This window comes from Pimephales promelas, chromosome 3 (assembly GCF_988280905.1).
Source record: "Pimephales promelas chromosome 3, fPimPro1.hap1.1, whole genome shotgun sequence".
NCBI classification, from domain to species: domain Eukaryota; kingdom Metazoa; phylum Chordata; class Actinopteri; order Cypriniformes; family Leuciscidae; genus Pimephales; species Pimephales promelas.
In genome coordinates this window covers 37,311,641-37,454,093 of record NC_142771.1, presented here as the reverse complement: position 1 = coordinate 37,454,093, position 142,453 = coordinate 37,311,641, and the positions used below count along the sequence as shown (strand labels likewise).

Below are 142,453 nucleotides of genomic sequence, written 5' to 3'. Positions count from 1 at the left end.
CAAGCGCAAGATCTCCTGGCAAGAGTTGTGGTGGCTGGAGCCCTACCGAATTTCCTTCCTACTGCGATCTGTCTATGACACCCTCCCTTCGCCAGCACACTTACATGTATGGGGGCTGAGGGAAGATCCCAACTGCAAGTTATGTGGGCATAAGGGAACATTGGCACATACTGTATACTATCAGGATGCAAAACAGCTCTCACTCAGGGTCGGTATAGGTGGCGTCATGACAAAGTGTTACTGTCCCTTGCTGACATACTGGAGCAGGAGAGATGTAGGAAAAGGCCTGCCGGTATGGGCTTGAAGAGGGCGATCACCTGCATCAAGGAGGGAGAAAGGCCTGTTTTAACTAAACCATCAAAACCCAATCTCCTTCAAAACGCCAGGTCCTGGGAGATGAGGGTGGACGTGGGAAAAAGGCTGCAATTCCCAGGGGTGGTGCTCACAGCCCTCCGTCCAGACATTGTCTTGTGGTCAACAGAGGGCAAGAAAATAATTCTAGTTGAGCTGACGGTGCCTTGGGAGGAGGGATGTGAGGTTGCCCATGAGAGGAAGGCCTTGAAGTATCAGTCCCTTCTTCAGGACTGCAAGGACAAGGGATGGCAGGCCTGGTTGTTCCCAGTGGAGGTTGGCTGCAGAGGTTTCCCAGCTAAATCAACCTGGCGGTTACTATCAGCTCTGGGCATGGACGAAAGAAGGAAAAAAAAGCAGTACGTCGGATGGGGGAGGAGGCAGAACGTGCCTCCTGCTGGATATGGAACAGGAGGGAGGAGGAAAGCTGGAAGCCAGGAGCAGATGGGCAGTGACTTGGCCATCACTGCCGGCCCACCAACCGGAGGGTGTTGTGGTTGAGGGCCGAAACACCCAGTGAAGGTTGTGTACCACCTGACGACATCTGCTCCTGACAGAAGGCTACAGTTACCCACAAGGTAACGGAAGAAAGCACCCACTAGGTGTATGTCACAAGAATGTAATATTTGATTACTAGACCCAAAAACAAGACCCAATGACTTTTGTTACAATTGAAGCATGAATACACAAACACATTGAATGGATTCAAAGAGTTTTGTTGTTGAACTTTTGAAAAGTAACAAATCCTTCCCTAACAGGTCAATTTGACCCCCACAGGAATGAATGGAATGCGAGGAATGTTTCAGTACACAACATAAAAATGCTCAAACTTTAATCTACTTCAAACTAAAAATGCTTTTTACCAAATACTTGTTTTATAATGTCTACATGTGTGTCTGAATGCATACTGAATGAACTGACTTTAAGACCCTGTGGAACAGCTAATTTGCTCCATATACAGCTATAAGGCCATTTAGTGGCAAGAGTCGTGAAATATCATGTTATATTATTTTTCCCCCACAGGACGTCGGCAAAGACACCCAATGTAAGATATTTTGAGCTGAGTTAAAAGGTCATGCAAAAAAAAAAAAATCCTAACCCTAAATTGAAAGAATGTGCTTAAATTAGCCTATTTATTGATAAAATCTTGTCATTTAGAGATAAATGAAATAAAAATCCCTAAAAATTTCATTAAAAATAGAACAAACATTACCAAAATGAAATTAAAAAAAGCTGTCTGGAATTTTTTTTTAAATAATTTTCCAATTAATGCTGAATTTTCGGGCTTATTTAGCGGAGCAGATTTCAGCGCTTGTAAAACCAGTTATCTTCAAGGGCCCCGTCCCCCACACACACACCCTTTTTAATCCCTGTGAAAGTTTTGATGGCATGAATATTCAAACCCTTCTCACTCTGAGGTGTCAAATCCTGTCACAGTTTCATTGTAAAATGAATATATTCTGAAACTTTCTTACATAACAGCTGAAGACACAGCGGTGTAAAAATAATAAGTCAATGCTTTTGCATTCTCTCGCAAAATGTCAGCGTTCCCCTGTGAAACTTTGCAATCGGACACAAAAAGCATTGCCAAATAATGCAAGTGAACAAATTAAGTAAAAATATATTGTAATATAAAGTCAATAGCCTATAATATAGGCTTGTGAAATATTATTTTTTAAATTGACATTTATTTTACAGTGCATTTGTTTTATTAGCTACTGTCTTTGGGATAACAATATAAATTATTATTATTATTATTATTATTATTATTATATATTCTTGTTTGACTTCCTGAAACATGAAACATGTATGCCTGTAAGATGCTTGCTAAAGATCTGTTCATCTGAAAAGCATCTGCTGTGTAAAAGCATCTGATAAACGTCAAAGAAAAGGCAGTTAGACATATTTTCTAAATCTTAAACATCTTAAAGACATCTTCTAAATGTCTATATCTAACAGGAAATGTCCAAGATGTGTTGCAGATGAGAAAACACTATAAAACACATCTTGCGGATATAAATGCAGACGTCAAATAGACATCTCCGAGATGTACTGTAGGCTAGTTGTGCTACCAGAGATTTTATCAGAGTTTGAGTCCAGGTACTATACAACAACTTTTTACTGTTCCATTTGAACATTGGATGTGATGATCTCAATTTTGAACTCTTAAAGTGCACCAGATTGATGCATTTAACTTTAAAATATACAAGATTTTCTTACCCCCAGACACAGAGAGAAAAACAATCATGTGGGAAACATGCAAAATGATAAGAGGTTTGGGGGCCTTCGTATAGGGCCAACAGTAACAGGAGTGCCAGGGAGCATGTTAATAACCTTGGGACCCATTTGTCAAGCATAAAAAAAAGGTTTTCATTGTTGATGGGTTTTCTGAACCAAACTGGATAGCAGCCAGACTGTCGCAATTATTCATTATTAAAAGTAATTTCGTGTTTAATGAACAACCCCACTGTGCGGTTGGCCAGAGCCATATATTGAGAGAGTTCCGACACTGCCATAGACCGCCATTGTAACTCAGGAATGTGGAAGTAACGCATGTTGTGGAGCCGCCCATTAGTTCCAACCACTGATAGTTCCAGCATTGAACCCCATTCATTTTCAGTGCTTCCGAAGTACGCTCGCGGGTAAATTAATGAAATTACTGTATTTTTTACTTTTACACACATTAGCCGACCTCTCGTGAATCTACTCTGTAGTTATATGTTATGTAGACAGGTCTAGTAAATGTTTATTGGAAGATTGCGATGGCTTACAAGACCAACACTTCACTAACGTTGTTAGTTTAAAATGGTAACCTGATGTATATAATATTTTTCATAATATAATAATTATAATATTATATATAATTGTATTAAATATTATTCTATTAGGCTATATATATATATATACTGTATATATATATATATATATATATATATATTATTAAAATACACACACACACACACACACACATGTGTTTTCTGATGAATGGTTTAGTCTATGATTAGGGTAGGGTCAGAGAATGTCTAATTGAAGAGAATTAGCACTGGCTGGTTACTTCCGGTTTCTGGACTGGCTGCAGTAACACGTCTCTGTCCATGCGGGGGCGCTCGCGGTCGAGTGCAGAATGAATGGGAATCTATGAGGTTTCACCCCCAGAAATCCACTTTTCTCAGGATGTCATTTTTTGTCAAGTAATTTGAAAGTTGCATTCAAAAGGGAGGGCTAAGATAATATACCCAGCTGAAAATTGCATTTTTAAGTTCACTTATCTGTTCTAAAAATCCGTTCAAAACTGACGTCACACAATAGCAGAATGCTAGCGTGTTCCAGCCAACAACGGCCTAACCTGTAAGAAATCGAAAGGACATACTCGTTCATTTGACTTTTGGCCTATAATCTATATTGAACTTGCGAAATCAACAATAAAATCTATGTTGATTCAACGACAAGCAGGTGAAAGAGACACATTTAGCCGTTTAGCCCCATAGACTCCCATTCATTCTGCACTCGCCCGCGATCACCTCCAGTGGAATTCTAACAGAACTGCAACCAAGATGATACACAACGGGGCTAATAGGAAGTGGATTGTAGTATGCTGTGCGGATGTGTTTGATTCCCCTATCACTGAGGAACTGAGAAAAGTCTGCAGAGATGAACTGGGGTCCATTATCTATCTGTTGTGATGGCGCGAGGCATACCCCAACAAGCGGACAAGACTTCTAGAATGTCTGTGATTACCTGGGTAGTGACTGTCCAGCCGGAACCACTTCAGGCCATTTTGAATGGAGGTCGTACAGCACCACAAGAAAACGCTGATGATGGGGAATTCCACGGCCATGGATCTCTCCACAGATGTCAAGCTGGAGATGTTCCCATGGGCGGAATGGCCATGGGACCGGCTGCAGAAGGGTCGGCACTAGAGGCCCACTTTTCCCACTAAGGAGGAATGGCACAAAATCTTTAACGAGGGCTTCAATATCGCGATTGATGCCTGGCCACCAGATGAGATCTCGGCATTGCTGTTTGAGTTTAACAATGCCTAAGTGCCCCTCGTGTGCCATGGATAGCACGCAGGCCCACAGGCTACCGGGCACCACGGTGCACAAGCTCCTGTAGACACAGACATCACCCCAACATGACAGTTCATCGCGCACCCTTTTAAATGGCATGAGCTCGTCACAAACCCTTGCTAGCCATCCAGAGCGAATGTATGTGCGTAGCGAGGACAGTGTGGGGTCACACTCCAACTCATGCCGCAACTCCTCCAATGATACGGCTGACTGCAAGGGCGTGTGAAGCATATGAATTAGTTCGTTCTCTGTGTCCTTGTCAGGGGAGACCATGGGTGTGGGAGCATCGACGGAACGAGAGAGTAAGTCGGCGGCTACATTGTGCCTTCCAGGGGTAAATTTCAGTACGTAGCCATATTGCCTCAGCCTTTTTCCCCATCTGCGCAGGCGCAGGGGTTTATGACCGGATCCAGATGCCGTCAGTAATGTAGTCAGGGCCTGATGGTCAGTCCTGAGGGTGAAAGTCTTCCGTAGAGGTAAAGATGCCACCTCTCCGAAGCCCAAACACAGGCAAGCGCCTCACGTTTACCCACAGAGTAGCGTTGTTCTGTTGGTGTTAGTGCCCTGGAGGCGAAGGCTACAGGTCTCTCCACCCCATCCTGCACCTGTGAAAGGACTGCACCAATAGCCCGATCTGAAGCATCGCAGGTGACTAGAGTCAGACATTCAGGGTTGAAGTGGGCTAGTACAGGAGGTGTTGTGAGCTGGGCTTTCAGTGTTTGTACGGCCTCAGAACATGCTGTAGTCCAGTGCCATTGCTCTTCTTTTTTAAGCAGCTGGTGGAGGGGTGCAGTGGTCTGTGAGTAGTGAGGCAGGAAACGGAGGTAGTAGGCCGTCATGCCTAAGAATGAGGCCACTTGAGAGGCTGAGGTTGGCTCTGGAATCCTGTGTATGGCATCGATAGAGGGCAATAAAATCATCCTCACTGCTTGACGAATTCATTTTGTATTTTTGCGTTTTTCCCCGCAAAGGTTTAATACGCATCGGACTCAGTGTGCAAAGTTTCTGTGTGTGAATTTTTAGGCTGACGTACACGAAAAAACACATACGAAAATTTCGTACTTTTTTTTATTGAATTTTCAAAATCACAGTTTGATGTCAAGTTCTTGACATTTCTTTTACACATTTTCTGATAAGTATAACATTTGATGAAAATTTCGTACTCAGTGTGCAATGGCCTTTAGACCTCCATTCATTCTGCACTCCGCCTGTGAGCGCCCTCATATGGAACCAGATTGGAACTGCAACAGTTCAGAACCCGGACGTTTAATGTTTTTTTTTTTTATTGAACTTTTTCTTATTACAATAGAGTGCCGAAGTTACGACGTCACTCTGTAGGCCAAAACGCGGAAGTGAGTTAGCATTTTAGCATTACGGTCCCCTCGCTCTAAAGCCTATGGGATTTTTGAATGGGTTTTTGCTAAATCGCCTGAAATAAGGTCTCTGGTGAACAAAGCCTCTAAATATTTTCACGTTTTGATCGATGACATAGAACACACAGTTATAACCTGCTTGTGTTTTTTTAAACTTTATTGTGTTTGATTGTGTTTTTTAAAATCTTTATATAGGCTTCAAAATTTTGGATTAACTTGTAAAGATCTTGCTAGACAAAACGTGTAAGGGTCACAACCCTTTGTTAAACACAGATCTTATTTTTTTGCGATTTTCCAAAAGTCTACGGGGAAAATGCATTGCTTTTCGACCGAGGGAACCCATGCGCCGCTAGCTTCCGGGTTGTCCTACAAAGTGACGTCATCACTTCGGCACTCTTATAAACAATAAAGACACTTATACACAATAAAGAAATTTAACAAAGAAAAAACATATGACATTCATACCCCCGGACCCCCCTTTAGAGACTGCCCCACACATAATTAAAAAAAAAAATGTACATAATATAGGCTATATATATATATATATATATATATATATATATATATATATATATATGTCAAATTCCTTTAAAAAAAGGGACGCTGCTTCATGTCCATGTGGGTCCAATAGCCTAACCATTATTATAGCACAATTCTTTACACAACACCCCGGACCTCACTAATTTTCAGACCCTGGTTACGGCCTTGCAGGAAAGTACCCCCCCCCCCCCCCCCCCAAAAAAAAAAGGAAAAAAAGGGAAGTTGAACGTGAATGGGAGTTCTCGATTTCTGGTCATATTTATTAGACTATTAGACTTTCTCTGCTATTAGTCATATTAGACTTCCTCCTCTGCGCTCTGCGGTTGGCACAGTGGGAAACCCCCGCAAATCCCACACGGAAACCCCCCCACTTTGGCGGATGTTTTTAAACATGTTGCGCGAGAAGAGCAGCACAAACTCGACGCATTTTTACCTCGCCTGAACACACCGACTCATCGCTCTACTCGTTACCATCACTAAAATGGCGGCCAACCTTAATGGTATGTATCATTTATTTTTAAATATAAATTAGACATAGGCTTGGTCAATTTAATGGAGCATTTAATGGAATAACTTGAAATTCGACAGCAGTTTCCAAAAGAATCGGGTTTAATACACGATATTCTAAATAGATGTTTTACTCTCATTCCCCAGTTGACGGAGCTCGGCTTCTAATCGGCGAGGACAGCGCAACTATTGGTAAGTTATTTAACGTTAGACCTAACGTTAAACGTTTTCTTTTCTCGCAAGTTAGCTTGTTAGAAACATCCTCTCATCTCTCTGTCTCATTCTCCGCGTGTGGACGTTTACGACGTGAAAGGCGTGGGAAAACATGTTGTTAAGATTGAGGTGTTTTGTTGTTAAAAAAAGAAGCGAAAAAGCGTTTGGTCAAGAAAAGTAGCTATCCAAATGAGGCAGTGAAAAGCAAAGACTCTTATAAAAATGCTTTAAAGTTAAATTGTGGTTTCAGGATGTTAAAATAAATTTAAAAAAATAGCCAAACATACAAACATTCTTTGTTTATTCCACACCAATTTCATATTAAAGCACTTAAGAGATAGGCCTAAGTTAAAAAAAAAAAATCCGACGCATAAAAATAAAGTATAACAAACCTAATTTCGACTGATAACTAAATGCCTATTCGTTACAATGATCGATTCCAAAGAAAATTATATGTTCTCGATGTCAACAATTCATTTTTCACTAGTTAAAATGCTAATTCTTGATATCAGGAATTAGATTTCTAGCCTACTAGTAAAAATTTATTTTTGTATGTCACTTAAGTTAATAAGTTAAAAACTAATAAGTTAATAATTAAATTTCAACTAGTAAAACTACTTGATCTCTGTAATTTTCAGTAGTGAAATATCATCATAAGCTGCAATTTAAATGCAGTTGTTGAAATCAAGATTTTATTTCTTATTAGCTAAAATTTCAGAAACACAATGCATACATAATTTCTATGTCTTGTAACTAGTAAACATATCAATTCCTGAAATCAAGAATTCAGTTTTCACTCTTTGAAATGCTAATTCTTAAAATCTAAATGGATTTCAACATGTTATATTTTTTATTTCTGATATCAGAAAATTATAGTTTTGACTAGTTCATATTTAATTATTGGTATAAGAAATTGCCATTGTTACTAGCTAGTAGAAATGTAATTTGTGATATCAAGAATTCATTTCCTGGGAATGAATAAAAGAAAAAACGGCTTGTCATACCGTATAAGTAATGGTGTTTTGACATTGTACACCTAAGGTGTGCCAATGTACACCTAAGGTGTGCCTAAGGTGTGCCAACTGAGTGCCAAAGCGATGTTCTTAATATCTAAAACATGGATGAGAAATATCCAAAAGGAGGGCCATCAAACGCTGAGTCCACCCCGCAAGATTACAGTTATAAACATGAACCTCGTCTGAAAGGCAAAGTGGGAGGTGTTAATGTAATTTGTAGTAATATCCTCAAAACCACTCAGAAATCTAGTTTTAAATATACTTCTTTTGAAGTATTGGTGCTTAGTGTAAAAATATATAGTTTGAGAATTCTGCTGGCTCCTGTATAGAGGCCACCAGGGCAATTTAAAGATTTTATCAAAGACTTTGCAGACTTTAGAGTTATTTCTGGCTGCAGATAAAGTACTAATAGTTGGCGACTTTAATATACATGTAGATAATGAAAAAGATGCATTGGGATTGGCATTATAGACTCAATTTGTGTTATACAACACATGTCAGGACCTACTCCTTTTCGTAATCATACTCTAGATCTAATATTATCACATGTAACCGAATGTGACCCGAATCACACACTGTTCCTGGGTTGGGCCCCCGACTGAGTCTGTTTTTTTTCTCCATTCTGTCCCTGATGGAGTTTTGGTTCCTCTCCACTGTTGCCTTGGCTTTTGGCTTGCTTAGTTGGGGACGTTTAATATTCAACAATATTATTGATCTGTGTTGTATAATTTTCATGTTATCACTGTAAAGCTGCTTTGATACAATCTGTATTGTAAAAACCGCTAGCCTATATGAAAAAAGGTGACTTGACTTGACTTGATTAACACAAACATGAGAAATAGATAGACCAATGTTTACGACGTCATACAGGACCATTCACGCTGTGCAAGGTAACGAGTTGTCTGGTGAAGAATCTCTGGCTCTTTTAAGTCAATGGTCCTTCAACACCTAATGCCTGGCGAATGTGCTTTATCTTGTGGGGGGTGGGTGGGTGTTGGGGTGCGGGGGTCTAAAACCGGGAGGGGGGTAAAGATACACACCTGGGGGCCGGATTATATGTTGTGGAAACACCTGGGGGCCGGAGACTTCTCCTTCAGGTGCTATTTATAAAAGGACTGAATATTTTGTAAATGAAACTCTGGAATCTGAATATAGATTACAATTTTTAACCTTCAAATGGTCTTCGTTTCCTGTTTACACTTCTGGGCTTCGGGGTCTGTATACGACCCCAACAATTGATTGAGTAATTGTACAAAAAATATACATTTTTAATCATACAAATAATATATATATATATATTAGGGCTGGGTATTGAGACAAATTTCACAATTCGATTCGATTTCGATTCACAAGCTTGCGATTCGATTTCGATTCGATATCGATTATTTTGGATATCAGTTACAATAAATGGCAATTTTTCTCAAGGGAATCAAATCTCTTAAATGCTGTAAACTATGGTCTATATACAGTAGGCTATATAGTCTAGTTGTAGCCTATAGGCTTCATTAACCTAATATGAAGGTAATAATTAACTGTTTTGTAGCTATACAAACACTTAAATTACACTTTTATTTATTTTTATAATAAGAAGATTATATGAAATATAAACATTTAAATGGTGGCTGTCATAAAAACTTGCCCGATTTATTCAAATATGCATTAAATATTGAAGAACACTAACGAGTGTGGACTAACGAGTTTATGTGGGTTTTCTGAGGTAAATATGACGATACATGACATTGATTACTAGCTGTTTAATTGACGTCTTTCCACGGTTGAAACGCAGATTGAGCGAATCAATGTGACATGATACGGATTTCGATAAGTTGTACTCTATCTTTAACACACTTTCAGATGCTCATTCATGTTTATTTCGCGCTGTGACTGGTATTATTAAGCCGGAAGAGAGATCAGCGCTGCTGCTTCTCCAGAGCGATCTCACGCCACAGCGCCAAAACACTATTTATGTTTTTGAATTTCTAAAGAAAATGGACGTAATTTGAAAACTGAGACTTTGTTTCATATCAATAGTAACAAAGCAGGGCAAAGATTAGTGCGATTTGTTGGATGTGCGCAGCCGCAATACAATGTCTCATTCATTCAAATGAAACAGGATGACTAATCGATTCTTGAGATTTAAGAATCGATATCGGTTTGCAAAAATGAGAATCGATTAATGTCGAGAAATCGATATTTATTACCCAGCCCTAATATATATATATATATATATATATATATATATATTTGTTGTTGTTTACTTCTCATCTATTCATTAATGCTGTGTTTTTGAAGATATAAAGTACTTTTGTATCCATTTACCACACAATTCCTCAACTACACCATTAGCTTGCATATGAAATATTATTTTTTTATGATACATTGCATTTATGCTCTAGTACTAGGCCTTCATTTCTGCGTAAAAAAATTTCAGATTTATGCCGGATTTTTTTTTTTTTTTTTTTTTTTGGACACATGAAGAAAATATATTTAGTTTTTTCACATTTCCCATTCATTTCAATGTGGGGGTCATATTGACCCAGACATTTTTTTTTACATACCTTCAGAACAACTGAATCAAGCCCAGTTTTTTTTGTGTGTGTGTGTGTCTGTGTATTGATAGATAACGTATAAAAGTCACAACATCTTATTCCACTGAGATGAAGGGAACCTTTTTTTTTATTAAGTAAAAGTCGATTGGGGTTGTTGTATAGACCCCATGACCCGATTGAGGGCTACTAATGAAATGTGTGATCCTTTACAAGCAATATCAATTGCTTAAATGCCAGCAATTCCTGCCACCTAAAATACAAGCTCTGAAAATGCAGTGCCTTGCACTAATAATTTACTGCTTTTTTTCCATGTGTGATTTGTTTCAAAGACATTTCTTGTTAACTTGCTTCCAGATCTATTCTTGTAAGATACTAGTATTTCACATAATGATCATGATTTAAATAAATTAATGTAGATATTGCTGCATGAGGCTCATTGTAGGTTTCATGACAGCAGTTTTGTGATTAAGAAAGTTGTGCATAAAAAATGCATCTTCTCTTTAAGAAGGGCAACACAACAGTGCTATAGTAGCCTTAGTGTTTGTTTTTGAGTCCTGACAGTGATCAGCTACACAAGATGATTAAATTACATAATTATGATACTAGTTTAGGACATTTTGTAGGACAAAGGAGTTATACGTTTTGTCAGAACGGCGGCCCTGCTTCCTTAAACTGCTCAATGTTATTGGTTTGAAGAATAATTTGCTGATTTTTAACCATCTTTTAAACATCACTGTCGGTGATATCTGTAAATTAACAATTTATGACTTTTTCTTTGTGTTTCTTGCATCCAGAAATCCGTTTGTTTCTGTGATGCCATTTTTTAAGTCTGTGACGCAATTTTGCATAATCCGGTGGGCTTTTGACGGCTCCAGGGCATCTTTTTTTAAATTCCCGCTCAGGCAAATTCAGATCAGATTCAGACTAGTTTTATCTAGTGGTTTAGCACCAACTTCAAAATCACGTTTCTGCTGCATAGACAGCAAGGTTTTATTTTTGCCAGTGGTTAATTAGTTTTTAAACATTGGAGAACAATTCATGTTACCATAGCCTGACCAAAACCTTGTCTTACTAGCATAGACCTGCAAATAAGCAACAACTGCCAATGTTAACAACAGTCTATGAATCATTTGTTTAAACGTAAGTTAAAATTGGAGTTCGACAGCTTTCTGGAACAAATATTAGCTCCTTTCACATCGAAATCCCAGTAAATTACTGTAAAATGACCTGAATGACTTTTCCGGTAAAAACACAAATGCGCTTCTCACACATGCAACTGCGTTTCTTCTGTTTACCGGTAAATTACCAATCGCACATCGGTCCCAAAATACCGGTAAACTGTGTGATTACTATCTTTGGAAATTGGAAGTGCTTTAGGCCCTGTTTACACCTGGTATTAAAGGAGTAGTTCACTTTTGAAAAAACTTTTGCTGATAATTTACTCACCCCCGTGTCATCCAAGATGTCCATGTCTTTCTTTCTTCAGTCGAAAAGAAATTAAGGTTTTTGATGAAAACATTCCAGATTTTTCTCCATATAATGGACTTCAATGGGAACCAGACAGTTCAAGGTCCAAAAGACAACTTATAACAGTTTCAGATGCAGCTTCAAATGTCTTTAAACGACACCAGACGATGAATAAGGGTCTTATCATGCGAAACGATCGGTTATTTCAAAGCTTAATCCAAAAATGTAACTTTTCCAAGGACAAATGCTAGCCTTGCTCTATTTTGTGAGGCGCGTTTGTAACGTCACGTAATACGTAATTACGTTCAAAAGGTCACGGGCGACGTAGCCAGAAGTACAGAGTCAGTGTTTACAAGTTGAACGCATAGGTTGAACGTGAAAACTAACTCAAACACCGTTTACAAAAAAAGGAATTAAAAGGTAAAACAACGATGTCGGACGATTTTGATTCTGTACTTCAGGCTACGTCGCCCGTGACCTCTTGAACGTAATTACGTATTACGTGACGTTGCAAACGCGCCTCACAGAATAGAGCAAGGCTAGCATTTGTCCTTAGAAAAGTTACATTTTTGGAATAAGTTTTGAAATAACCGATCGTTTCGCATGATAAGACCCTTATTCATCGTCTGGTGTCGTTTAAAGACATTTGAAGCTGCATCTGAAACTGTTATTAACACTATATTTTGGACCTGAACCGTTTGGTTCCCATTGAAGTCCATTATATGGAGAAAAATCCTGGAATGTTTTCATCAAAAACCTTAATTTCTTTTCGACTGAGGAAAGAAAGACATGGACATCTTGGATGACACGGGGGTGAGTAAATTATCAGCAAAAGTTTTTTCAAAAGTGCACTACTCCTTTAAGATGCGTTTTGGCCGATCGGATCACGTGTGTGAAAGGGGCTATTGGAAGAATTGTGTTCTTTATTTTCTTTTAAGCCCTTTTTATTAGGCTACATGCCAAACGAGGCTTGTTTCTGTTCTAACAGGCGTTGAAGAGGACACAACTCAAGGTCAGCTTGTTACGCCACCAGGTGTCCCAGGGTTGTGTGTAACTGCAAAAGCAGCCGCCCCGAATGACCTCATAACCGAGGGATCGCTACCTTTGAGTGGTGATAACAGCGCGTCCAAAGCCTGTGACGGAGGTGTAGCTGTGGCTACAACAGCCCCAAATCTTGATCCCGAGTCCAACGGGAAATCTGGGGAAAAGCGGGAGAGGGAATCGGACAACACCTCTGGGATTCGGGTCAAACGTCGTTTGAGACTATCAGAGGAGCAAGAAAGTAGGCTATGTATTAATAATCCAACATCTCCACCCATCGTGCATTTTATTTGTATTTTGATTCAAATGTATATTGTATTGTTTCACAGGTGTACAGGATTACGATGCGAGGGGCGCCGAGCTATGGATCGATGGAGAGATTGCCGCTTGTGAAGCTTATGAATCACCTCAAGCCAACACCACCGCCACACTCCAAAACTTGCTCAGAGACGTGATACAATTAAACAATGGCGTTCAACGCAATAACAATTCTTCGGCTCAGCCGGTCCCCCAGCTGACGGCCGGGCCCCAAACCACCTTAACCAACTGTTTTAAAGAGCTCCTCAAGGCTTTTCATCAGAATGAGGTGTTGCGGAATGGGGGTTTCGTCAAGTTGATCAATTTAGTTCGTTGGATGCAAAGGGATTCCAGAGTGTTGTCAAATGAAGTCAATAGTACTCACAGGGTACTCAGTCAAATTCGGGCGGATCAAAGACAGATGTTAGATGAGTTATTTCTTATGTTGGAAAGATTGAATGTCATTCAAACGTATGTGACAGGATTGCACAAAACAGTGATGGGCAAAAAATGATGTGTCCGTTATTGATTTGTGCTTGAGCCTGGTGTTTTTACCGGTTCTCAGTTTTATATTGTAATCACGAGTGATTTTTATGGCACCTACGCGTGTTCATAAGCTCATGCATGTGTGTGTTATGCATGTAGTTTTTAAATAAATTGCTTCAAAATGGCACTGACAAATAACAAATTCCTTATTTCTGACCTGGTGACTCCCCTGACTGCCTCTGATTGGTTCATGCTCTGGACAGGCTGCAACCTGATTGGTCCCCAAGTCTAAAGCCCATTCCTACACTAATATAGGTGGTTTTGTAATGCCATTTTTCAATTTGTGAGTAAATTAAGTCTGCGTTAAACATAACTCTTCTACTACACACACCCATGGTGAAAATGTGAATTTTGAAGGGGATATGTTTATTTTGGAAACGTATGTTTCTAATAAGTCACTAGATAACACAGTTTGGGTTGTGCGAGCGTGTGTGTGCAGTGTACGTTGTTGAACAAAACGTCAAAATATCGTAATGTTATATTCACCACAGACCTTATAAATTATTAGAAAATTGAAAAAGTGACGTGACGTGAAGGCAATTATAGGTGTGAAACGTATCCTAAAGTGGCCAAAGAGACGCATAATTAAAGCTCCAAAAAATGCTCATTAAACAAGTAATTCATTGACTGCAGAAAAGTGTCCATTACAATTTAGGACTTGTTGCCCTGCAGAGTTTTGGTTCAACCTTTATATAACACCTGATCCGGATAGTCAAGTCCTTCGGGTGTGTTCGAGAACAACGGTTGGCAGCATATCTTAACGCCAAGGCATCAAGCACTGCCAAAGGCTGTTGTAATTTGAAGGATCCTTTGTCTGCATTTAACTCTTGGCTGCGTCGTATACTCTTTTGAGCAGGTACTTATTTTGATTAAGTAATTACTTCACAACCATTAAAACAAGCATGTTCTATATTGTATGAATGTAATACAGATGTACTACATTCTTCATGTTGTCAGTTTCATGTGACACTTCACTGCATTCATAAATCCTCTCCTATTATAGTTTTGCATTTTTCATTAGTATTTATTTGGTTTTGACTTTTTGTTTTCAAATTCAGTTTAGTTTTAGTTAGTTCTTAAAGTGGGTTTGATAGTTTAGTTTTTATTTTATTTATTTTTCAAACTGCTTAGTTTTAGTGTTAGTTTGTATTAGTTTTAGTGTTAGTTTTTGTAATTTGGGTTTTGTAATTTGTCAGGGGCAAGATTCAAAAAGGTCTGAAAAAAGAATTGTGTAATAATAACTCAACAAAAACATACAATTTTAGAAAATGTATTGAACAAAAACACCAGTAGCTACAAAATGTACATATGGGCACAAATATGTAAACAGACAACACAAGACTTCGCAGTAAGTGCAAATGTGTAATGGCGCTTTTCCATTACCAGTACCAACTCGGCTCGACTCAACTCGCTTTTTGCTCCAATTTCCATTGCAGACAGTACAGACACAAATAGTATCCGGTCGTCATAGCGACGCCTTTCGTTCCTCGTTGCCCCATCAATCAATCTCTCGCTGGATCCTCTCTTCAGCCACCAAACAAAGGAAAGTCTGCACCTCCTCGTTTGACTACGGCGTATTCTTCCGAGTTGCCATAATAATAGTAGTTAGTTTAATAACTATCTCTGGCCAAACTATTTAAAAATAGCGGGGTTATTCTGGATAGTCTATCTGGCACGTGTAATGATAATGCAGGGAATGGTGACGATGCTCTCTGACCAATCAGCATTCGGCATTGTGTTCACGTGACATTTTATCATCACCTCAGCTCGCCATAGCTCGCTCAGAACCTCGCCGGAGCTGGTACAGGTACAACTTTTACACAGTGGATAACCAAACAAAGGAGAGCCGAGCCGAGTCGAGCTGGTACTGTGTAGTGAAAACGCGCCATAAGTGACGTGTGCCAGGAAAGAAACTAAATAGCCAACAGACTAAAGAAGACACATGAACAGCATGTATTCAACACATTTTTGGAGATGGTCCTCACTGCATAACACTGGATTCAGAACACAGAATCCAGATCCTACCCATCTCCGCCTACTGATCACTAACCCCACCCCTAAATCCAACCCATCTCCACCTACTGATCACTAACCCCACCCCTAATCCTACCCATCTCCGCCTACTGATCCCTAACCCCACCCCTAATCCAACCCATCTCCACCTACTGATCCTCAACCTCACCCCTAATCCAACCCATCTCTGCCTACTGATCCCTAACCCCACCCCTAATCCAACCCATCTCCACCTACTGATCCCTAACCCCACCCCTAATCCAACCCATCTCCACCTACTGATCCCTAACCCCACCCCTAAATCCAACCCATCTCCACCTACTGATCCTCAACCTCACCCCTAATCCAACCCATCTCTGCCTACTGATCCCTAACCCCACCCCTAATCCAACCCATCTCCACCTACTGATCACTAACCCCACCCCTAATCCTACCCATCTCCGCCTACTGATCCTCAACCTCACCCCAATCCTACCCATCTCCACCTACTGATCACTAACCCCACCCCTAATCCTACCCATCTCCGCCTACTGATCCTCAACCCCACCCCTAATCCTACCCATCTCCGCCTACTGATCCTCAACCCCACCCCTAATCCTACCCATCTCCACCTACTGATCCTCAACCCCACCCCTAATCCTACCCATCTCCGCCTACTGATCCTCAAGCTCACCCCAATCCTACCCATCTCCACCTACTGATCCTCAACCTCACCCCAATCCTACCCATCTCCGCCTACTGATCCTCAACCCCACCCCTAATCCTACCCATCTCCACCTACTGATCCTCAACCCCACCCCTAATCCTACCCATCTCCACCTACTGATCCTCAACCCCACCCCTAATCCTACCCATCTCCACCTACTGATCCTCAACCCCACCCCTAATCCTACCCATCTCCACCTACTGATCCTCAACCTCACCCCAATCCAACCCATCTCCGCCTACTGATCACTAACCCCACCCCTAATCCTACCCATCTCCACCTACTGATCCTCAACCCCACCCCTAATCCTACCCATCTCCACCTACTGATCCTCAACCCCACCCCTAATCCTACCCATCTCCACCTACTGATCCTCAACCCCACCCCTAATCCTACCCATCTCCACCTACTGATCCTCAACCCCACCCCTAATCCTACCCATCTCCACCTACTGATCCTCAACCCCACCCCTAATCATACCCATCTCCACCTACTGATCCTCAACCTCACCCCAATCCAACCCATCTCCGCCTACTGATCACTAACCCCACCCCTAAATCCAACCCATCTCCACCTACTGATCCCTAACCCCACCCCTAATCCTACCCATCTCCGCCTACTGATCCCTAACCCCACCCCTAATCCTACCCATCTCCGCCTACTGATCCTCAACCTCACCCCAATCCTACCCATCTCCACCTACTGATCCTCAACCCCACCCCTAATCCTACCCATCTCCACCTACTGATCCTCAACCCCACCCCTAATCCTACCCATCTCCACCTACTGATCCTCAACCTCACCCCAATCCTACCCATCTCCACCTACTGATCCTCAACCTCACCCCAATCCTACCTATCTCCACCTACTGATCCTCAACCCCACCCCTAATCCTACCCATCTCCGCCTACTGATCCCTAACCCCACCCCTAAATCCAACCCATCTCCACCTACTGATCCCTAACCCCACCCCTAATCCTACCCATCTCCGCCTACTGATCCCTAACCCCACCCCTAATCCTACCCATCTCCGCCTACTGATCCTCAACCTCACCCCAATCCTACCCATCTCCACCTACTGATCCTCAACCTCACCCCAATCCTACCTATCTCCACCTACTGATCCTCAACCCCACCCCTAATCCTACCCATCTCCGCCTACTGATCCCTAACCCCACCCCTAAATCCAACCCATCTCCACCTACTGATCCCTAATCCCACCCCTAATCCTACCCATCTCCGCCTACTGATCCTCAACCTCACCCCAATCCTACCCATCTCCGCCTACTGATCCTCAACCCCACCCCTAAATCCAACCCATCTCCACCTACTGATCCCTAACCCCACCCCTAATCCTACCCATCTCCGCCTACTGATCCTCAACCCCACCCCTAAATCCAACCCATCTCCACCTACTGATCCCTAACCCCACCCCTAATCCTACCCATCTCCGCCTACTGATCCTCAACCTCACCCCAATCCTACCCATCTCCACCTACTGATCCTCAACCCCACCCCTAATCCTACCCATCTCCGCCTACTGATCCTCAACCCCACCCCTAATCCTACCCATCTCCGCCTACTGATCCCTAACCCCACCCCTAATCCTACCCATCTCCGCCTACTGATCCCTTAGCCCACCCCTAATCCTACCCATCTCCGCCTACTGATCCCTAACCCCACCCCTAATCCTACCCATCTCCGCCTACTGATCCCTAACCCCACCCCTAATCCTACCCATCTCCGCCTACTGATCCCTAACCCCACCACTAATCCTACCCATCTCCACCTACTGATCCCTAACCCCACCCCTAATCCTACCCATCTCCACCTACTGATCCTCAACCTCACCCCAATCCTACCCATCTCCGCCTACTGATCCCTAACCCCACCCCTAATCCTACCCATCTCCGCCTACTGATCCTCAACCCCACCCCTAATCCTACCCATCTCCGCCTACTGATCCCTAACCCCACCCCTAATCCTACCCATCTCCGCCTACTGATCCCTTAGCCCACCCCTAATCCTACCCATCTCCGCCTACTGATCCCTAACCCCACCCCTAATCCTACCCATCTCCGCCTACTGATCCCTAACCCCACCCCTAATCCTACCCATCTCCGCCTACTGATCCCTAACCCCACCACTAATCCTACCCATCTCCACCTACTGATCCCTAACCCCACCCCTAATCCTACCCATCTCCACCTACTGATCCTCAACCTCACCCCAATCCTACCCATCTCCACCTACTGATCCCTAACCCCACCCCTAATTCTACCCATCTCCACCTACTGATCCTCAACCTCACCCCAATCCTACCCATCTCTGCCTACTGATCCTCAACCCCACCCCTAATCCTACCCATCTCCACCCCTTAGATCTGGATCCGCCATAAATTATAGTTATCCACTTCACACGCTTAGAAAAGTGCAACGTTTTATTTTGTGTCAACCATTCTTGGTCGAGTTACTCCACTCGTGTAACTGTATTTAAATAGGGAAAACATGGAGGTGTTTGGTCGCTTCTCTGCTTGGTCTCAAATTCCAATAGGGGATTATCACACTTCCGGGTTTCATGGGCGGGATTTGTCAACTTTGTGCATGTCCACTTCCGACACAGTTCAGCAATGGCTGAGACGAATGCTATTTATATCACTACTTTGTTCCACTTTGTAAATCTAACCAACAACGCCAACCCTACGTAAGTTTTCATGGATTCCCGACTGAATTGAGTATAAGGAAGAAGTGGATTAAAACTTTAAAATAAAACAAGGTAGCACGTTTGTTTGCAGCCGGCACTTTAGTGAATCAGACGAATTTACCAAGGATGCTGTATAAATAAACTTAGTGTAGTCCTTAATCAGTTTGCCAGCGAGATCAGTGATTCAACGGAAGTGGCAGTGCACAAAGATCACAGAATCCGGAAGTTCTACGTATCAGCGTGATAATCGCCTATTGAATGAACTGGGTTAGCTAAGTGCGATCAAAGTGTCTCGCGCGCCAGAGCGATTGAGTGCATGCACTGAGATGAGAGAGACGTATGCATCAACTCGTCTCAGTTAAGGGAATAACATAGTTTGATATGAAAAACGGTGGAGTATCCCTTTAAAAACACAAGATGTGACAGCAGTCATTGAAATGTATTTGTATTACAATCCATTGTCAAGCATCGCACAAAGCAACAGTTGCATGAACAAGGAAATAATATTGAATGGATATGAATTCCAGAAATCCTGGGACCAGAGGACTTTCGCTGAACAAATGAGGGATGCCTTTGGAGAAAACAAGTCACTAGAGGGTTTTTCTGATCCTGCCTTCTCAGAAATCTGGTTTCAGCCATTGATATCTTCCCTTTTCTGCCCCGTCCAGGTAGTGTAACCACTGTTCCGTAAATTTTGAACTTGCGAACTTGGCTTCCAACGGTGTCTCTAGGAACATTTAGTGCCTTCGCTATCTTTTTGTATCTTGTTCCTTGTTTGTGAAGGGTGATTATATCTTCTCTTAACTTTTTGACTTTCTTTTGACTTTTTAACATGCTGTCAAACGTGATCCTCAACAAACCTAGTCATGTGTTCTAGCTTAAGCACACCTGGTGCAACTAATGAAGCCCTTGATTATTTACATCAACTCTCACGCATTGGCCGTGAGACACCCGCATTTGGTTGGTTTCACACGCTCACACGCCACACCCCTGATTTCTTACGCTGTGTCAACCTGGTCAGTCAAATGCCTGGAAGATGAGTTGTTCTATATATCTACCTGTTGAGCAACTCATAATCAAGTAGTTGTGCCGCAAATTAGTTAAATTCTCCTGGAATCTAGGGTGAGCGTTGACGCGAGACAGAGATTGAGACTACACCTGTTTTGCAGATTTGTGTTGTTGTGGGGGTTGAGTCATTTTGAGACTGCAGAAGCCATTAAAAGTTTCATTTTCAGTTGAATTCAGGGAAAGCACTTGAAACAGTTGTTGTGTTGAGCTATTTTATTTACTTTTGTTTGACTTGTTCATTGCAAACAGCTGAAATCTATACATTTTGCCGGATTTGTATTGGGGGTTGAATAATTTTATATTTATACAAAAATTATATTTTATAACAACTTTATTTTATTTCAAGCTACAAAAATGATCATGGTCATTGTTTTAGTTTCGGTTACTACAATAACACAACATCGCACAGCACCAGTCTAATGTTTCAAACCTGCCTGACTTATTTTATTACTGTTTACCACACATTCAAATTATGAGTAGGCTAGTATGTAGGCTACTCTAATAATCATAGTAAATATAGAAATACATCATCAAAACTATGGAATGGCACAGACGGACAATTTTACATGGTCTCACAATCACACACAATTCGTGATAGCATATCAATGCCATGTTCGTGTCTTGTCTAGTTGAAGTTCACAACATTGTCATGTTTTGTTTTGCGTGTTGTCTTCTGTAAACCGAGTTATTCGTTTGTTCCCATGGTTCTAGATTTAGTTACGCAGCTCGTGTTTCATTAATCATTCCATCTGTCTATTTAAGCCCTCTATTATTTGTTCATTGTCCGGCGTCTTTAATACTTTATGTGTGCAGAGTTTCTCAATGTTTATAAAAGCCAACTTCTCATTTACACAGCCACCGTGGCAGTCATTATATGAACTGGCATTAAGATTTATTTTCACTGCATTTAACAGCACAGAAGTGGGTGTATCAGCAGATAAAATGGCCAGCTTTGAGCTTTTCTAACCAATGACTATTTATTTTTGTCTCTTAACTTTTTAAATAGAGAGCAAATTTAGCACGTCACATGTTAATTCACTTGGCCTTAAGGACAGTTTGACACCAAAGCACACAGGCCTTTACTGTATGTCTTTCTGCTCTTGGGCATTTTGGTAATGCTTCATTTTACAGTACAGTACTTACAGTGTTCTTACAGTGTACTTAAAGTACTGGCTAATATAAGGTAAGTACATGGAACGGGGGTAGGTTTAGGGGTAGGTTCAAGGTTACCCAGTAATTGTAGTTACTAAAATAAGTACATAGTATTTACATGGGTAACTGGACTGTAAAAGGAAGCGTTACCGGCATTTTTATACATTTTTATAAATGCAACTGGTTACCACAAAACATACCGAATGTAGTTCGGTATTAAAGCTGTTTGGTAAAAGGTAACGCATGAAGAGAGAGCACATCAGGAACCGAGAGAACCCGAATCTCGGTTATGAAATCTCAAATGTTTTTTTATCTTTTTATCATTCAATCACAACAGTAGATGATTAATTTGCCTCACATTGTCATGTGAAATCTATTTGTTCATGTGACCATTACAGCTCAAAGGTGACGTGCAATTTCCCACAAATTCGCTGCGTGTTGTAAAACTGGTTGTGCGTGGGGAAGGGGGGGGGGGGTTGATAAAACAATGCTACTGCTTGTTTTATCTGCAATGGTTTGCTTAAGTCATTATGAAGTACTCACCTGTTGACTCCTCGCACATTTACCACGCACGGTGCAGTTGCAACATGAAACTGTGGTTTGTTAGATGTTTTATGGCTGCATGTGTTTGCTTTATCTACTGGAGTTTGCTGGGATTGTTATCATCTGAGGACTGGAGCATATTTCAGAGGTCAGTACTGACGCACACTCGGCGCGGAGATCAGCGTTTGTCTCATGTAAAAGACTGATTGAAAGCATCCGTTTAAGTAACATGGTGAGAAGACACGGGCTAAAATATGTATATATATAAAAAAAGTTTCGAATTTTATTCATTCCATCCATATCAACAATTCAACTGACTCTAATTAAAATGATTCTTCTTGATGTAAGTAATTGTATTTTCACACACAACAGCTTCTATTCAAATTTAATTATAGATATCAGTAATTTCTTACTAGTTGGAAGAGTTAACATTTCTCTCATGTACTCTTAAGACAAGAACGGGTATTATTCAAAATGCATGTGTAACTTTGATGAAAGGTTTTGATCCAATTCAAATGTTGACTACTGTAGTTTAGATCATCATTTTTATTATCACACTGCAAAAAAATATTGATGGTTTAACTTAAAAAAAGTAAGTAACTTGGTTGCATTAAAATTTTAAGTTCATTGAACTGGAAAAAGTGAGTTAATACAATGAAGGAGACTGATTTAATCATCAGAAACTCAAAATTATATCTTATCTGAACTAAATAAATTATTTAAGTTGATTTGACAAAAGAAAAAATGTTGTGATTACTACACTGTAAAAAAATATTGTTGGTTTAACTTAAAAAAGTAAGTAACCTGGGTTGCCTTGAAATTTTAAGTTGATTGAACTGGAAAAAGTGAGTTAATACAATGAAGGAGATTAATTTAATCATCAGAAACTCAAAATAATAAGTTATCTCAACTAAATATATTATTATAAAGTTGATTTGACAAAAAAACAATATTTTTTTACAGTGCATTCAGTTATGAATTACATGAATTATGTAAATAATAGCGTATGATCGTTTTAAAATGGTGAAATTTCTTTCACCTAAAAGTTCGCATCACTTGATATTGCAAAACTTGAATTTTTGAAAACGGGGACCGGAAACTGGGAAAACGTTTTTATCTCTAGGCTACATGAAAAAGTTTTTAGTACATCATTGTCAAGTAAACGTGCCCTTAGTTATACATGCACTATTTTGGGGAGGTTGAACTTCACTCCCTCGCATATTCCTTATAAAATTTCTAAATTCATATCAGAAATTACATTTTCACTAGTTGAAATGTGAATTCTTGATATCTGTAAATGTATTTCATTATTTAATTTGATATTTCTGATGTCCAGAAAAGGATATCAGATATCAATACACTGTAAAAAATATTGTTGGTTTAACTTAAAAAAAATGAAGTAACCTGGTTGCCTGGTTTAAGTTCATTGAAATGGAAAAATTGAGTTAATACAATGAAGGAAATTGGTTTAATCACCAGAAACTCCAAATATTATGTTATTTAAGTTGAGTTGACAAAAAAATGTTGTGATTACAAATCATGAAAATATTTCTTTACAGTGTGTGATGTGACAATAAACTTAGTGTTTTTTACATATTAGACATGTGAATAAGAGTGATGCATCTTTTAAAATAAATCATGATTTGCACATAGTTTAAATTGATTACGTCATACAATAGACCTGGGGCCAGTTGCATAAAGTTTATAAACATAAAGTAGATAATTTTATCACTTAAAAAAACTCCCAAAAATTACATCTTCAAAAGTTTTTTCCTTGAGGAAAACCGTCATGTCTTAAAATACCTTGAATGTAACTCTACACCCTTGATTCATTGGTGTAGCGGTTCTACGAATATGCAAATTAGGCGTGTGACGTCAGAAACACCAGCGATTTCAAACCGTGTTTTGAGACTTTGGTCTTTGGTTCACTGCAGTTTCAAGCAGAAAATACTCAGCAATGCTGTCGACTTATGAATACACACATGGTTTGTATTAAAGCATATATTTCTGATTAAAATTGTTTACCTTTTTATGTAACTGAATTGTAAGAACCAGCCTTGATATGACTAACTTTAAAGAGTGAGTTTATGTAACCGGCCACAGGAACTTTTACAGTTCTATCCCTTTTAATACCTTAAAATCCCCTTTAATTCCCTTGAGCCATCAATGGTTATACCTATAACAATAGGTTTAACAAATGCCACAATGACAAGAACTAAGATACATTTTTATAAGCCAAGTACAAAGAAGCAAAAGCTTTTAAAGTGTTGAGTCCCTGCGATATCCGCCACCCTCACAAGTTAAGTAAAATAAAGTTGGACTTCCCACCACGGCACTTTGAAGGAGAAAACTATCAAACTGAAAAGGTTTCAGATGCTTAAATAAGATAAAATATGTTATCTATCCAACACTATCTCACGACCAATTCGTACGAATTCGACGCATGATTAAAAAGTGGCTAATTCGTACTAATTCGTACGACCTCACTCGTACTAATTCGTACGATTTGTCTAAACCCACGTGACGGTTAGGTTTAGGGGGGGGGGGTAAGGGGTAGGTCATTCGTACGAATTCATACGAATTGGCCAATTCGTAAAATATGTACGATTTAGCAAAATCGTATTAATTCGTACGAGTGAGGTCGTATGAATTGTTACGAATTAGCCACTTTTTAATCATTCGTCGAATTCGTACGACTTGGTCGTGAGATCGGGTTGTATCTATCCTATACAAACTAGGAATTATGTCAATTATTAATTACCTGCAGTAATCAACTTTACATGTAACCGGAAAATAGGAAAAACATACTTCAACTAACGTCAAGCCACCAATGTTCAAACCAAGCCAACCATGTTAATGAGTTCACAGGTGTTCACAGGCAAATTTTCTGGACACCGTGCGAGAATATTTCGTGCATGTCTTTTATGTAAATAAGCCTTTCTGTTTCACAGGCAGCTTTGGTTCTGTGTATCATGTTCCCAATAATTGACAACAGGCACATTCATTCTCTTTCATTCTTTTGAAAAACACATGCCTCTTACCTCAGGTTGTAATTATAAGATTAAAATAAACGTCATGTTCTGCTGCTTCCTTCACTAACTGTACAGATAAAACATGAGTTAAAATATGAAAAAGGTACATATATACAATAATTAATAATAATAATTCATTAAATTTATATAGCGCTTTTCTTGGCACCGAATAAAGCACCATTTCCATCCAATCAGTCGAAGAGTTCGTCACTTCCTGATAAACTGGTGCTGTAAGAAAAAATGCTGTAGGAGAAGCCATAACAATATATAGACCATTTCACAAGATGTAAACAACACTGGTCCAGAAGCACTTCCTGTTTCAGTTTGTAACTGTTTTCTTTATTTCACATGTAAATAAAACATCTTAAAGATGTTTGTTTAACTTTTTGATTCAGTTTTAAATGTTCGGTTGGTTGTATTTTATCCCAGCTTTTATGTAGTGTTAAAAAACTGAAACAGGAAGTGCTTCTGGACCAGTGTTGTTTACATCTTGTGAAATGGTCTATATACAAACCATCTTGGGCCCCCATACCAAATACCGTAGTGACCAATGGTGGGGTATTGTATTTTTTATCATAAAAAACTTAAAATGTAAACAAAATAAGCCACACTCTGCTTAATAGATTTTAATTTTATTGTCAAAAGTGCTACTTTGCGTTGTACTTGCGTTCTGTCAGCCTAGTGCGCTTTCTCTCTAAATCAATGCTGTATTTAATATAATATAGCCGAATGTCAAATAAAGCTGTTCTCATTATTTTCTTTATTATTTCTATATTATTTTTTTAATATCCTATTTATTTTGTTGTTGTCAGACAATAGAACAGGACAGTACTAGCAACATTTGGATGATAGGTTTGTCCGAAAAGTCGCTAAAATTGTCACTAGTCACTTTTTTGGGGGGGAAAATGCCGCTAAAGGGGTCTCTCTATATACACAGGCGCTGTTGGCAACACTGTTCACCGCAGGTCCGCAGCAGAAGCACCTGGCCTGCGGGTCGTACCATTTACATTGATTCGAGAGGGGTGGTGGGGCCCTGCACAGCGTGAAAATGACTTTTATTATACCAAACCAGTGCCTAACTACAAGTTTAGTTTTTCAGAGGAACTTTTTTATTTCTACATTAATGCAATACAAATGTTCGTGCATGTATATGTAGGCTATGTATAGAAAACTGACTTCTAAGAACTTCTTTTATTAATAAAGGCATAGAACCAGTTTATTTGTAGTGCACTGACAATTTTTTTATATAATTAGTTTATTAATTAAATGAATATGATATGTTTGGTAATTGTACCTGAATTAATTTAAAATAATTTGGATATATTTCAGATCAGTATATTTGTTTCCCTTAATTTTAATTAACATTATTAATTAACAATGTAACATTATTCTCATCTGAATTATAAATAATTGATTTCTGTATAAAATAATACTACCATTAAAAACACATTCGATTTTCTTTTTTAATCAATGAAGAATGTGTAAGATTACCGCTCCGAGGACACGAAATGAAAACCAATTCAATATGAATGTCCAAGATGGGACCCACAGACTGTTTTGAAATATAGGACGCGCATATAAAGCCAACGTTTGAAGTGAACGTGCGTTCTTAGCTAGCCGATGGTACAGATTATGTGTCCCTAAAGAACCCGCTTATCTAACAGTAGTTCCGCATTGCATTAATTAATTTGCACGCGAGTTTTATTTATTTTTATACCGTGTATTCTCCGTGTAAATTTGTGCAACAAACTGTGACGCCCGTACCGTTAAGCCTGTTTTATGCTTCTGCGTCGATTCGACGGCGTACCCCCGCAGACCCCTATCCGTCGACGCGAATCCCTCTCCGACCCCTCTGCCGTAGCTCGACGTGCACCTCCAAAAAATTGTAACTACGCGACGCAGACAGCAAGGGCTTTGATTGGTCAGATTATACATAATTTCAGGAGTGTAGCTTTTCCGATTTCCCCCTCCCGCTATAGCGCTATTTTTAACATTTGCACCCTCGTTCTGATAATTATAATACTCTTATAAAGAAAGTAAATAAAGAATTAAACTAAAAATACACTTTTTTTATTCCATTGTTAATATATATGTTTATATTGCTCGCAATAAACTTCAATCACTAAACTCTGCAGAGACAGTGGCCCTCCAGGACCGAGTTTGGGGAACCCTACCCTAATGTAACTGGGGGAGAGCAGCTCATACTCTGTCATGAATAAAATCACTCTAAGACCTGCTAACGCTTCATCTTTTTTTAGCACAAGAGCGTAGTATGCAACAGATAACAAGGAGGGATGCCCCACAGGCAAGTTTCCTCTACATTAGCATTGTCGAAGCAGGACTATGGTAGTGTATACCCATCAAAAAACCCATCCCATACAAAACCCATACTTTAAAACCCAACAGTAATTAGGGAGGGAGGTAAATGAAATAGAGAGAATCTACACTGCTCTACATATCTCTGCTCAACCGGTGATGATACACAGGGCAACTTTTTGAGCAATGGGCAATGTTGCCGTCAATGGGCAACCAGATGAGACACAGGGCCCACGACCGACCTAAATTATCCAGATAGAAATACATTACCCATTTTCAATGGGAAAGTGCCCAAGGAGCAATGGCTCGACAAGATTTCCCAGCAACATTGCTTAAAAAAAGTTGCCCTGTGTAATAGTATCATCACCTTCAGGTGGTAAACTTCAGCCCTCATGGACCCCAGAGAAGGATATATCTCCCGAAAGCTGCTGATTGAGCCCATACCCCAATAGAGCCCAGCTCTGTAAGATTCTTGACGACGGCCTCATCGGCAGACTGCAGAGGCCAGAGTGTGAAATCAAAGCATCAAGAAGAAAGATTTTCCCTTCATGGCAACTATAGCAAACATCAATGCACTGGTTGTGTGTGCTGTGGCTCGATCTGTGGCTCGTACAGATTATTATTTTCTTGGACTGTTTCAAGAGATAGAACCAATCAATGGGCGGGCTTGGAGTCACCTCAACACCTGCGTCCTACCTGTGTCCCGGCAGCACTGCTGAGTGGAAATTTGGGGGGTGTCATGGTGTGCAGGGCACCACAGGTCTGTCTAGTCTCGCGTAGCCAGACGTTCCTTGGGCGTGACGTCTGAGGCTGAGACTAAAGGCCAATTTATACTTCTGCATCGAGGGTACGCCGTTGTGAGCATTTATACTTCTGCGTTCAGGTCTTGGTTGCTCTGCAGTTCTGCTCCGAAACACTAGTTGGCAGCGGAGGGTTTTAATGTTCCACTGTGTTTAGATTCCTCGCGGCTAGGTTACTACAAGCAATAGCGACTGAAAGAGAGCTGATCATGTTGGAGTTGGAGCTTATTGAGGTGGAAAAACAGTTCACTTTAGTGAAATTACTAAAACTGAAAGGCAGAAATGAAAGAAGACGTCGGAGGAGATGGTATGTGTGGAAATCATAGATAGTGGTGGAAATGCGTGAGAAGGTCCGCGCGGAAATGCGTAGGAGGAAATGCGATGCTACCAAGCCGACCAATCCCCGATCTTGCGGTCCGCGTCGTCGCGACGTGTAGTTACATTTTTGAAGAGGTGCGCGTCAGGCGACGGCGAAGGGTACGCGGTATGGGACGCGTCTGTGCATATGCTACGCCGTACCTACTGCGCACACCCTACGCAGAAGTAAGGCCAATTTATACTTCTGCGTCAAGGGTATGCCATAGTGTACGGCGTTGGCTACGCACGTAGGCGACGCCGTCGACGCGCACCCTCTAACCTTACCATACATTCTCCCTAAAATCAGAGGGTGAATAATCGTGACCTTGATAACCTAAATTTGATATCAACTTTAATCTTATCCTTCAAGTCTTGTTGGTTGACTGGAACGTTGTTTCAGGATCCACAAAGTTGCAAGGTGCATGTTTGACTTGGCAAATGTTCTGCATATAGTCTAGTATTACCTTAACCGGGCCACTGATTTGGTAAGACAAACTCGAGATATTTCGCAAATTTCATTTGTTAACAATGTGGATTTGAACCATGAATTTAATTTCTAATCTTCTTCTAAATGTGCTGAAATGCAATGGCACTCGGTATCATATCCCATTAACATTTGAAGGGAAACGGTTTCTTAGTTTCTCTATACAGGAATGTGTTCTGGTATTGAAAGGTAAATGGGGTCAAGTTTCTGTTTTTTAATATACCTAATATATTGATTCATATAATTCCCCTCTTGTTAAAGAAAGACTTTCTCTTAGATTTTGATCTGCTTTACTCTACAGGGCTACGGATGTAAGCTGGATTGTTAATGAGATCACTGAAGAGGAAGTGCCATCCTGCTCTTTGAGACATATCGTAAAGCAGGAAGACAGTCTGAAAACAAATTTTAGCTTCTCAGTGCCTGTCCTGCAGTGGCGTGACTCTTATATTTACTCACATTGGCAAACGCTCCAGAGTGAACCGCTGCCCTACGGCTGGAAGGACCAGCCTTTCCATGGTAAACCCATCCTATAGCGATAGTGCCACAAACAAGGAAACAAAACAAAAGCATACAAGTTCTCAAAGCATCTTTGTTTTCCAGAAATTGGCAAGACTCTTTCATTGCTTTCACATCCTGGCAACAGTCGTCTGTTTGAGCGGAAAACGCCGGATGAATGTGTGCGTTGTGCCGTGGTGGGTAACGGAGGTATCCTCAAAGGATCCGGGCAGGGGAAGGTCATAGACAGTCACGATTATGTTTTCAGGTTTGTGCGTTCTAGTGCTGCATTGAGGTGCTACTGGAGAGATCCGCAACAGGAGGTAACGCACTACACGAGTTGACAACAACTCTGTCACCCGACGATTCTATCTCGTCTACAAACCACGTTTTGTCACGAAAAATGACGCGATGAAACGAACCGGAAAAGACGCGAAACAGCACGCGTGCCAATACCCAGCGAAGAAGACGAAGAACACAACACGCTAATATGGACGTCAGACAGAAACTAGCGCTGCAAACTGTTTGCGCGATGATTTGCTCTGAGAAAAAAAATGCAAAAAAAGAAAAAATAAGATTTACCCGGTGACCTCAACCCATGCATTGCTCTGATTGGCTGTAGCTCATGACATCACTGAGGTTAAGTCGTGCGACTGCTCTGGATATCTAGCATGTTAAGCTCGCCGAGTCAGGGTGTTCTCGCATGCAAATCGCGGGGGATTAGCGGGTGATGAACGCTCACCAATCTGTTAGTATGAATGAAAGAGCCAACAACGCGTCTCCGAGCCCAGAAAAATATCTAGCATGCTAGATATCCAGAGCTGTCGGGCGACTTAAACTCAGTGAGGTCATAACCTCCAGCCAATCAGAGCAAGGCATGCGTTGAGGTCACCGGGTAAATCTTAAATTTTAGATTTTTTTTTTCTCAGAGCAAATCATCCCGCAAACAGTTTGCAGCGCTAGTTTCTGTCTGACGTCCATATTAGCGTGTTGTGTTCTTCTCTTCTTCGCTGGGTATTGGCGCACGTGCTGTTTCGTGTCATTTCCGGTTCGTTTCATCGCGTCATTTTTCGTGACAAAACGTGGTTTGAAGACAAGATAGAATCGTCGGGTGACGAGTTGTTGTCAACTCGTGTAGTGCGTTACCTCCTAATGTGTTGTGTGGTGTGAACAGCTAAACAACTTGAACACTGATTTCACAGAGAGCAAGTCATGTAGTGTGAACCGCACAGTTCAGCCCGACGTTTTAAAATCATGTACTGTGAACTAGGCTTTAGATATTTTTTCTGGGCTCGGCGACGCGTCTTTGATGCGTTGTTGGCTCTTTAAAGGGTTAGTTCACCCAAAAATGAAAATTAAGTCATTAATTACTCACCCCCATGCTGTACCAACCCCGTAAGACCTTCGTTCATCTCCGGAACACAAATAAAGATATTTTTGATTGAATCTGAGAGCTGGATCAGTCCTACATAGACTGCCTAAGGGACTGGCTCTTGACGGCCCATAAAGTTATTAAAGAAAAGGTTTAAATATTCCATGTGCCTACAGTGGCTCAACTATAAGTTTATCAAGCGACGAGACTACTTTTTACTTTAAAAAAAAAACATAAATAACGACTTTATTCCACTATTCTATTACTTCCTTATGGGCGCATGCGCGAGAACTGAGACGAGGACGTTCTCATTCGTCTACTTCTTGTTACCGGCTGCTCACCGCTTAGGAGTTTTACCGCCCCCTACCGTATAAGATGATGTGCTGATATAGCTGGAAGCGCAAAACGTTCTGTTTACAAGCAGAGGAAGAAGCGCTCTACATACGCGTTTCAATTAGCGTATTTTCTGCACTATAAGGCGCACTTAAAAGCCTTTAATCTTCTCAAATACGACAGTGCTGTGCGCCTTACAATCCGGAGCGCCTTATGTATGGATCATCATTTTATACGGTAGGTGGCGGTAAAACTCCTAAGCGGTGAGCAGCCGGTTACAAGAAGTAGTCGAAGAAGAACGTCCTCGTCTCAGTTCTCGCGCATGCGTTCTGGAAATCTCTTCAATTCTCGTCTCAAGGCCCATAAGGAAGTAATGGAATAGTCGAATAAAGTCGTTATTTACGTTTTTTTTTTCGCACAAAAAGTAGTCTCGTCGCTTGATAAACATATAGTTGAGCCACTGTAGGCACATGGAATATTTAAACCTTTTCTTTAATGACTTTATGGGCCGTCAAGAGCCAGTCCCTTAGGCAGTCTATCTAGGACTGATCCAGCTCTCAGATTCAATCAAAAATATCTTTATTTGTGTTCCGAAGATGAACGAAGGTCTTACGGGGTTGGAACAGCATGGGGGTGAGTAATTAATGACTTAATTTTCATTTTTGGGTGAACTAACCCTTTAATACTAACAGATTGGCGAGCGTTCATCGTCCGCTAATCCCCCGTGTTTTGCACGCGATAACACCCTGACCTGTCGGCGAGCTCAACGACTTGCAAATCGGGCTTAAAATCATGTAGTATGAACTAGGCTTTAGTTGGATGTTTCTGTTCCTGGATTTGAAATAGTTTCCTGAGAGTTTTTGCTACAATTTTAGCCTGGTTAAAACCAGACCATTCTCGGTTGTAACTGAGTTATGGTCTGGCAAAGCGTCATAGACAAATCATTTCCAGAGGGGCGTCAGCAACAGACATCGCGGATAGACCTAAAACCAATCAGAGCGATTAAGTAAATGACGTATGCAGAGCGGCGGAGAAACTCTGAGTGTTGTTCTTTGCTCAGTTTTTAACAAAAAGGAAACGTTCAAATCGCTTAAAACAGACGCGATAGCTGATTCGAACGAGTGATGTTCAACGGCGGCGTCCATCTTTGAAATGTAGGCTACAAAATCTGCTTCACAATCCCAGCCTTGTCGTCATCGTGTAAAGCCCGCGCCAACGTTTCGGATTGGTGCCGCGATTTCGACGGATTGGAAATGGGCTTGAATGAGCTCTCTGCCAGACTAACTTTCAGAGCAAATTTAAATTTGCCGGAATTTGTCTGGGTTTTCCCAGGCTACTACAATTTTCGCGTTTTGAAAATAAACACAGCACGCGAGTAGATCCAGCTTTATTTCGGCGTCCTGCCTTTCAGCCAGCCGTGACCGTATCCTTCTCACTTTAAATACTTTATTCAGTTAAAGAATCATTTTTGCAATTTTATATTATTTATTTGAAATAATTAACAGAGCTGTTTTGTGTCCATCCTTGTACTTTTCAAATGGTCGAGATTGAATTGGGATTTAGAAAGTGATTAGTAATGCAATACTTTATATTGAGAGAATAATTACAGTAATCGAATTACACTGTTCAAGATTTAATTAGTAGCTAGTAATTAATTACTTTTCTTAGAGTAACTTACCCAACACTGACATCATATAAGTAGCCCAATAAAACTATTTTTATTTGAGTAGGTCATCTCATGGGGGTGGACATGTCGAGATCACATGACCAACCACATCATCTCTGAAATACACCAATCATGACAAACAGTGAATAGAGCCTTTCCATAATGGCACCAGTATAGATATATTTAAATCAATTTTATTAAAATATGCCATTTTATATTTTATTTTATTTTATTAAAGTACTATTTATCCTTATTAACATATCATCTAACATTTCCTTGCTAGAATGCATTGTGAATAATGTCCATATGTTGGATTATTCAGATCTCTGTAGCTATAAAAAAGTGTAAAAATTAGTTATTTTTAATTTAGTTTAAAATTTTATTAAACATGAATAAAAAGAGTAAAATAAGTAAATGAGTGAATAAATTAATAAATACATAGTACAGTACTATATTGGGTGGAAACAAATATAATGTAACCTTCCAAATAATATTTTGACATAATTATGATTTTTTTTTTTTTTTTTTACAGTACAAATTGGGTCTAGAAACTTAATGCTTAGAAACAGAAACTTAATACATTTTAGGATGAGGGTCCCTCACAGGAAAATGATCATATTTATGTGTCTGTGGCATCTAAAAGATTTTTTTTTTTTTTTAAACCCTGGTCAAACATAGCTACACTAAACCAATTATTAAAACAAAATATCTTGAAATATTATCAAATATTAGAAATCTGATTTAAAAAAAAAAACATTCACAGCATGGGCAAACTCTAAATATCTGGGGCATTTATTTTGTTGTCAATTTGTTTTCTTTAGATTAGTTGGATTATACTGCCATGATAGCGCAATGATACTAATAATAATTGTAATTAATATTTTTTAGAGTTAATGGGGCAGTCATCAAAGGTTTTGAAGACGATGTTGGGACAAAGACGTCTTTCTACGGCTTCACCACCAACTCCCTCAAGAACTCCATTATGGCGTATTACGAAGACGGGTTCGACCAGGTGCCACGTGACCCGGTAAAAGACCTTCTCGTTTGCTATTTAATAAGAATTATAATGCGACAAGTTGTTTTGCTGGTTTGCTGATTAATTGCAGTGCGAAATAAATGACTAATGTCTTAGACGTTATCACCACAGGGCATTGGATATATTTTTATACCTGCGGAAACACGAGACTATACGATGTTGTCAGCTGCCATCCAGGGTGTGTCTGTACCCTCCGGACCTGATAAAGGTGTAAGGTGGGTGTGACAATAATATTCATACACGTTGCTATTTGACGTCTTTTTTAATGTTAGCAGGAACTCTGCAGCGCACAAAATAAGCAGCAGGTGGTGCTCTACTCCTACAATTTGGGCTGAGCCGAATTCACAATGTAACTGGCTCAGATGACACACAATATGATTAAAAGTCTTTGCAAAACGTGCTCAGATCAGAAATTCAAGGTAGTTTTGAAAATAGAAAATGCAATGATGAGGTGTATATTTAAGTGTTTTGTCCAAATAATTCTTTTGTTCAAGATGACAGATAGGCTATTAAAATAATTAGTAATATGTAAAAGATGACAAATGCAAGGGTTGGGGAAATGTTTTCATATTATTATTATTATTATTATTATTATTATTACAACACATTCATATTTTTTCAGAATGTTGTCTTGCAATGTGTTAAATCATTTTAAACTGTGGTAGAACATGGTAAATCATACTAGAAAGTGATAAATCATATTGGAACATGATAAATCATGGTAAATCATGCTAGAACGTGGTAAATCATATTGGAACTTGATAAATCATGCAATTTAACATGGTAAATCAATGTAAACTATGGTAAATCATGCTAGATTGATGGTAAATCATACTGGAACATGGTAAATCATGAAAAAGAAAAATAACCCTGAAATGTGATAAATTATGGTAAATCATGCTAAAACATGGTCTATTCCATCAATGATCTCAGTGGTTAAATGCTTGCTACCAGTGTTGTAGTACTCGAGACTCGGACTCGTCTCGGACTCGGTCTCGAGACCATATTTTAATGGTCTTGGTCTTGTCATGGACTCGTGTCCATTTGGACTCGGAATTGACTCGTACTCGAACATTTTTTTTTTAGGACTCGGACTTATTCCCGAGTCCACTCGAGTTCAATTCAAAATATTTTTCATGATTATTAATGTATGTTAATAAAATATTTCTTTAAATTGATTGACACGCCCAGTGATTGGTGATTTTCTAGTGCGCAACTGCGCATGACAAATTGTAATAAAATTACTTTAAACACCACCTACTATGTGGCCGTTTTACCCTAAACTGGTCATATTTTTTAAACTCTAAGTAAATTCAGTAAAAAAAAAAGGATTTCTCTAAGTAAATAAAAGTAAATTAGGTAATCAACCCTCACTGGTCTCGGTCTCGACTCGGACTCGACCGTCTCTGATCTCGGACTCGACTCGGACTCGACTCTCTATGGAGTCGGTCTTGACTCGGACTTGACTCTCTCTGGTCTCGGTGTCGACTCGGACTCGAGTGAGGTGGTCTCGACTACAACACTGCTTGCTACATAAAACTTAATGTCAAATTTGATGCTTTTGTGCTTAAAGGCCTTAAATGCCTTAACTGCTTGAACCCCGATAAATGCTGCTTGCAGCTTTAATTATTATTATTATTATAACAGTAGTAACAGTAACAGTAACCCTCTCTTTTAGTTCATGAATCTGAGTTGAATTGGCCACATACCCAATATGGGATTATCTACACAGCCGCTCCAAGATTCACTTCAGCAGCATTTCAGCTGGATTTGAGAAAAAACTATCGTCATATCATAAAAACACACAGAGACAAAGGTCTACATGGCAACCCGTCAAAATAAAAGGTTGGTTTAACCTTTGAAGAAAGTTTTGCTTAAATCATCACATTTTAAATCATTGGTTGTTAATGTAATTAAACCATTAAAATTGAATCAAGAAAACAATTTTTTTTTTTAAACAAAGTGCCTAAATTTAATTAATCTTTATATTTTAATAGATGATTGTTAAATTTTTGGCTATAAGTTTCGTGTTTTTTAATGAATTAGACATGCAAAATTAATTTATTAAAATGGGAGTCAATATATATATATACAAAAAATAAATCATAAGGCCAGATTTAGGTGCATTACTACCACATTCTGTTCCGGACGCGGGCATCGATCACGTACCAATCGCAATCCTTGGCTGACACATGAGACATAAAGATGCACACTCTCTCGACACCTTTTGTTATAGTTCTATATAGTTACATGGTTTTATATAGTTATGTTAGTTTTTTTATAATTATGTTTTTTTTCCAATCTGGTTTGGAACAGTTTATGAATAAACAATTGAACTGATAAATTATGCCTGCCTATCTGTTTGACTGACATGATGATAAAAATGATTAAAAAAATGATAAAAAATGAATAATAATAAAAAAAAAATAGCTTAGATGTAGTAAGCTACTTTTGCCATATTGCTGTAGCTTAGCTTGCTACATTTCCCAGGAAGGCAGCTTCAGTGTAGTGAAGCTGAATTTAATGTAGAGTAACTGCTAGCTCCAACACTGCTTAAAACATATACATTTTTTTAAAAACTCATCTTTGATCACCAAAATTACATATTTAAACATTTTCCCCTTCATGCCAAAACAACTCTACACTCTTGCCTCATTTAGTATGTACGGTTTTATGAATATTCAAATGAGCCCCGCCTCCACCGTGATTTCAAACCGTGTTTTTGAGACTGTCTTTGGTTCACTGCAGTTTTAAGCAGAAAATACTCAGCAATGCTGTCGACTTATGAATTTACACATGGTGTGTCTTAAAGCATATTAAAAACACCACATAAACAACATTAAAAGATGGATTTTCACCACAGGGGGACTTTATGTAGTATTTATTACTGAACGAACCACAGGGTTTTTTACAGAATGTGTAAGATGGCAGTTACTTATAATGAAAATTCATACCCCAAATTTAGAAAAAACTTTTAATATATACAATTTAATTTACTTTTGTTTTTGAAATGAAATAAATGGCCAAATGTGCATGAATTCACCCTATATGATTGTTCCTATTTAAAATAGTCTATTTTTGCATGACAATACCTTTATAGGTCATTCATACAGATCAATAGAAATGTCATACATCTCTAAAAAAAAAAATCAGTTTTTATTTTGCTTCCATTTAAACTACTATTTTGCATTGTTTTTGCTTTACTTAAATATCACTGAATTGTAATTCTAGAAGGCATTCTACCGCTTCTAGAGTTTGAATTGCTATTTGAACATTTCATTAACTTCAGTTTATTTGGTTAATGAAACAGGGCCTTGGATATTTTTGGATATAATCCTGAAATACATCAGTTCAAGATGATCCATCCATCCTTCGTTCATTATGTGACTCAGAGGTGCAAGACACATTCGCCAATACACTCATTATTGTCACTTTTTTTCTCTCTCTCCCTCAATGTAATGCCATTTGTATTTTTGATGGACAGGTTTCTGAAATCCCCTCAGCTGGATGAATTCAGGGATATTTACATGCCCAGCACGGGTGCTCTAATACTCCTGACTGCTTTACACACATGTGACCAGGTCAATCTCCAAACTTCAACAGCATTTGACATTCTTATTTAAAGTCTATTGCTGCAGGTGTTGCTAAATAAATGTTGTGGATGCTGACTTCTCTCTCAGGTCTCTGCATATGGCTTCATCACAGACAATTACTTGAACTACTCAGACCATTACTATGACAAGGTCATGAAGCCTCTGATCTTCTATGCCAACCATGACATGAGGATGGAGGGACGTCTGTGGAAACAGCTGCACTCTCATAAGGTCTTGTGGCTCTATCAGAGACAAGAAACAAGAAAATGATGTCCCTTCAGTGAATCTTTGGACATGGGAGGAAAAAATGAAATCGCCAAAGAAGTATTTTGGATTAATCTGTTAAAAATGTCAGATTAATTCAAAGATCTGATGCTGTTTTGTTGCGCCATGCTTTTCAGGCAACATTTACAGGTAAGGCAACATCACTGAGAAGGAATTCCAGTCTGGTTTCCCATCACAAAACCAGCACAGAGACTGTATTCATTTGAATACTGCTGGTTCTGGCAGTTTAGATCATATACAGAAGAAATGGGTTCCTGTGAGAACATAGGAAACTATAAATGGACCTCTATGATGTGGCATCCCCCAGGGTTCAGTCCTTGGACCTCTCCACTTCAGTCTGTATAATGTGTACATTTATATTGTCATGCCAAAAATGTATTAGACTAATCGTTCTTCATTGGTACTGTATAGCATTCATGAGGATAGATACAGATAAAGAAACAAAATATGTCTCCAAAAGACAAAACCATCCTGAAATTTGACAAGACACCCACTTTTTTTTGCTGCCAAATGACTGAAGCTTGTCAATATCCACCTTTTTCTGCTCTAAACAATGCGCGCTGCCATGACGACGATGCCGGTAGTCAACTTCCGGTTCGAGTCTGGTCTATTTTTTTGCCATGTGTTTTAGATTGTGTCATCCCCACATCGCTAAACTAAATCGAAAAAAACATTCATCAAATGTGATCTGATCACGTTATTTTTTTTTATTAAATCACAGATAAAAACAAAATGAACGTTTTTCTTTGCTTCATAACTTCCAACCCAGATAGCAAACTGACATTAAATCAACCTGGAAACATCGAAACAACGTTGATCTGACATTGTTTTGCTCATCGAATTAACGTTGAACCAACGTCAGACGCGTCATTCTTTTAAAACTAACGGAAAATCAACTTGAAATCAACGCGTTGTTTCAACGTTATGAAAGCAAACCAATTTTCGATTTTCATTTAGCTTTGAAGAATGCCGCGTCTGACGTTGGTTCAACGTTAATTCGATGAGCAAAATCAACGTTGTTTCGATGTCATGAGAGACGTCGTTTCCACGTTGATTCAATGTCAGTTTGCTGTCTGGGAATTAAAGGACAGCTGATGCACGATCTCCAGCAAACATCCGACAGTCTCTCACCCCGACTGCTGCAGAATAACAGTTCTATAAGGTTAGGCTGGTTAGCCCTTTGACTCCTGCTACCTCTGCTTTCAAAGATACTAGTCTATATTTCTCACTCAGGCCTGTGAGTTTAGGCATAATAACGTTACGTTTCATTCGTGAGACCAAAGTCAGTTTGCGCGCTGTCGCTCCGTCATGATCATCTGTTTACTAGCCTATATACTTCTTATTTTTTAAAACCAGGCAATTGGTTGATGAAACATTGATTGAAATTAAGATACAAATAGTGAAAATAGGACAGCAGGAAGTAGAAAACCGTCCAGTCAGAAAAAGGTGGATACTGATTTCTGAAGGGTCATGTGACACCCAAGACTGAAGTAAGGTTGCTGAATAAATTACATTTTAAAATATATTCAAATAAAATAAATTCTACACATTTCGCAATATTATTACTCTTGTTTTTAATCAAATAAATGCAGATATTTTGCAGATTTCTTTCAAAGACAATAAAACAATTCCAAACTTCACAACAAAGGGCTCTCAAATCCTTGTTCTCTCACTCAAATCTCGGCACATTATTGTTTCCAAAAATATACTTTGCTTTGTAAAGTGAATCTGTTCATTTATCTTACTCTATAAAAAAAGGTGCTGGTTTCTAGCTTGTGATCACTGTGATAGTGACATTAACTGCTTTATTTAAACATGCCCCAGGTGTGCAACATCTGTTTGTGGGATATCCGGAAGGTGATAGCAACCCCTGATCCTTTGATCACCCTTGATCGCCCTTATCTCTGTGGGAGCAGGTGAAGCGACGCAGAACCACAAGCCTTGCTCTTCAGTTTTCACCTGGTTCTCCACAGCATACGGTCTCATTCAGACACTTGTCAGAGCCAAATTCACTGTCCTGTTCCAGATGACTTCATTTAGGAGGGGACAGGAAGCACTTTGATCTGTGACTGAAAAACGAGACTTCTAGATCTCAATGCATGCACCATCAAGTTTAAGCACATAAACGAGTCCAAAGAGGGTTAAATTGTTCAGACACTTTCATGATTGTGTGTCTTCATATACTTTGAGTTCTATTCATTTTAAGTTGCTGCACAACAACATGCGACAAATGAATGCAGATTTGGGGGGTGAATATTATCTCACGTCTTTCTCCTAGAGACGGATATTTTTCACACACAAATTTTAAATCTTGACTTCCTTAGTATTTTTTTTCTTGGAAGCTATAGTGGGGTCCATCATTTTGTTCCCCGTATTCCCCAAAATATCTTTATTTCTGTTCAGCAGAAGAAACAAACAACTTAATGATATAGCTTAACAGAATTAACATTTTAGGGTGAACTATCCCTTTGAAGAGGAGCGCATGGAGACTTTTGATTAGGTCTTGCTTCTTATAAAGAGAGTTTTGAGTTTGATTTCTCTTAAAATGTAATGGGACAAAGAAAAAGTAAAGCTTGTTATGGATTCATGCATCAAATCCCTTGTGCAACACCCTTCTGGAAATGGAGAAGAGCAGAACATGGCTCAGATCGCCATTGACTTGCCTCTAACCTTACTCACATTTACCAGGATATCAAAGTCTGAACTTCAACTTCAAGATCTCAATATGTAGTGTTGTGGAAAGTTACATTTAAAGGAACTAAACGCAAGTCTCTGAGTTTTTGCAGAACTACGCCCCCTCTGGCGACAAGCGAAACTGCAACCAGAGCTGTGCGCGTTCATGGAGGAACACACACACATACGCACGTTTGCACGAGCTGTTCATAACTAAGGAGCATCAGCCGCACACTGTGCGGCACACATCTTTTGTTACAGTCATAATGAGGTAATACAGTAATAAATCTGCAAGTCATTTAAAATATATGAAAGGAAAGGCATTCGAGTAAATTACACACTTGTGTGAGAGGGGGAAACGGGGGTAGTAGAAAACTTCGGTTTTTGTTTCCATCTATCTCCCTGTGCTTACTGTATCCACTTATGATTGAATTATTATGGAAACACGTTCAGTTATCACTTTGTATAGGCTATGACCCGTTTGAGCCCTAGAGCCGACCGGAGATCTCTCCGTTTGTTGAAAGCTTCCCGATGTTGACTCTCGTCTTATTCCGACGCATGGCACTGGACAGACAGAAGTTTTATTTTCTGTCTCACGTGGAGTTTGCGTTGGGGTTTGTAATGAGCTACAAGCCGGTCTCTTTCCGCGCCATATACAGATTTAATGAAGTGCACGTCACCGAAAGCAACAGATATGAGCTGGATTTTATTAATCATCGGCTAATTTCAAAATCAGCAAAGACAGCAATAGGAGAGATCGGCAACAGGCCTGGTAAGATCATTTCATTTCTTTACTTTTAATGAAGATGGTAGTGTTAAGCGTCTGCGACTTACTTTCACTAATTCACTTTGATTTGCGATAGATTGCGGCGCTTGATGAAGGGGCTCAGCTCAGCTGCTCAGGTGATGCGCGTCGTCATATATGACTAAAATATCATGACATATAGCTTGGTTTCAACAACCAGATGCATTTACACTTGTCCAGTTTCGTCTGGAATACGGCACAGACCACGTCCTCAAGTGGTTTGAGCGATCGAATTCAAATCCGTCTCGAATGCGTTTCGGAGGGCATTTACACCCTGGTCTTTTCACGATCGAATAGCTATCCGATCACAGAAAACACATGAAGTGACCAGGTGTAAACAGCCCCTTTGAATCCATCGTCTACTTTTGTGGAAAGCTGACTAGAGTTGTGTCGCTCGAGTTGTCTTCTCTGATACGGAGAACGGCGGCGAATAGCTACACGAACCTGCCAGACATAGCCAGGCGAGCGTGAACGAGCATGACGTCACGCCCAGTCTCAGATTCGAGCCCGAATCCCTCTTATATATTTCACTGTACAGGGTTATAGAGGCGATCGCAGTGATCAAAGAAGGGCTCATTCAGCCCATCAGGCGATTGTTTAAGCATGTATGGGTTAGAAAACGGCTATTTTTAACATGAAAAGTTGCGCAATGCACCTTTAAAGGGCTAGTAAAAGGCCCTTTCACAAGATGTAAAATAAGTCTTTGATGTTTTGATGTCCCTATAGTGTGTGTATGTGAATTTTCAGCTCAAAATACCCCACAGATAATTTTGTAAAGCATGTTAAAATTGTTTTTGTGGGTGAGCAAAAACGCACTTTTTTTGTGTCTGTCCCTTTAAATGAAATGAGCTGCTGCTCCCGACACTGAGGGCGGTGCTTCAATAACTGTGTGTGTGTGAGAGCAGCTTCATATGGAAGCTTGTTTTCGCCACAGAATGAAAAATAAAAAAGTTAATTGCGACTTTTTATCTTACAATTCTGACTTTTTTTCTCACAATTGCGAGATATAAAGTCAGAATTGCGTGTTATAAAGTCAGAATTGATTGATGTAAAGTCAGAATTATGAAATCTAAAGTCAGAATTGCGAGATATAAACTCAGAATTGATTTATATAAAGTAAGAATTGCTTGATATAAAGTCAGAATTGGTTGATATAAAGTCACAATTGCGAGTTATAAAGAATTGCGAGATATAAACTCAGAATTGATTTATATAAAGTCAGAATTGCGAGATATAAAGTCAGAATTGATTGATATTAATTCGCAATTGCGTGTTATAAAGAATTGTGAGATATAAAGTCAGAATTGTAAGATATAAAGTCAGAATTGATTGATATCGTCACAATTGCGTGATATAAAGTCAGAATTGTGAGATATAGTCGCAATTCCGTGTTGTAAAGTCAAAATTGCGAGATATAAAGTCAGAATTGTGAGATAAAAAGTCAGAATTGTGAGATATAGTCCCAATTTCGTGATATAAAGTCAGAATTGCGAGGTATAAAGTCAAAATTGTGTGATTTAAAGTCAGAATTGTGAGATATAAACTCACAATTATGTGTTATGAAGTCAGAACTGCGAGATGTAAATGCAGAATTCTGTCTCAATTCTGTCTTTTTTTCTCGCAATTGCAACTTCATTTCTCTGAATTGCGATTTTATTTCTCCGAATTCTGCCTTCATATCTCGCAATTGTGAGATAAAAAGTCGCAATTATTTATTTATTTATTTTTTATTCAGTGGCGGAAACAAGCTTCCATAGCTTCGATTACCTCACACAGACTCAAACTGACATTTTTAAAAAAAAAAATAGCCTTTTATTTTCAAACCGGAGTCAGACAAAGATGGAAAGGCTCAAGAAGTGACAACATGTAGAAGCAACAGGAAATTTCTGAATGGTTAGTCGATTCATTTATGTGACTTATGTGTAGTTATCTTCTAGATTAGAATATATTCTGTCATGATAATCTATAAATCTTATTCTCTGGGGCGGGGTTTATGTAAATTTTAGAGTTGGTGATGTCACTAACCCGGGAGGAATGTCCTGTAGTCCCTACCAGCCGTTTGTTAAAGTCCTTAAACTATTTCTTTAAAAGCAAATATCTTCCTTTGCTTTGATCTTTAAGCGTTGTAACTTTGCAGATGCTATTTATGCTCAAACAGCAACATTACACACTAACTAAAGTTCTAACTAAAATCATAATCAACCAGCCCAGTAACGCATTACAATATTGTGTTAAAAAAAGTAACTAACTGCATTACTTTTTATGGAAATTAATGCGTAACGTTAGGCTACTTTTTTTTACATTACTTTTCCTCATCGAAGGTGCTGGCTAGCTTATATTTTTAATAACAAAAACAACAAAAGTCATTTTTCCCGCAAATGTAAAGGCCTTTTGCAAAAGTGAAATGAATAAGCCTCAGGCTGAAAATGCAAATTCACACTTGTACAATAGAGGGCGCCGCTCAAACAAACCTTTCAACTGTTCTGCTGAAAAAAGTTCAACACAGTAAAACAAAAAAAGAAAAGAACCATGTGATGTTCATCTAAAGTCATTTTTGCTTATTAATATAGTTGAATTGGATCATCGAAGGTCAGCAGCAAATACATTGTATATAGTGAGATTAAATACAAAAAGCATGTGTAATTTAGCATGTTGCATAATATTCTGAGTTTGCATTTTATTGTTTTTATTCATTTTAAAAAATAAGAAATGTTTTTGTCCAAGTGAGATGAATAAATGTCTCCTCATATTTAGTCTAGAGCTACAATAACGTCATGTTTATGATCAAAACTTGGGGAAACAAACTATCTCAGATATTTTGCTGTAAATTTAAAAGTAATGTGTTACTTTGCTAGTTACTTGAAAAAGTAATCTGATTACATAACACAGGTTACTAATGCGTTAACCCCAACACCAACACAAGCTAACGAGGGGCTAACTTTCCACACATGCTAGCTTGCTGAAACTTAGTGTATTTACTAGTTGCCATATTAATATAGAGAAAAAATGTGGCAAAATTAAGAAATCTTTTGGAAAATATCACTCAATATTTATTTAGCATAAGTACATTTCTTACTTGTAAGTTAATTTTTCATCTCTGTTTTTTGTGTTTATTTAAAATTAGACAAATCTGATATTGTTTTAATCGTATATCTGTTATTTAACTGTTGAGAACTATTCTATTCTATACTTTTATGAATTCTATTGAATTTAGAAATCATGAGAAGAAGGGTGAATAAAGACTGAGTCAATGTTCAGATATGATTATTATGTTTTGAAATGCTGTATAGCTGTGTTTTGAGGTGTGTTTGTTGTCAAACTCAAAAAGTAGTTTATTTTTATTTATTAAAAATGCAATGAAAAAGTTAATAATTGTATTTTATTGGCAAAATATTTTAGTTTGTCTCTAATTTTTTTATTTTTTATTATTAGATCAGATATGGTGATGTTACAATGGGACACATTGTCACATTTCACTTTCATTCTTTCAAGGTAAATCAAGATTATAGCCTATACACTGTATTAATGAAACAACGCCACATAATCATACTAGACATGTGTGAAATTAATGTGGGAAAAAAATAAATACTCTGAACCCCAAGGGGATTTACACAAACTGATGCCCCACTTTCCCCACTATTTTGCATCAAATTTCCCCAAAACCAAATGAATCTGATGATGAGCTGATTCTCTCCACACTAATTTCATAGCTTTATAGTTCTGTACAATGAACAAATAGCTATATTGAGTTATAGGTAACACTTTACAATAAGGTTTTTAGTTAAACACTGGACTGGTTAATGTATTAACTAACTAACATGAGCTAACAATGAGCAATAGGCTTCATTTGTAATTATTAATCTTTGTTAATGATAGTAAAAATACAGCTGTTCATTTTGTTCATGTTAGCTTACATTGCATGTTAACAAATTTGATTTTAATAATGTTTAAATTAATATTAACTAAGAGTAATAAATCATATTGAAGTTATTAGTTTATGTTAGCAAAGGTAGTTAACTAATGTTAGGATTGTAAGTATTACTGAGTTATATCTAAATAATGAAGAGGGAGAAGATCGAAGCTCCGGTGAGTGTCGGCGGATGGGTCCCAGAGGGCGGCAGAGCGGCACAGCTGATGCCCCGGAGCGCGTCGTGTCGGGCGGCAGGGCAGCGCTGCTCCCTCCCCCTGGAGGAGGGCCGATCCCCCGCACTCGAGCTGCTCTGACTGCCTCTCTCACACTCACAGTGCTGGAGGTCTCCAAACACGCACATGCAAATCCATGCAGGCGTTCAGTTTGGGAGAAAAAAACTGGAGAGAAAATATCCCGAGAGCGCGATTAGCAGTAGTCGAGGTCGTTCACACTTCTAGCGTGTTTAGAGTTGACTAAAGGTGACTTTGAGTTAGTTGTTGTTGCTGAAGAAGTGTCTGGACTGGAGCGAGTGAACGAGAACCCGCTGTTATGAACTCTTTACACTAATGTAAAGGTAAGTGTGTTTATCATAATTGACGGGGAAGTTTTGTTTGTGCTGAATATTGGGGTGAAGTCTTACAATGAGGTTTAAAGCAGTAGCTATTTTTGTTAGTTTGTTTTTAAATCGATAGTTGTCGCGCTACTTGATGTGATTTCACCGAATATCGTTTCACTTTTGTGTTTTCTCGAACTAAACCACCGTACTAACTAGTTCCCGCGAGAATACATTGTGTGTATTTTTTTGTTGTTATTGTAAAGTAGTGAAATTTATGAAGCTTTATGGTTATGTATTTCTTTCATTACAGCGGCAGCTAATACCAATCACCTTTCAGTTCAGCTGTGTTATTTTGGCGGACACTAATGTTAAAGTGTGCTATTAGATGTATTTTATTCCTACCTTAACTTTAACTAGCGCCTGCTATTGCATGTTTTATGGTTGTATGGTGGTGTTATGAAGAAAAGTGTTATGTCATTGTTTGTTTATTTTGGCACTCATGTGATATCTGTCCTCCTCAGAGACTTATGGATTGTGTAGTGAACATCTAGGCTGGTAACCAAAAGCATAACCCCTCAATCCTTCATCAACCATTCAGAGATATCTGTTCACAATTGGGCTGTGTTAAAATAACAGTATGACATTTTCACGTTATGATAATAGTTAGTATATCAATCAGCTGCAGCTTTACTATCAATAGCAGACTTGAAACCATCTACTTTGTTTTGTTTATTCACATTTCTATAATCAAAAACATGTCTAATCAGTTGAATATGGATTTGATTAACAACTTGTTTTAATTAATCATGTATTCACTTTTTTAATAGTTATAAGAGTCCTATGAAATCAAAAAATATTTATTATTCAATACAAACATATTATAAATAAAGGTTAAAATCAGATCATTAATGCGTAACTAATAATTTAATTTAATTTTAAAATGTAATCAAATTAAAATTAAACAACTTTTAAGTGCTGCACAATTATAGACAAAATTTTTTAGTAAAACAATAATTTGTATTATTATGTATTGTATTATTATTATCATTTTGAGAAGTAGGCTACATTCTATTGTACAATAGGAGGCTAATATTTCTGTCATAATTTCTTCAAGTTAAACCAAACTTTTCTTTTACGGGTTGTAGTGAAGACCTTCGAGTTTCGGGGTGTGTTTGACATTGTTTTTTCTTTAAATAAAATGCTGAGATGCTCCTCAAGCCCAGCTCATTCACGCAGAACAAGCAGATTATATGTTTATTTTTGTGTTTTAATATTCACAAACTATGTCGCGATTTGATTTATTATGCAGCTCTACTTTCAATTTGCACATTTTACATGACAATCCACTGTTATTACCAACATTTCAGTATAGAGTGCCTGAAATTTTGATGTTTGTAGGCCAAAACGCGGAAGTGAGTTAGCATTTTAGCACTACGGTTCCCTCGCTCTAAAGTCTGGGTTTTTTTAACGGGTTTTTGCTAAATCGCCTGAAATAAGGTCTGTGGTGAACAAAGCCTCTAAATATTTTCACGTCTTGATCTATGACTCAGAACACACAGTTATAACCTGCTTGTGTTTTTTTTGAACGTTATTGTTAAAAAAAACTTTATATAGGCTTCAAAATGTATACATTTTGGACTTATAAAGATTATCTTGAAAGACAAAATGTGTAAGGGTCACCAATCTTTGTTGAACACAGATCTTATTTTTTTGCGATTTTCCAAAAGTCTATGGGGAAAATGCGTAGCTTTTCAATCGAGGGAACCCATGCGCCGCTAACTTCCGAGTTGTCCTACAAAGCGACGTCATCACTTAGGCAATCTATAGAAGTTTAAATTAATCATACGTATGGTGCTCGGCAGTGGTCAAAACGGATTTTAACAGGACTATTGTTTATCGTTTTTAAGAACCGATATTGATTTTTAAATTCCAATGAATGATTGTTCTTTTAGGCTATGTTTACACGGAAACGATTCTGAAGAGAAAACGCAAAAGTGGCGTTGCGTTATCACTTTTCATTCTGCGTTTAGATGAGCGTTTTGGGTGGGAAATCCGCGTGCATATGGTGACGCAAAAGTGTGTGAAATTCGACGTAGTATGCACTCCAGGCAACTAGGTGGCGATGTGAAGCACTGCCACACAACAACACCAACTCCGCGTGCCTGCGTACAACCTTCACTGTCAAGCAGACTTTTGCGTTTTTACCCTTTACACGGGAACGCGGCGGTGGAGCGTTTTTAAGATTTCCACTCTGGAGGGTGGTTTCACTTTTTTGCGTTTTTAAGCCACAAAAACGCCGTCGCCGTGTAAACGAAAGGCACATCCGATAAAATATTTTTACGTTTTCACCCGCGAGCGTTCTCGTGTAAACAGGGCCTTATTCAATGCTTGTTTTCAGTTGGGGCTTGGCCAAAACTTCACTAAACATTATTTGTAGTGCACATACGATTAGATCTTTTAATCTAAAAAGCGCTAGTATTGTACAGTTGCGATTCAGTTCACAACACCTTCAGAAACTGCAAAAACACACCTGATGTGCATTCTTCAATCATAATTTTGTAGATTACATGTTCTTGCTGTATTTTTCTAGAAAGGGTAAAGTGAAAAGTGATCTGAACGCACCCGACGTCATACTTACGGCTTCCCAGGGCCATAAATACTGAGCCCCTGTTCAGGCAACCCATCATCACTTATTTCTTTGCATCTCTAAAATGAATACGATGGTTCATAAACGAGGGCCAGTTAGTGGGCTTGTCCAATCATTATTACTCTGTTAGTCATTTTCATTAGTCAAAGATTTTCAATCTACCTTCACGTTCACCTGTCCTGTTCCTCCTCTTTCTTTATTCGAACGGTGGAAAATGTTCGAAATTTCAATCAAAACGTCGTAAACCCATCATAACAGCACTCAAAAACTCACATTATCAGCGGTTTGGCAGTGGCGTGTGAAGAGTATTGGCCCTGAGGGCAACGATAGAGGACGTGATTACAGCTATGGCGAGTGGCAGCTTCGCTTGCTTCCTCCGAGAGCTCTGGGTGTGTAGAGATCGTTCAGGGTTATGCAATGGAGGAGTGATTATGAGACGGCCGTGTGGTGCTCATTTACTGCTCACGCTGTGACCCAGACACCGGGCGGCCTGACCACTGAGTGTGAAGCTGCGCTGCATATGGTTATCATTGTTTTCAGATTTACTGACCACACTTACCATTAAGCTTGTGCTTTTATACTTTTTTTTTTTGCTTTGTCAGCATGTTTGAGATGATATGCTATCAAGAGTTTTTTAGTACTACGAGTCTCAGCGTTTTTTAAATAGTGGTGTTAAGGGAATTACTACTACTACTGCTCCTCATACTTAGGGTTAGGCATGCAAATGCAGATACAAATGCTTTTTAAATGTGCAGGCGCATGTGTAAATCCAAAGTCTCACTGGCGATGGTTTAAATCCCATCTTCTTCTGTAGGGTGTCTGCGACACACAACGATTAAAACTGAAAGAAAGTTTTGGCTGCACCACATTTACAACCTGAACTTACTTTGCTTCGTGGATAAAAAGGTCAAGTAATGTTATATTTTAAGAGGCTTATTGATCTTGCCAAGTCTTTTCTGTGATACTATGAAACTTTTGATGGTTAACTTTTGAACTTTTAAAGACTTCAATCGTTTATAATTTTTTTCCCCTTCGTTATCCACCATGACGTTTGTTTTTTATTCTATGACCCCCAAAAAACATCAAAATAAATTGCATGAGTATCATGTCATTGACACAGACCAGACGGATATATTGGTAGGTAAAGTTAGCTTAAAGGTTTAGTTCACCCAAAAATGAAAACACAATCATTATGTAATAATAACTGTACGTTCACACCACCGCCGACTTGAGCTTCCAAAGCGGCCGGAAGTCATTAATTTTCAATGGAAGCTGGCTTTTCTCAGCTGCAAGGAGCGTCAAATCCATCGGCGTCACGTTTTGAGCATCAATCAGGAAGTTGAAAAGCTCAACTTTATGGTAATGAGGCGTGACGTGGTTCAGCGGCAAAACGCCAGCAACCAATCGGAATATAGACGTCCTTCGTGCCGGATGATTCCGGAGAAACATGAATGTAAACTTTCGTTCCTACCAAAACATTAGTTCTGAGAAAATGGTAGAGAAGCTAATCATCGCCATTGCTGTGTTTCCTACTGGTTTCGTATCATTTATGACATGACGTTGTTTGCTTATAGGGACCGCATGAGCGCAACTTTTATTTGAAATATTTACGAACGCTCGTTTTAAAGCGGGAACGCAATTAATTTGCTCACGGTGACACCGATTTGACCGCAATAATAATAATAATAGCTAGAACTATTTTTTCCCCGACCAAATGTGACCAAAACGGTTATAAAAATGCTGTCATTATAAAAGGTTTCTTCAATGTATTGCTTGTTTTTTTCTGTTTATTACATTTCATGTTGTGACACTTCTATACTCCCTGCAGACTGATCTCATGAAGTAGCGTGTGTATGACACGGCAATTCGTATTTCCATTTTTGGCGTACTATCAACACGCATAATCGCTTTTCAGCGTGTTTATAAACGCCGTTGATTTAACGTTACATTACTGTATAAATATATGACTTACCTCATCCCCGTCCCTAAACCTACCCGTCACTGGGGTTAATGGCATTTATGACTGTTCCCTTACCATCCTAGAAAAAAAAAGATCGCTCCCCACGAGTCCCCAGATGTAGATCTACAATTTTGCTTCATTTCGCGCGGACATTTGACGGCGGAACTCAGACGTTAATCGCGTAGACATACACGCATACACGCGGAAACACGCGGATAGCTCAAAATGCGTAGAGATAACACGCCACTTGACTCGAAAGTGGCGTGTATGTTTACGCAAAAGTCATGATGTCATGTTGCTCCCTGCAATATCAGTGCGTTCAAAGCGTCCAAAGCGCCAACAAGCTTCCCTGTACTTTTTGACAAGCGTCCTTGATAGGGCGGCCAGAGCTTCTTTGACGCTCAAGAAGTGAACCTACAGTAAAAAAGGTTTTTGTCAATGCAATAATTGTCAATGGGGTACAATTTGTGGTCGGTAACATGTTTTACACGTTTCTAAAAGAAGTCTTCTGCTCACCAAGGCTGTATTTATTTGATCAAAAAATACAGTAAAACAGTAATATTGTGAAATGTTATTACTATTTAGTATACTCTGTAAGTTATGCCTGTGATCAACTCCAGTCTTCAGTGTCACATGATCCTTCAGAATTATTCTAATAGGCCGATTTGACGCTCAAGACGCATCTCTGATCGTTATCAATGTTGAAAATAGTTGTGCTGCTTAATAGTTTAGTGGAAACGACATGCAAGTCATTTTTGAACTTTTTCAGCAACATTTTTGAACAGTAGTGTATTGTCTTTTGGGTTCAACAATAGAAAGTCATACAGGTTTGAACTGACTTGACGATGAGTGATGACAGAATTTACATGTTTGGGTGAACTTGCAATCTTGCCTTGAGAAGGAATCAATCGAGTGTGAGTCTGTGAGAGGTGAAAAGAGTCTCTAAGGCTTGCTGTTTTCAGCGTTTTGCTGCTTTGCTCATGCCCTGTACTTGGCTGGTGTATTAACATTGCTATTTTTCTTGCCGACTCCTTTTTCAGGTCCTGGTCTGCTGATCCAAACTATCCAAATCTCCAATGTTAGTTCTCAACCTTGGAAACCACAGGATCAACAAGGCCCCTGCGTTCCCAGAATCTGAGGACCCAAACCGACTCGGTTACTCTGAAAAGGCTCTGGAAACTTGAGAACGAGAAACCGGAAGGCAATTCATAAGGCAAAATAGATTTTCCATTCCTCCAGCCTTCCGCATCCATAACCAGACGGAGAGCTGAAGTTAGCCGGTCTGTTGATTTTGATGACGCGATTGTTGGAGAAATACGGATATCTGGTTGCTTGTGGTTCTCTCAGACATCCGGCTGTCAACAGAGTGAAGTAAGCACTACCGTAAGAGAGGATTCTGGGATAGGTTCATGCCGCGGTTGCGCCGCTGTATGGAGGTGTGAGGGAGGAGCGGGACTCTTGTGGGACGCTGGGGGAGTTCAGGCTGGTGGGGATCATGGGAAAAGAGCAGGATCTTCTGCAAGCGGTGAAGAATGGAGATCTAGCTACTACACAGAAACTGCTGGCCAAGGTCAAAGCCAGCAAAAGCAGTGAGTAACAGTTCATTGCTATTCTAACACAGCTTTTGATGTGCATCCACGGAGGACTTTGCTTTCGCAGCCCCTCGTCGGCAAATAGGGAGCTAAAAGACGGGCTGTGGAACGTTTGAATGTTTCTTCTGATAGGGATGGTGGGCGATATATCTCAAAACATTCTTGATATGCATGTACTTGCTCTGAAATTGTCTGCAATGGTAATCTGCATGTTTTTCACATTTTCTCCATGAAATGTGAGAGACATTATGCAAGATTTTAAAGAGTAGTTTAACCATAATTCTGAAAATTTCCATCCAAACCTGTACGACTTTCTTTCTTCCATAGAAGAAGTTTTTTAATACGCTGAAAGTCGATCATAGTCGTCAATTTTTATTCATAGACTATACTCCGAGTTTTCTTAAGCCATGCGATAGCTTCGAGTGAGGAACAGACTGGAATATTTAGGCTGAAGAAAACACTGAAGAAATAGAGTCATGCAGGTTTGGAATGATGTAAGTAAATGATGAAATATTTAATTTTGGGTTAACTTGGTTAAGCGTGCCAATTCATGGTTGAAAGGATGATCAAATTAGCCACAATATTTACCTAATAAGCATGCAATGTGTGGATCTGAAAAACTTGAATTCATGAAGTCATTGGGAAACAGATTTGCACATAGCCCCAGTTACACTGGTTTATTTCACGAGGTCAAAGATCGGGACTCGCTTGTCTGCTCAACGGTGTTGACTGTTGTTTTGGTTAAGTGTATTTCTATGCTCTTTCTAATGATCTAACACGAATGAACTCCCTGCCCGGAGAGCCCCATTCATGCCTGCTTTTCCTTGTCCCACCAGTTGGTCTTTGTTTGAGGTTTATTTTATCTCCTGGTGTCTGTTCTTTAAGAGCAGTTTGATTGGCCTTTGGAACATCTTGCCAACCGGGTCCTGATAACATCAACAGACTCGACTGCGTGTTTGCACTCTACTTTTATCTCTTTATGGCAGCACATTAAGAGAGAGCTGTGTGCACTCGACTCCAGCATAAACAGCCCATGCTCTCTGTGATGTGGTTCTGTCTCTAGAGGGGAAGAGAGACAGACCCAATAAGACCTCACAAACTGCCAGGCATCAGAAGAGAAATGGGGTCTTTTCTCTGGGATAACACATAAAGACAGTCGTAAAAGCAAAATGCCACTAAAGTCTGTATGTTACAGTCATTTTACCATGGTAAAGAAGTGAAGTGCAAATCAGTTGTTGCATGTAAAAAAAATTGTTGTTGAAGCTAGGGATGCTAACGATTAATCAACGATTAACGATCGATAGTCGATTCAACCGTGAAACACGTAAAGCAGACACGAGGAGAAATGAAGCGAGCGTGCCGGAGTTATGTTTTGGGACCATTTTACGTTAGAAGAGTTACACCTCTATGACTTTCCGGGTGCATTCCGTATTTTCATTTCGGTGCATCCCTAATTTAATGTATTCTTGCTGAATGAAAGTATTAGGCTATGTTTACACGTAAACGATTCTGAAGAGAAAACGCAAAAGTGGCGTTGCGTCATCACTTTTTATTCTGCGTTTAGACGAGCGTTTTGTGTGGGAAATCCGCGTGCAAATGGTGATGCAAAAGTGTGTGAAATTCGACGTAGTATGCATTTCAGGTGGCTAAGAGTGCATACTACAACAACACCGAGTCCATGCACCTGCGTACAACCTTCACTGTCAAGCAGACTTTTGCGCTTTTACCGTTTACACGGGAACGCGGCGGTGGAGCGTTTTTAAGATTTCCACTCTGGAGGGTGGTTTCACTTTTTTGCGTTTTTAAGCCTCAAAAACGGCGTCGCCGTGTAAACGAAAGGCACATCCAATAAAATATTTTTACGTTTTCACCCGGAATCGTTCTCGTCTAACCGGGGCCTTAATTTCTTTAAAGATGACCTATTAGGCCCATTTTCACAATATGTAATATACATCTATGGTGTCCTCAGAATGTGTCTGCGGAATTACAGCTCATAATACAACCCAGATAAAGTCAAAGTTGCCCTTTTTTGGGTGTGAGCAAAAACACACCATTTTTGTGTGCGCGTCCCTTTAAATGCAAATGAGCTGCTTCTCCCTGACCCGTTCAGAAGACAGGACGATCCTTTACATAAGCTTCGGATACTCCATCAATAACAAAACAAACGAATTTGAGTCAAATTTCAGAAATTAGTAGCGGAGTGAGTGCAGCCTTACGTAGAGACTCGGGAAGAGGTTGCAACTTTTAAACTTAACCTGGACGTTTCTAAATGGTGAGCGGATACAGTTATGTAGTCGTTGTGGAGTTATATTGATTCACTTTATCGACTTGCATGTGCCGTTTTGTTGAACTGTTACACAAGTTGACAGTTCCCCAAGCTCTTTTTAAGACAGCTGTGACATTTTTTGGTTAAATAGTGTTCTGTGCAGCCAACGACAGAACAGTTTGCATGCTTTGCTCGAACTTTTGCCATTGCGTTAGAACAGGTAACACTGTTGTCGCTCGCGAAAACTAGGCTTGCCACGGTAGTCGGTGTTACTGGTGTTACTGGTGTTACCGGTGTTCAGTCGCACCGCGGTTGGCATGTGAAAAAAAAAAGTTTAAAAATATTGAACGCTATTATGCAGTAGTCGTTAAATCCTGCCTATTAACACACACACAACCCACAGAAAAGACGCGCGTCGGTATCGAGTTCTTTTTCGGGCTTGAACAAACCATAACACACAAATTATGCCAAAATGTCCATAAGAGCAGTCTTAAACGAACGTAGAGGTTTGTGAGAAAATGGGACGCGTGTCAGATCGCGTCTCTGTCAGCAACGGCTGTCCGAATTCGCTCACTCGTTTTTACTTACTCCTTCTCATTCACTCCTTCAAGTGAACAGTATTAGTGGACTAATGAAGGCAATAGGCCTAGTAAATGAGGGTTTAGGGGGCGATTTGGGATTCAACCCATGTTCTCGAGGAGTGAAAAATAGAGGACACTGACAACGTGTTGACAGACAGGACCAAGCAGGTAATCTTTAATATGAAACAGTCTCAACTTTCAAATTTGGTCAGTCAAAGAAAATCAAACAATAAATAGGCCTACCGTTTTGTGGCTCTTTAATGTGTTGTGACAGATTGTCTGATAAAGTTCCACCGACGTTAATCTACTCCTGACTGCTTTCCAACTGATCCTGTCAGATCATGTCTGTCAATCAAACTCCAAGCGAAGGATGAATTGACGCTAATTTAAAAGTGAAAGTTAGTTTCGTTTTCAAACTAGCGCATATTCAGGGCACAATGACAAAACAGTTCTTTCCCGCACTACCGCACCGTTATGTATGCCCGTGAAAACGTGCGCATTTTACGTTTGCCTTTAAATTAGCGATTTAAAAGCCCCCGCCGGTGAGACACCGGTATTACCGGTGTTGTCACACGTTGATTAACCGGTGAGAAAATATCCTCACCATCACAACACTAGCGAAAACCAAATGGCGGCGCCGCGGGTGGAAACATGCAGATTAAGGGGCAGTATATTATAATAATTAAGATTCCCCTTCCTACGTCAGAATTTTTGAATTTTTTGACATGCTTGCAGGGAAAGTCTTACCAACCCAAAGTTACTGGGTTGTCACTTTTCATGTTTTCTGGGTTGGTAGATGTACCAGGGACCCGATTATAGCACTTAAACATGGAAAAAGTCTGATTTTCAAATGTCCCCTTTAAATTAAAACATGCTAATCCTAAACTTTTGAACGTTACTGTACTGTATACACATCATAAGATAATCGCTGCCCTGAAAGGTAAATACTCTCCGGCGACTTCACACCTGGGGCGACCTTAGCCCTAAATATACCTTTGCACCTTGCAGGTGACCTTTTCACATGTTTGCGAAGGTGCTTGTAATTATCCATTAAAACACAGGAAACTTTGTCTTTTGAAGCTCGTGACCTCTTGTTGGACAGGTGCCTGTATTTATCGCCCGTTTGCCTGGGCCTCATGGGAAAGAGTATAGGTCTAAGAATAGGGCTGTATCTGAAATCGCCCCCTAAACCCTCAATCACTATTCCCTACGTAAGTCCACTAATACAGTTCACTTGATGGAGTGAATGAAAACGAGGGAGTGAATTCAGACAGGCGTACATCGCCTGTACACTTCTTATTGCACTACAACACTTCCACTTCAGACACCACTACAAATGGCCGTCCCCTCAAATAACGGCCTATTTGAGGGTATGGGGGGTGATTTCGCATTCAGCCTTGGGGTTTTTGTTTTCTCTACACCTTGCCGTGGTCATCAAGACTTCTACCTTTACAATTGACTGTTGGGTTTTTATTTGGACTTAAGTTTCAGGATTTGATTTCCAAGGCCAGCAAGAGGTCAGCATGATAACCCAGCACCACCTCAGCTATTCTTTACCCAAGTGTGTGTAAACACACACAGATAACAAAGCCATTTCAAGGCAAGACTGGGTCACGAGTCGATCTCGTGTGTAACCTTCTCTTTTGTCTTTTCAGGCCAGAATCAAGGCCCGGCCCATTGTGTGAGTGGCACACAGGCTGAGTTATTGCTCTATAATGTCATCTTTAGTGCGCTAAGGGTCATAATCGCTTTCATACAGTCATTAACACGCGGCGGGCTTTTGTGGTCCTCATCCTTCAGGCTGGAGAAGACCCGGCCAGCTGACTAGCCTTCCCAGCATGCCTCCGCCCCTCCGTTCCCGCCGCTTTGTCTCAGTCCCTCAGGGGCTGCGGCGCAGCCTGTCAGATTACCCACGAGTCTTTGTTCCAACTCGCAGCTTTACTAATTCATCACCTTGCGCTCCACACACGTGCTCACCCGGGCTATGCTACCCAACAAACATTTAATGCATCCATTGATGATGAAGGCATACGTTGCTCCCCTTGACATCTGCCAGCACAGGAGAGTTCAGACTCTCATAAATCATGATGAAGACCCAGATGGTGGCCAAACAGATTATAGGGTATTATATGAGACCCTTCTTATCATGTTCTGGTCTTATCATGACCTATTTTAGATCTCCTTGTTTGTGATCATCCATGTTATTTTAGATTCTCCAAGTATGCTGATAATGTGACGGTGAGTCCGAAGAACGTTCGATATACGTACGCTGACTGGTTTTTGTAGCATGGATATTTTTTTCTTCTTGACCTTTTTTCTTTCCAATAAGACATGGAAGTCTGAGGTTTGGGTGGAATTGTGCAGTAATTCGTTTGTGTGTGTTAGTGTGATAATGTTTCAGGTTAAATCCATGGAGTAATCCTTTATGATTCCAGATTTATGCCAGACGTTTGATCCTGTAAGTCCTGTTGTTTTTGGTGCTGGGATGTTTGTAGGCACATGTTTTTCAAAGGCACAAGAGTGATAAATCTCTTCCATGTAAATCTGAGTTTTTTGTCCCACATTTTGTACTTTTGCTGCTTCAACCAGAGTGAAATTTCATCTACGTTCAACATTTCCTCTGTCAATCAATCCAGAAAACCGTCATAGTGTTGGGTCAATAGGAATTGATACATTTATTCAGCAAGTAAAGTGAGAAAAACATTTATATTGTTACAAAAGCATGCCTTGCATGATGATTATCGACAATGTTGTACGTGCATCAACAACAGAAGTGTAATTTACAGTCTTTGACTGTTGAGTTTCTAAATGAAGAATTGAACTTCTATGGTTTCTTGCTCTCGGCAGCCAGTAATTCGCCACACAAAGCACATTGTGGTCGGCACAAAGCATGTTTATTCTTGTTGCTGAGAATGTACTCAGATTAAGTACCATTGTGAAGTATTTGATTGACTGGATTATCCAAGTATAGGAATTACCTCATGGTTATTGGACATATAAACCAATTTTTAATAAGATTTTGGTCATACCACCCACCACCACTAACCTCTTGGATTCAGGGTGCAGAAGTTCCCCTTCTTGTTTAATACTCAGTTCAATCAATGTGGTTTTGACCTCAAAGAGCCGGTGGTGGTGGTTTCTCACTTTGTATCGACATCAGAATCACAGATGATTTCATTTGATCCCCTGAAAGAGCCACTGTGGTGGTTTTTCATTCATTACTTTGTGGTTAAACTGCATGTTTATGATGCTCCTTTATATCAAGCAACCCCCATCTCTACTAGTGAAAAAAAAACTAGGGGAAACTAATGAGATTTTCTCCTTTTGGTTGGGGGTTGGGGGGGGGGGCATATTGAAGGGGATGTGTTAAAACCCTTTTTGACAGACTGTGAAATTCTGTCTCTGTATGGTGGTTGTCTGTCGAGTCTGACACTTGCCTGCTAAATGTTTAATTGGCTCGCTAAAGAGAAACGTCCTGATAGCATGTCAGGTGCTGTTCGGAAGATGAGAATATTCCTATATAAGGATATAGGGCTGTTGTCACCTGAATTATCTCTGATCATTTCAACCAAACAGCCATATATATATATATATGAAGAGTTCAGATGCAAAAGCCTCTGAATGGCATTTGAAATTTTCTTCTTTAATGATGATTTTTATCAAACTTGTATATTTAAGTTCAGTAATTCCTGAACTTAAATATACAAGTTTGATAAAAATCATCATTAAAGAAGAAAATTTCAAATGCCATTTAGAGGCTTTTGCATCTGAACTTTTCATATATATATATATATATATATATAGCCTATGATGCTAAAGAAACTATGGAAGCTTGTTTCCGCCACAGAATAAGAAAGTAATTGCGAATTTTTTCCTTGCAGTTCTGACTTTTTCCGTAAGCCTCCGTAAGAAACACTTCTTTTCAATGGGAAAACAGTTGTGCTACTTAAAGGAGTAGTTCACCTTTAAAAAAAACTTTTGCTGATAATTTACTCACCCCCATGTCATCCAAGATGTCCATGTCTTTCTTTCTTCAGTCGAAAAGAAATTAAGGTTTTTGATGAAAACATTCCAGGATTTTTCTCCATATAATGGACTTCAAAGGTCCAAAAGACAGTTTCAGTACAAACTGCAAACTGTTGAAAGGGCTTTAAACGATTCCAGACGATGAATAAGGGTCTTATCAAGCGAAACGATCGCTCATATAAAAAAAAAACAACTTTTTTTACGTTTTTTTTTTACTACGTTTTATAAGCTCAAATGGTCGCCTTGCTCTGTTCTGTGATGCGTGTTTGTGACTCTCCTGTTCAAACTCAATGAACGAATCTTTTTTCGTGTCATTTGGTTTATTCAACGAACGAAATGAACTTGTTGACTCTGGAAAAGATTCGTTCATTTTGATGAACGAGTTCGAACAGGAGAGTCACGAACGCGCATCACAGAACAGAGCAGGGCGACCATTTGAGCTTATAAAACGTAGTAAAAAAAACGTAAAAAAAGTTGTTGTTTTTTTAAATGAGTGATCGTTTCCCTTGATAAGAGCCTTATTCATCGTCTGGAATCGTTTAAAGCCCTTTGAACAGTTTGCAGTTAGTACTGAAACTGTCTTTTGGACCTTTGAAGTCCATTATATGGAGAAAAATCCTGGAATGTTTTCATCAAAAACCTTAATTTCTTTTCGACTGAAGAAAGAAAGACATGGATATCTTGGATGACATGGGGGTGAGTAAATTATCAGCAAAAGTTTTTTTTTTGAAAAAAGTGAACTACTCCTTTAATATTTTTAGGGAAACCGTGATCAATTTAATGTTTCTTTGCTAAAATCTTACTGACCCCATACTTTTCAATTGTAGTGTATATCTTAAATATTTGCTATACATCACAACTCTCTACATGAAACGTGTCTGCTAGAGGATCGAAACACAATCGTATCTCTTTCTGAAAGTAGTTAACCATCTGATTCTGAACAGTTGAATGATTGTAGTCATCCTGTTTGTGTGTGTACATTTGACCCATGCACTGTTTATTTTCCGTCGCGGTCTTATCTCTGCATTTGTTGTGTCCATCAGACTCGCAGATGCAGTCTTCAGTGTGTCACAGAATAGCTTTGAGATTACGGCAATTATTCTCTGCCTATGAATGCGCATTCAAACGTTATCTTCCTGACACAGAGGAAAAGTGCTGAGAAAAGTGCTACAGTCTTGCCTGAGGCCAGACTAATGCTGAATAAACCACAGAACAGTCCCTCTTTGCTGTTGTATAGCTTACATGCACAGCATCCCTGCTTGGACCGGGGTTTTTCGGCTGTATTTAGGGATGGAAAGTTGCTATAAGTGCACACAGCTTTTAGTAAAACCCCACCAGAGCTTCATAACACTGAAGTCAATTAATGCTTAAGCCCCGTCGCATGCGACCAGTGACTACGCCACGTTTCTTTTCCACACAGGAATCTGGTAGTATGTGGAAAATAGGTCAATATTACCTCAGAACACTGTATGCATGACTTATGAGCCACAGCTGCCTTGAGCTGGAGCTTAATAGTGTTTCACAGATCATTTTCTGGCACTCTTCCTTCTCCGAGCATGCCAACCATTGTCCAGGCTTTGACATAACACTCCGAACTTTGAATGAGGGGGGAAAAAAATGCACAAGAATAGGAGAGATGATGTCAGCTAGAGGGAATGTACGCCCCACAGCGCTCTCTGTGTCCTCTAATAGAGTTTGAATGAGTGCGTTCAACAGGTACTGCACGACTCTCTGTGCGGAGACGGTCGTGGACGAGGACAGTGAACTTCACAACACTATACTAGTGTACTACAATGTTTTTTAAAATAATGGTCGATAATGGTAATAATCAGATGATATTTACACACTGAGTTTGTTGAGGTTGATGTCTCCACTAAATGAGTTTTCAGGCAGATTTAGTTTGGCCGCAGTACCAAAAGTTTCCACTAGATGAAATTCGTCTACCATTAATTTCCAATGCATCATTTTTGACCGCGAGGAGCACAGCTATTTTTTTTTTCAGGAGCGTTTAACCTTTTCGAATCATGTCCATGATTTTTTCACAAAGCAAGTGCCAAAATCTTTACCAAGTTTCATACCATTCCGATGAAGGAAAGAAATAAACCCCCCCCCCACCCCCCAAAACTAAATTTTTTGGTTAAAAATGACAAAGAGCACCAGAGGGTTAAACTTATGTATAAAACCAATATCATATGTGCGATCACGCTGCTCTCTCAAGGCGTGTCTGTTGTGATTTGTCTACTTTGCTCTGATTGGTCAGATAACCCAGTCTGTTGTGATTGGTCTACTCTGCTCTGATTGGTCAGATGACCCAGTCTGTTGTGATTGGTCTACTCTGCTCTGATTGGTCAGATGACCCAGTCTGCTGTGATTGGTCTACTCTGCTCTGATTGGTCAGATGACCCAGTCTGTTGTGATTGGTCTACTCTGCTCTGATTGGTCAGATGACCCAGTCTGCTGTGATTGGTCTACTCTGCTCTGATTGGTCAGATTGCCCAGTCTGCTGCCTGTGATTGGTCTACTCTGCTCTGATTGGTCAGATGAGCTAGTCTGTTGTGATTGGTCTACTCTGCTCTGATTGGTCAGATGGTTTAGTCTGTTGTGATTGGTCTACTCTGCTCTGATTGGTCAGATGAGCCAGTCTGTTGTGATTGGTATACTCTGCTCTGATTGGTCAGATGACCCAGTCTGCTGTGATTGGTCTACTCTGCTCTGATTGGTCAGATGAGCTAGTCTGTTGTGATTGGTCTACTCTGCTCTGATTGGTCAGATGAGCCAGTCTGTTGTGATTGGTCTACTCTGGTGCTCAAATTGACATGGTAAAATCGACGCCAGTCCGATGATTAAAACATTGGAAGACTAGTTATTCAACCCAAACCTACATCCCATGGATGAGTTGAGCCACATGTTTCTCAGTGATAAGTTTTTACTTGTGTTGTACATTATGAAATGATGCAACTGTAATACCAACATACAGAGGTGTATATTTCTGATTTATTGAGGTGTATCCCAAGAATCGTTTTTCTTTTGTTAGACAATAACTGTAACTTTATTTAACGTGCACTTTGATCTTTAAATCTTTGCAGCCCTTTCACATTCACAAACAGCTAGGCTATATTACAATCTGAATGCTACTCCTTTTTTTTTTTGAGAAAGTCATAAAAATTACAATTATCTAGTGATGGTTGGTGTTAATTGAACTTTTCAAATTATATTTTATTCAGTGAATGATGTTTAATTTAATTCTGTTTACTTCATTTGTCACAGTGTATTTGCAGCAAGGAAGAGTTTGAGGCAGGATTTAAAGGCAGCAATAAAACTTTAATAAACAGTAAAGCAATATAACAAACACCCAGGAGATTATCCACATGCAGGAACAGAACAACCACTTAACAGAGACAAGAACGGACAAAAACAAAGTGAAAATGAGGGCTATATATATAGCAACCAGTGAGCACGCCCATCCAAAGAAAAACAGGAAAACTAAACAGAACATAATCCTTACAATTGACTTAAGATCGATATGTTTTAACGTATTTTAATGGGAGAAATGGAAATGCTCCAGCTCGTTTCATATGGAGATGAACGGACGTGAGCCAAAGCACAGACATGGCAGGAGAAGCGCTCTGCTGTTAATCTGTCACCTTATCTCCTGTAGCGCCTGCGTATCTCAGACGGATACGGGCACTCACATGCCAGCAGCACGTGATCTCTGTGAAATATAGAGTGGGAGTGGATTCTGGGTAAACCCATGAAAGTTTGGGATAGGAGGAAAAAAGCCATTCTGAACAAAGCATGGGGTGTGAATTTCCTTTTCATCATGAGAACAAAATGCATTCCTTTGCGAGTGTGTGTGTGGTGTTGAATAACAGTTTTAGCTGCTGTATGCATTCTAAAGAAATTGGTACTAAAATATTTAATATTTTTTTGTTTTAAAAAGTGAATCTCGTGAAAACAGATCAGATCACTTTTCACCCCAAAATCAAAAGGAGAGAACAAACTACTTCTTCATTTAATGCTTTTCATTAAGTTTTCATATAAATCAGCACATATTAAAGGAAGTACCATCAGTATAAATATCTCCATAATCAAATTTTATCTCTTTTTTTGTGTTACAGTGATTGGAAATTAGTATTTTAGATTTGCTGAAAACGTGCTTATTTGTTATGAAAATGTCAAAAATTATACTTTTTTGTCGCTTTTTGACAGTTCTTGAAACTAAAAATACATTTGACAGCTGTGTGCTAGACACAATTTACGAACAGTGAAGCTTATGTAAAAGTGTCCAAAACTCTGCATTGCTTATTTGGATGGACAAATTACACCCATTATTACACCCTTGAGGGTTAGTTCACCCAAAAATGAAAATTTGTCATAATTTACTCACCCTCATGTTCTTCCAAACCTGTAGGAGTTTCTTTCGTCTATTGAACGCAAAAGAAGATATTTGAAAGAATCAAACAATTGGTAATCAAACAGTTGAGGGTAGCCATTGACTTTCATAGTAGAAAAATAATAATAATACAATGGAAGTCAATGGCTACCGTCAATTGTTTGATTACCAAGATTCTTGAAAATATCTTCTTTAGTGTTCGATAGACGAAAAAATATAGATTTAACAACATGAGTGTGAGTAAGTTTTTCATTTTCATCAAAAAAATTTCATTTTTGTGTGTACTAACCCTTTAACATCATGGAAGACTGAACCAGTAATAGTTAGTCAAGTCTTAGCTGACTACATGCTTAGTAAACCAGTCTGCATCAACACATCAACATACCACATATTCAGCAGTTTTGATTGGTCTCTTTCTCCATCATCATCATCATCCTCATCATAAGTGTCATCCCCTGTGCTGAAGTGACACTGAATGTTCTGCTGAGTCAACAAACCGTGAGAGAAGCCACACAGAAACAGGCCTGTCATGGTGTTGGAGCTGTGACTCTCTTCTGTTCGCCTTGTCCACGAGTATCACACACACCCACATTCAGAGCACTGATCGTTTGCATGCTTCGATATGAGGCTTTAGTTTGCATTCTATCTTATTACCCCTAAAATATGGTTTCAAAACCTAAAGTGGTGGCTCTAAGTAAAGACTGTCTCAGAATGGTTGGCTGTGTAATTTGTAGAGCCAGGCCGATATTATCGGCCGATATTAGGCAAATTATCGGTATCGGCAGTTATAATGGCCGATAAATTAATATTTTGTATCATATTTTGATAATGAATATTTTAACAAAATTTGTGACTATCATGTCCAGTTTTGCTGCTGTTAAATAAGCCGTGAATGAAGCGGAATTAGCTAGTAGTTACATTATGTTGTTACAGTGTAGTCCTTTTAACTTTTGACAATGTGACTGAAGTATTTCTTTAATAGCCCGTGACAGTTATAGCAATGAGACGAATCATTTCTCCTTGGCCTGTTATATTGAAAATGTATGTTCTACAATTTGTTGTGCGTTTCTGAAATAATAATTAAGAAAAATATCGGCCGATATATCGGAATATCGGATTTTAGAACCAATAAATATTTGTATCGGTATCGGACTTCAAAATCCTTTATCGGTCGGGCTCTAGTAATTTGGGCCAAGATTTGAGGGATAGCATCACTCTTCTCTTTCAGAAATACCACAATTCACGAGTTCACACTTACAAATAAGTCAGATATTTGGCGTATTTGGCGTGCTGTTTGAGGAGAGGGCTCCGGGCTCGGTATGCAGCCCGAACCCAGAGTACTCCCCCCATATTGCTGGTTAAGAAGTAACCTGGCGAGTGTGAGGAGATGGGGTGGTCGAGGGATGCTGGAAAACTGTCGAGGAACATTGGTGAGTCAAATGAGTGTATATATATAGGTCTCCAACTCAAGCTGATTGGATAGACATTAGAGCCAGACCGATATATCGGCCGACCGATATTATCGGCCGATATTAGGCATTTTCCAAAATATCGGTATCGGCAGTTATAATGGCCGATAAATTAATATTTTAAAAGTAAAATAAAAACGGATGAAACACGCTTCAATCATTTCTCCTTGGCCTGTTATATTGAAAATGTATGTTTTACAATTTGCAGTATGATGTTATCTATTGCTAAATTATGGCTCATCATAGACTAGCTAACCATAAAGCTAGCTAATGCCAATATCATCAGTGGAAGACCGCTAACGTTAACATTAATGAGCTTGGAAACCACAATGAATGTTTTCTGCCTAAATAAAGTAATGATTACTGTATTTATAACTACCATATCTCTAGTTACAGTCCCTGCATTGTAAAATGTAAGTTATACTTGCGAGGAGTGATTAAAAATGATCAAACGTATCTTGTGCAGAAAAGTTAGCATTTCTTTTACACGTGTGTGAAATACAACAATATTTAATAAAAAAAAACATCGGCCGATATATTGAATTATCGGATTTTAAAACCCAAAAATATTTGTATTGGTATCGGCCTTCAAAATCCTTTATCGGTCGGGCTCTAATAGACATGTTGATCACTGATTGTCGACAGCTGGCTGGAATGATGTGATAATTGGATCAATTATTTGAACGTTCTCCTCCCGAACTTTGTTTATAAAACATGTTTTCTTGACAGCACACAGTATTGAAAACCATTTGTAGCTCCATCTACACTGTAAAAATGAATATGCTTTATCTAATCAACAAAATTGTGGCAACAGATTACAAGCAATATTATTTATTAAATTGAACAAATTAGAATTGAGTAATGGTTAATCAAATTAATATTCTAATTAATTCTAATTTGTACAATTTAATTAATAATATTGCTTGTAATATGTTGCCACAATTTTATTGATTAGATAAAGCCAACCCGATCTCACGACCAAGTCGTACGAATTCGACGAATGATTAAAAAGTGGCTAATTCGTAACAATTCATACGACCTCACTCGTACGAATTAATACGATTTTGCTAAATCGTACATATTTTCCGAATTGGCCAATTCGTATGAATTCGTACGAATGACCTACCCCTGACCCCGCCCCTAAACCTAACCATCACGTGGGTTTAGACAAATCGTACGAGTGAGGTCGTACGAATTAGACACTTTTTAATCATGCGTCGATTTCGTACGAATTGGTCGTGAGATAGTGTTGGATAAAGCATATTATTTTTTTCAGTGTAATTGAAGATCCATCCTTTCACTCAATTCTTTGTAGTCATAGATCAATTGTTTTCTGCATGAATATGAGTGTTATTTTGAGGTTATTCTCACATGCCTCCAATGCAATTGTCCAGATCCTCTGGTTGTAGTGGGAAAACCCATGACTGAAACAGATGTTTCCCTCTTGTTCAATAATCTCCACCTCTTCTGTTCTTGCTTTTGAGACATATTAGGAAGCAGGAGGAGGAAATTATGGCTTGTTTTAATCCTAGTTGAAATGCATTCCCCTTGTGGGCACTGGCACAACCTTGCACCTGTGATCATTGCAAATATTAATGAAAAGCAAAATTCTTAAATTCTTTACACAGTGTGTTGGTTCAGAAAAGCAGCTGTAACGCTTTTACGTAATTTAGAATGACAACATCTTATTTTTCTCTGTCTTGACAGGCCGCACTTTAAATTTATGGTTTGTTTTATTACTAGCTTCATAATCTGTTTGCACTTTACTCATCAAATTGTAGTTTTGGTGCTCTTGCGCATGTATAATTAAGGCGGCCACTTGTCATGAAGCTGTTGAGAAGTTGTTGTTTTTTTCTCATATTTGCTTGAGTCTGCTGTTTCTTCATCAGATGTCATGGGTCTACTCTTGAGACGTGCAGAAACACCTCATCAGCAGCACCAGACTTTTCCAGTTTTTCCGTTCTGATTTTTTTGGGGGAAATCTGCTTAATGTATTTAACCATGGCGCATTGTGTTAAATGAAGCGATATTATACCATGGTCTGGGTGAATACTCGATTCTGATTGGCTGCAGGGTGTCCGTTAAAAAGTGATAGAGGACACCTAGTAAAGTAGTTCTGGTGAAACTGCCTGTTTACCATTTGAAATTAATAAATAAATGCGCTGCCCACAACAGCTGTGAGTAACCATAGCAACAGGCAGTCAAAGTATCCGTTAACAATTTGCTCTATCAAAACAAACATCTAACGTTAGTTAGATATTACATAGCCTACTAATACAACAATGAGCGACTTCGTTATTTCTTTTAACATTTATGGAGAATATGACAACTTTGACGACTGGGATGCTGCTGAAGAAATAAAAAAATGTAAATGAAACGGAGAAACGTCGCAAAGAAAATGACACCACTGCTGCTCTGAATGAGACCCTGCGGGAGTTTTACGCAGCAGTGCGGACAACCACGGCAGGAGGAGAGTACAGCGTTTCAAGCCTAAGAAGCCTGTTTGATTAATTGTTTTATGTGTAATTTAAAAAAAAAAATAACTATGCCTACCTTTGTGTTTCATGAAAAAAATGCATTTTTGAACCTGAAGGGATCTACAAGCTGAGCGGACTATAAATATCTCCGGTTGCTAAAAAAAACAGGCGAGTTATTATTTGTAAAAACTTGATTTAGCCTAATTAAAATATAAACTAGCAGCTAATGTTTTAAAAATGTTTTATTTGGCAAGTGACCTTGGTATAAGCGGGTTAATGCCCTCCGAGGTGTCCATTGTCAGGTTTTAATGGACTTTGGCGAAGGGAACCGTCCTCCGCTGCACGTCGGCCGGTTCACGCCTCGCCGTCCTCCATTAAAGGATTAGTTCACTTTTGAAAAAACTTTTGCTGATAATTTACTCACCCCCATGTCATCCAAGATGTCCATGTCTTTCTTTCCTTAGTCGAAAAGAAATTTAGGTTTTTGATGAAAACATTCCAGGAATTTTCTCCATATAATAGACTTCAATGGGAACCGGATGGTTCAAGTATCAAAAGACGGTTAATAACAGTTTCAGATGCAGCTTCAAATGTCTTTAAACGACACCAGACGATGAATAAGGGTCTTATCATGCGAAACGATCGCTTATTTCAAAACTTATTCCAAAAATGTAACTTTTCTAAGGACAAATGCTAGCCTTGCCATATTCTGTGAGGCGTGTTTGCAACGTCACGTAATACGTAATTACGTTCAAAAGGTCACGGGCGACGTAGCCGAAAGTACTGAGTCAGTGTTTACAAGTTGAACGCATAGGTTGAACGTGCAAACCAACTCAAACGCCGTTTACAAAAAAAGGAATTAAAAAGAAAAACAACGATGTCGGACGATTTTGATTCTGTACTTCCGGCTACGTCGCCCGTGACCTTTTGAACGTAATTACGTATTACGTGACGTTACAAACGCGCCTCACAGAATAGAGAAAGGCTAGCATTTGTCCTTAGAAAAGTTATATTTTTGGAATAAGCTTTGAAATAACCGATCGTTTCGCATGATAAGACCCTTATTCATCGTCTGGTGTCGTTAAAGACATTTGAAGCTGCATCTGAAACTGTTATTAACTGTCGTTTGGACCTTGAACCATCCGGTTCCCATTGAAGTCCATTATATGGAGAAAAATCCTGGAATGTTTTCATCAAAAACCTTAATTTCTTTTCGACTGAGGAAAGAAAGACATGGGCATCTTGGATGACATGGGGCTGAGTAAATTATCAGCAAAAGTTTTTTCAAAAGTGAACTAATCCTTTAAAATCTGACAATGGACACCTCGTCGGGCATTAACCCTTACTTAAATTACAATAACAAAGCACCCTGAAGTCATTATTTTTTTATGAGATATTATATATTTGATATTTATGATATTTTTATGAGATATTATATTCTTATGGAATTTACGTTCCATTCAGATACCTGGACCGAGTTACTTCACAGGCTTCACATGTTGGCTGATTCAATCAAGGTCCAAAAATGACAGAAAAACACCGTGAAGCAACTAGCACTTTGACTACCTGCTCTACTACACTTAAAGCAGCAGTGAACGTGTAGAACTTGGTGAATGGCAGGCATTCCAGTTTGAAAATTGGCATTCAGCTTGTGTTGTACATATTCTCAAAGGACCTGCTCATCAGTGATTTTACAGTTGTTTAAGAAGTGTTTTGCTCTCTTGCGAGTTTGGCCGGGCCCCATCATTTGGCACGGAGATGAAAGCGTGTCTCGCACTCCGCTCTGTCCTCTGTGACACGGCCTGACCGCAGTGCAGTCACAGACGTGTCCATTAACTGCACCGCTAGCCCTGTGACAGCACGACTCCGCTGACACAACAGACTCCCCGAGACTGAGACGGAGCTGAGAAATCTGTCATGCACACCCACGGACTTCTATTACTGATTTATTAGTATAGAGATTGCTTCCTCCGTCGTCTCTAGAGATCGTTTTGTTTTTATCTGACTTTAAAGGAAAACCAGGATTGGTTTCTTCAGGACATAAAAACTTGGAATGTGTTTGGTTTGGATATGCATAGCCTTCCAGAGGCCACAGATCCAGGCCTTGGCAGCGGCAGTCTGCCACAGTCTCTCTATAGAATGGCTGCGCTCTTTGAAACGTTTTGTGATTTGATGCCATTTCAAAAATGCAGTCTTGTGTTTAAAGTTGAAGGCGTGGCAAAAAACCGAATGGGAATTGCTCTCACGAATGGCTTTTGGAGAAATTGGATGCCGCAGTTGTGCATTTGATCTAATATTCTGAAAGGTCTTAGCTTGAAAGCAAATTGAATCATTGCGAATTACTTTGGCATTTGGGTTAAAGTAGGGTTTGCAACAATGTGAAAGACTTCATTGAGGAGACACGGATTGGGCCGGACTTTCGAGAATGCTGGAGGAACACAGTGGTCTTTCACTTTTCCAGTTTAAGAGGATGATCAAACGTTGAACTTTTACATTTCCGAGGTCAACGGTCATGTGATTTGTTTGTTTTAGCATTGGTTTGTCACTATGGAATGAGTTTGAGCACTCTCCCACAAAAGCTGTTGGAACTTATTGTTTCCTAAGCTTAAGACAGTGGTGTTAAAACTAATCTTGTGTTCAACCTTTGCCCTCTGACTCCTGAGATCAACTCCAACTTACATTTACTGACCCTTTTAGGGGACGTCGCAGCCCTGTTGCGAACTCCTCCTCCTTTGCTGTGGAGGAAATGACCCTAATCCTTCAAAACTTACAATATGAAAGCCAAGATGAAAGTTTTCTCTTTTCCTCAATAATCCTAGATGGATTTTCTTTCCACATTGAGAGTTTTATTCCTTGACATTTAACCTTTCGAGACTCTAGGGGCTGATTACACCAGCTGTGCGTGAGCTACTGTTTAGCTTAGTTGTGGCGGAAATGGGCTCACCAATATATTAATAAAATAGGATTTAAATGACTAATTATATTATTTCATGACTATTTATGCACCTTATTTCAATGGAAATGTAGTTTTACCAATTAAAGATTTTCTCAATTGAATCACTGCTAATTGTACAGATGAATATAAAAGTCATTATTACTTAAAGGAGTAGTTCACTTTAAATTATCAGCAAAAGTTTTTTTTTTTTTTACTCTCCCCCATGTCATCCAAGATGTCCACGTCTTTCTTTCTTCAGTCGAAAAGAAATTAAGGTTTTTGATGAAAACATTCCAGGATTTTTCTCCATATAATGGACTTTACTGGTAACCAAACGGTTCAAGGTCCAAAAGGCAGTTTCAATGCAAACTGTTCAAAGGGCTTTAAACGATTCCAGATGATGAATAAGGGTCTTATCAAGTGAAACGATCGCTCATTTAAAAAAAGTAAAAATAGAAAAAAATTAGTTTTGCACGCTCGCGAACTCGTTTGTTAAAATGAACGAATCTTTTTTCGTGTCATTTAGTTCATTCAACAAACGAAATGAACGAATTGACTCGGAAAAAGATTTGTTCATTTTAATGAACGAGTTCGAACAGGAGAGTCACGAACGCGCATCACAGAACAGAGCAAGGCGACCATTTGAGCTTATAAAACTTAAACTTTGTTATTATTATTTTTTTTTTAAATTAGTGATCGTTTCACTTGATAAGACCCTTATTCATCACCTGGAATCGTTTAAAGCCCTTTGAACAGTTTGCACCAAAACTGTCTTTTGGACCTTGAACCGTTTGGTTCCAATTGAAGTCCATTATATGGAGAAAATCCTGGAATGTTTTCATCAGAAACCTTAATTTCTTTTCGACTGAAGTAAGAAAGACATGGACATCTTGGATGACATGGGGGTGAGTAAATTATCAGCAAAAGTTTTCTTGAAAGTGAGCTATTCCTTTAAAAACCAGCTAAGTTCTACCTTCAGGAGAAAAAATGGTGGAACCAAATTAAGAACAGAGCTGAATTTGTTACAAACTTTTGTCTTTTCCAACTTTAGCCTTTTCTCCAACTTTGATACGTATGTTTAAAAGGGGAGCTCTGCGGGGTGTTTGAGTTGGCTGCATGCTTGACCACATGCGCCTCTGGGCCCATCTGCAACGATTATTTATTTACACGCTGTGATGCTTAACCCCGAGCAGGCAAGGGCATCCCAAACCCAAACTCTGTACGTTCCCTGCTTCTCTTTAAACTTGACGTTAATCCATCCTCCGTACCTCCCTCAATCATTCCCCGAGCCCTCTTGAGTCTTCCCAGACGTCACTGTTGACATTCTCAAGGCTCCAGAGTCAAGAAAAACGAGCCGCTGCCTCCTAAAATTACTTTTTTTGTAGTTGGCAAATTACAGAATTGGTTAAGAGGTAGTGTCATCTAGGGGTGAAACCAAAACACTAGGGTAAGGGTATGTTAGTGCTGTAGAAAACACTGAACGTAACTAACAAATGGCTTCTTACCAGATGTCAAAATATGTCAAAGTTTTCCTGACTGTCATCATTGATGCGACTTGATTTGAAACTTTAGTCGCATAGTTTAAAGTAGTTTAGTATGGGGTTTTCTTTCTTGCATGCAAAGTTTAAGGCCTACAATACAGGAAAGACGGATATAACACAGACAAAGACCGGCTTTATCACTCGCGGATGACCCGACTCTCTGTTATCAGTGATTTATCAAGGTTCTTGAGAACAGGCTGACGTGAGTCAGTATGGAGAGGTTTAAGTGTGTAAAAGGTCTGCCATCCCTCCAAAATGAGAATCACTATGAGCTGGGCCAGTTGTTCACCTTTATCTTCATTCACAGGCAATGTTTTGCCGGTAATGCTGCAGTGATCATCTCAGGGGAACTGCTGGGGATAGTGTGGAACAAACTTCTTGGCTCAGTTGCATATGAAATGTAGAGTATGTAGTTTAACTGACAGCCTGACACATCTCATAGTGCTCAGGGCTGGCCGATAGTTAAGATCTTTCAATCAGAAGAATCTTCATTTTAAAGCAAACGCCATTGTTGCCAAGTAAATTGTAGATGTTACAAAGTTTAATGAAGTAAAAATACATGGCAAGAGTCTTATTTTCGTCCACGATCACTGTAAGTCATTGAAATGTATGGTGATGGACATTAAATATAGCTCATTTCCAGAATCTGAATATGTATTTTTGATGTTAAGGTTTAATCCAGAGAGACCATTTTTTGACACAAGGTGCCATGGAATAAGTTCAAACCGTAGATGATAAGTGCCGTGGCACATGTGCGAACCACTAGATGCAAGAACAACAAAAGTGTTTCTTGAGTGAGCTCACCAGGAGATCTTCTCACCCTCTGGATGGAGACCTGGAAGTGTTTTACTGGGGAAGACTGAACGTACACAATAGTCTAAGTGATCCTACTTTTTGGAACAATGGTCTGGGGAAGGAAGTGCAATAAGGGGCCTATCCCAAGTCCTTGAAAGCCTTGCTGCTTTGGATGGGGCCTGTGTCAACAGACCCCCCACCTAATCTCGCCAAGGGTCACAGTTGCTTTTGCACCCTCTGTCCCTTTGCCTGTGCGGACACCCCCTCTTCCCTCCCCAGCTCTGGTTTGGGATAGCACAAACCGGAAAAGTGTCTCACAAAGGGAAGTGTATTCTTCCATGAAGGAAACATTGTGTAAACAAAGAAGACCACCAAAGACATGGTAGGTGGACTGAAATGGGTTTGTCTTTGCCCGCTGGTGCAGAAGTGCACTGCGCCTCCCTGTCTCTCGTTGCGCACGGTATCTATGTGCGCTTCACAAGAGCTAGAAAGATGACCAAAACAATGAAGATGGGTTGGAATGTAGTGTCATTACGTAACTTGAGACTGGTTAAGAGAAAGAGCTTGACGGTGAGAGGGATAATGCATTTGCCCGAATCAGTGTCTAAGATTTCTGTCTGTAGAAGATCCCAGATGTTCAAGTGCTGGAGGAAATCTTGATGACAGGATATTAAGGGTGTCACGATTGCGATTTTAAAATCACAATCTCGAACTTCAAATTGCTGCCCGCCCCCATGTCTTGTCTGGTCGGCGTGCTAAGCGGAAAAAAAACAAAAAAACACGCGTGTTGAAGTTCTGCGAGTCAACCTCCTCTAATTTAGCCTCAGCCAGTCAAAATATAGCATGGCAACTGCAGATGCAGGAGACCCATCGACAGAACTTGAAACCCCTACTCTTTCATTAAAGTCGCGGGTATGGAAGTATTTTGGATTTCCAGTGAGTTATGTTGACAATGTTGACAAAGCCACAGTTTGCAAGCTCTGCTATGTGCGTGTACCCAACATGGCATCATGACTTTTTGCGTAAACATACACGCCACTTTCAAGTCAAGTGGTGTGTTATCTATACACATTTTGAGCTATCCGTGTGTATCTGTGTATGTCTACGCCGTTAATTGTCCAAGTGATTCCGCGTGTCTGTACACGCCGTTAAATGTCAGCGCGAAACGAAGCAAAATGTAGATCTACATCTGGGGAGCGATCTTTTTTTCCTAGGATGGTAAGGGAAGACTCATAAATGTATTAACCCCAGTGACGGTTAGGTTTAGGGACGGGCTTGAGGTAAGTCATATATTTATATATACAGTAATGTAACGTTAAGTCAATGGCGTTCATAAACACGCTGAAAAGCGATTATGTGTGTTGATAGCACGCCAAAAATGGAAATACAAATTGGCGTGTCGTACTTTCGCCATTTCATGAGATCAGTCTGGTGTACCATATTCTTCCACTGGCAGCACGACTAACATGGCTGGGCCTCTCCGCAGGCACCACAAAAACATAGATTTATCTGTTAAACCAACAACTGTATGTTTGTTTTGTGAACCTGACATGCTATCTTCTATGAAGAAGACAGTTACAAAAGAAAAACTATGGCGCAGGTTATTTTGCTTACGTTTCCGATTGACTAAAGACATAAGATATTATAAGCACTTTATGTTGTTAATAAATGTTTTAAATTTGACAATGTAGTGTGGTACGTTGCGAACAAAGGTCAGGTATTATAAATTGCATAAAAGACTAGTCTAAAAATGGCATAGCAAAAATCGAGAATCGAATTGAACCGTGAACTTGGAATCGAAGATTTGGATACCCCTACAGGATATGGATGTTACCTTAAAGGGATAGTTCACTTTGAAATTAATTTTTGATATGTTTTATCTTACCTCAAGGGCATCCAAGATGTAGGTGTCTTTGTTTTCACAGTATTTTCAATTTTGACATTTTTCAGTCAAACCGTTGTTGTCTATCAGTCATACACTGGGGGCTAAGGTGGTCCACCAAAGAGCATGCACAGAGAAGTCCAAATTAAACATGATTTAATGACTCGTAAATGTAAGTACATATTGATGGCCGAAGACACGAAACGAGCGGTTTGTGTGAGAAAACGAACAGTATTTATATCGTTTTTACCTCTTGTAATCACAGCCATGACAAGATGATCTGACGGCACGGGCGCTTCGGTCTGCGCATGCGCCAGAAGTGATCGCTTGCGTGCCGACGTCACTCTTTGTTTATACAGAGATTTCGGAAGTTTTACCTTTCACTAAACATATTTAGATATACGGGAAACCGCAATGGAAGATGATTTCGGTATATCTAAATATGTTTAGTAAAAGGTAAAACTTCCGAAATCTCCGTGTAAATATTGAGTGACGTCACACGCAAAAGCGATCACTTCCGGCGTGACATTGAACTGATTCAGTTCGGTTCAGTTGGACATTGCACAACTGATTCAGATCCCTTGGACGTCACTGTGATTACACGACGTAAAAACGATATAAATACTGTTCGTTTTCTCACACAAGCCGCTCGTTTCGTGTCTTAGGCCATCAATGTGTACTTACATTTAATCTAAATCTAAATCTAAATCATAAGCTAAAACATATCAAAAATTAATTTCAAAGTGAACTATTCCTTTAAGTACATTCTACTTAGGAAGCCTAATTCCTTCTTCTTATGATCTCATGCTTCCGGTGACATAATCTTGCAAGTGCTAAGAAAATGTGTATACTATATGGCTAAACATATTTTGTAGTGTACTTGGTTTTTGCGATTAGTTTTCTTGGTGAACTATTGTGTTAACACTACAGGGCTCTGGAACAACCTAGTTTTGTGACTCAGTTTCCCAGCGATGATATGGTACAAACACACAGAGGGGTAGCTGTCGCCAGCCTCATTTACACAGCCGATAAGAGGACCAGTAGAAGTGTGTTTCTCCTTCTCCAAACATGTAATCTCCCAGCACTGCAAGCGTTCCATTGTCAGGTCAAGAGGACTGGAATGGAGCTGTGAACTTCCTGGAATCTGCCACCTCTGACTTTGTGTTGAAATTCTTCAGGCCTCAAACATTCGAAACAGCCACAGATGCTAGGCAGTCCACTCCTTCCTTTTGACTGCTTTCTTTCTGTTTAATGGTTTCTGTAATAGAAGCCATCACAGAAGAGGAAGGTTGCCAGTCATTAAGCCATTGTTCAGTGGTCATGAACTGCTCAGGGCGGAGCCGGTGTATGGAAATCAAACATCAAACATTTAGCTGACGGATCAAAGTCATACTTGATGGCAGTTACAAAGGAAGAATCTCCAAAAGCTTCTTCAAAACTGTTTTCCAGTTCATTTTTTAAGACAGTCCCTCTACTACACCTGCATGTTCTGGAATAAAATGCACAGTAATACCTGTACCAAATACGTCAGGGGCATCCATTCCTGTTCCTGCAGAATTTAGCTCCAACAAAGCTGCCCTGAAGGATCCCGAAGACCTTTCTTACAGCCACCATAGTGTTGCGTTGAAATTTTGGCCATACATTGTAGTAACTCTCCATTTTAACTTGCATTAGTGGAGATTACAATCGATCTGCTATTAGCACGATTAGCTTGTTGGTCACGGTAACCATAGATATGTATAAGGCTAGATGTGTTACGGCGGAGTTTCCATCGTCATCACCGGTCCGGCGGCCATCTTGTCACAGATAAGCTGATGTAAGATGAGTGGTCAGCACGAACACAAATACTCTTATCTCGTTGAAATCTTGACGGATTTACAAACGGTTTGTTTTCTTACAAACGTTATTAACGTGGCTATAATTATCTGGATGATTATTTATTTATACACTTTTTATTCATAAGCAGTGGTGGAGGGAGTACTGAATCTCAGTACTTAAGTAAAAGTACAAATATCCAGATAAATATTTACTTTAGTAAAAGTAGAAGTAACACAATGACAACCATACTTAAGTAAAAAGTAAAAAGTACCTGATTTTAAATGTACTTTAAGTATTAAAAGTAAAAGTACTTGCATAACAATTTATTCTCTTAATGTCTATTTTCTAATGATTAATAAAACATTTAATTCTAACTCATTCAACCTAATACTCCAATAATGATGTTCAATAATGATGGAAAAAAATTGTTGTCACCATTTCTAAAACAAGCTTGTAATTAGGCTATATACACATCATGCTTATCCTTACTATATGTTAATAACTATGTTTGGCAGTAAACGCGATTAATTTATGGTGTTATTCTGAACCTCTTGGCTTGCCATAATCCTAAAGAAACGTATATTACACACGGTGCGTTTCCTATGCACGTAAAAACAAATTTTCGGGTATAAATTGCACGATAAACGCACTGCGTGCGAGACGCATTTTAATGTAACCGGGTTGATATATCAATGGCAACCAAATGTCACTGGTGAGACAAACGTGCAACGGACAGACGGTCAGATTACGTTTTGGCCGGGGAAAAACTGATCAGAAAATGTAACGAAAATGTAACAGAAGTTGTAGAAATGTAGTGGAGTAGAAAGTACAATAATTGCTGCAAAATGTAACAAAGTAAAAGTAAAAAGTATGCACTATTTATTCTTCTTAAGTAAAGTAAAGATACATGAAAAATGTACTTAAGTAAAGTAACAAAGTAATTGTACTTCGTTACATTCCACCACTGTTCATAAGTATGTCATAACTACATCTCTGACGTTTATAACAAAACAAACCGTTTGAAAATCGGTAGAAAATTGAGCAAGTTACGGTCATTTAAATAGTACATGCACCATTAACACAATGTTACGAGTGAGCGAGCTGCCTGTGACAAGATGGCCGCCAGGTGCAGACTTCGACCTCCATTGGCCAGCAGCGTGGACGATATATCTAGCCTTTATATAGATATCTATGACGGTAACCCCACTCCCAGCCGCTGACGTAAGCGGTTCTTAATTCAAGACCAGCAATGATTTGGTGCTACTGGTTCGGAGCTGGTGCTTTGGTGGTCGAAAAACACAGCTCTGCCTTGGTGAAATAGGGTTAAAGTTCCCATTCATAGACCTGAGTGCGTGCAGCAAAACTTAGCTATAAATTCTAGACCATAGCCGTTTTGATTTGACTACCTGTGCAACAAAGCCTGTGATGTTTAATGGTACTGCACAATGTATCTGTAAATCATGAGCCATGCTTTTCATTTGGGTGTGTATGTTTACAGCTTGGCTCCAACACATTGTCAGTTATAGTAGTGAAAGGCGTTGGCTGTTCTTTTTTAGATGAACGTATAATTGTGTACTTTTGACATAAGCAGTGGTTGTCTAAATTTAGTGCTTTCTTTTTTACAAACTACTTGCATCGCAGTCAGCATTGCAGAAATTCTCAATTGTGCTGAGTTGAGCAAAAATGGCCAAATGCATTCTTGTGGCGGAAAACCCTTTATTCTTTATGTCTGCCACTTTTAGCATGAAAAAATAAGGAGTTATTCTAAGCCTAGCAGTGTGGTAACCAAAGAGGAGGTGCTTTTTCTCGCTCGTGAACGACATTAAAAATAACTCGAACAAATATTTAGCAGATGAACGTTTTACAAGGTGTTTTTTTAGCACGACCAGTGTTGTCCGGTTTACACACTTTTAGCAGGTCCTTTTTAATGAATTAGTCAAAAAGACAAAAATCAGAATAATGGAATTGTTAAGTGAAATAACCTAAGCAAATTAACGATTCACGCTCAGATCTTCACTTCAAAGCTTCTCATTATGTACGGAAGGTAACTAGGTTTCATTCAGACCATGTCAATTGAGGTTATAGAGCTTTACTTCAAAGGGGTTTTTTGTGTTTTGGTCACTCACGGCTGTGACAGCTTCATAATAAGGACGGGTGATGGATCATCACCGTGATACCACATCGTGTGTGTATCCAGTTTCTGTGTTTTAGGTCCAATTCTATCCCAATGCCCCCTTGTATTGAACTTTGACCTCACTGAACTGGGTATACAAACAGTCGATTCACCTTTAGGCGGACGCCGCGGTTCCTATGACGTTCCTGTGGTCTGGTTAAATTGTTCTGTCATTACTCGGGAAATGAAAGCTGTTGTAAAACAGAACATGTAGATTGAATAATGAAACTAAATATAATAAAGGAAGTTCCCAAGTGTAAATTAAGGCTGGGCAATGTGGCTAAAAATTATCTCCATTAGAGCCCGACCGATAAAGGATTTTGAAGTCCGATACCGATGCAAATATTTATTGGTTGTAAAATCCGATATTCCGATATATCGGCCGATATTTTTTCTTAATTATTATTTCAGAAATGTGCAACAAATTGTAAAACATAAATTTTCAATATAACAGGCCAAGGAGAGATGATTCGTCTCATTGCTATAACTGTCACGCGCTATTAAAGAAATACTTCAGTCACATTGTCAAAAGTTAAAAGGACTACGCTGTAACAACATAATGTAACTACTAGCTAATTACGCTTCATTCACGGCTTATTTAACAGCAGCAAAACTGGACATGATAGTAACAAATTTTGTTAAAATATTTATTATCAAAATATGATACAAAATATTCATTTATCGGCCATTATTGCCTATACCGATAATTTGGAAAATGCCTAATATCGGCCGATAATATCGGTCTGGCTCTAATCTCCATATCTTTCTTCTGACAATAATTAACATCTCTGAAAATGATTTCAGTGTATCAACAAACCTTTTCAAGGTTTCACTTTCAAATTCAAATTTCACTTTCAGAAGATGTTTTCAGAAGCTGAATAGTAAATAAAAAATAAAAACCAACAGACATCTTTTTACAAAGTGATGTGGTAAATCAGGGTTTTGGCATATTGGCTTATGGTCTTCAGAAGAATTGGGGAAGAATTGTCTCCCTTAAGGGCCACCATTGCTGAAGATCAAAGACTCCAATATCACCATTGAGTGGTCTCTTATTTTCCATTCTCCTGCCAGTTTAACGTCCCCTGAGCTGGCCAGTGAGGTCAGCCAGAGGTCAGAGGTTAATGAAGTGCCCTCAGTTGTTCACAGGAAGAGACAGCGTTATTTAGTGCTGTATCTCCTAGTAAGCTAACAGGAATCTCCAGAGGTCCTCAGACCATCTCATCAGTCTGGATCCCAGACGCCCTCCGGGGCTCTAATGGGAAAGACCAATGTGAACTACCTACCTAGCAACTCGTTTTTAGCATGATGTTATGAACCTGAAAGTTAAAGGTGCAGTTATTTCTGCACCGCTAGTGGCACCAAAATATATAACCATCAGGGACACTAACAACTGCCTTGCAGAAATCCACTCGTCCACTCATGATACATCTACCAACTACCTAACAAGGCCTACAAACACGTCAAACCCTCTACTATCCAATTAAACTATCCAATTATTCTGACCTTTTTGGTTACAGGTTGTTGTAAAATTCAAATGAATATGTCCAAACAGTCCCTCATCTGTCTAATAAAACAATGTTTTAAACAGTCACTGGTGTTTCCATGGTTTCTACAGAAGTAAACCAGAAATCGAGAGTAGCGTGGATATGACGTCATTGACATGCGACGCAATGACACGGTTTTAGCTCATTTCTCTGGATTTAAAAATTGTTGGAAACATTTGAGATAATGTAAGTATACAAAGTCAACAAAATACAGTATATAACATTGTTCTAGTGGTTTTTGTATATTTTAAAGGGATACTTCACCTCTGGAAAGATGAATGTGTATTTAAAATGGGTAATTTATGTAAAAGAAATTGTTTTTGAATTTGGAGCTTTCTAGACTGAGAAAAGCCAGAAAATGTATTTTTGCCGTATGTGGGTGAAAGACAACAACTCCCAGAATGCACTTGCTTCGCTGCCCTAGGAGGCCACGCCTACTGGTAACAACAAGTCTAGGCTACTAGTGAGTCTCCGTGATGAGTCTGCCCGAAAATGTGTTTCGAGATCGCCCAAAATGTCAGAGATTCGGCTTTTACGATCTACAGTCGCCATTCATCATGTTTACTGTGGCGAGCAGGACGAGTGAGGGCCTGTGTGTTGATGAGAGTCTATTATATTACAGATCATCACACATTACACAGCGTACCATAGCATTTGCTTCATGTGGCATATCAGCCGGGACTCTTTAGGATGTACTCAGGACCTACAGACAAACAAACAACTCGAGAACCAGACTGAATCAATGGAGACTTACAGCCATGCTGGTGTGATGCAATTGGTGATAGTTGAAAAACTAGCATGACCAAATAGTAAAAATATAATTGGGCACCCTGCTTTCTAGTAGGGCTAGGTATTGACACAAATTTCACAATTCGATTCGATTTCGATTCACAAGCTTGCAATTCAATTCGTTTCGATTCAATATTGATTATTTTGGATAGTTACAATAAATGGCAAATTTTCTCAAGGAAATCAAATCTCTGAACTAATGCTGTAAACTATGGGAGTCCAGTTGTAGCCAATAGGCTTCATTAGCCTAATATGAAGGTAATAATGAACTGTTTTGTAGCTATAAAACACTTAAATTACCCTTTTATTCATTTTATAATAAGAAGATTATATGAAATATAAACATTTAAATGGTGGCTGTCATAAAAACTTGCCAGATTTATTCAAATATGCATTAAATATTGAAGAACATTAAGATTATAATGCATATGTAATATGGTGTATATATTTAGGACAATGCTCCTCTCTAGAGTTATTTTTTTCTAGCTGACTAACGAGTTTATGTGGGTTTTCTGAGGTAAATATGACGATACATTGATTACAAGCTGTTTAACTGACGTCTTTCCACGGTTGAAACGCAGATTGAGCGAATCAATGTGACATGATACGGATTTCGATAAGTTGTACTCTATCTTTTAACACACTTTCAGATGCTCATTCATGTTTATTTGGGGCTGTGACTGGTATTATTAACCCGGAAGAGAGATCAGCGCTGCTGCTTCTCCAGAGCGATCTCACGCCGCAGCGCCAAAACACTTTATGTTTTTGAATTTCAAAAGAAAATGGACATAATTTGAAAATTGAGACTTTGTTTCATATCAATAGTAACAAAGGACAAAGATTATTGCGATTTTTTTTGGATGCGCGCAGCCGCGACACAATGATCCCATTCATTAAAAAATGAAACAGGATGACTAATCGATTCTTGAGATTTAAGAATCGATATCGGTTCGTAAAAATGAGAATCAATTAGTATCGAGAAATCGATATTTATTACCCAGCCTTACTTTCTAGTCATTAGTATCAGTTCACCATCAGATCCAAACCACTTTGACTTTCTTTACACTGTACACAACTCCAGGTTGTGTGTCTCATATATGAGGTTTTGATGCAAATCTCAGCCCTAGAATCTTGTTTTTCTTCAGAAGTATATCTTTTCTATTGACTTTCTTGATGTGAAGTTGACATCTGTGTGCTTTATCTTGTGTTGTAGAGTTACTGGGCTCCACCAAGAGGCTGAACATCAACTATCAGGATCCAGACGGGTGAGTCATTGTTCTGTTGTGGGTGAATCTCATAAGGACATGTCCGGGTCAAAACACAGAGATAGTCACAGTCACTGAACACTTTCACAGCATTTTTTACCTTATATTTATCTCACAGCCCTGAGAGTGTCAGTGTGCTCATGTTCGTGCACGTTGACTTCCTGTGTGATGCATCATGATTAGTTTTTTTTTTTTTTTTAAACTTTTATTTTTTATTGGTTTATATCGATTTTTGTGAAACACACACACACAAAAAACAAAAAAACAAAAAAAAAAAAAACAGAACAGAACAAACCGGTCACTAGGGGTGTAACATACAATTATGTTATACACAAACTTTCATTAACATTATGTTAATATCAAATCAGGGGTTCCCTTTTCTTCCCCATACCCCCTCCCCTTTCCTTCCTTTATAGTACCATCAGGGGAAAAATTATAATTGTCCTTTCAAGTCAATAAAAGGTTCAGGGTCCCATTATACAACATACAAGCCAGAATATTTTCATTGGGCAAGTATTGTACATCTGAAGAGAGAGAGAAAAAAAAGGGTTCTCAATATAGTATTACCAATCAAATGTAAATGAGGAGATAATAAATAAATAAATAAATAAAAAAAAAGAGAGGAAATAACACTCACAGTATCTCCTTTTGTTCAATCCCTACTCGTATACCTTAGCCACTTTGACCAGTACTTGTAAAATTTATCCATGTTTAATCGTAAAGAGAAGGTCAGTTTTTCCATATCGTATATATGACTTACAATCACTATCCACTCATCTTTTGTTGGTGGACTCTCTTGGAGCCATTTCTTAGTTATTGTTTTTTTACTCGCAACTAATAATACATTAAGTAGGTATTTGTCTTGAGCATTAAGGTTAGTTGGTATATTTCCTAAATATATAGTACTGAAATTGTATTCCGTATCAAATCCCAGTATCAATTTTATTTCGGTCACTATCTCTAACCAAAAGGACTGAATCATTGGACATTTCCAAAATATGTGAAAGTAATCTGCCATAGAAGTATTACATAGTCTCCAACAGAATGCAGAATCTGGATTACCATTCTGTAAATATTTTCTTTTGGGAGTAATAAAGAATCTTATGATATTCTTCCATGAGAATTCTCTCCATTGGTTTGAACTGGTGGTAGTATACTGCGTTTTGCAGATGTTTAACCACTCTTCCTCAGATAAAATTATGTTCGTTTCCTTTTCCCATTTATCTTTCACATATAATGTAGAGTGATTTTTAGAAGATTGTATACTTGAATATAATCTTGATATCAGTTTCTTGTTAATATTAGTATTCTTGTTGGTATCAGTCCTATTCTCATACGCATCAATAAAAATATTGATCATATTCCTTTCAGATTTATCATTATTTTTAATATTTTTATTGTAATGGTTCCTAAGCTGTAAGTATCTAAAAAAATCTTGTTTTTCTAAAATATAGGTGTCAGTAAGATGTTGGAAGCTCGTTAAACCTGTTTTGGTTGAGATTGTACAGTATGATGTAATGCCTTTCAGCGTCCATTGTTTAAACCTTGAATCTAACTGTGCGGGTTTAAAATCGTTGTCATAGGCTACCCATCTTAACAACCGTGCTTGTTTCTCAAGCTTGAAATTTTTACATTCCTTGAACCAAACATTGAGAGGAACCATCGTCCAATGACTTAGTTTATTAGAGTATTTAATCCTAGTGGTTTTATCGCCTAGTAAGGAGGGGAGAGGAAAGTCCAGCTGGCTAAGTTCTAATTCTTTCCACCTTGCTTCATACTCATTATTACACCAACAAACTAGATATTTCAGTTGTGCCGCTTTGTAGTAATCTTCCAGACAGGGAAGAGACAATCCTCCTCTCTCCTTTGATAATTGTAGTGTTTTAAGTCTGACCCTAGGTTTCTGATTTTTCCATATGAATCTAGAGATCATTCGGTTCCAGTCATTAAACTGTTTTTTCGGAATCTCTACAGGCAGCGATTGGAATAGAAACAGTAATCGTGGTAGAACGTTCATTCTTATACTTTCAATTCGATTATATAAACCCAGGGGTAAGGGCATCCATCTGTCCAAATCTGCTTTTAGTTCTTTAGTTATGGGTTCATAATTAATAGTGTACAGTTTTGTCATATTCTTTGGTATGGTAACTCCTAAGTATTTAATATTAGTTTTCCACTTAAAATTATATTTATTACATATGTTCTCCTGTGGTGAATAATGAAAAGAGAGGATTTGAGTTTTGTCTAAATTCAATCTATATCCTGAGTACCAACCAAACTGCTCAAGGCATGACATTAATTTAGGTAAACTAGAGTCGGGGTCCGAGATTGTCATAAGAATATCATCTGCATATAGACATATTTTATGTTCATTTCCTTTAAATTGAACTCCTGGTATTTCTACATCTTCTCTAATTGCTTGAGCAAGTGGCTCTATGAATAGTGCAAAAAGTGTGGGGCTTAAAGGGCATCCCTGGCGACATCCCCGTTCCAGGGTGATTGAATTCGAAATACTACCATTTATTTTAACCTGTGCCGTCGGTAAATGATATAGTGGTTTAAGACATCCTAAAACCTTTTCATTGAAGCCAAAACGATGCAGTACCCGATACAAAAATTCCCATCGTACGGAATCAAAAGCCTTTTCGGCATCGAGGCTAATTACCAGAGATTTAGAGTTAATTTTGCTTATGTTCTCAATCAAAAATAATGCCCGTCTCACATTATCTTGTGTCTGCCTATTTTTCACAAATCCTGTTTGGTCGGTGTCAATCAGTTCAGGAATTATGTTTTCTAGTCTTTTTGCAATTATTGAAGCATATAATCTATAGTCTATATTCAAAACCGAAATAGGTCTATATGATCCACATTCTGTCTTATCCTTTCCATCTTTTGGTATTACTGATATAATAGCCTGCTTCCAGGATATTGGTGTCTCCCCCCCCTTAAGAACGTGATTAAAACATTTTAACAGCATAGGTTTTAATAATTCCTTAAATTTTTTGTACCACTCTGCTGGATACCCATCCCCCCCAGGTACTTTATTTGTCTTTAAATTTGATATCGCCTTATCAATTTCAGCTTCTGTGATTTCTTGTGTTAATATTTTATTTTGTGTAAGTCCTACTGATGGTAAATCTAGAGATTCCAAAAAATGTTCAATACTGGAAGGGTCAGCTGCTTTTGGTTGAGAATATAATTTTTTATAATAGACTTCAAATGATCTTAATATGTCTTCTGTTTTATAGCACGTTACATTGGTTTCTGGGTTCCTAATTTTGAAAACTGACCTTTCCGTTTGCTGTTTACGGAGTTTCCATGCTAACATTTTTTTAGCTCTGGGTCCATTTTCATAATACTTCTGTTTAATATATTTAAGTTTGATCTCTACTTGTTTATCAAGTATTTTATTTATTTGTTGTTTTCTTACTTTTATTTCGTCTAAGATTTGAGGTTTATTTAATTCAATATGTTTTTGTTCCAGTGCTTTTAGTGAGTTTGATAAATCAGTCAATATCTTCTGTTTTTCTTTTTTTTTTCTTGAGGACCACTTTAACAGCTTTCCTCTTAACACTGCCTTAGCAGCATCCCATAGAACACTTGATGACACCTCCTCATTATTATTAAATTCAATGTACTCTTTGATTTCTTTTTTAATATACTCTATACATTGGGGATCATTTAAAAGGGTAGTGTTCAATCTCCAGATGGTGTTCTTAGGGTGAACATCCAAATGGAGTCTCAAATAAACTCCCGCATGATCTGAAACATCTCTAATTCCTATATCACAACCCGCAATTCTATGCCTATCTGAATGGAGCATGAAAAAATAATCAATCCTTGAGTAGACTATATGTGGATGGGAGAAAAATGTAAACTGTCTCACATTTGGATGGAGTTCCCTCCATATGTCAATCATGCCAGCTTCCTTAAGCATTTTTTTAACATAAAGAGATTCAGAATTTATCTTTTTTGCTGGATTTGAAGAGTCTAGGGTAGGATGCAGCTGTACATTCCAGTCCCCTCCACATATAAGTGTGCCAGATATTTCTGAATTTATTAGCTCAAGTATTTTCATAATTAGTAATTTGTCTTTTCCTGGTGGTCTGTAAACATTAAGTAATGTTACTTCCTTTGAGTCTAGGATCCCTTTCACCAGAATATAACGTCCTTCTTTATCAGCTATTTGGCTGGAGACCTGGAAAGTCACCTTATTCGATATCAATATTGCAACACCTCTTGCATGTCCTTTAGTGTATGATGAATAAAAAGTGTTTCTAAATCCTAACTTTCTCAGTTTTTCATGTTCAGTTTGTATTAGATGAGTCTCCTGCCAAAAAATAATATGTTGGTTCTCTCTTTTCATCTTGGCAATAAGTTTACTTCGTTTAATGGGATTTTGCAACCCATTAACATTAAGTGTAATAATACTATATTCTTGTTGTGACATTTATCTTCTGATGTACTATTATCTTAAAAATCCCAAGTGACCTTAACATTTTAACACAAGTAACACAAAACAAAAAAGTGAAAAAATAAAAGAATTTACAATCAAAGGAAACCGAAACTTCCATAGTCAAAGTTCCTTTTGAAGAAACTTCTATTTGGAAAGGAGAAACTTCGATTAACGAAGGGCCTTCCCCGTGCAAACTGATATTAAAGATCAGAGCACGTCTTATCTTCAGCTCCCAGACCTAGCCGTTGTATTCATTTATACAGGTCTTTCAAGCTATGACGTAAACTCAACTAACAAAACGCCAGAGTTGCGGCATGAGCCTGAGTTTAAGCATATCGAGTCAACACAAATAACAGAATTCTTGTATGAAAATAACATTACCCTTGTTATATTAAACGACTTATGTTGTTGATTTCGTACGCCACGTTTATATTGATATAAGTTCATCCTGAGTGGGAATCAAACCGTTTCTCCGGGATCCCGACGGAAATCCTGGAGTCTTTTCCGTGCCCTCTCTTGATGTTCATCTCGGGTACGTCGTGGTTTTGCACCTGCTGTTTCCCAAGAGATTTTACTCAGCCTCTCCATTGAAGTTGGTGCGGTGATGTCTTCTCTGATGTTTGCCGTGGTCAATCCTTTCTTTATTAGGTCCTTCATCGCCTCCGTTGCGCTGTTATAAACAACTGGACCATCTTCAAAGAATACCCGAAGTTTAGCAGGGGGTGGTGTCTGGAAACGGAGACCCTTCTCTTTGAGTAGTTTCCTGATATGGGTGTATGCCTTCCTCTTCTTTTGAGTTTCAGCTGGGTAATCCTGGTCAAAGTACACCCGTTTTCCTTTCAGGTAAACTTCCCTCTTTTTCCATGCAGAATGAAGGACCAGCTCTTTAATTCTGTATTCAAGAAAATAGACAACAACCGATCGGGGGTTAGCATTTGGCGGTGGTTTAGGGCCGAGCGCCCTGTGGCAACGCTGTATCCCAAGTTCTGTTTCGGCGAGGGACAGTTCTGTCTTGATTAAATTTTCAACAACTTCCTGTATGTTGTCATAATCGGCCTCCTCCGGGATCCCGTACAAGCGTATATTGTTTCGTCGTGATCTCGCTTCAAGATCTGTCAGTTTTATTTGCATTTTTTGTTGGATGTCGAGAGTTTGGCCTAGCACCTCCTTAGCCTCTGCACTCCATTCTTCCAAATCCGCCACCCTTTGCTCGACCTCCTCCACTCTGTTCACCGTATCTTTCAGATCTTTGGTAATTTCGTTCAGCTTGAGGCTGATGTCTGTACTCAGGCTTGCCAGGTCTGCTTTCCAGTCTCTGGAGAAAGTCTCTTGAAAGTTGTTTAATTCTGTGTTCACGTCAGATCGGAGTGCCTTAATTTCAGAATATATAGCGCTGATGCAAACTTGCATTGTATCCGCGGCCTCGTTCTCACCAGCGTTGTCATCGTCATCATTCTCCTTTGTTTGTCTCCCGTTTTTCTCAGGTTTTTGGGTTGATTTACTTCTAGCTTTTCGTTGTTTCTCCCCCTCCATATTCGTTCATCAATTACACGGCGTAAAGTTAAATTAAGCTGGGGGAGTATAACTGACTTGTCTGGGAGCACACGTTCTACACTGCCACTCGCCTCGCCGCCATACCGGAAGTCTCATCATGATTAGTTTTGAAATTGACAGGGACAAGCTTTTGGGAAGTTGTTAAATCACATCGGCACACTCATGGTACCGTCTTAAAGGGTTAGTTCACCCAAAAATGAAAATTCTGTCAGTATTTACTCACCCTCATGTTGTTCCAACCCCGTAAGACCTTCGTTCATCTTCGGAACACAAATTAAGATATTTAAGATATTAAGATCGCTCCTGCATACAGTCCACAGGCTTCTTGAGGGACTGGCTCTTGCTGTTCCCGAAAAGTCATTAAAGACATCGTTAAAATAGTCCAAGTGACTACAGTGGCTCAATCTTAACTTTATCAAACGACGAGAACACTTTTGTGCGCAAAAAAACAACAAAAATAACGACTTTATTTCAACTATTCACTTCCTTCTCCATGAGCCTGTAAGTCAGTTAACGTAGTGTGATTGCGTAGAGCTACGTCACACGTAGGCTCACTATTGGCCGACGCTGGTCATGTGTGTGTGATGCGTGTGACGTACAATAACAGAAGCTTACGCTATTAAACTAGTAACCTGACTCGCGCAGAGGGAGAAATAAACGAATAGTTGAAATAAAGTCGTTATTTTTGTTGTTTTTTTGCGCACAAAAGTGTTCTCGTCGTTTGATAAACTTAAGATTGAGCCCCTGTAGTCACTTGGACTATTTTAACGATGTCTTTAATGACTTTTCGAGGACAGCAAGAGCCAGTCCCTCAAGAAGCCTATGGACTGTATGCAGGAGCGATCTTAATATCTTAAATATCTTAATTTGTGTTCCGAAGATGAACGAAGGTCTTACAGGGTTGGAACAACATGAGGGTGAGCAAATACTGACAGAATTTTCATTTTTGGGTGAACTAACCCTTTAAAGGGATACCCCTCTTTCGACACTCTGAGACACTTTGATAGCACTTAATCAAAGAAGATACTTTATAAAGACAGTTATACAGGCAGGAGAAAACAGTCTTGACAAGTCGAACCACGAACGCTGTTCATACAGTTCAGAAGTTCGCTGAACTTTTCGTGGTTCGACTTATCGAGACTGTTTTCCAAAGATGGCTTCTGCCTGTATACACGAAGTGAACTGTCTTCATAAAGTATCTTCTTATTAAACGGTCTGTACACTTACAAAGTTCTCAATGCTTCGTTTTGCGTGTATGGAGCCTCATTATATTACTGTGTTAGTGTGGGGCTATTTTGAGCCTTATTAGTGGTATAAACTAGCGATTTCTTTTTACTTAGTCAATGCCCCCATTACTAGCGTTATACGCTAAACAGTTTTAGAGATTAAACTCTTTACATTCGATTATCATGAAAACAAATCTCAGAGAACGATTGACTAGGTACCAATGTTTTAATAGAGCAAAGGTTCATTTTGCGCTGGAGTTCTGCTTTAAGGGAATAGCATAGTTAAATAAATGTCCTCTCCGCACACCTCTAACCTCTCTGTTTGTTCTCCGACAGACCCCTGAATAATAACTCGGCCGTGTCTTCATCCATCTTTGCTGAAATTATCATGTTTGGCCAACTTCATATACTCACTAAGTGCACTATGAGCTATTAGCCTGTGTTTATAAAAGTAGATCCCTTACCTGTGGTTTGTCTTAAACTGACCAAGTATCGTTGCTCTCACAGTCCATTAAAACATGCTATGTCAACAGTGTCTTTGAGATAAGATGGGCCTCTCTCAGGGCTGTAAAACGCTACATTGACCTCATATATTTAAGTCGAGACTTTGGGTGACATTTAGGTGCTTGTTTTTGGGTCCACCTCTCTGTCGTAAAAAAGAGAAAGGGGGGAGGGCCAGCCGAGGGGTCAGAGATGGCCATTCGTGGATAAGGACCGTAACGAATTAGATAGTGTTTACAAAGCACCGAACAGCCATTATTGAGGCCGGATGGGAAAACAGGGAATGATGGATGGAGATTTATGGGAGTTGTTGAGTGCTGGTCTGTAGCTGGTGTGAACTATATGTCATTTTAAATGGATAACCAGAAATATTCAAGATAAACTTGTGGATTAGACTGGCTGACGTCTCAGGTCTTTAAAGCGGTCCACTCTCAGTTTGAACAAGATGCATCAATATTATGTTCGGTTAAGTTGCCATGGTATCTACTGACCGGCTTTTGTTATATAACATCTCTATCCAATGGAAATTTACTGACAGAAGAGGAAAACAGGAAAACGGTTGAAAGGATGTAGTTGAACTCACTCGGAGTGTGTGTAACGCAGTCATGCAGAGACCTGTATCAATTATTAATGGGAATAAAGTACATAGACTCACCCATGTGTAGGCAGAGGAATCTGAATGATCTTACGAAATCTGCAATCTGTTTGACTTTGATTTTATTTGACATAAAAAGTAGCAATATAACATTGTTACAACTTCATTGTGAAGGATAACACAAAGTTGCATTAACTTATTTTCCTTGTGGTCCTTGATTTTTTTTTTTTTAACGAGACATTTTCATGATAAACCATGTACACACACAAAAAAAAAACTACATTTATACATATCTATTACACCATCCTAAAAACAATCTCTTCACACTTTTACTAACAATGCGGGTTTTTACTAACAATCTAATTATAAAGAAAATTAAGCTACTTTTTAGGACCATGAGGATTTTTTCTGTGTGACAATTTATTACAATTACACTCTCAGAAAAAAAGGTACAAAAGTTGTCACTGGGGCTGTACCTTTTCAAATGGTACACTTTCTTACCTTAGTGGTACATATTAGCACCTAAAATGTACATATTAACAAGTAAAATGTACATATCAGTACCTAAAATGTACATATTAACACCTAAAATGTACATATTAGCACCTAAAATGTACATAGTACCTAAAATGTACATATTTACACCTAAAATGTACATATTAACACCTAAAATGTACATATTAGTACCAAAAATGTACATATTAACACCTAAAATTTACATATTAGTACCTAAAATGTACATATTAGTTCCTAAAATGTACATATTAATACCTAAAATGTACATATTAACACCTAAAATGTACATATTAGCACCTAAAATGTACATAGTACCTAAAATGTACATATTAACACCTAAAATGTACATATTAGTACCTAAAATGTACATATTAACACCTAAAATTCACATATTAGTACCTAAAATGTACATATCAGTACCTAAAATGTACATACTAACACCTAAAATGTACATATTAGCACCTAAAATGTACATAGTACCTAAAATGTACATATTTACACCTAAAATGTACATATTAACACCTAAAATGTACATATTAGTACCTAAAATGTACATATTAACACCTAAAATTCACATATTAGTACCTAAAATGTACATATTAGTTCCTAAAATGTACATATTAATACCTAAAATGTACATATTAGCACCTAAAATGTACATATTAATACCTAAAATGTACATATTAACACCTAAAATGTACATATTGGTACCTAAAATGTACATATTAACACCTAAAATTCACATATTAGTTCCTAAAATGTACATATTAGTCCCTAAAATGTACACATTTACACCTAAAATGGACAAAAGTTTACCTTTTGAAAAGGTGCAGCCCCAGTGACAGCTTTTGTACCTTTTTTTCTGAGAGTGTACAGAGCCCTGCACAAAAAAAAAAAAAAATGTAGGCCTATGAATGAACAAATAGTTCCCACAACTTATAAGCTAATATGTCACTGGCACTGATCTGTGATTGGTCTGTTAGCCCATTAGGCCCAACCCCCTATGGGCGGGTTTGAAAGGGTGAGATCTAGAGCTTATAGTCTTCACTGAAATCCCCCCCTCTTACACTTTCCTGACGATATTTACATCATTGTGGGAGGAAGTGAAAAAAGTAAATAGCAGATTTCTCTCGTTTCAGGGGAAAATGAGAGTGTTTTACGACCATTCAATTGTATAACTAGGTTTCTAACAATGGAAAGCTTAATGCAAATGGGTGGAGTGGCCCTTTAAACGAAAATTCTTACATATTGTGCCTTTAATTTGTGGCCACAATATATATATATATATATATATATATATATATATATATATATATTGTCTGCATATCATGAGCAGGGTCCATATAATTTACATAAAATCATGCCAGACTAATGAGTAAATAAATAAGTAAATACTTTAAAAAATATATATAATATATAATATAAAATCCACAATATTGTAGAAGGGTGTTACAGTTTGTTACGCATTTATGTTATGCCAATCAAAAACAGTATTTTTAATAATACAGTAATTCCAATAAGATAATGGGAATCAAAACTGTTATGGTAATTATGGTAAAAATTTTGATGCACGAGTTGCCAAGATGAGATAACCTTTGACCTTTTCAAAATGGCGGAGAACAACGCAAGAGTCGTGAATGGTAAAAATATGTACTATTCGTGATGTAGATGTAGCAGATGACTTAAGCAATCTAAAATAGTTTTAGCTAAATAACAGGTCTGGATCTCCGTCTTTTTACCACATTACGACAACAAAAGCACTTGAACGCAACACACTAGAGCCCGACCGATAAAGGATTTTGAAGGCCGATACCGATACAAATATTTTTGGGTTTTAAAATCCGATATATCGGCCGATATTTATTTTTTTTATTAAATATTGTTGGATTTCACACACGTGTAAAAGAAAAGCTAACTTTTCTGCACAAGATACGTTTGATACTTTTTCTCTATGTCTAAATGTTCACTCCTCGCAAGTCTAACTTACATTTTACAATGCAGGGACTGTAACTAGAGATATAAATACAGTAATCATTACTTTAATTAGGCAGAAAAAGTTCATTGTGGTTTCCAAGCTCATTAATGTTAACGTTAGCGGTCTTCCACTGATGATAGTGGCATTAGCTAGCTTTGTGGTTAGCTAGTCTATGACAAGCCATAATTTAGCAATAGATAACATCATACTGCAAATTGTAAAACATACATTTTCAATATAACAGGCCAAGGAGAGATGATTGAAGCGTGTTTCGTCCATTTTTATTTTATTTTTTAAATATTAATTTATCGGCCATTATAACTGCCGATACCGATGTTATAGAAAATGCCTATTTCCCATAGCACGTGAACGCACCATTAGAATAATAAGAAAAAAAGTCATTGTGGCAATGAGAATTTTTGGTCAGAATGTGCTTAGTTATTATATAAATATATTTATAGTAATAAAATAGTGTACACTCTTTAGGCTTTCTTTTGATTTTGGACCTGAACATGCATTCGTCAGATACACCCATATAAACTATGTTGGAGTTGCAACACTGTATGTTTCTGCATGATGACCTCAGCGTGCATCACACACCGTACTTTTGATTGTGAAAGTTTGTAATAGTTTTGCATGCCCAGGTCTGTTAATAAATGTGAACAAAATGAAATGTTTGGGTGGTGATGTTGGGGGGGGGTTCCAGCAAATAATAGTGGTGTAGCACTGAAGGCTTTGCTTGTCTGTGAGACAAATTAGTATTTGAGCCGCCTTTGACTTTCTGGGGAACTGTTGGGATTTGTATGGGGGGCGTTTCCATGGCAAACGTCCTGGAATGCGTGTGAATGAATGGCCAGGCCGGTGTGAGAGGGACTCTTTGGAGCCCTGTCCTTTGTCCACCCAGGGCCGCGCTGCCAGGACGCATCAAATCCGTCCTGACATCCCGCGAAATGAAGGCGAAAGTGGACAGGGCTTGTAACACAAGACCCTCGCTGAGTTCTGGGAACTTCTCCGAAATTGTGTGTTTGTGGGTAAATCAACAACTGCCCCAATATCGCTGCGGGCAGTCATCGGACTGTCTGACCCGCTCTTGATTTCCTGGGGTGCAAACCTCTGTTTTTGTCTGGTGTGATGGCGAAATGCAGCCAAACCTTGTAACCGATGAAGAACATGGCAGAACATGATTTCAATTAATCAAGCAAGTTTAATTGTGTGTTTGAAACATTCCAAGTATTAAGTGAAGTGTTAATCCCTATTGACTTGTAATTGTTAAATGTGCTTAGAAACAGCTTTAAGGTGTACCTGTGCTAACGCGTCCCCTTAAATGTTGTATTGTGGGCAAGGCTTAACATTAAGGATGGCCCAAGGCTAGATGACAGTACTCACATTTGATGACAGTTCTCACACTTGTCCTGTCGGGCCAGTGCACAGAGTTTTGTTGTTTGGTTTTCTGCCATTTATCCAAAATTGTTGCTTATCCTGCTCATTTAAATGTAGCGTTGTTTTATTGGTAGCCATTTAATTGTATTTATATTTTGATATATTTCATGTATTATACTTTTTTTTTTTTTGATACTGGGTCGGTGAAAATGTTGGAAGTGCAAGTTGAGCTGCTGTCCTGTTACGATTCCAGACGATGAATAAGGGTCTTATCAAGCGAAACGATCGCTCATTTAAAAAAATAATAACAAAGTTTAAGTTTTATAAGCTCAAATGGTCGCCTTGCTCTGTTCTGTGACTCTCCTGTTCGAACGTGTTCATCAAAATGAACGAATCTTTTTCCGAGTCATTTGGTTCATTCAACGAACGAAACGAACAAATTGACTCTGAAAAAGATTCGTTCGAACAGGAGAGTCATGAACGTGCATCACAGAACAGAGCAAGATGAAAACTTTGTTATTTATTAATTAAATGAGTGATCGTTTCGCTTGATAAGACCCTTATTCATCGTCTGGAATCGTTTAAAGCCCTTTGAACAGTTTGCACTGAAACTGTCTTTTTGACTTTGAACCGTTTGGTTCCCACTGAAGTCCATTATATGGAGAAAAATCTAGGAATTTTTTCATCAAAAACCTTAGTTTCGTTTTGACTGAAGAAAGAATGACATGGACATCTTGGATGGCATGGGGGTGAGTAAATTATCAGCAAAGTTTTTTTCAAAAGTGAATTACTCCTTTAATGTAAGAAGAAGCGATGTCCGTTTTATGAAGAAATTATTCTTTCAAGTCGGGTTTTTTGAATGATTTGCTACTTCTGGTTCACACAAAAAATTGTGAGTTGACAGGGTAAATTGTTCACAAATTGGACCGATCTGGTTCTCAACTCAATGGTCCAGTTTTTAGCAGCCCAATAGACCCCTTTTGCGCCGACGTCACCGTTACGTCACGGCGCTAGCTGGAGGCAAAACAAAGTGAAAATGCACAGATTCGGCTACATAATAAGGAGCTTAAATAATTGTGACTATTATTAAATGTCATCTTGTTGTGTTGTTTGGTGCAAGAATTGATGAAAAATGAATATGCTGTATCTGGAACTTTTATTTCTAGAAAATATTCACATCATTAAAATCGCACCGTAATGTCACTCTTTACATTGTCGTGGTCTCGGCGCTGGCTCGGCAGAACTGCGGATCGTACACACAAGTCTTGTACAGGACCATATAGACATCTAAAGATTTATATGCCCTCAGTTTCTCTTTACGATCGGTTTCTCTGTAAGTGTAGAAGTCAGGTTACTCAACCGAGGTAACGTACGTTAATCCTGTCAGATCGTCCATGCATTGAGTGAGCGTGTAGGCGGCTACGGGTCGGCCAATCTGGTTCCGTCCGTTAAAAATAACTTTTGGAAATAACAATCGCGGTGATGGACACTGAGTGACCTTACACACTAAGATAATATCGGATTTTCTCCAGTCATTGTTAAAAAACAAGCTAACAATATTTGCTAACTAGCGTTAGTGAAGCGGCCAGAGGGATCGTTAGGCCTCCACCTAAGCTCCGCCCACAAAAAAACGTCACCATGTTTACCAACCGTAAAAGGGTCTATTATGATAATTTAATGGTGGTGTTGCATTATTTTTAGGCGTGAAAGTTTCAGTCCCCATTCATTGGAATTAAATGGACAAGAATAACCAGCACATTTATCAGATACTTCATATGAACTCTAAACAACACAAGGCTGAGTAAATAATGACAGTATTTACCTGTGTTTAGTCGAGACCACCTCACTCGAGTCCGAGTCGACACCGAGACCAGAGAGAGTCGAGTCCGAGTCAAGACCGAAACCAGAGAGAGTCGAGTCCGAGTCGAGTCCGAGACCAGAGACGGTCGAGTCCGAGTCGAGACCGAGACCAGTGAGGGTTGATTACCTAATTTACTTTTATTTACTTAGAGAAATCCTTTTTTTTTTTTTTTTTTACTGAATTTACTTTAAAAAATAAAGTACCCGAGAGTTTAAAAAATATGATCAGTTTAGGGTAAAAAGGCCACATAGTAGGTGGTGTTAAAAGTAATTTTATTACAATTTGTCATGCGCAGTTGCGCACTAGAAAATCACCAATCACTGGGCGTGTCAATCAATTTAAAGAAATATTTTATTCACATACATTAATAATCATGAAAAATATTTTGAATTGAACTCGAGTGGACTCGGGAATAATTCCGAGTCCTAAAAAAAAAATGTTCGAGTACGAGTCAATTCCGAGTCCAAATGGACACGAGTCCATGACAAGACCAAGACCATTAAAATATGGTCTCGAGTCCGAGACGAGTCCGAGTCCGAGTCTCGAGTACTACAACACTGGTATTTACTGTGCGTGCCCCCTAATCATCAATGTCATTTGTGTTTGGTTATATTGTTGATTCAGGTTAGCATGAATTTCATCCCGGTTCCCTGGTAAAGTGGGCGTCCACTCTAGATCCACTGATGAAGAGAGATGAAAACAACCTCTCACTACAACAACCCATCTATCCTCAGAGCCTCCAGTTTCTTTGAGTTTTTTCATAGAAAGCTGATGGAAGTGTGTGTGGACGTGTGAAAGAGAAGAGTACAGTCTTCTGTTCGCAAGAGAGAGAGAGCTCTTTCACAACACAGGTTTCTTTCAGCATCTACATCCCCTCGCAGGGCTCTCAAGCCCGGCCATCGGTGGGTCAGGTAGAGGAAAAAAGAAAGACGGCACAGGGGAGCGATTGTGCCATCTTACCCAGAGCCCCACACCTCACAACACGACCCACACGGAGTATGAAGACTTTCCATGCGCTGTTATTGAGATGAAATCTGCGTACTTCTGTGGAATGAATATAAGTGGGTTAAACACAACTGAGAAAGTGTTATCAAATAAATGCACATTATCCGAAGACCCCTATGATGGTGATTCCAATGCTGCGGAAAATTGAGTTCTGCGGGCACATGACCTGTGTGGGCTTGCTCATGACGCAGCCAGGGCCTGAACTCACTCTCTTACTCTCCTCTGATACACAAATGTCCCCAGTTGTGAGGCTGACAAGTTAAACTGTGTGCCATGGAGCCTCTGGCAGTCTCCATTTCCTGCCTTAACCTGCCCTCTTGTTGTAGTGCCGTGGAATGTTCTCAGACTGTGGGTATTTTAGTGTCTGTGCCACGGTCTGGGTGAATACTCGATTCTGATTGGCTGCAGGGTGTCCATTAAAAAGAAATAGAGGACACCTAGTAAAGGAGTTGTGGTGAAACTGACTGTTTACCATTCGAAATTAATCAATAAATGCGCTATGAGTAACCATAGCAACTGCCATTTTAAGTATCCGTTAAGTTTAAGTTTAAGTATCCAAAACAAACAACTAGTTAGCCATTACAAAAAAAAAAAACTATGCCTACCTGTGTGTTTTAATTATAGGTTGAAAAAAACGAAAGTGTAACGCCCATGGTTAGACAAGCCTAACTTACATGAAAAAAAGTTATCTTTCTGGCTCGTAAGTTAGCTAAACTGAAGGGTTCTCCGACTATAAATATCAGGCATAATCAGGGGAACGAAGTCATTGTTTGTAAAAACTTTAGATTTCGATTGTAAAACTAAGTAAAATATAAACGAATGTTTTAAAAATGTGTTATTTGGCAAGTGACCGTGGTATAAGCGGGTTAATGCCTAACAAGATCTCCATTGTCTAGGTATTAATGGACTTCCGATGCGCACGCCTCGCTGTCGTCCATTAACACTAGAATGGCCATAACGGTCATTTTGACCGTTTTGAATTTTATATCTACAATAACTTTGTTGAAAAAAATAATAAAATCCTGCTGGTACCTGACTTTTCCTAAAATTGTCTGTATTTTCATTTAAAATGCTTTTCATATAAATTAAGTTGCGTAAACATATTTACCTATTTCGGTCATAGACGGTCATATTGACCGCACTGAATTTCGCGGTATTTTTTTATTTCCTCCTCATCAGAGAGTGATTCAAAGTCAGAGTCCACATCAAGGAAAAAGAGACGGCTGCTATCATCAGACACGGCGGATCCAGATCCATTCATGTCGGATGATCCTGGTGAGCTCCGCTGCCCTGTCCTGCGCTGTTTGTTTTGCTGTATGGGCTGTTCACTAGTTCTGCTAGTCCTTTTATTTGACTTTTTTTGGATAGTTTTTGTCATTCAAACCTAGTTTTTATTTAGTTATCGTCTCGTTTTCGTCTTTGAAAAAATGTGGTTGACGAAAATAATTACGAAAATTATTCGTCAACGAAATAAACAGTGTTTTGAATCTAACAGTCAAAATGACCGTTTGTGGCCGTTCTAGTAGTTTTGGAATTCTGGCACTTCTAGTGTTAAAGGGTTAGTTCACCCAAAAATGAAAATTAAGTCATTAATTACTCACCCCCATGCTGTACCAACCCCGTAAGACCTTCGTTCATCTTCGGAACACAAATAAAGATATTTTTGATTGAATCTGAGAGCTGGATCAGTCCTACATAGACTGCCTAAGGGACTGACTCTTGACGGCCCATAAAGTCATTAAAGAAAAGGTTTAAATATTCCATGTGCCTACAGCGGCTCAATTATAAGTTTATCAAGCGACGAGACTACTTTTTGTGCGAAAAAAACATAAATAACGACTTAATTCGACTATTCCATTACTTCCTTATGGGCGCATGCGCGAGAACTGAGACGAGGTCGTTCTCATTCGTCTACTTCTTGTTACCGGCTGCTCACGGCTTAGGAGTTTTACCGCCACCTACCGTATAAGATGATGTGCTGATATAGCTGGAAGTGCAAAACTTTCTGCAGAGGAAGATGCGTGCTGTACATACGCTTTTCAATTTGCGTATTTTCCGCACTATAAGGTGCACTTAAAAGCCTTTAATCTTCTAAAAAAAACGACAGTGTTCCTTATAATCCGGAGCGCCTTATATATGGATAATCATTTTATACGGTAGGTGGCGGTAAAACTCCTAAGCGGTGAGCAGCCGGTAACAAGAAGTAGACGAATGAGAACGTCCTCGTCTCAGTTCTCGCGCATGCGCCCATAAGGAAGTAATAGAATAGTGGAATAAAGTCGTTATTTACGTTTTTTTCGCACAAAAAGTATTCTCGTCGCTTGATAAACTTATAATTGAGCCGCTGTAGGCACATGGAATATTTAAACCTTTTCTTTAATGACTTTATGGGCCGTCAAGAGTCAGTCCCTTAGGCAGTCTATCTAGGACTGATCCAGCTCTCAGATTCAATCAAAAATATCTTTATTTGTGTTCCGAAGATGAGCGAAGGTCTTACGGGGTTGGAACAGCATGGGGGGAAGTAATTAATGACTTAATTTTCATTTTTGGGTGAACTAACCCTTTAATACCTGACAATGGACACCTCAAAGGATATTAACCCTTACATAATGAACTCTACTTTAATAGAATCTTTTTATTAGTAAAATACCAAAACCATTGGAATTTTTTTCTGGGACTTTCGTGCAAAGATTCAGTGTATAATTTGGTACAGGGATTGCCCCTTTGGAGGAGGGACCTTGTGGTTTCTAGTCCTGAGTTTTAACCACTGTCACATCACCCCCTTTCATACACCTCTTAAACCTTAGAAGGAATTATTCATATTCAAACCTTCATATCCGTCACACCATTTCTCATGAGTGTCGAGAACGTCCGGCGTCTCAGCCGATTTACATCTGAGCGTTTCCGCTAAGCATGGCAAACTGTGTGTCCTGTGTGATTCAACACAATGTGAGAGTTTGACCCCAGCTTGTGATTCAAAGGCCTTGCAAAGATTCATCTCTTCAAAGGCACAGTCGGCAAAGTGTTTTCCCTCAGCTGGAGTCTCAGTGTGTTGGTGAAAATAATCAACTTTAGCCATCATATTTACCCAGTCTGATCCATTTCCACTCTACTTGTCTGTACTGTTCAATTTCAGATCTAATATAAACAGCTGTCTGCTCCAAGATGCTTGTCTGAGCTCATGGGTTCAGGAAATGAATGACTCCTTTGGCCAACCCCATTTGGTTTCTTATTGAGTAAAAGCATCTGATCCTCTACTTTTAGTTTGATCAAATGTCGGGCCAAAATATATGCAAAGTTGCAAAGTAGACCGCTTAAGATGTTTCTCGATGATTCTTGTTAAGATAAGTCAGGCATCTTGTGGGTCAAGGCAACGTTTCCAGACTTTCCAGACTTGTCCAAGACTTCCAAAAGCTTGTGAGCTGACCATGTAGGCAGATGTTTAAGGCTTTGTTGGCACTCCGGACATAAATTCTGTTCCCAAAGATCAGCAGCATGATTGCACTGCCTTATTTTGGGAAATCAAATTTCTAAGCAGCATTTCATATATTCTTTGCAAAGAAGGCAATCCCAACTGAAATCAGTTGTAATTTGAGTCTCTTAAAGTGTCCCGAAAGGGTCCTTCACGAGGTTCACTTTCCAGAGCAATGTTGCCTGGAGTACACTACATGACTTTACTGAACAGATTTTAAAACACTATGCATCATACACCTTATGAATACTTACAAAGAATAACTGGGCATCATACACCGAGGCTGCGTTCACACTGCAGGGGCTTAAAGTTGGCGTGAAACGGAAGTTGAGATTGTCATTTTTTCCTTGTCGTGACGTATATCCGAGTGAAATGGCTTCTGAAATTAGAAGAAAATGTAGGGCAGGGCTTGATTTCATCCTTCGGGAATTGATTGGATCGTTGGAGGTTGGGCGTTGCAAACAATTTGATTGCGATTCTCATCGGATCTGGCCGCACCCTTTTGCCATTACACGTGACCAAAAGAAAAGAGAGGTCATTTCGATGGGGGAGGGAAGGGTAATGTATTTGATTAAAGATTTTAAGTGCACCAATAAATCATTTATAACAAAAACTACAATATTACATATAAAAAGAAGATTCGTCAAATTTGATTTCATGCCAACTTTAAAGGAGATGTATGCAAGGAATGTATTTCAATTAATCATAATTTTTCCCTGATATGTCACGAGACATAAAGAAATCATGTTCATTTCAAATACTTATATCACTGACATGTTGATGTTGTCATGTTGTGTTTTGTTCTGATGGTCCACCCTCTACCGATCTACCAATCACGGAGTCAGTAGTGTTGCGGCATTCGGGTTGCCAGCTCTTCTCTAGTTACCACAGCTTTAGATACAAACGTGTTCGGATAACGGATAGGATAACGTTGCAAAACCAAAAAAAAAAAAAATAAACTCTATCCGAATCCGAAATACTTCGTGACTAAGTCCGAAAACTCACTGTGTAGGACTCGTCACTTGCCATTGGAAGCTTCTTGTAGCAGCCTACGTTCCTGATGGATTCGGCAGCATATCTGGCAACCTCGAGTCAAGGCGGGGAGGGGATACACCCTAATTTGAAAGTGATTGCAGTACCATTTTTGGTCACAATCTTGCATGCAACTTCTGTAATTGCAAAAAAAAAAAAAAAATTGCAAGGCCGTGTGAAAGTGAACGTGACCCCCATGCGCAGAAGAGTACTCAACGGTCAACAACGTCACTTGTTATTTGCGGAAGTAGCTAAACATGGATGTCAACAGTGGAGCTCGTTTAGCAATATTAAAGTTATTTTCCCAACAGAACCAGAACAATTACAATCTTCTCACTCCTGCCTTCTTCAACGCAGAATTATGACGTTTGTCGCGTATCAATGACGTGAGGGTCGGATACATGCGACCTGGCCGTTCAGATTGAAGTCGTATTTCAAAAGATCGGATACATATCGGATTTGGATCACATGCTCAAGTGGTCTGGGTTGCATTTGAAAAGATCGGATCTGAGTCGTTCAGACGTGGGGCAAAAAAATTGGAATTGGGTCGTTTCAGCCTGCAGTCTTCAGAGGATCACACACTACCAGACTTTTCACTACCAGACAACAGGTCATTGTTTTAATAACTTGACATTTAAAGATATTAAGGGGGATATGTAGGCTATTCAGCCACCGGTGCGTCGTTTATTCCAAAAGCACTACAGTAATGTTGTACTTGCCAAATCAAACTCGGCTCATTCTTTAAGAGGCCACTTGTGCCTCAAGTGACAGCTTCCCCTTCTAAAAGTGATATGTGTGCAGTAATGGTGAGGACTTCACAAAGACCAGATTCTGGAAGGAGATTTACGTCTGAAGTGTTTGAGGAGGGGTGGTTGAAGACAGCTCCTGTTAGAGGTCTTGCTTTGGTTTCGGCATGTCCTAGCGAAATACATCCGCCCCAGACAAGTAGCATTTCAATTTGTCACGCATTTCAGTAAACATCAGATCATACGAGGGCGTCTGTGCCCAGAGGACACAGTTTTTTATTGCCTGAGCTTGTGCTGAATTGAATATATCCCCCCCTTGTTGCCCTGATTCTTTTTTTGGTTGTCTCGTGAAAGCTTGTAAATTTCAGACTTTGGTCTCTAATTGTGCCACAGCTTGAGCAATACGAAGTACTTTTACTAGACATTGGTTTGTTGGCAATCTCACATGTACTGGAGTTTTTTATTTTTCCATTCTCTTTATGACCACTCATGGCCTCGAGTGTGGAATGATGAGGCTTTGGGATCAAATTAAGCTGATTAAAGTTATTGAGTGGATTCTTTATTAGTTGGCGGTAGCCTTCATCTTTCCCAAAAGTACTGTTTCTTAGTTGTCAATGTTTTTTGTGTGCTTTGGACAACTCTCACTCCATCTCTTTTTTTTTCTCCTCCACTCAGGTTTTCAGCATTGCATCATGCTGCTCTCACAGGCACTACGGAGTTGCTCTCCTTGCTGTTGGAGGCTCAGGCCGTGGTGGACATCAAGGATAGCAACGGTTAGAACGGTCTCCTCATTAACACCAAGAATGATGACTACAAAATAACGATAACTATAGAGCGTAGGTCTTCAACTCTGCTCCTGGAGGCTTACTCCAACCCTAATCAAACACACCTGAACCAGCTAGTCAAGCTCTTCAGGATCGCTTGAAAATCACAGACTGAAGAAGGTTGATATAAACTCTGCTGGGCAGTGGGCCTCTAGGAGTAGGGGACCATGAAGACCTATGCATGTGCCATCACCGTCGGACAGAGAGACTGCGGTTACGCCCACTGAGCGGCAATATTGGTTTTCAGCGTGAATGCCGCGACAAACGCACAAAATCTAATACTGTGCTCACACCGGACGCGGATAGCGCGTCAAATTCTAGTTTGACGCTTGACCACTTTGTGTTAATTCGCGTGTCAAGAGTGAAACTGTCGCGCGTAAAAACAAAATTTACCGTTGGCGGCCATTTTTTTATGTCGACCGAGCATTCATCGAGAGAGTCACCGCTCTATATTTACTACATTGTGGGGATCATCGTCGCCATATATCTGTGTCCACCGAACTTATGCACATGTATGTTTGTCTTTACATCATAATACTATTTCATATAATCTAGATATGGAATGAATAACATTCAATACAAAATGAACAGTTTTAAGTGATAAAATATTTGCTTTGTTGTGCATAATCCCACCATGCGTTTAGTCATGTTATAAAATAATTTATTGAAGCATCCAGATCCTTCACCACTTGAGCAAGCAACTAGGCTCCTGATTGGTTAACGCGGCGCAAATTCACGCCAAAGTTCAGATTTTTCAACTCGGTCAGCAGACGCGAATTCGCGCCAAATGCGTGAATGCACAAATAGCACTAACCAAATCATTTGCGCGTAATGCGCCAGACGCTCAATTCGCGTCATTCACGTGAACTTGACACGCGAATGAGGCGTATTCGCGTCTTCTGCGCTGCACTCTACGCTTTTTTCGCGCCGCAGGAATTTTTTACGTGTGTAACGCGTCTTTGCATTGACTTAGCATTGAAATCATTCGCGTCCGGTGTGAATGCACTATCACACATCTAAAATGGGAACGAGGTTTGAGATTTGACAAGAAATCTGAGGCATATTTTTAAAGACTGCCAAAAGCTACAGAAAAGAGAAGCAAATGGATCGCTGCAATTCACAGGAACAACTGGATTCCAGGCAGCGAATCTTAGATTTGCAGTTATCATTCTGGGTCAATATGCAAAATTTTGGGGTAAAATCATACCCATATATATTGTATTCTTATATATTGTATTGACTTACAATTTTTATAAAATCTATACAAGTTTTAGGGCTGAACGATATGACGACACATGTGGAATACTTGACTCTGATTGGTCAATCGTGCCATCCAGTGGTATGTTATTCCCAGATAACTAGGATAACCCAGATAAAATAAGCTCACACAGGCTCATCATGGGATATTAAAGTCAGCAGCGCTATACGCTTGCTAGGAAAGTTATTTCTTCGTGGAAGTTTTGCGTCTGGTCCAACTACACTGTAAAAACTATTTTCATGATTTGTAATCACAACATTTTTTCTTTTGTCAAATCAACTTAAATAATTTATAGTTCAGATGACATAATATTTTGAGTTTCTGATGATTAAGTCAATCTCCTTCATTGTAATAACTCAATTTTTACATTTCAATGAACTTTTTTTTCAATGAAATTTTAAGGCAACCAGGTTACTTCATTTTTTAAGTTAAACCAACAATATTTTTTTGCAGTGTATATCGAGTCCAACCTTTAGTTTAAAACGATAATCGTTTGTTTTACTCACATTTTCACAGTTTTCCCCCATTAAATCCAGTCATGTTGCATACCATCTTTAGCATCCACACCAACGAACAATATTGTTTTGCAGATTTGTTGTCTGTCACTTTAAATGCTCACGCTCAGGATGGATTCTGATTGGCTGTCAATGTTTTGGAAAAAAACCATTGGGAATATGATTCCAATGACATTGCTTCAGTGTGTTGTAACTTGTTATCATTTAGTTGTGGTGTGGACTCTGCTATTTTTTAACATTTAGAACCATTTTTAAACCGTGGGCCCTATTTTAACGATCTGAAACGCAAGTATCAAGCGCGAAATTAACTTTGTGGGCGGGTCTTGCGCGCTGTTGCTATTTTAACCGGTGGGATAAATGACTCTCGTGCTAGACGCAAGTTTAAAAGGGGTTGGTCTGAAGTAGCTTCATTATTCATGGGTGTGGTTTGGGCGTAACGGAAACAAACCAATCAGAGCGTCATATCACATTCCCTTTAAGAGCGTGATGAACGAGGTGCGCTTTTTCCATGGCGCAATACTATTTTAATGGCGCGCTTCACAATCGTTTCACAGCCGAGGAGATCGATGTTCTTGTCAGGGCCGTAAAAAAAAGAGAAGTGACATTGGGGATGGGACAAACCCACCCAAATTAGCTTCAGTTAAACATGCATATAATAATTTGGGTAAATGTGTAAGCTTTAGGCCTATTTTTCCCATCATCATGGACACAACAACGATTCCCCTCGTGTTTTAATAGTTTTCCTTATAATAATGTATCATTTACAAAAAGTAAAATGCATCTGTGTAGATGAGAGAATCATCTACTATGTTTGCACGTTGTTCACACTCTGTATTATGGCCAAGCATGCGCACTTAAAACAGCATCTGAATGAACGTGCAGCACGCCACTGACTTTAGATCAGGTTTTTTCTGGTCATTGGCGCAATTGTTTTCTGGAACTGTCAAAATAGCACCAGGGGTTGTTTGCGCCAAAACACGCCTCCTTTTTGCGCTGACCCGCCCAGGGAGCGCAAGTTCATTTCCTAGTTTACCGAAGTCCGTCTGTGGAGGGAAAAGCCCACTTTGGGCGGGTGCAAAAGGGTACAAAGTCATTTCTGGGGTGCAAGATAGGGCTTTATCGGTATCATATTGGTCATCATCTTTGGTTTTGGTGTGAACAAGCCTCAACACATGAATTGAAACACAAAATGTAAGAATTGCTCACAGAACTCTGAGTTAGAGGTTGATTTGTTGTATGTTTTGTTCTGCAGGGATGCGGCCGCTGCATTACGCAGCATGGCAGGGGAAAGCTGACTCGGTGCTCATGCTCCTGAGATCAGGGGCCGCGGTCAACAGCGCGTCTCACGACGGGCAGATCCCACTGCATCTGGCCGCTCAGTACGGACACTATGAGGTGGTGCGTATCCGCTAGCCCGGTCTCAGAGGCTTCAAAACAGTTGCTGGTCTCAGACACTTCACAAACACAAACAGCAGAACAGTTTATCCCTTCTGGAACGAAAATACATTTCCCATATAGCCTATGAATGATCAATATATCATAATGTATGACATTTTTGTATTCAGTTATACAGTTCATAATATATTGATGTATATGTGATCAGATATGGTACTGCATGTGTAATATATTGCATATGTTTACTCAAGCAAAATAAACACACATATATATAGAGAAATATATATAATGTCTAATTTTTAATTATTTACATTATAAATGTCTCTTACTTTTTAAGCTAGTTAACACTTAATTTTAACTAGGGCTGGAAAATGATTAATCGCGATTAATCACATCCAAAATAAAAGCTTGTGTTTACATAATATATGTGTGTGTAGTGTGTATAATTATTTTGTATATATAAAACACACATGTATGTATATATTTAAGAAAAATGTGTTATTAATATATCAAATATTTATATTTATGTATAATATTAATTTTGTATAAATATATATAAAGTATATACATGCAAATATTTCTTAAATGTTTACATGCATGTGTGTTTATTTATATATACAAAATAATTATACACAGTGCACCCACATATATTATGTAAACACAAACTTTTATTTTGGATGCGATTAATCGCGATTAATCGTTTCCCAGCCCTTATTTTAACATTTGCTTTCCTTCAACAGTCGGAAGCAAAGCATGCTGGGAACTAGAAATCTGTTGAATCACATTATGTGAATGTGTGATTCACATTTTAACATTTTTATGGGAACATGTATGTGTAATATACGTACAATAAAGGATAAACATTGTGAATATTACATGTAATGTTATTTTTGATATTTTTGATATGTATTAATTAGGGCTGTCAAACGATTAATCGCGATTAATCGCATCCAAAATAAGTTTGTGTTTACATAATATATGTGGGTGCACTGTGTATAATTATTTTATAGATATAAATACACACACATGCTTGTGTATAATTAAGAAATATATTCATGAATATACTGTATAAAGATTTATATACAATTTATTTATATATAAATACAAATATTTCATGTATAAATAATATTTTTTTCTTAAATATACATGCATGTGTGTGTGTTTATATATAAAAAAATAATTATACACAGTGCACCCACATATATTATGTAAACACAAACTTTTATTTTGGATGCGATTAATCGCGATTAATCGTTTGACAGCCCTAGTATTAATATATAGCCATACATTGGTCAATGCATATATTGCTGTATATTGAGAAATATAAGCACTAGTTTCCTATATGTGGAACTGTATCGCATTATATTTTGCAGTATATTCCCATATATGTTTGTTCAGTAAGCTCTCTAGCGTCAATGGGCCGGCCTGACATTGTTCAATGTTTTTTCTATATAACAAACTTTCCCTAATTACTTTGTTTAAAACTGTGCTTCTATAAGCCAGCCCAGTCGGCCCTACAGAGAAAACTGTCTAGTCCATCCCTGTTTGAGAAGCAGTGTTGTTGGAGACCGCACCTGCAGATCATCTGACGTCAGCTCACTGAAATGCAAAGAAATATGATATTTGCGCTGCGACATCAACAAGTCACCCCAGATTGTTTTGTTTTTCTTTTTGTGTGTATGTACAGTATTATTGAGGGATAAAGATAATCTGCCTGTTTTTATGATTATGATTATGATTATTTTTCTGTCTCTCGTAACAAGCTAAACATAATTCATCTATTCTTTCTGTTTATCAGTCTGAGATGTTGTTGCAGCACCAGTCGAACCCGTGCGTGCTAAACAAGCCTAAGAAGACCCCTCTGGATCTGGCCTGCGAGTTTGGCCGGGTGAAGGTCAGTCATCTCATCTCTTGTTTATGAGCATTCTTCATGTGGTATGTCACAACAACATCACTGTTGCTATGACTACTGTGATCTCATAAATCCTGTGATCTGATGTGCGGTTGATAACATGTCCAGTAGAGCAAATTGAGATTTGTTTTGTTTCAAATATATGGACAATTCTCCCTTGATTCTACATAGACAACTAAACATAATAACCATGTGTTTTACTAGAGGCTCTGATAGTAATAAAAAATTAATAAACTTTAAGTACCGAAAGAATTTAGAGTAGGGATGGGCGATATATTAGCGTTTGCGAAATACCGGTAAAAATTTTCCTCACGATAAGAATTAGGCCATTTGTCCACCACAGCGTATTTAGCCAGCTTAAGACGCCGTGCTTTGGGCGCTTGAAAGCGTTTTGGCATTTTCCGTTGAGACGTTTTGTTGCTATGAACAGTAACCCCACAGGGGTATTGTTTTATTACGAGCCCTGTCTCGATCTCGGTTTGCCAGCAGACGCTCCTTTGTTCGGCGTTTGTTAAAAACTACTGTCAGGATTTACTAAACACACCCAGTGAAAAATGAGCACTGAAAAGATGTGGACAGGGTCATGTTTGACCTCTGACCTTATTTGAGGTCGACCGATATGTTTTTTTTTCACGACGATGCCGATACTGATCTTTTGAAATCCGGGTCGGCCGATGGCCGATTAATGCTGCCGATTTATTTTGGCCGTTGCTTGGTTTTTAACCACTATTTGAAAGATAAAATGTAAAAGAAATGCTAATTACTTAAAATAGACAAACTTTTTTAAACAAAAACATTTTATCCTCTCAAAAATAGGGTTGGGTATCGAGAATTGAGTATCGATTGGAACCGAGACTAACTTTTCGTTTATCCCGGAATCGTTCAAAAGTTAAAATTTCGATTCCTAGTTTCGATATTCACAGTCCGCCGAGCGGAAGAAGAAACCGCTGAACAACACCAACGAAGAAGCGTCTACCGGAAGTGTTGGCATAACCGCGCGAGTCGAACATGAGTAGCTTACGTCGGCGGTCCAAAGTGTGGCTTCACTTTTCTAAAAATAACGAAATCTCGGCAAAATGCAAAATTTGTGACAAAAGGAGTATTTTTACAGAAGGAGTATTTCCTTCAGAAAGGCCGTTGGTTAGCAAGGTTAGCTAAACTTTTTGACCCTGCCTCTTAAAAGAATCGGAATCGAGAATCGTTAGGAACCGGAATCGAAACAAGGAATCGGAATCGGAATCGGAATCGTTCGAATTCAAACAATACCCAACCCTACTCAAAAAATGTCCTGAAACATGTATTTTTGGTTTGTTTTGTTTGTTGGCAGACAAAGACAAATGGACATAACCTAATTATCACAAAAAAGGAGAAAAAAAAACTTTAAATGATTTAATTTTTTATATATAAGATTTACTATATTTTATTTTATTTAATTTAACTTCTAACAATAACGTATTTCACTAGTAAATTGCTGTTTAACGTCAAAAACAACCACCGGATGGGAAAATTATTATATATATATTAGTCTACAGTGAAATACAGTCACACTTTAGACTGTTTGGCCAGCATTTTAACCATGTTTAATCCAGCTACTATCTAACGGTCAGTGTTGTGCCTGAACGCGTTCAATGAACGCGTTAATATTTAGGTCTGCTGCTCACTCGGCTGGAAAATGACTCTAGCGGCAACGTGCGTCAAACACGTGTTCCACGACAACACCAGGCTGCCCACAGATGCGCCTGCCTAATAATCGGCTTGATGTACGTACTTGGATATAGTCCGATACCGATTATATTAAAAAATGACAAAAATCGGCCGACCGATTAATCGGTCTACCTCTGACCTTATTGCATATGCATTTGAAGGAGTTTCTCTTTCAGGCGCAAATTGTATGGGAGGAGAGTATTTAAAGGTGATTTAAGGTTTGCGCTCGTCAACGTACTAGTGTTTGCTCCATTATTTACCACCCCAAAACAGCACATCTTAAACCAGACGCTAATAAATCTTGGCAGATTGCGTTGGTAATGATGGAAATGATGCGGCCGATATTAGGCATTTTCTGAAATATCGTTATCGGCAGTTATAATGGCCGATAAATGAATATGTCAAAAATAAAATAAAAACGGACGAAACACGCTTGAACCATGTCATGAGTGTTGGAGTTGTATAGTTTGTCCACCAGAGGGCACTCTACACCGTTCCTGTTGGCAACACTCGTGTATAACGCGCCACACCTGCTGATAAAGGTAGCTTATAAGGCAATGTAGGGACTAATTATTATTTTATTTATCAGAACTTTAATATAGTTTGATGTTCCTCCGTTCTGTTGTGACCATAAAAGAAATAAGTTTCTTTTTAAAAATCATTATCATATTATTTTAGTTAAAACTCATAAATAACTACAAATAACTAATGTTAGGGAAATCTGTTAATGTTTTGTTGTGCGTTTCTGGGAAAAGATTTTTAAACAATATCGGCCGATATATCGGATTTTAAAACCAACAAGTATTTGTATCGGTATCGGCCTTCAAAATCCTTTATCGATACACACGTCAAAGTAGCCCGAGCAACTTTTCTCTATTTATGGATATGACTAGACATGGATGGGCGAGTGACATATGCATGCGAAATCTGTCCCGACAGGTTTCAAATATAAACACCAGCAGTTCTATCAAAGACAAAAACATGTTTTGGGTGAGGGATATTGACTATGTGCTGACTCATTATTTACATTCTGTAAATTATTAACAGAAAATGGCACATGCAAAATATAAATTGACATCATACCTGTGTGCACAATCACATTCATCTCCCTCTTCTCTCTCTTTCTGCCCTGACTGTGATTGTGTGTGATTTTTTTTGTGTGTGTCATTCGTTCTCTCAGTGAATAAGAGCTCAGAGCTCAGTTTGACATGTTCTCGCACACACATGCCCAGTGGTGTTTGATTTCAGTTCAGCTGTGTATTCAGGCCTTTTGGAGGTGTTACTTTAAGGCCAGTGTGTGTGTGGTATTTAATCAGCTGCTGTATTGAGGTATCAGGGTGCGGCTGAAGCAACTGGATCAAGTCTTTCTCAATGCACAGCATCTTCAACATGACAAACGACTGCTTTCAATGCGTGCTCAATGAAGAAGAATTCCAACTTTATTACAACCTGTCAAAAGTGTAGTGTATTGCCATGAAAACTATCAAATAAAGAATTACCAAATAGTTAATTTTGCTCAAAGAAGCTTTTACTTTTTAAACTGTTTTTTTTCCCCATGCATGCTCCACTTCACTCCACAGTATCCCATAATCCCCAGTGCAAGACAGGTCAGACGCTTGACTGACGCTCAAACTGCAGAAATCAACTGAAACGTCTCCTCTGCTCTATTAGTTTGTGGCCCAGATGTTTTTGGGTGTTAATGGTCACTGGGACACATTAGCATGAGCTCATGTGTGTGTTCTAATAACCACATTTTAATCTTTTCTTAACACCCATTTTACTGGACACTTTCATCCAATATTTTTTCAGTTTTAGTATAAAAATTAGGTACTAGGTACTACATACGAATTAGAATTTACTTTGCAACCGTTAAAAAAAATGTTCTCGAGGTATGAATGTGTGTAGTATGAATAAATTCGACGTACTACATCCACCATGTTTCGTCCAATAATTTTTCTCTTTATGAGTGCTGTTGCGTTAATTCAGACATACTGCTCTTTTGGCATTACATTTTTCACATACTATAGTCCTCGGACACAACGTACATTTATTTATTTATACATTTATTCCGTTTAATGCCACAGTTTATGTAAGAATGGATTTGTTTAAGAATTTAGGAATGAGGGCTATTGAGAATAGTGCAAAATGTGTAAATAAGTAAAAGTAGTTTTATCAAATACAATACAATATTTTATAATATTTATTCATATAATATAATATATATTTTATAATATTTATAATATAATATATATATATATATATATATATATTTTATAATATAATATATATAATATATAATATATATATAATATAATATAATATATATTTTATAATATTTATAATATGTATAAAAATGTTATTTTAGTTGTTATTTATACACTGCTATTGTGTTTATTTAGAATTTTATTTTCGGGTTTCATTTAGTATTATTTTTCAATATTTATATTTGGTTTTAATTCGTTTTTTTATTTCAGTTTTAGTAATTTAGAACTACAATTTAATGTACTAATTTCAAGTTGACAAGGCATCGAGTTTGTTTTAAGGTTTTTCATTGTTTTTTAATTTAATGATTATTTTGTCTCTCTTGTAGGTGGCTCAGCTGTTGTTGAGCAGTAATATGGTTGCGTCTCTATTAGAGGGGAATCGGAAAGACGCTTCGGACTCGAACTGTAACACTCCTCTACATCTCGCCGCACGCAACGGACACAAGGATGTCATCTGGTGAGCTTTTGAATAACTTGTGTGTGTGGCATCAGTCTCAGCTGTGTCGGGCTGTCCTGTCTCTGGAGAGCTGCATGTGTGTGTCCACTCTCTTGTGTGTTTAATGCATTGACACAGCATTTCATTCTTGGCTGATTTCAGTGTTAGTACAGAAGCACAGCTGATATATTGTAAAAAATACCCTTATAAAAAAGTCTGATGGGATGAGCCACATTCAAAACTGATATCTAAACCTGTAAACATAAGTTCATTTTTTTGTAATATTGTTTTTCCTGAGTTGATTTGACATTTCTCCAACTGAATGTAAATTAAAAACAATTAACAGAGCTAACTAAACCAGCATGACAAAACGCTTACACAACAATGCGCAAAATACAACACACTTGCGTTACATCACGAGTTACATGCTTCGCAACATGTTTACGACACTCAAATTGGTTTCTTGAGCATGACAATGAGTTGACTGTACTAAAATGGCCCCCACAGTCACCAGATCTCAACCCAATAGAGCATCTTTGGGATGTGGTGGAACGGGAGCTTCGTGCCCTGGATGTGCATCCCACAAATCTCCATCAACTGCAAGATGCTATCCTATCAATATGGGCCAACATTTATGTGTGTAGATTTCTGTGATTTTTAGATCAAACACACACCCCTTCCAGACACTGTACACACACAGCAGAGGATGAGACTGGGGAAGTCAGCGCTCTTCCTTTCTCTCTGATTTACGTTCCCCGCTAGATCGTCCCGAGGGAGAGGAGTGTCCCAGTCTCTCTAAATATGTGTGATCATCACCTCTATGTGGGATCTGTCTGAGATCAGTGTGTGCTTGAGAGTGAGTTCAACAATGCTTTGAGTCATCCTGGAAGACACACAGCACTTCCTGTCTCACATCAAACTCTTTTAGATCGTATCAGAGAGAGTTACAGTTCGCATGAAACACTAAAATCAAACAAAATAATAATATATTACATTGAACCAAATTAAACAAAGCCTGTTTTAAGAGCACTATGATTACATTGTAACATTATTTTTATGACAATTAAGCACATTTACCAATAAATTCTCATGATAAATTTTAGAAAACCTTTGGTAAATCACAATTATGACATAAATCATTTAAATTGTGACATTAAAAAGGGCTTTATGACTTTTTGTGTCATCATTTCAACATAATTGTTTTTAAATCATAGAAATATGACTTAGTATCTCATCATTTTGACATTTTAACCCTCTGTGGTTGTTCATTTCAGAGTCACACTCGAGGTGTTCGGGTCCAAATGGACCCAAAGGGCGGGATTCATATTTAAAAAAAAAAAAAATCATGATTTTTTTTTTTTACTCATTTCTTTTTTTTTCTTCTTCTTTTCTTTTGTGGTGTTTTGAGAAAATTTCAAAAAAAAAAAAAAATGTATAATTATTATTAATGCAATAATTATGACAAAATTTCCCCCCATTGAACATAATAGAAAAAATATAAAAATTTTTTTTTTTTTTTAAAGCTGTATTTCATTTTAGAGTCAAGCCTAGGCCTCATAAAAGCAATTTTTGAAATGAGATGGATGCCATCTGGTGGACAAACTGAGCATTTTAAAAATGCAAAACATGTATAATCTGAATTTTTTGGTGTGTTTGTGTATAAAAGTGTGTTTTTGTGTGTGTGTGTGTGTGTGTGTGTGTCTGGATGTGTCAGTTTTGCACTCTTGATGTTTTATAGATTCACCCCTTCACTGTTGTGTGCTTTTTTTCAAGATTGTGGCTGATTTGTAGATTGTACGCACAAAAAACTAATTTCCAATTTCCCATTCATTTTCCATGCGGGTCCATTTGGACCCGAACACCCCAAGGGTGACTATTTTTTTTACAACCACTTAGACTATTCACATCCTGTCCCCAATATTTTTGGGTGTTCAAATACCAAATACCAACAAAGTCACCAAATTTCGGACCATTCCGAGGAAGCTGTGATTTTTAAAAAAAATGTTATTTAAATTCTTCGGGTCCATTTGGGCCGAACAACCCCAGAGAGTTAAGTTATAATTCTGACTTTTTATATCGTGAATCATGCTTTCGTTAATCATATTTCTTTCTGGCATGACAGAAAATGTGTCAGGACGGGCTTCCATACATTCTCATTTTGTATTGTAAAAAATATCTTACAAATATTTAAAGTGTAATTTTTGTATTTAATATAATATCATGACATTTATTTATTTTATTTTTAATAAACAACATAATGAGACCGTAATGAAAATCACCACACAAAAAACACATTAAATTTCACACAGTGACATTTGTCCGGTTTTGTTCCTTAGTTTAGTTTGCATGGTCGTGACTCGTGACACATCATTTGTGTGTGTGTGTGTGTGTGTTTTCTACGGCTGTCACGCTAACAGATCCCCCAATGCCTGGCATTCCCAGTGAAATTCCATCCAGCATTCCCACAGATGAGCGTTTCTGATTCTGCCGTGTGTGTGTGTGTGTGTGTGTGTGAATTCCACAAGTCTGTGTGTGTTATAGGCCCTTCAGTGTGTAAATATAACACAGAGTGCTAAAGAGCAAGTCGTGTCCTCTCTTTGGAGTAGTAGTAGGACACGGCCTCCAGTCCATTCATCTAGTTTCCATCATCTCTCTGTCTCCAGGCTTCTCCTGAAAGCCGGCATTGACATCAACAGAACCACTAAAGCTGGAACAGCGCTCCACGAGGCGGCCCTCTATGGGAAGACAGAGGTAGTGCGGCTTCTCCTGGACGTAAGTTCATCTTTTTCCCTCAGCATATTTATATTCTTATTAAACTATTCTTAGTAACGTCCCCTCATGTGCTTCTTTTTGAGAATATTGTTTTGAGAGAAAAACCCGAAAGGATGATAAATCAAGTCCCACCATAACTTTTGTTGGTAACACTTTAGGGGTGTGCATAAGACTAACATGACACCTTCATAATCATGACTTGACATATGTCTTGAATATGAAGGAAGTTTTATGTATGTTTGTGACAACTGTCATTAAGTGTCATTCGCTCAGTTATGACATTTTTAATGCAAATACGACATTGTTTGAGATGTCTTTGTTATGATACCTTGACATCATAACAACTTGACATTAGAGCCCGACTGATAAAGGATTTTGAAGGCCGATACTGATACAAATATTTGTTGGTTTTAAAATCCGATATATCGGCCGATATTTTATTTTAAAAAAAAAATCCAGATTACTGTAACTTTAGATATTTGTAGTTATTTATGAGTTTTAACTAAAATAATATGATAATGATTTTTAAAAAGAAACTTGTTTCTTTTATTTTCACACCAGAACGGAGGAACATCAAAATATATTAAAGTTCTGATAAATAAAATAATAATTAGTCCCTACATTGCCTTACAAGCTACCATAATCAGCAGGTGTGGCGCGTTATTCACGAGTGTTGCCAACAGGGGCGGTGTAGAGTGCCCTCTGGTGGACAAACTATACAACTCAAACACTCATGACATGGTTCAAGCGTGTTTCGTTCGTTTTTATTTTATTTTTGAAATATTCATTTATCGGCCATTATAACTGCCGATACCGATATTTTAGAAAATGCCTAATATCGGCCGATAATATCGGTCTGGCTCTACTTGACATTACTAAGACAACACAACCTGTCATAAACATGACATAGCAGATTAATTATCAAACTTAAGAATAGGGCTGGGTATCGTTTAAAAAAATTCGATACCAATACCGATACCTTGATTTCGATACCGGTTCCTGAACGATATTTTTTTCGATATCAATTTTATGAAATCCATTTTAACAAGATTACACAACACATTACCTCCTTAGCCAGTGCGTAAAGGAACATATTTTTTTTATTTTGTGTCGTTTTGCATTTGTTTGAGTACTGATTTAACAAGTTAACCCTTTAGGTATCGAAATCTGGTACCGAACAAGTCATTTTTCGATACTCGCTAGTATCGAGGCAATTCGGTCGGTACCTAAAAAGTATCGAACTCGGTACCCAGCCCTACTTAAGAAACCACCTAGCTTTATGGGTTAACGTTACATTAAACTGTCAGGTGGTTGGTTTTGACATTGGCTGTCATGAAGCCATTTTAACTTTTTCAATTTGTACCACTGTAGTTGAAGAAAATGGATCACGCATTCCACAAAAATATTATGTAATAAATAATAACATTATAAATGTTTCTTATAATGGCAGGCCGGGATTGACGTAAATATCCGCAACACTTACAATCAAACAGCCCTGGATATCGTCAACCAGTTCACGGCGTGCCACGCCAGCAAAGACATCAAGCAGCTCTTACGAGGTGAGATGCAGTCAGACGGCCAGTTGTGTGAGCTGAAGTGTGTGTGTTTGTGTCTAACAGTGTGCATGTGGAGTGTGTTTGTCTTTGGTTATGGGAGACGTGGTAAGCAGCTGTTTAAACTCAGGATTATATAACCTGCTGATTTCTCCGGAGAGATTTGAGTGCATGAAAGTGACAAAAGACATCTCCTGTGTGTGTGTGTGTGTGTGTGTGTGTGTGTGTGTGTGTGTGAAGATGCATACCACAAATCTGTGGAAAACGTGGATTTATGAAACATAAGATGGGGCCCGCACACAACTTGACTTCATACGCAAACACTTTTTTTTTGAAACGGTAGTGCTGACGTGGGACAATGATGTTATTTTTGGGACGAATTTAGCCTTCTGTATTTATTCTCTTTATAGATACGCCCTTTTATTTGTAATTCATGAAGTTAAAATGAGTAGTTTTGTAATTTTATCAACTCAATCATTTTTAATTCGCTTATGCTGTATTGTATTGTAGTTCTTTCCCTCACTAAAGTCGTTAAGCACACAAAAATCAAATTTTACTTGCTTTTAATTAGTCATTTCGTTCATTCAGACTGACTGAATGAAAACAAGAGGCGGGATTTATCTCATCAACCAATCATATCCAACTATAACCAATCCTAGAGCGATGGAGGCAAACTCTCTCCAATATTTACAATTTCAACTGCTAGCTTGTCTATATTACATGCTAAACCTTTAACTATAACATCAAGATTCTCTTGGGTTGGGTTGTGCTCTTCTATTGGGTTGTGTTGTGAATTGTGTACTGATAGATTTCGGATTTGAACTTTATTTCCACATCAACCAAATGAACCAGTCTAATGTCAAACAGACTCGACACACACTAAAAGCTCTAGGTCTTCGTAAACACACTTGTGCCCTTGACATTAAAGTGTCTGACGTGTGATCTTGAATGTGTTCTGTAACATTTCTTTTTATTTATTTATTTCGATTTGTAGCAGTGGATATAAATAAGTATTTGAAGTCAATGTTTATATGAGCCAGTCACGGGCCCGTCTGCTTTAACCAGCGCTGCTCCCCAAACCTCAGGGTTAATTATTGATCCAGCCAGCCTGCCGTGTGTCCGTGTGTCAGCACATTCCTTCCGCTGGAAAGAAAAAATCACAGAAATCACACGCTGAGGAGTTCAAATGGCGGGATCTCGCTAAACTATTTTTTAGGAACATTACGTTTTCTTTGCATTGAACAGAAAGTCTCATTAATGAAATCTTTAAAAGCATGCAAAAAACATACATAAAAGCACAATATATATATATATATAATGGGAATATGTGCATAAAAATGAAGGAAAAGAAATACAAATAAATGTACCTAAATGTGTAAGTAAAAAAAGTAAACAAAACTATACTGTATACACTTATAAAGTAAGATTCATTTTTTTCTTTGTAAATTTTATAATATTAAACTTTTATCATTTTAAAAATGAAATTGAACATTTGAAAATGAAAAATTGAGAAAAAATGTGCATTTTATGATTATTAAACAGAAATTCTCATTAAGGAAAGCAGGAAAAACTAGCAAAAAACATGAATGAAAGCAATTTATATATATATATATATATATATATATATATATATATATATATATATATATATATAAATGAAAAAATGTTTATATACGAATATATATATTATATACAAATATATATCGAAATATATATATATATATATATATATTAGGGCTGTGCAAAAGTTAATTGCAATTAATCGCATCCAAAATAAAAGTCTGTGTTTACATAGTATATTTGTGTGTGCTGTATATAATTATTTTGTATATATAAATACACACACATGCATGTATATGTTTAAGAAAATGTGTTATTCCTATATAAAATATTTATATTTATATAATATAGATTATGTATTTATATATATATATATACAGAATTTAAGCGCAAATAATTCTTAAATATATACATGCATGCATAGGTATTTATATATACAAAATAATTATATACAGCACACTCAAATATATTATGTAAAACAGACTTTTATTTTGGATGCGATTAATCGCAATTAACTTTTGCACAGCCCTAATATATATATGATATCGAAAAAAATATCGTTCAGGAACCGGTATCGAAATCAAGGTATCGGTATTGGTATCGAAATTTTTTAAATGATACCCAGCCCTATTCTTAAAAAATTGCATTTAGGTATTATATATATATATATATATATATATATATATATATATATAATACCTAAATGCAATTTTTTAAAATTTTAAAATAAAAATTTAATATTTAAATATATCAAATATTGATATCCAATATTTATATCAAATTTAAACATTCCACACACACACACACACACACACATTCTTATTTATTCAAATTTTCGACTGAGATATACGTCATAGCATTTTATATAGTGATAAAACGTTTTTTTTTTCTTTGTAAATTTTTTAATATTACACTTGTATACTTTTAAAATTCAAAATATATATTTTTATACGATAAATAAAGTTTATTTGAAAATTTAAATTTGGGGAGGAATGTTTTAAATAAAAAAAAGTAATGCAGAAAAATGTACCGGACCTATGCTTTTTAACATTTTTGTAATAATATACATATATGAAATACTGTATGTAGCCTCTATGTGTGTGTATCATTGTTTAATTCTTCCTTTTGATTTTGGTGTGGATGAGTGTCATTAGACTCGGCGATGTAGTGTAATGTTTGTGGGATTGTACAGTGTCTGAACTATATGAACTTGTGGTGTTTTGTTGTATCAACACAGATGTGTGTGTGTGTGTGTGTTCAGAAGCTACAGGAGTTCTTCAGGTCCGAGCTCTGAAAGACTTCTGGAACCTGCACGACCCCACGGCCCTCACCATACGCGCCGGCGACGTCATCACGGTACTGCTGATCACATGACTTCATTAAACATTTGCCGTGTCCGAAATCGCCCCCTACCCTTACATAGGCCACTATCTAAAGGGACAGCCATTTGTAGTGGTGTCCGAAACCATAGTGCACTTATTCAATCCCTCAATGCAATGACGAGTCTACAATTGATGTACGCTTAATGGCTAGAGAATACCCACAATGCACTTTGAGAGTCGAGTTGAGTCCATACATTGATAATCATGATTTTTTTTTTCATGATTCTCCCAATTTTCCTAACAGACAGCTAAACAAAAAACATTTAATTTATCAGAGGGTCCGACAAAATGTTAAAGGAGTAGTTCACTTTAAAAAAAAATTTGCTGATAATTTACTCACCCCCATGTCATCCAAGATATCCATGTCTTTTTATTCTTCAGTCGAACAGAAATTAAGGTTTTTGATGAAAACATTCCAGGATTTTTCTCCATATAATGGACTTCAATGGGAACCAAACAGTTCAAGGTCCAAATGAGAGTTTCAGTGCAGCTTCAAAGGGCTTTAAACGATTCAAAGGGCTTTAAACTCTTCGAGTCATGACCCAAAAAAAGATTTGTTCATTTTGATGAACGAGTTCGAACAGGAGAGTCACGAACGCGCATCCCAGAACAGAGCAACGCGACCATTTGTGCTTATAAAACTTAAACTTTTTTATTTATTTTTTAATTGACCGATCGTTTCGCATGATAAGACCCTTATTCATCATCTGGAATCGTTTAAAGCCCTTTGAAGCTGCACTAAAACTCTCATTTTGACCTTGAACCGTTTGGACCCCATTGAAGTCCATTAATCCTGGAATGTTTTCATCAAAAACCTTAATTTCTTTTCGACTGAAGAAAGAAAGACATGGACATCTTGGATGACATGGGGATGACAAAAGTTTTTATAAAAGTGATCTACTCCTTTAACAGACGTATGGTGAATCATTGTCATTCAGGAATAAGATCGCGTGGGTGTTTAAATCGAGATCAGTGTTTGCTTGTCTTAAGTGCTGTGTTTCCTGTTAAACTGAACTGAAACTTAAACTTGAACCAGATTTTCCTCTTCCACCGAGTTTTAATGGCTCTGTCTGTTCCATCGCCTTGGTTTTTAAAGCTCGCTAAAGATAAACTCACAAGTGTTTATTTGTGACCTCGAATCAAAGCAGATTTCCACACAGCATTGTTTCACAGGAAAGGGTGGGCAGAACATAAGAAGGGTCGAATACTGGCGTATTTGGTGAGCTGCTGTAATGTTGCAGCTATTGTACGCCTGTAAGTGTTTACTTAGGGTGGGAGGCTGGGGTCATGTTATCGAACTTTCAAAGGCTTTCAGATCCCGCATTGTCTCTGAACTCCCGACCTCTGTTTTGACTGGTTGTCAAGGACGTGAAAAACTGCTGGATTAGGAATGAGGTCAGTCAGTGTGACGTCAGTGTGTTGTGATTGGCAGGTGATCGAACAGCATGTGGACGGACGCTGGAAGGGCCACATTCATGACACCCAGAGAGGAACGGACCGAATCGGCTACTTCCCCCCCTCTATAGTGGAGGTCATCAGCCGACGCTCAGGTGCAAATCATAACCTGAATTCTGATTGGTTGTCCTTCTTAACTCTCACTTTTGGAGTCTCACAGCCTATATTTTTTCATTTTAGGGATTTTATTACCGCCATTAACCCCACAAATAACAGTTTTTGCTTTCCTGAATCGATAACATGCTGACTTCTACAACCTAGGCGTGTCTCTTTCTTCCATCTCTGCTTCTCATGTAATAAATGGCTGCGTCCCAGAGCTGAAAAACACTGCCTCCGCAGGCGAAAGTAGATCATGTCACATCCTGTTTTTTGAAAGACAGCACTGCCTTTGATATTGAGGAAATTAATATTGCTGTAATTAAAGGTGCAGTGTGTAGATTTTAGCAGGATCTAGTGGTTCGGATCCGAATTGCAACCACCCGCCGCTACGGTGGCCAAAACAGGACAAACATGTCGTCGTCTGAGCAGCCAGTCAAGCAATGAGGTTTCTTTGCAAAAATTATATTTACTTAATTATTCAGTAAAACGATATGCATTGCACAGTAGCGAAGCAATGCCAACAAATAAGGTGCACTTTTTTATGCAAATTCTGAAAGTAAGCATAAATGGTCCCCTGTTGCATTACATTACAAAACCAGTAAAACCAATGCAATTTATTTTTGTTCTATAATATTTATTCTTTGTAATTTAGTATTTTGAGACAATTTGATAGAATGTATTAATATTTATGCAATATTTATAGTCTATTTTTGCCATGGAAAAATATTTTCTCTATATATATATTATTTTTTTCAAAAAAATATTAATGCTGTATTTTAGTTTAATATAGAGTCTAGGCCTTCAGAAAAAAAAAAAAATTTAAAGAAAATTAGCACCATCTGGTAACAGTATCGAGAAAAAGCGTAGAATCATAGTGTAACCACTAGATGGCGTACAGCTCTCTATGGAGAAGCATGTGAATTCCCCAGATGTTTATGAACACATTTTTTTTTTTTTTGGTGGTGGTGGTGGTGGTGGTGGATTTGAATATATAGTTGAAACAATCTCAACGATTTTTTATTAAAAAAATGTAAAAATAAAATAAATAAATAAAAAATTGTGAATTTTTGTGTTTTTGTCAATTCCATTATATATATATGGAGAAAAATCCTGGAATGTTTTCATCAAAAACCTTAATTTCTTTTCGGCTGAAGAAAGAAAGGCATGGACATCTTTTATGACACGGGGGCGAGTAAATTATCAGCAAAAGTTTTTTTTTTTTAAAGTATACTACTCCTTTAACATGTCGCGGTGTAATAAAAACATTACGGTTCATTTTGTAAGGTCTTCATACACCCCTCAAAACAAAGTTATTATAATGCATTTCTGAGAACATAAATTTTACACACCGCACCTTTAAATCTTTTCGCTGTTTATTTGTCGATTATTAACCCATTATGCTTGCTCAGTCTGTCCGAAATGAGGTACCGTCATGCGTCAGCTGTCTAAGCGTTGGGACGCAGCCAGTGTTCATCTCTAACCTCCATCCGCTTGCGTTAACCCTCTGCTCCTGTCATGTGTGTGTGTGTTGTCCTGTAGGGGGCACCCTGTTACGACACGCCTCTCTGCCCTCCCAGAGGCAGCAGCTGCTCTCCAGGTCCGCCCTCAGTCCCAGCTTGAGTCTGAGCGGGGGCGGGACCCTTCAAACCGACGACTCCTACAGTCCGTACACCCCTAACCCACACCTGGTCCTCCCCCACACCAACGGTCTGAGCACCAACCCAGGTATAGCACTCGCACCCGCCTCTAAGGGTGCCGTCCTGTTTCCACCCCGCATTAAGACACTAGTGGTGAGCTGAGACACACACGGTTTCCACCTGGTATTAATACGCAATTGAAATGCTTCTCCTGGGGCCATTTGTTTTCGTATTTCATTGAGACACTCTACTCTTATTTTGTCACACTCATATGAATACTATCGACTGAGCGATCATTTGTGGCTGTTTCGACTACATGAGTGGCTAAACTGCAAAAGCACACTGTGAAACAAAGAAGGTTACGTTGTTTTGTTTTGTAAACTTAATATTCACCTTCATATTGAAGCGGTGTACATATATGTAAATTAGAGCCCGACCGATAAAGGATTTTGAAGGCTGATAGCAATACAAATATTTGTTGGTTTTAAAGGACAACTCCGGCGCAAAATGAACCTTTGGTCTAATTGCACATTGTTACCTATTCAACCGTTATCTGAGATTTTTTTTCATGATTGCCGAATGTAAATAGTTTTATCTCTAAAAACAGTTTAGCCTATAATGCTAGTATAACGCTAGTCTATAGGGCATAGAGTAATGACAAATAAAAATCGCTTTTTATTACCACTAACAAGGCTCAAAATAGCCCCACACCAACACGGTAGCACAATAAGGATCCATACATTAATACCGAAGCATTGAGAACTTTGTCAGTGTCCATACCGTTTAATAAGAAGATATTTTATACACACAGTCAACTTTGCGAATACAGGAAGAAGCCATCTTTGAAAAATAGTCTCTACCAGTCGATCTACGAACGCCGATCCAAGTGCGCTGGTGAGATGTGAATAAGGTGATAAGGTGAGCGCGAACAGTAGGCTACGTGTACATATTAAAGAGAAGAAAATGGTTCGTGTTTGTGTTTCTTCCGGAAACAACGGACCATATAAGATTCTGCACAGTTCAGCGCACTTGGATCGGCGTTCGTAGATCGACTGGTAGAGACTATATTTTAAAGATGGCTTCTTCCTGTATTCGCGAAGTTGACTGTGTGTATAAAATATCTTCTTATTAAACTGTTTGGACACTGACAAAGTTCTCAATGCTTCGTTTTGCATGTAGGGATCCTTATTGTGCTGTCGTGTTAGTGTGGGGCTATTTTGAGCCTTGTAAGTGGTAAAAAAAAGCGATTTTTATTTGTCATTACTCTATGCCCTATAGACTAGCGTTATACTAGCATTATAGGCTAAACTGTTTTAATAGATAAAACTATTTAGATTCGGCAATCATGAAAACAAATCTCAGATAACGGTTGAATAGGTAACAATGTGCAATTAGACCAAAGGTTCATTTTGCGCCGGAGTTGTCCTTTTAAAATCCGATATTCCGATATATCGGCCGATATTTTTTATTTTTTTTTTTAAATCCAGATTACTGTAACTTTAGTTATTTGTAGTTATTTATGAGTTTTAACTAAAATAATATGATAATGATTTTTAAAAAGAAACTTGTTTCTTTTATTTTCACAACAGAACAGAGGAACATCAAAATATATTAAAGTTCTGATAAATAAAATAATAATTAGTCCCTACATTGCCTTATAAGCTACCGTAATCGGCATGTGTGGCGCGTTATTCACGAGTGTTGCCAACAGGGGCGGTGTAGAGTGCCCTCTAGTGGACAAACTATACAACTCCAACACTCATGACATGGTTCAAGCGTGATTCGTCCGTTTTTATTTTATTTTTGAAATATTCATTTATCGGCTATTATAACTGCCGATAACGATAGTATGGAAAGTGCTTAATATTGGCCGATAAATCGGTCTGGCTCTATATATATGCATATCACAGCACTATTGACGTTAATGGATCCATGTGTTTTGCCTTAAAGTGACAGCAGCCTAATATAGCAGCTGTGTCATTAATGTGATTCTAACTAAAGAGAAAGTGACATCTCGATTAAATTTGTAACCCTCGTTCCCTGAGGAGGGAATGTGTATCGAGAGTGACCGACTGAAAGGGAACTTACTGCTCTTGACTGAATAACTTTTAATTAGCTTTAATAAGAATAAATGTATATTTAATTCATACAATGTTCAGCTTTAATAAGAATACATGTATATTTAATTCATTCAATGTTCATTAATGAATGATGGCCTCACATTGTGTAACACTTGAGTTTAAAGGGATACTCCACTTTTTTTGGAAATAGGCTCTTTTTACAACTCCCCCAGAGTTAAACAGTCGAGTTTTACCGTTTTCGAATCCATTCAGCCGATTTTCTGATATTTAGAAGAATATCAGTAACCAGACAGTTTCTGGTCTCATTGACTTCCATAGTAGGAAAAAAATATACTATGGGAGTCAATGAGACCAGAAAGTGTTTGGTTACTGAAATTCTTCGAAATATCAGAAAATCGACTGAATGGATTCGAAAACGGTAAAACTCAACTGTTTAACTCTGGGGGAGAGGTAAAATGAGCCTATTTCCCCCCAAAAAGTAGAGTATCCTTTTAAAACAAAAGGCTTAAAACAGCACAACTAAAGCAGATAGTGATTGGACGAGCCACATGCTAAGCTGTGAAATGGCTGATATACACAAACCCTTGAATGCTACATTTATCATGCAGGCTGCGGTGTTGCCCACACATCTTGTATCTCCCATTGCTCTCGCTTATAAATGGGAGAAAGTCCTGCCCTACTAAAAGCAACACAAAAATATCTACAGCAATAAATATGGTGTATCAAAATGCGTCTAACATTGCACTGCACATGTGACCATGGGCCAAAAAACCAGCCACAAGTCGCACGGATATATTTGCGGCAATAGCCAATAATACATTGTGTTAAAATTATAGATTTTTCGTTTATGCCAAAAAATCAGTAGGATATTAAGTAAAGATCATGTTCCATGATGATATTTTGACATTTCCTACCGTAATCGTAAATATATATAAAAAATCACCCTCAGATTGCAGATATTGCAGAAAAATTGTCCTAACCCAACAAACCATACATCAATGGAAAGCTTATTCAGCTTCCATGTTATGTATACATCTCAATTTAAAACCCTTGTTGTTTTTGGTAAGACCCTTGTGACTGGTTTTGTTGTCCAGTGTCACATATGTATAGCCAGTAAGTGTTCTGGTTTTGGACCCCGTGGTTCTTCTAGACGACCGATATAATCTATCTTTGCATATAAACACTATACAGTGGCACACACTCATCCGAAGGCCCTGATTTGGGATGCACACCCTACATGACCCTCCCCCACTAGACTGAGGCCAGTGGCCCAAAAAAAGTGTTTGTGTCCGCTAGGTGGGCCTCCCGGCGGTCTGTCCCAGCACATAAGCCCCAGCATGGAGGACGTGTGGGTTTTGCGGAACTCCTGCGCTGGTAAGAACCGCTGCACTCCCCTTTTGCTGAAACGCTCCTCCCCTGCGCCCCCTACTGGCTGCCACCCCCTCCCTGATTGGCTGGCCTGTCGGACACCACACAAACCCAGCTGGTGTGTCCAGTTGCCAATTCCCTGTTAGAGTACTCCCGCTCCCGTAGCAGACTGTAGGTTGTGTGCCGTCGTCTTTAAACCCCATCACCACATGCCTGTGGCTTTTCCCTGCTCCCCCACCCCACCCTGCCTGCTGCTTAAGTAGAAATACAGTGGGTACGGTGTCCTCACGGCTGTGGAGTGGCACTGCGGCATGGCAGTGCAGTCGGCCGCTGTGATGCCATGGCGTGTTAAGATTGCAGTTACTCATTGGACTAACTCCTCTCTCTCTCTCTCTCTCTCTCTCTCTCTCATTCTCTCTCTCGTTTTCCCAGCGGGGGACAGGAACAGTGTGGGCAGCACTGGCAGTGTGGGTAGCACTCGTAGCGCAGGCAGTGGCCAGAGCACAGAAAGCAACAGCACCCCCAACGGACCACAGCAACACCAAAACGTCACCAACCCTGACACCAGCAAGGTAACCACCCATGATGCTTTGAGAGAAAGACAACCCTAAGGCTGAATCCGAAATCGCTCCCTATATCCTCATATAGGGATTTGTTCTAGGGGACATCCAATTGTAGTGGTGTCTGAAACCATAGTGGACGTTATCGAGTGCACTCGTTCAATTCCACAATGGTTATCGACCATCCAAATTCGCTTTTCAAGTGAACTGTATTGGTGGACTAATGTAGGGAATAGGGATTGAGGGTTTAGGGGGCGACTTCGGATTCAGCCTAAGAGTATTGAGTCATAAGGACTGATCTAAGGACAGTTGCTATTAGAGGTAGTAGTGAGTGATAATTAAATTTGTGAAATGAAATAATGAAATGTGATTGAGCAAATAAAAATGTAACATTTTGGTGATCATCTCAAAGTGCTAAGTCAAGTCTATTTATATAGTGCTTTTCACAATATAGATTGCATCAAAGCAGCTTCACAGTATCAATCAAAACATAATAACAATGTTCGTTTCTTAGTGGAAAAACATCCCCGTTTGGTAGTGGCAAAGAACCGAAAATCTCCATGAAGTGACCCAATTGTGTCCTAAAACTCTATGAAGTGACCCAATGGTGTCCTAAAACTCCATCAGGTGACCCAATGGTGTCCTAAGACTCCATCAGGTGACCCAATGGTGTCCTAAAACTCCATCAAGTGACCCAATAGTGTCCTAAAACTCCATCAGGTGACCCAGTGGTGTCCTAAAACTTCATCAGATGACCCAATGGTGTCCTAAAACTCCATCAGGTGACCCAATGGTGTCCTAAAACTCCATCAAATGACCCAATGGTGTCCTTAAACTCCATCAGGTGACCCAGTGGTGTCCTAAAACTTCATCAGATGACCCAATGGTGTCCTAAAACTCCATAAAGTGACCCAATGGTGTCCTAAAACTCCATCAAGTGACCCAATGGTGTCCTAAAACTCCATCAGGTGACCCAATGGTGTCCTAAAACTCCATCAGGTGACCCAGTGGTGTCCTAAAACTCCATCAGGTCACCCAATGGGGTCCTTAAACTCCATCAAGTGACCCAATGGTGTCCTTAAACTCCTTCAAGTGACCCAATGGTGTCCTAAAACTCCATCAAGTGACCCAATGGTGTCCTAAAACTCCATCAAGTGATCCAATGGTGTCAAACTCCTTCAAGTGACCCGATGGTGTCCTAAAACTCCATCAAGTGATCCAATGGTGTCCTAAAACTCCTTCAAGTGACCCGATGGTGTCCTAAAACTCCATCAGGTGACCCAATGGTGTCCCAAAACACCATCAAGTGATCCAATGGTGTCCTAAAACTCCTTCAAGTGACCCAATGGTGTCCTAAAACTCCATCAAGTGATCCAATGGTGTCCTAAAACTCCTTCAAGTGACCCGATGGTGTCCTAAAACTCCATCAGGTGACCCAATGGTGTCCTAAAACTCCATCAAGTGACCCAATGGTGTCCTAAAACTCCATCAAGTGACCCAATGGTGTCCTAAAACTCCATCAAGTGACCCAATGGTGTCCTAAAACTCCATCAAGTGATCCAATGGTGTCCTAAAACTCCTTCAAGTGACCCAATGGTGTCCTAAAACTCCATCAGGTGACCCAATGGTGTCCTAAAACTCCATCAGGTGACCCAATGGTGTCCTAAAACTCCATCAGGTGACCCAATGGTGTCCTAAAACTCCATTAAGTGACCTAATGGGAAAAAAACCTTGGGAGAACCCAGGCTCAAAATGTGGCTATTTTAGCAGGTAAAATGTTTTTTTCCAGTACAAAGAATCAGGTTATTTTTTCTTAGTACACATAACTATAATGAAATAATTCGGCACATCACAGCTCCAAAAATGCAACTGTTTTGTTAAATTCCCACTTTGAAAGGTTTTGGAAGCCTGTGAATGATTCTTCTTCACAGCATAATGAACATGAAAAGTCAACTCTTATATGCTTAATTAAAAATGGCACAAATTAGCCAGTGACCAGCCTTGTACTTTCATACCGGACATCCAAATGGTTGAAAAGTTTGTGGAAATTCATTGGTTAAACATTTTGGGAAATCTAAAAGTAAATATTGCCACTGGCTATGAAAGCACTACAGCTCTGTCATTAGAGTAATTATAATTCCTGTTATTTTCTGTTAATAAACACTTTTAATTTCAATGCTTGTTGTTTATATGTGTTTGATAGCACATAGGGTTTAGGGTTTTTTAGGGATAGGTTTTTTTTTTTTTTTTACATTTTCTCTCATTTTACGCAGGCGGCGCCCCCTGCTGTGGATTTACTACAGCCAGACCAAAACAAACATCCTGACGCATCCACAGGTAATGAGCTGTGACATGTTTACTGTGTGCATCTGTATACAGCTTACGTTTACCTTGTCCTATATGCATGATGGTATACGAAATAATGCATGATGGTATACGCTTAGCCTAGCGGTATTCGAGATGATGTGAGTTTAGTGTGCATTTAGGGCAGTGCACTTTTAAGACATGGGACAGTCTTTCAAGTGGCTAAGACCAGACAAGGCAAGTGACAGTATTTGGACACTTGGCCATATTCACACGGGTCTAAATTAAATGAATGCATGCGAAACATTGGTGCACAAACCAAACCACTCCTTTGTAGCTCAGGTTGGTCAAAAACACATGAGTAGCATTGGTATAATTCTGCATTACACCATGTCGTAATTACTGTAATTTCAAAATGACAACATTTAATTTGACTGGTAATTATGCATTTCTATGGCAACACTATCAGGTGGTACAGAGGTCACATGATACAAGTAGGAGCTCTCCGAAAATTCCCAACTTAGTAGTTGTAATACGAGTTCTGCAAGTAAGTGCAGAGTAGAGGTCTTGTAATTACTGTAATTACGGCGTGGTATGCACCTTAATTCAATGTAGGCAATCACAGACATTCGCATTCTTACTATTATTACTGTTATTTGGTAATTTTATGTTATTTATGTACTGTTATTTGGTAACTCTAAAAAACATTTAAAAATTTTCCAAGATGCTGTTTGGTAAATCTGTGTGTATATATTATTGTGAGCATGTGTGTTGTTTTTGAAGGAGTTCCTCGCAGACCTGTGCTGCCCACACAGAGGCCAGGAGAGCAGGGTTTCTCTCAACAGTTTGTGCGTCCTCATCAGCTGCTGGAGGGAAAGGTCAGAAAACACCATTGCAGTGCACAACTCAAATTACCAGTGGAGCTACTGCTTGCTCTGCAATTGGCTTTGTACACAGCAGACTTAGCGATGAAAAGTTTCTCCTTTTTAAAAGTCTCTCCTGCCTTCATGTCTTTATCACTGTCAGGACGCAGAGGCTATATATCAGTGGCTGAGTGAGTTTCAGTTGGAGCAGTACACTACAAACTTCCTCAACGCGGGCTATGATGTCCCTACAATCAGCAGAATGACCCCAGAGGTACGAGGTTGCTTCGAAGACATTCGCTGTTCAGTCGCATTGGGTTGGTGTTGATTGAGTATTGCGCCTATTTTTCAGGATCTCACGGCTATTGGTGTGACTAAACCAGGCCACCGTAAGAAGATTTCCCTGGAGATCGGCAACCTCAGCATTCCAGAATGGCTCCCAGAGTACATACCAGTAAGTCACCGTATAGCTTGAATGCATACATGTGTCTATGGCGTTGTCTTCAGTTCTCACAGTCAAATCTCTTCTCTTAGCAGGATCTTGGAGAGTGGCTGAGTGCCATAGGCCTACCTCAGTATCATAAGAAGCTCTCGGAGAACGGCTATGACTCGATAAACATTGTCCGAGATCTCACGTGGGAAGATTTACAGGAGATTGGCATCACCAAACTAGGTGAGCTTAGCTTAAACACAGATCTAAACTGATCTAAATTGTTTAAAAACCATTATCCCATGGTCATAAACGATTAAAAAGTCCATTAAAAATAGCTGAAAATACATGGGTCAAAAAGTGTGTGAACCCTGTTAGTAAATTAACCTTCACATATGTTAAAATTGTGTGTGTGTGTGTGTGTGTGTGTATATATATATATACATACCAGTCTTAGCTGCTAGATAGCTTTTCCTGATACCTTCACTAGGTCATTTTCAAATCAAAATTTCTAGTTTGTATTCCTGCAGCAACATGATTTGTTGACCCGTACACATTTTAATCCGATTGATACAGTTTCATATGACTGATGATCCAGCATCAAATATGCCCTGAGATTGTATAGGGTCACACAGCATTCTCACCTTTTGGCGCTTTTCCATTACCAGTACCAGCTCGACTCAACTCGACTTGCCTCGGCTCGGCTCGTCTCGACTCAGCTCGCTTTTCGCTCCGTTTTCCATTGCAGACAGTACCACAAATAGTATCCGGTCGTCATAGCGACGCCTTTCGTTCCTTGTTGCCCCATGAAGCTCTCGCTGGATCCTCTCTTCAGCCACCAAACAAAGGGAAGTCTTCACCTCCTCGTTTGACCACGGCGTATTCTTTGAGTTGCCATAATAATAGTAGTTAGTTTAGTAACTATCTCTGGCCAAACTATTTAAAAATAGGGGGGTTATTCTGGATAGTCCATCTGGCACGTGTAATGATGACGCAGTGAATGGTGACGATTCTCTCTGACCAATCAGCAGTCAGCATTGGTTTCACATGACATTTTAGTATCGCATTAGCTCACTCAGAACCTCGCCGGAGGTGGTACAAAAAAAAGTACCCGAAAGCAAGTACAGGTACAACTTTTACACAGTGGAAAACCAAAAAAAGGAGAGGTGCAGTACATGAGATCCACGGGGAGGAGTCGGATCAAGATCCAAGGGGTGGAGATGGGTAGGATTATAGGGGTGGGGTTAGGGATTAGGCTTGGGTTTAGGGATCAGGGGGTGGAGTTGGCTAGGTTTAGGTGTATGTAAGGAGGGAGGAGTTGGATCTGGATTCGACTCCTCCCCGTGGATTTCATGTTCCTCAGTAAGAACCATCTTGAGAGGCGAGCCGAGCCGAGTCGAGCTGGTACTGTGTAGTGGAAAACCGCCATTTGATTTGGATTAAGAGAAAAAGTTGTTGTTTCATGCCTGCTAAGGACATAGTGTGAGTTATCCTGTTGCGTTAAGTTCATGTGTGACATCTACAGTAAATGTGTGTTTCTAACAGGCCATCAGAAGAAGATGATGCTTGCGGTGAAGAAGTTGTGTGATGTTCATAAGGCTCTTCTGCAGGCAGAATCAGGGCATGGAACTCTGCGGCGCAAAACCCCTGCTGCCCTGGACCTGGTCACTATCGAGCCGCCCCCTGAGAGTATCGACCTGCCCTCACCCCACACGCCCAAGATGATGACTTTCCAGGACAGTGAGCTGAGCACTGAGCTACAGAGTGCCATGTCCTCTCAGTACAGTGGCTGTCAGGAAGGACTGGCCATCAAGAATGCAGTAGGCATGTCCTCCAGTCAGGAGAGCATTGACACGCGCTCTCGAGGCTCCGGCCGATCTCAGGAGCCCCCCAGCACTCCCTCCTCCACTTCAGGAGCGACCCCTTACACCCGGTCCCGAGAGAGTTTATCGAGCCCAGACAGCAGTCCTGGTAAAGAGCGCAACATTCCAGAAGGCCGTGACCAGGTCCCACGTCCTCAGCTACCGCAGCAGCTGCCGTCCAGTGCTTCTGCAGGCTTTAAATACCCAGCGGTGCCTGCCAAACCCAAACTGGGCTCTGCTCCTTCTCCGCAAGGTTCTCCTGCTCATAAAACCCTCAATTATCCTCGTGCACTATATAACAGTGCCACGCTCGACCGCCGCTCTCCTGGTGTGCCCAAGAAGCGCACACAGAGCCTGTCCCGATATGCTTTGTCGGATGGTGAACCAGATGAAGAGGATGATGATGAAGCAGCTCAGCTAGCCAGCATAGCCATGCCTTCATATGCCACACTGAGCCGCAAGCTTACCCGGGGCCAGCTGGCACGTCTTCAGTCCGCCCCTGAGCAGTCTGTCGGCCGAAGCCACTCTTTCGCCATTAGGGCTCGGCGTAAAGGACCTCCTCCGCCGCCACCTAAGCGCCTTAGCTCCGTCAGCAGCAGCAGCACTAGTGTCGAAACAGTCTCGGACACTCCAGCGCCAGCTTCTGGGGGAGTCGAGAGCGGCAGACCTGGGAGTGTAAAGAGCATCACAGCTGCATTAGAAACAGTCCTACCTGTGCCTACGGTGGAGCTCCTTCAGGAAACCACGACAGCTGTCTCTGTCTCTAGTGAAGAGTCCAAGCGCAGACCTCTAAGTCAGAGTGAATCCAGCCAGGTAGCAGCCAAAGTAGATACTGATAGAGCAACAAAGTCTGACTCAGAGGAAGATGACGGGAAGAAGGATTCTGGCCTGGAGAGCTCATCCTCGCCCCAGAACAGCTCCAGTGAGTGCATCCCCTTTGCGGAGGAAGGCAACCTCACCATCAAACAGAGGCCCAAAGTTGGCGGGCCACTCAAGGTGGAGAGCACTTCAGAGTCTCCAGAGAAAGCCAAACCAGCCAAAACCCCTGAAGTCCCAGAGTTCAACTTGAAAGAGTCAGACACAGTGAAGAGACGGCAGAAGCCAAAGGAGAAAGAGCAGCCAAACACAGCGTCCGACAGCAGTGCAGATGGCACACCGGTTTTAGAGACTCAGGACACAGTGAAGCTCCGCATTTCTGAAACAGATATGAGTCTGCCATGTGTCGATCTTCCAGCCAAACCAGTGAAAGCACCTCCACCTCTTGCCCCTAAACCTCCCAGCCCCCTGAATCCAACACGGCACACCTCTAAACCTCATCCTGCTCCTGTAACAGGTACTGTACAAATAAAGTCAGCTAGCTCGATATCGCTGTTACTTGGGAAGTGTTGATAACTTTCTAAAATTCATTGACCTCAAACCTCATATTTTAGATTCCTTATTTGTTCGGTAGATTTAGCAAATAGGTCCATCTAAATGGTTTGATTTATTAGTGTTCCCTGAAGTCCGTGACAGAAGCTCTGCCCCAATTCAGAGGCTGCATCCTTCGAAGGACACAGACTTCAAAGTCCACGAAGGTCGAACCGAGCATTGTTTAATGGGACGGTCCAGCCCAGGGTTCCTACCTTGCAGAGTTTAGTTCGAACCCTAATCAGGGACACCTAAACATGCTAATAAAAGGTCTTCAGAGTCACATTTAGGTGAGTTTGATCGGGAATTGAGCTAAACTCTGCAGGGCAGTAGCCCTCCTGCCCCAGATTTGAGGAAGCCTATGCTTTTGTTGCTTAGCGGCTATAAAGTTTGTACTGGACTAGTCTGAAAACAAAACAGGGTTCACAACATTCGAAGGAGCCTTTGAATTGGGACAGCCTTCATCGCCCTTCTGTGACACATTCAGGCTTCAAATGCAGCCTTCGAGGGATGCAGCTTCTGAATTGGCCGCTAAATACTTTAATGCCCGGTCCACGATTTTAGCCGGATTTTGGCACGATCCGTTTGACGTAGGGTGTCGTGGGGATTCGTAAATGACAACGGCGCAGGATTCGATCGTATCATCTCGTATAGTGTGTCATTGTGGGCGACAACCTACGTCGCGTCTGCGATGCTTCACGACATCTCGACAAAAAGACTAGCATGTTTAATTTTTTTAACGGTCGTCCACGACGGTTCCGTCACATGTATGAGGTTGACCAATAGGAGCACAGAAGCTTTTCCGTACACAACTTTCAAAAATGGCGAAACGAAAGAGAGACCATGGTGCTAATGTTAAAACAAAAAGTAAAAATATAGAAGAAAACTAAATTTTACCTCAAGTTCTCTTTGGAGGATTGACAGCCCTTCGAGCAATCCAGGAACGTGTCCATTGTCGGGTTTTCTTTTTTTTTTTTTACTTTTTTCTGAACACAAGGACAGCCAATACAACACTCACCGCTTCATCCATTGTTTGTTTACGTTCGTTTCCGGAAGTCACTCGCTACTATTTTGGCCTTCTCGATGACATCAAGCGCGTCGTTAAAGACGGCATGCGATGACTGGTCAGGAAGCAACGTGTAGTCTGACAAGTTTCTTGTCCATGACACGACAAGATTTTAGGAGTCAAAATCGTGTAATCGTGTTACCAAAAAAAAAAAAATGGTGTAATCTGAACCAGGCATAAGTTTTGCATTTATTCTGTGATTCTTGTTCTGTCTGCAGTTGCCGGCTCCAGTGTCACTCTCAGTGTTGTACAGAGTGTTGCCTTTGCAGCACCCCAGTCTCCAGTGCTGTACTCCCCCTCAGCAGAGAACACGGGTCGCAGTGTGACATCAGGAGGGCCCCAGGCTCTGGTGGAAAATGGTCAAGGGTCAACACTGAAGCATCAGAGGCTGGAGAAGACCAGCTCATCCCTTGAGGAAGCACTAAAAGCTGTGGAGAGAAAACTCACTCTTGAGAGCAACAATATGGGGTGAGAGACACTTTCCACCAGCTTTCACACAAATATGATGGGGGATGAAACATGTTTTTTAAATTTACCACTCCTAATTAAACATTATGTTGCGTCTCTTTTAGCACTTCTCACATAGTGAAGTCTACAGGGAACATTCTGGATGACATTGGGAACATGTTTGATGACCTTGCTGATCAGTTGGATGCTATGCTGGATTAAAAATTGTCCTGGATTTTGCCGTTTGAGTTTTTTTGTGCTGGCTCAGGAGGGTAGAGATCTACGTATAGAAGCATGGGTTCTTCTGCCTTATATTTCAGATGGAGGGAAGAGAAAAACTCTTGAACACAAAAGTGGGAACCTCCATTTGCAAAGACCACACAGACATTTTTGGACCAGTCTCATGACTAATGTCAGTCTAAGTGTCATTTGTAGTTGTTTGTTTATATCTCATTTTCTAATCAATCAGCATATATATGTTTTTGTGTTTTTCATTTTGTCCTGTCATTTGTTGTTGTTTTTGGGGCTGAAACATGGACTTGATTAAGTGTGACCCCAATGGGCTTTATATGATGGACCCAGATAAAAGAAATGCTAAGGAGAGTCATTCCTAAAGCAATATACATTTCAAAACACTACACTGATTCAAATCAAAACATTTCTAGAAATTTTAAAGGGACAGTTCACCCAAAAAGTGACAATTCTGTCTTCATTTACTCGCCCTGATGCTGATTCAAACCTGTATTGGCACAATAGCATAACGTTTTGAATACATTTTACGCTGCCTTTCCATACAGTAACATGCCATCAATACAAAAATACAGATTTTTTTCTTTCTTTTTTTTTTTTGAGTGAACTGTTCCTTTAATATAACTACATTTCAAAATGGTTTTGTAACTGGAGCACAGGTGACTTTTATCCATTTCCATGGCATTTTTTGGTGCTTGTATCTTCCTTTTTATTTAATGAAATTGGAAGATTTGCAGGTTAAAACACATGACTGACATTTATTTTTGTATGATAGTGTGGTTTTAAAGGGAACACGTTGAAATGAAAACAGTAACACTGCCTTGTGTAGTCAATGTACAGCAAGCAATTCAGGTTTAAGTTACCATGAACTATTTTTTAAACTTATATTAGTCCAAATAGTATTTAAACTTTATCAAAATATGTATATTGTACACTAAAGGTATATTTGATTGGGAAGCAAACCTGTTTGTTGTACCAAAGCATATATGTATATTTTTATTCAAATGTTGGATAATGCTAATGCTAATGCTAGCAGCTAAACTAATGAAAGTTAACCCAGTGGCATTTCCCCTTTGCACATAATTTGAGATGACGTATATCTGATGTGGAATATTTCTACACGGTTCTCGTGTGCCATTCGGATGTTACGTTCATGTTCTGTCTCCCAATTAACCAAGATGTAATTAATGGATTTTGTTTAACTGAAGGCCGTTTTAACATTTAACCAGTTTTAGAATTGCATTTAAGGCCTGTTCACACCAAGGACTATAACTATAACGTTTAAAATTATGTCCACACCAAGTCCACGTCACAACTAACGACGCAGAGAAGCGAAATTGCTGGAATCACTTTCAGACATAACTGCAGTAAACGGTTATCGTCCTCTGTTGTGGATGCCAAGATAGTTATTATAGTTTTAGTTCTTGCTATGAACAGGCCTTTACTTATGTTAATGCTATAGTGATGTTTTTGATTAGATAAACATAACACCGATATGGTTGTTCAGTACCAAGCCTGTCTTTGTTCTAATTTGTTAACATTTTCTATTAAATGAAGTTAGCTATTTTGTCCTTTTTTTTGTCTGTCATTTTCACCATAATCTTATTTGACCAGATTCAATGGTAGGGTTGCAATTGCAATTGAAACATAAAGTCCACACTAGAGGACTTCAATGGTAACTAACTCTGTTCTTAATTTAACTGCACAATTTGTTCTTAGTGCAAAAAATAGCCAGTAGGTTGTAAGCTCTTCTTTAAAGTAACCCATAGTTCCATAATACAACATTTGCCTTCAATTATCCAATAGTAGCCTTCAAATAGAGTGCAACAGTTACCTTGCGAAACAAGCTATGCAAAGGTATCCACATTTATTTCTCCATATGCTAATGAGGGGGGCGTGTTTTAACTCAGACATCTGCAATCGAGCTCAGATTGGCAGTGCTGAAGCTTTGAGGCAACAGTGACACCTTGTCACAGCGTAAATATCCAACGCACATCCCAGACAGCAAACTGACATTGAATCAACGTGGAAACGACGTCTCTCATGACATTGAAACAACGTTGATTTTGCACATCGAATTAACGTTGAACCAACGTCAGACACGGCATTCTTCAAAGCTAAATGAAAATCGAAAATTGGTTTGCTTTCATAACGTTGAAACAACGCATTGATTTCAAGTTGATTTTCCGTTAGTTTTGAAAGAATGACGCGTCTGACGTTGGTTCAACGTTAATTCGATGAGCAAAACAATGTCAGATCAACGTTGTTTCGATGTCATGTTTCCACGTTGATTCAATGTCAGTTTGCTATCTGGGATGGCACCCTTTAACGTGAAATGAGACGCAGATATATTTGGGCAGAAGGCGCCCCCTAGTGGTCTAACCCTTACCCAACACCATACCTAAACTTAACCATTAACCGAAGCGTCTCATTAGACGTTAAAGGGTGCCATGTGCGTTGGATATTTACGCTTTTGCAAAAGCGTCCTATATGGCGCTTTGGGATGAGAACGCGTTGAACTGTAGGGTAGACAAAGCGCCCTCAGATCACTTGGACATGGCTGTGGTTACAAGAGGTAAAAACAAAATAAATACTGTTCGTTTTCTCACACAAACTGCTCGTTTCATGTCTTAGGCCATCAATGTGTACTTACATTTACGAGTCAATAAATCATGTTTAATTTAAATCATGGGGTGACCATAGACCTCCATTATATGACTGACAGACAAGAATGGTTTGACCGAAAAATATAAAAATTGAAAGTACTGTGGAAACAAAGACACCTACATCTTGGATGCCCTTGAGGACAGCTGAAATTTCCCAAAAATGAAGTTCAAAGTGAACTATCACTTTAAGGTCAATGATTTAATGAGATGAATAGTAGTTAATAGTCTCGTATTCAGGGCCGTATTAAGAGCTCACTGGGCCATAGTAATCAAATATACAATAGCCTACATGGTTTTCACTATAAATTCAACATTCATTCTTGTTAATTTTGCAAAAGTAATTCAGTCAAATACAGTAACGTTAAATTACTTTCTTTCTGATGTTTGATTAACATTATTGACACACATGGCGACAGCATCTTTATTAGCAGCGTCTGTCACTTTGAGACCTCAGAGTCGGATTCAAGTGCGCTGTGCAAAACCGTCTCAAGTTCACCATGGTCTCAAAACCAGCGTTTACAAAATGAATTCTCTCAGTTTGAAATAATTTGTATCCAAACCACAATGTTTAGAAACGCGTTTAAATGATAAACTTACATCGATGCGCAGCAAAATTTAAATATTTCTACAGCATACAACCCGGTAAATCACGACAAGACGTGAAATAATCACGTTGGTCCACTTTGGAAAACGTGTAGATGTCACGGTTTAACCCCCTCAAACGTGAAACTTACACGTTTGACCTATTCTACACGCAATCGCCTCTGCCATAACGACCTATTTAGTCTGGTAGGAAGGGGGGGTTCACCTGCACCCGAAAGATATATTTTTTTAACCTAGTTTTTTGTAATCCTTAAGGTGTCTAGAAAAGGAATTTTGATGTTCCCCGCGCAAATTTTTGTCCCATATGTGATTTTTTGTATCATCTTTTGTGTCCGTGCTGATTTTTGGCTGCGGAAAATGAAAACTTTAAACCTACATAGAATCTGAACAATACATCCTACAGACACAATCTACCCCATTTTCTCTTCGTCTTTGCATGAGGAATTGATAGATATGAGGATTGTCTTGATTAGATGATGTATAGTGCATAAAAACTCAAATAAACACCAAAAAATGTCAAAAAATTGTAACATTGGATCACTGGAACTCCTCCCCTATGGACCCTTCTGATATATGTTTTCTAACTTTTGTATTTTTACAGTCTTTAGGATGTCTAAGAAGCAAATGTTGATGATCCCCACCTGAAATATTGTCACATGTATGTATTTTCTGGCTATATTGGTTGCCACCCTGGATATCCAAAAAAGCAAAAAAGCACATTTATGGGCAGTCTGTTTTTCTCCTTTAGTTTTCGATTTGATAAATCTCCTCCATTTTTCATAACTGGCTATGTAAATTATCGTTGAGCACATGTTGAGCTTGTTCCCAACGTCAATTGTTGCACATTAAAAATATAACATAGATATTTTAATTAAATAATACATTTTAAGATACAACGTGTTCAAAAATATGCATTAATTAAAAATCACATCATGTAATTAGGATTCACTGGTAATGTGAGGTTTATTTAACATACATTTTTAAACTAACTACACAAATACATAGCCTACACCATGCACCAACACACAATTAGAAAGGTCTTTCTTGGTGAAGAGCATTTAGCGTTATGGAAGCCCACATTGACTGGCAGATAATGGTCTCTCCAGGTTTCTGTTAAGTTGAAAAAAAAAATGTTATGCTTAATAATTAATTAATTATACTTTCATTATTATTATTATTACTACTGGTGAGGGAATGTGTTTCATCTCGAGTGGGACAATCTGAACAAAATAACAACAAACATTCATGGCTCAAGTGTGGTGAACTGGACCGGTGGGATCATGATACAGGAGGTGAAACCTGAATTTGATGCCCCCAACTCTCTGGAAATTCCACGAATGCTCCCACTCTACGAGTGGAAAAAGACGCGCTCCCTTATGGTAGATATACCTGAGACCCTAAATTCATCATCAAGTCATGATTAGATGATGTATAGTGCATAAACACTCAAATGAACACCAAAAAATGTACAAATAAATTGTGACATTGGATCACTGGAACTCCTGTCCTCAGGACCCTATTGATATATGTCTTCTAACTTTTGTACTTTTACAGTCTTTATGATGTCTAAGAAGCAAATGTTGATGATCCCCACCTGAAACATGTTGGTCCAAATGAACATCTCCCATAATAAGTAGATACTATTCAAACCATTATATTGGTGTTATATTTATTGAAACAAAACAGAAAACCACTCATATATTCAAATACTGTATGTGTAATGTATATATGAAGAGTTCAGATGCAAAAGCCTCTAAGTGCCATTTGAAATTTGGTTCTAGAATTACCATTTTTATCAAGCTTGTGTATTTAAGTTCAGTAATTTCACTTAAATGACCATTAATAGGTAATCTTCATTGTCATTTAAGTGAAATTACTGAACTTAAATATACAAGCTTGATAAAAAATAATAATTTTAGAAGAAAATTTCAAATGGCACTTCGAGGCTTTTGCATCTGAACTCTTCATATAGGGCATAACAAATCCCCATTAGAATAAACTGAAATAGAAAAAAAGTGATTCTAATCAACCCCTCCTTGCACTGCCACCTTAACGTGCTGGAGGGGTTTGAGTACCCGAACGACCCTATGAGCTATGTTTTCCGGGGCTATATGCCCCTGGTAGGGTCTCCCAAGGCAAACCGGATAGGCGACGGGTCAGACCAAGAACGGTTCAAAAAACCTTATGAGTGAAGTGAAAACAAGGACAGCCGGGGCCCCACCTTGGAGCCAGTATGTGAGCGCCTGGTGGCAGGGCCTCCCACACGGTGTCCGGCAGGGCTCAGTCCGAAGAAGCAACGTGGGGCCTCCTTCCCGTGGGCTCACCACCTTCAGGAGGGACCGTAAGGGATTAACTATTAATCCCATAGTAATAGCCATAAAGGCTATTGTAAAACAAATGCACTGAAAAATAAAGGAAACTTTCATAATTAGTTTTGCACTCATTTCTATACTTGAAAGATATAAGCGCATAATGACATGTTTCATGGGCCAGTGTGTCAGAAAAAAAACTAAAGCTGACTTTTTTTGACCAATGCATTACACCAGCACAGCGCCGCCAATTAAGCAAAAAACAAAACAAACAACAAACAAACAAATGGGCCGCCGATGTATGAGTTTTGTGGGCCGTTAAGACAAATAAATAAAAAAAGATGAGATGTATCCACCTGTTTCACGGAGCAGCAGCCAGCGCGCGCATCTCATTAGTAACCTGATCTGCATGGCCAAACGTCCGCTGAGCAGAAATCAGCTCTCAGAGCCTCAGTATGACTATTACTGTGTTATTAAAAAAGGTAAAACTGGACCTAAATCGGTTGATCAGAAATTTTGAGTTTTGATATCTCAGCACTGGAAGGGTCTAGAGCCTCCATTGTTGCACTCAGGTCTATGTCTCATGGCCCTCTATCAGAATCCAGAGTTTTGAGAAGATTGGGGATACTTAATTTTTCACCCCCCAAAAAAACCGTAAGGGGTAACACTGTCGTTTTTTTTTTTCTGGTCGAAATTTTGAATTTCGATATCTCAGATCTGGAAGGGTGTAGAGCCTCCATTGTTGCACTCAGGTCTAAGTCTCATGGCCCTCTATCAGAATCCAGAGTTTTAAGAAGATTGGGGATACTTAATTTTTCGCCCAAAAAAAAAAACGTAAGGGGTACCACTGTCGTTTTTTTTTTCGGGTCGAAAGTTTGAGTTTCGATATCTCAGCTCTGGAAGGGTCTAGAGCCTCCATTTTTGCACTCAGGTCTAAGGCTCACGGCCCTCTATCAGAATCCAGAGTTTTGAGAAGATTGGAGAAACTTCATTTTTCGCCCAAAAAAAAAAAAAAAAAACGAAAGGGGTACCACTGTCGTTTTTTTTTCGGGTCGAAAGTTTGAGTTTCGATATCTCAGCTCTGGAAGGGTCTAGAGCCTCAATTTTTGCACTCAGGTCTAAGGCTCACGGC

The 142,453-nt window shown here is 39.0% G+C and overlaps 3 protein-coding genes across 8 annotated transcripts; all 3 read left to right on the top strand.

The window, feature by feature from the left end:
• Nucleotides 1-6,682: 6,682 nt before the first annotated feature.
• Nucleotides 6,683-14,095, top strand: LOC120464553 (uncharacterized). 2 transcript variants are annotated; one of them, XM_039654094.2, is made up of 4 exons: nt 6,683-6,834; nt 6,989-7,033; nt 13,075-13,368; nt 13,457-14,095. In XM_039654094.2, the coding sequence occupies exons 1-4, from the start codon at nt 6,816-6,818 to the stop codon at nt 13,936-13,938; spliced, it is 840 nt and encodes a 279-aa protein (XP_039510028.2). In that variant the 5' UTR covers nt 6,683-6,815; the 3' UTR covers nt 13,939-14,095. The 2 variants fall into 2 exon arrangements, with proteins under 2 accessions (XP_039510028.2, XP_088984969.1); XM_089128843.1 differs by lacking the exon at nt 6,683-6,834 and having other exon boundaries at nt 6,861-7,033.
• An 8,016-nt stretch (nt 14,096-22,111) lies between these two features.
• On the top strand, nt 22,112-39,558 carry st6galnac2 (ST6 (alpha-N-acetyl-neuraminyl-2,3-beta-galactosyl-1,3)-N-acetylgalactosaminide alpha-2,6-sialyltransferase 2). Of its 2 annotated transcripts, none has more exons than XM_039654135.2 (8): nt 22,112-22,303; nt 29,446-29,660; nt 29,745-29,907; nt 33,899-34,037; nt 34,158-34,261; nt 37,357-37,440; nt 37,531-37,627; nt 37,727-39,558. In XM_039654135.2, exons 1-8 carry the CDS (start codon nt 22,143-22,145, stop codon nt 37,907-37,909), a joined length of 1,146 nt encoding a protein of 381 aa, XP_039510069.2. In that variant the 5' UTR covers nt 22,112-22,142; the 3' UTR covers nt 37,910-39,558. The 2 variants fall into 2 exon arrangements, with proteins under 2 accessions (XP_039510069.2, XP_088984968.1); XM_089128842.1 differs by lacking the exon at nt 22,112-22,303 and adding an exon at nt 22,415-22,498.
• A 5,952-nt stretch (nt 39,559-45,510) lies between these two features.
• caskin2b (CASK interacting protein 2b) lies at nt 45,511-137,310 on the top strand. 4 transcript variants are annotated; one of them, XM_089128839.1, is made up of 22 exons: nt 45,511-45,886; nt 51,516-52,064; nt 81,970-82,021; nt 103,016-103,113; nt 106,190-106,335; nt 108,131-108,226; nt 112,539-112,669; nt 115,312-115,420; nt 116,871-116,979; nt 119,795-119,889; nt 121,348-121,465; nt 123,009-123,194; nt 126,484-126,561; nt 126,988-127,127; nt 129,389-129,452; nt 130,203-130,297; nt 130,446-130,556; nt 130,635-130,736; nt 130,820-130,955; nt 132,258-133,907; nt 135,266-135,515; nt 135,620-137,310. In XM_089128839.1, the coding sequence occupies exons 2-22, from the start codon at nt 51,971-51,973 to the stop codon at nt 135,714-135,716; spliced, it is 3,957 nt and encodes a 1,318-aa protein (XP_088984965.1). In that variant the 5' UTR covers nt 45,511-45,886; nt 51,516-51,970; the 3' UTR covers nt 135,717-137,310. The 4 variants fall into 4 exon arrangements, with proteins under 4 accessions (XP_088984965.1, XP_088984964.1, XP_088984967.1 ...); XM_089128838.1 differs by having other exon boundaries at nt 130,817-130,955; XM_089128840.1 differs by lacking the exon at nt 126,484-126,561 and having other exon boundaries at nt 45,513-45,886; nt 130,817-130,955.
• The last annotated feature ends 5,143 nt before the right edge of the window (nt 137,311-142,453 follow it).

Bases quoted from the DNA above. Each gene is read 5' to 3' on its own strand.
- LOC120464553 (XM_089128843.1), top strand. From the start codon at position 6,967: ATGTTTTACTCTCATTCCCCAGTTGACGGAGCTCGGCTTCTAATCGGC. The intron at 7,034-13,074 runs GTAAGTTATTTA...CTGTTCTAACAG, and splicing joins CGAGGACAGCGCAACTATTG to GCGTTGAAGAGGACACAACT. The intron at 13,369-13,456 runs GTAGGCTATGTA...ATTGTTTCACAG, and splicing joins ACTATCAGAGGAGCAAGAAA to GTGTACAGGATTACGATGCG.
- st6galnac2 (XM_039654135.2), top strand. From the start codon at position 22,143: ATGAAGTACTCACCTGTTGACTCCTCGCACATTTACCACGCACGGTGC. The intron at 29,661-29,744 runs GTAAACCCATCC...TTTGTTTTCCAG, and splicing joins GAAGGACCAGCCTTTCCATG to AAATTGGCAAGACTCTTTCA. The intron at 37,628-37,726 runs GTCAATCTCCAA...CTTCTCTCTCAG, and splicing joins CTTTACACACATGTGACCAG to GTCTCTGCATATGGCTTCAT.
- caskin2b (XM_089128838.1), top strand. From the start codon at position 51,971: ATGGGAAAAGAGCAGGATCTTCTGCAAGCGGTGAAGAATGGAGATCTA. The intron at 123,195-126,483 runs GTATAGCACTCG...TGTGTCCGCTAG, and splicing joins CGGTCTGAGCACCAACCCAG to GTGGGCCTCCCGGCGGTCTG. The intron at 130,557-130,634 runs GTACGAGGTTGC...CCTATTTTTCAG, and splicing joins TCAGCAGAATGACCCCAGAG to GATCTCACGGCTATTGGTGT.